The following is a 121,896-nucleotide window of genomic DNA, read 5'->3' on the forward strand; positions in this document are numbered from 1 at the left end:
TATAACTAATAACATTTTACAAAAAGTTTCAGGTCCAAGAGATTTGAGTTCTATCATAGCCCTGCCTGACAGATGTTAACATGTTTTTAGTGGGGAATGAAGCGAAACCTAATATAGCCCACTCTTTTTTCTATGCAAGTAAGATAATAAAGTGCAATAAATTGATAGACAAAATTTCATATATCACTTTATAGAAGGCAGCCGCCCTGCTAAAATTCAACCATCCTCCACTGTCCTTTCATTGATTATGACCTATATAAGAAAAAAATGTTCTTATTTGTTTTTTAATGTGAGTCTCCAATTAAAGAAAGGGCTCTATGGCAGGTTAAAATAAATTTATTTATTCAACAAGTATCTGTTTAACAAGATTCCATCTATGGTTGAGTATCTTGGGTACTAGAACATTTTGAAAGCTTCCCACAAGGAGCTATATTTCATGTAGTCTCTAAGGCTCAAAGACTCATAGACTAATAGCAGAAATGGACTTTTGAAGTCATCTATTCCAAACTCATCATATTGTTAATGAAACCCTAAAGCCAATGAGGTCATGACTTGCCAAAGGTCACACAGGTAGTAAATTACAGAGTTAGAATTTGAATCTAGGTTCTCTGACCCAAATCCAGCATTTTTTCATCTACATTATGTTTCTAGGATTTTGCTAGAAGGCCTGGGGGAGAAAAATTTCAGATGGAGGAAATAGCAGCCGTAAAGCTTCACAGATGCAGGACAGATAATGCATATTTTTAGAGAAAAAAGGAGGGAGCTAACCTCTAATGTTCCTTTTATTTCTAAGTCCTATAATTCTGAATAGTCTAATTTGGCTAGGACACATATAGGGAACATGTTAAATAATTCAATTTAATTCCACAAACATTTACTATGTTTAAAGTACTGTGCTTTGCAAGGCCTTATGGGAGATAAGTTAAAAGGATACAGTGTGATCTAATGAAAAGAATAATTGCTCTGGAGCCAGAGAATCTGAGTTCAGATCCTACTCCTGACACTTATGCCTTATATAACATTGGTTGTCATTTAATCTCCCTGGGCCTCAATTTTCTCCCTATAAAATGAAGTAGCATACAAAAGGTGCAGGAAGTTTGGTGTTTGTTGTTTTTTTTTTTAATAGATTTTTATTGATGTCTTTTCTTCTTACATTGCTTACACTTCCCTCTATATCCATAATCCCCCTATATTAAAAAAAATCTAATCTGATATTATATTCAGTGTTCCAAACCTGTTAACCTCTACTTCAACAAAGAAGAGAGGTGAATCCTTTCATATCTCTAAGAACAAGCTTGAGAGTTATCATTTCATAATATTCAGTTTCAATTGTTTTGTGGTGATTACTCTTCCCATTTATATTGTTGAAGTTATCATGGGTATTATTTTCTTGGCTCTACTTCACTTTGTGTCAATTTATATGACTTCCCATGATTCTCTGTATTCATCATGTTTGTTGTTCCTTACAGAATTATAATATTCCATTTCATTATTGCACCACAATTCATTTAGCTCCAATTGATGGATATCTTTTACCAGTTCTTTGCTATGACAGAAAGTGTTGTTATAAATATTTTGGTATATATGGACCCAATTTTTTTTGCCAAGGACTTTCTTGGAGGCTTATTTTCATAATCCTAAATTGTTTTCCAGAACAGTTATAAATAATAATTCGCAGCATTATTGTGCCTGTTTTTTCACAACCCCTCCAACATTGACATTCCACCTTTTGTCATCTCTGCTAATTTACTACAGGAGGTCTAAACTCAGGGTTGTTATTTCCATTTCTCTTATCAGTTATGAGTGCAGTGAATTCTATCTCTCCTCATGTAAAGGTAATAAGAGGGAGAAAAACTCTGCCCATTTTTTGCTTGTTTGTTTTTGAAGTCCTGGATTAATATATCTTTACCCTGATCTACTCCCCCAATGCCTCAGAGGAGAGACAGGCTGAACCATTAAAAGCAAATGGAAATTGTGCATATGTATACTTGTTGAATTGTACAGAGGCCTGCGGTTCAATTCAGTGGTACTTTGGTATGAGTTTTACAGAAGTATTATTAGTGAACTAGTTTGGCCAGTTTAAAAAAAAAAAGATTCCAATACCTAAAATAACCTAAGTAACTTTCAGTTGAATATGAATAATGAGGACATAATCTGATCTAATAGAAATCTAGTAGCTAAAATTTGAAGTGACCTAAGAGATCACCTGGTCATTAGAGACATTAGCCTCATTTATGTGTCATGGCCTTCCTTAACATTCTGAGCAAACCAAGAGACCTCCTCCTCAGAATCATGTTTGTTTGTTTGTTTGTTTGTTTGTTTGTTTGTTTGAATTCATAATTGAAGAAAACACTAAATTTAAATTTTAAATAGTGCTTAGTGGGGGGAAAAAGATGTAATTTTTCCCATCAAAATTCATGGACCTGGGGAGGGGGAGGGAAGGGAGGGAGAAAAATTTGAAACCAGAAATCTTATAAAAAAAAATGTTGAAAACTATTTCTAAATATAATTGGAAAATAATAGAATATTTATATGGGGAAAAAAATTAATGGACCTTCTGAAATCAATCCACAAAACCCCTTGGAAGGACCATGGAACCCAGGTTAGCATACCTTGATCTAATCTAATGTTTATTACCCAAAACATGAATTGCAACAACCCCAACAAACATTTATCAAGCATTGGGTTTCTACTCTGAAATTCATGAAAAGTAGATTAAAAATGAATTTGAGTTATACCAAGTCTACCCAGAGGCATTTCTATATGCCTAAAATTAACTAAAAGTGATATTTTAAAGTTTATAGTCCTCCATATGCTTAATACTAGATTCAGAGAGAATCTGGTAGTTTGTCAGCATGAGTAATTCCTAATGTGGTAATTCCCTCTACCAAAGCAAAGAGCAATCCCTCTATGGCTTTTTAGATAAATCAAAGAGAATTTCTTGATGCAAACAGAGGTTAAGTGAGTTGCCCAAGATCTGATACCTCCCTTTATCTCAGCTTGCTTCTCCAACTATTATTATTCAAATATATCAGCATATAGAAAGTACTTTGCAAACCTATCTAAACACTAGCTATTACTATTGTTCTTATTATCTGTTCCCAAATACAACATTGTACCTCCCACCATTTTTCTGCTCAGGTGCCATCACCTCTTCATGGTTTTTCCTTATCCCCTTTCATCCCAGTATCTAGTGCTCTCTTCTTCTTCCTCTTGAAGTGACTTTGCATTGTATTGCATATGAGAGCTTGGAGTGATATATATATATATATATATATATATAATATTTATTATTATATCTATCTATCTATCTATCTATCTATCTAGTAATAAGGGGTTTATTTCCAAGCTATATAAGTAACTGATTCAGATTTATAAAATAAGAATCCCTCTTTAAGAGATAAATTGTCAAATGATATAACAGGCAGTTTTCAAAAGAAGACATCCAAGCTATTAACTATATGAAAATATGCCCCAAATCACTAATAACTAGAAAAATGCAAATTGCAGCAACTCTGAACTTCTTCCTCATACCCATCAGATTGGCAAAGTTGACAAAAAAGGAAAATAACACAGTGTTTCACACATACTGAGGCCTTAATAAATTTTTAAATGGATAAAAAGCCCACCTTGGAATCAGGAAGACCTGAGTTCAAGGCCCACTTAAACTAACATGCACTGGATGTATATCTGTAGGCAAATTATTTAACCTCTCAATACCCCTGATCATTATCTAAGAACATAGTAGAAAAACAGTTGGAGATCTCTTCTGGTCTGTTTAATTTTTGCCTTTTGTATTATCAAGATCCAGCACAAAATAGGAAGGACTTTATACATGTTAATTGCATTTTGATGTATTATGTTATGTTGTATTATTTTGCACTTTGGAATATGAAATTTTCATTAAGATAAAGAAGGCAAAAGGCCAAAATGTGAATATTCCCTCCGTTCTCCAGATATGTTGAATAAATGGGTTTGTTTGTCATTTTTAAGAAATCCTTTAATGAGATTAGCATTTGAGATGTCTGAATGGATAATTCATGCACTTTAGGAAGTGAAAAAAATATGTTTCCATTGCTTCCTAAAGACAATGACTGGGAAACAACTTGTCAATGGCCACATAGCAGGTGTCAGAGGTTTGACTTAAACACAAATCTCCTTTAAAAAATCAGACACTATCTACTACATTATTCAGCCTCTAATGTATCCAACATTTGAATAGGTAATCTTCCTCAATAAAATGTCACAGGGGGATAGTGAGAAATCAAGTCCAAAACTGTTAAAGATCTAAACAAAAACAAACAGACAACAACAACAACAAAACCTGGTTGTCTGAACCCTTCAGGTAAAAGAAAAAAGATTTAGAATCTGCTAATTAAAGACAAATAAATCGCTATTTCAATCTCTTCAGGAACTACTTAAAATTAAATTTTGAAAGAAAGAATTGAGGTTTAAAGAAAACAAGGTCAGAATCAAGAAATTCCTCATTTTTAGTACATTGACTTATTGAATGTGATTTATTTTAAAAATTTATTCAATCTTTTTTTTTTCCAATTACATATAAAGATATTGAGTTCCAAATTTTTCTCCCACTCTCCCTTCCCTCCCCCTTCCTGAGGCCAGCAAACAATCTGATATAGATTATACATTAAACTCATGTTAAACATATTTCCACATGAATCATTCTGTAAAAGAAGGGTCAGAACAAAAAGAAAAAAAAAACACCAGAAAGTTTAAACAAGAACAACAACAAAAAAAGCAACAACAGAAGTGAAAATAGTATGCTTCATGCTGCATATTGAATATGATTTAATTTAAAAAAAAACACACGTAACACATTACAGAGAGTCAAGGATTCATTTCCTCATTCCATTCAGATAATGCAGCTGAATCAGATGATTCAGCTTAACCTACCAGCTTAAGCTCTTTATATAACTGAGCCAACCAAAAACTAATTCCATTTTTGTACTTTTAGTGGACTGTTTCCCAATGGCTTCCCATTGTGAGTTCTTGCAGTCTGTTAATGATTTCATTCAAAACACAGTTAGAGACATAAAGACCCTTACATAAAAATAGTCACTCTCACAAATCTAAGTAAAGGCAGGCAGTGTTCATAGAACCCTTATTCTCAGGTTTAATTTAATTTAATTTTAATTTTAACCTTATTTAAAGACCATTTTGGCCTTTAAAAAAAGATGAACACCCCCATTTGCTGATTGTTCAAACATTTTCAAAAACCCACCAATTCAAATCTCATATTCACTAAAATTTAAAAGCTACAAGAAGCTGAAGGTATCAACTTGGCTAGAGGAAACACTGCAGTCTTATATACACAATCTAGGAGGCCTGGCATCCAGTCTCAGCTCTGCTGCTTCATGCCTATGTGACCTTCGGCCAGTTATATAATCTTTCTGAGCCTCTGTTTTCTTATCTATGAAATGGGATTGAGAATAGTCTAAAAGAGACCTTCCAGATTGCATAATGCCATCTAGGATTTAAATTGTGACTCTCTTCAGGATCAGTATTTGGCAAAATTGTAAAGCAATGTCTGTCTTTAGCACCATCTGCTGTCAGCCCCTTTGTCATCACCCAATTTTTCTCTCCTAAAACCTAAACATATATCCCGTGTCTCATTCTTGCTCCCAGCTGGATGCTAATTTGTCATTAAAGCCTTGTTAATAATAACTAAGCTATAATCTCCAGCTGTTAGTTTATAATAGCTAAAATGGAATCTCTTCCAGAATTATTTTCATTTTAGAAAGAGATGCAAAAGGTGGAGAAATCTTCAAGACTCCCTGCCTAGCCAAAATGAAGCAATCACAGTGAAAAGAAAGGTGGTAGAGACCATTTTCTAATGATGGCCCAGGCTGGTACCCCTCATTTCATGTTACCATATGCAAGAAATATACTCCTTCTAATTCATGAGGCCAGCCTTCAAACCCATTTTAAATGAATGTAGGGATTAGATGCTATAACCATTGTTTAGCTGACCTGAATAAAAGGAAATTATGAGGATTACATTATTCAAACTAGGAGGAATTTGTAAAATTCTCAAAGTCCAGCTAGTTCAACCCAGACCCAAACTCTATTATTCAAAAAATAATGACAATAATATTGAGGATGTCTAGGAGTATCTTTTCGCAATATTTATCCTCATGTTTTCTGTTTCCTTTAGGGTAATACTTACAGGGGGCAGCTAGGTGGCACAGTGGATAAAATACCAGCCCTGGATACAGGAGGACCTGAGTTCAAATTTGAACTCAGACACTTGACACTTACTAGCTGTGTGAACCTGGGCAAGTCACTTAACCCTCATTGCCCCACGAAAAAGGCGGGGAGGGGTAACACTTAGAAAATGAAGATCCCATGTCTATCTATTTAGAATAAAATAAATTGAACAGAGCAGTGAGGTGCACAGGCCTGGAGTCAGGAAGACTTATCTTCCTCAGTTCAAATCTGACCTCAGAAACTTACTAGCAGTGTGACCCTGGCCAAGTCATTCCACCCTGTTTGGCCAGTTTCCTCATCTGTAAGATCAGCCAGAGAAGGAAATGGCAAACCACTACAGTATCTTTGCCAAGAAAACCCCCAAATGGGTCATGAAGCATTAGACTTCACTGAACAACAAAACAAAATTTAATGAAGTTAAGTCAGACTTTTTTTCATGTTACTGTCAATAAAAATATAGCCCTTTGTGTTGCTTACATACATGTGACACAAGAGTTTCAGGAATGTCAAGTATGTTTTATAGTGCCAACTAGTAGTAAAACCCTTCAATCTGCTTAGAAAGCCACAAAGTTCCTTCTATCTGGCCAAATTTAGTCATAGGGAAGTGAATACATTTTGAAATGAAATGGGTATTCAATGTGAATCAGCCCAATAAATAGAATTGAGTCAATCCTCCTGCTTGGTTGAGGAAGTGACTTGGCCCCATCTCTTACAGCTATTATTGTGATATATATACATGGCCAAATATATCATTCTCCATTAGTGAGCTAATGCCTAAAGCAATCTATACCCTTTAAGAATCTTAACCATTTGGTATCTTGTGCATCTGCTGCTCATTTCAGATTTCTCTAATGCAGTATTTTCAGAACTTGCATAAGATAAACATCTAATATTCTGATTTGGTAGGGATCTCAAAGTCCAGCTAGTTCAACTCAGACCCAAACTGAAATTCCTTTGAAAATATCCACAGTATAGGGAAGACATTGATAAACTGAAGAAAACACACAGGAGGACCACCAGATTGGTAACGAATCTCTATTTCATAACATATGAAGTGAGGAAACTGAGGAAATTTACCCTAAAGAAGAGAAAATTCATGAAGGACTTAAAAACTATCTTTGAGCATTGGATTCATTGTCATTTATCAGAAGATTTAGATTTCTTCTGTTTGATCCTAGATGATAGAACTTAGAACAACTGATGGAAGTTTTAAAGAGTAAAATTAGGTCTGAAGCCAGTAAAAAACAAACAAACAAAAAACATTCCTTAACAAGTTGAGCTATCCAAAGATGAAGTGTATTGCTTTGGAAAGTAGGGGCCAGCTCCTCATTGTAGGTCTTCAAACAAAGGTCACTTGTTGGGCACACTTTAATGGGTACTCTCCTATTTCTATTCCCATAAGTGTACACACATATCAAATCAATTATATTAAAAACAGAAATTATGTTATCAGATGGGGGAAAGCCTTCCTCAAAACATTGCATTTATTTCTATTTACAAATGGTTAACCAAAGTATCTATGTAAAGCCAAGATAAACTATTACTTATAACAGAAATAATGGAAATTTTCCCATACAATCAGTGATAAAGCAAGATAAATACTATCCCCACTATCATTTAATAAAATGCTAGAAATACTAACTATAACAATAAGGCAATAAGAAATTGAGGAGATAAACATAAACCAAGAGAAATCAAAATAATCTACCTTTGCTGAAAACATGATAATTTATTTAACTCCAGAGTAACAGAAAAGATTTAAGATGATTAGCATTTTCTATAAAGTAACCAGGTATAAAATATGTCCACAAAATAATCCGTTTTCTGAATTTTAATAACAAAAACCAAGGGAAAGCTATGAAAACAAAACACTGAAGATTATAACAAAAAGCATTCAACAAAGCCATTGAAATAGTTCAAGTGAAACACAATGAGGACCTGAACTCTATAAATAGTGAAAAGACAACTTCTTTTTTTCTCCTGTCTAGCTGATTTCTTTATTTTTTAATTTGATTTGATTTTTAAAATTTTTTTACAATTACATGTAAAGACATTTTTTGAGTTCCAAAATTTTCTCCCACCCTCTCTTCCCTCTCCACTCCTGAAACCAGCAAGCAATCTATGTTATACATTACAATCATGTTAAACATATTTCTACATTACTCATGTTGCAAGAGAAGAATCAGAAAGTATAAACAAAAATAACAAAAAAGCAACAACAAAAGTGGAAACAGCATGCTTCAATCTGTATTCAGAAAAATTAAGTTTTCCTCTATATCCTCAAAGACCCATTAATTTGAGCCAGATCAATTAGTCTCTTTTTCAACTTTTAAAAAAATAAAATTTAGGGACCTCTTTCTGATGGACAAAATTCCCATTTTCCTCCTCTTTTTTTCTTTGAAGGGAAGAGGGTTCAGATTCAGATTTTAGATTAGTTGATTCAAAAATGCCATGGTGGGGCAGGGGGAGGGGGAGGGAAGTTCCACTAAAAACCTAAGTTTGGGGCTGACAGAATCAAGAATAAACTCCAAAGGAGATCCCACTGTGGCCATCAGTGTTGTGAGTCAGACTTAAATTCTGCTTTCCAAGTACTTGCAATCATGTAGTACATGATTTGAAAACAGAGCCTAGCAGCAGTCTTTTGGGGACCTGTTAGAGTGGCCATGTATAGTCCATAAAAAAAAAAACTGCAGCCATCCCCTTTTTGTGGGGATCTGTCAGAATGGACCCAAGTTACCAAGTCATCCATGGACATAACCAGATCCCCGATCAAAGAGGAACTCAAGCAAAAAAGGATATGAGTTCTGAATTTGAGATACCCTTACAGAATTTGAGTCCAGACTGGAACACAAAACATTCTAGATGTTGCCAAGCATCCGGAGGTCAAAAAGGTTGGCTTTCTGGACACAGAGTCTTCATATCCCAGACGAGCCCTCATATGTGAACCTGAAAATTAATGAAACAATCAATATAGGAGAAATAAGGTCTTTAATCAGAGCAGAGGAGCTATAACTTGGACTCAAGGTGCAGAAAGAGACATACACTTTTGGACATGGTAACTGTGTGAATTTGTTTTCCTTGTCTGTGCTTATTTATAAGTTACAAGCTTTGTTTTCTCTGTTTTTAATTGGGGCAGTGTGTGGGAAAATGGGGTCAGCAATATTGCTGCTAAAAACAAAAACAAAGAAAAAGATTTATTGAAATATTTTTAAATGCACAGAAGGAAGTTCAAAAGCAAGAACAGACAAACAAGAAAGTTTTGAAAGCAACATTTATATATACATACATATTTAAAGCAAAGGGTAAGAAATGAAGATTCACAATTTTGTATATAATCATCTTGTTTTGTTCTACTGTGTATGTGGATATATTATTTAGATCGAAAAAATCAATTGTGACATGAAGTTCTTGGATGAGAAGGAAAATGGAGAGTGGTTTAGGGGGCTTGAGGAGAAAATAAAAGAACTGATTTCTGTGAAATCAAAACAGTACACAAGATTTTCACATTGATATGAGACAGTTTGCTGGAGTAGAGCCTTCAAGACTGTATTTTATTCTATAAAATGTTTTTTTTTCAACAGCAAACAATAAAAACACAAGGAATTTTTAATCTACTCCCTATCAGCCAATTTGTAACTGTGAAAATATGATGCAGTGTGGAAAATCATCTGAGAAGGCTTGCCTGCTTCCTTTTCATGTTTTCATCAAGGACACCCATGATACTTGAATAGACCTTTCTCATAAAGACTTTATAAAGATCAGAAAGCAAACACATGACTCAGTGGCTATTAATATATTGGCAACATTTTTTTAAGGTAGGGGAGTAATAATATCCTCTGAGATTCTTTTAATTCTTTAGTAATCTTTCCATTTTTAAATAGGTTCTTAAACTTGATTCGAGTTCCCTTAAAATAATGTGGCCATTGGCACAGATTTGTGCTGCATATATTTGATCAGGTCCAATAGCATTTCTCAGCATCATCTTCTTAAGTTCTCTTTCTATCTCTGTGTATAATATATCAGGTCACTGATGAATTAGTCTACTGCAAATGTGGTAGTTCCATTGTTATTGAAAATGAATATAGGTTGCTGTAGAAACACAAGAAAAATTGCTCCAGTACTTGTTTATCTCCTTGCAGTTTAACCTGTAAATCTCTCCATATAATATAATTAGTTGGAACTCATGCCAAGCTTTCTACAGGCTCATTCTAACTGCTAGGAATCTCCTGTCATCCTCCTACATGTTATTTTGCAAATGACTTTCTACTCTAAGTTGTATTGATGTTGGCTGTCACATGTCTTCATTTGGCAAGAAGATCAAGCATTTTCTGACTGAAGTGTCTTCTAAACTTTTTTTGAATTTCTCATCCTGGAAATTGTTTTGCCTTCATCAAACGTCTCTAAGGGGTGGAGTACATAAAAGTCAAAATCTTTCCTTTTATTCATTTGTTTTCATCTTTCGGGGTCCACAGCTTATTTAAATAACTCTGGTTGGAACTTTTGTGATTTCATGCCTTGTCTTCTCATCAATTTCTTAAAATGTGGTATTAACTTTCACTTTTACTCTAATCATTCTGTTATCTGACTATATGCATAGATAACTGATTCTGAAATAACTTTCAAATCCACAAGCATTTTTAAAAATTATGCCTTGAGTTAGAAATTTTCTTTTTGTGATATCACTTGGTACTTCCCACATCTAGGACCTTCCTAGTCTCTTCTTTTTGAAGAAAGTATTCATGATATATAGACAGATTCCTGAGTAACCTATAAGGTGTTTGGTTTTTGTTTAGTTTTTTTGAGAGGCACTTTAATTTCTTTAACCTTAATTAGATTTTCCTCTAAGCTTTCCCTTCTGCTCACCTTCATATTAAAGTCACTGATGTTCAAGTTATAACTCAACTTCATCCAGAGCTCCAGAGGACCTTCCAAGACAAAGGGGAAAGGGTTGAGGTGTAGGATCCAGATGAGATACTATATCTACACAAATAAGTAGGATACATGGGAAATTGAGCCAGGAAATAGTACACTTAACTGAATGAGTGTAGGAAGGTTTCACAAAAATCATTATAATTTTGAACCATCGAAGTGTATAATGATTCTGAGGGGTAGAGAAGGGGAGGGAATGCAATGGGGAACGAATTGAATGCATGCACTGAGACAGCTCTATAGAAATACTAATTCAATGGGAAGCCATTGAAATTTGGGGGTGAATGGATTGGTTGTATCAGTCTGCCAATTGTGTGGAGGGTAAATTGGAGAGGAGAGGGAGTATACTGAATCAGGGAGCCCAACTGGGAGCCTAAGCAAGAAGTGATGTGGACCCAAACTAGGATTGTGGCAATGTGATTGGAAATAAAGGGATGGATATGAAAGAGGTTACTAAGTTAGACTAAATCAGATATGTTAAGATATACTAAAGCTCTGTACCTGACTTCCAGAATTTTCAGTACTCTTCTGCATATCTGGGTTTAGGGACACTGTGACATTATCATTCCCATGCTATCACCCTCCCTCCCATCTGACTACCTAACTAAATTTACTAGCATTTTTTAAACTTTCTCCCTTCTGAGCCCTTGCCTAATGACATCACTATTCTAAAGAGGAACATATAGCATCCTTGGAAATGTAGTCTAGGAATCTCTCTCCCAATGATGAATGTTCACTAGCCCCCTCCCCCCATGGGAAATGAAGTCCAGAGGATATTGTTCCTTGTTGCTTCTCAGCCATGTTTACTGTAGTGATGTTTGCGCATAAGCTACAATTATCTTTATAGCATTCTTTTTGTTTATACTCACCATAAATAGTGCAAGGAAATATGAACAAGTAATCTTTGAAGTGATGTTTCTTGTTTCCCATGGCTGTGTGATGAAATTAACCCTTTCAACACTCTCATCTACCTTGCTAGGGAGAATCGGGATGCCATCCTTTCCTTTGCATGTAACTTCTCTGTCCTCCTGTTTTAATTTTTGTTACCAGTGAGACCAAGTCTGTGATTTCTCTAGTGTAGGAGAGAAACTGTTTCTAGCTGAGGAAATTTCCTCTACCAATGCAGTTTGGTACCTTCTATGCAATTTACAATCTTGGAGAATTGCTTTGTAACACTAAGATACTATGATATACCCAAGGTTACAAAGCCAGTGTGTATTAGAAGTGGAATTTTAATGTTGATTCTCCTGATTGTTAGGCCAGTTGTCTATTCACTATGCTGACTCCTTCAATATATGGTGAGGTTCTTGATAGGGATGGTTTATCTCTTCCAGAAATATATCTGTTCTTTGTCTACTTCTCAATGATCTTATAGTCACTGAACCATCAGCTAAAACTCATGTTTTCAAGTGTCTAAAACCTGTGATTCTTTGCAGCCTCTGCTTTTTTTTTTTATCATTCTGTCACCATCACTATGGAAGCAGAAATGGGCCACAGAAGACTGAGGACAACTTTCTCATTTTATTTTTCTGCTTCATAAGTCACTGTGGCCAAAACAATATATCACCTAGTAGTCAAACTTCAATCTTTTTACACAAAATCTATCACTAAAACTGCTTGAAGTAGTTTCAATTTGTACTGCACAAGAAATGCCTTTGAGAACATGGGATCACCTCCTTGTTATGATGAGGAATTAAAGTGGAACTTTGGAAGAGATATTTTTCTCTGCTTCCCACACATCAAAACAACCCAATGATATAGCCAGGCTACAAAGCAATGAAGAAAGAGCAGTTTTACTTCCCTCAATATGAGAGTAGCCTTTTCCCTCTGTAGTGTTGCCAGGGGGGAAAATACTTTCACAGCTGTAATCTCAGTTAAGGCCTCTTTCCAAGCTGTGTCACTCATGTCAGACTGGTTAACAAACATCCTGGGCCTTGGGTATGAATGAAGAAAGTACAGCTATATTCAATACACTACCATAAGTGGGTCCAGAGGAAGAACAAAGCTGATAACATCAATGAGGGATACCAGATATTTAAATGTGTCCTCCAGATATCCTTAAGTGGCCCAGACCACTGTGAGTATTTAAAAATATAATAAATAAGCAACTCATCTCTTCCTCCTCTCTTCTCTATTGATATAAAAAGAATCCCAGCTTCCAGTGAATTGCTCTGAAGATAGAACTATATTACTTCCCATTAGACTTGAACCTGACAGATAGACTCCCTCTTCATTTTCTCTTTGAGGTTTTTATGACCTTGCTTAGAATTAACTTCCACATGAAGTTGCAGCAGACTATATAGCAACCCTTAAAATTCAGATTCATCATGAAGCCTGATTGGCATCAGAATAAACCCAGATGAAATCTCTGCTGGTTGAGGGAAAGCATTATTATAAGTTAGGTATTAAGTGCCCTGGTTCTGGCTCATGGGAACCGGTTGTATGATTGTTACAGGGAGCTATGAGAAAAACATTAGGGAAAAGAAATGTTTTCATGATGACACACGCTTTTGTATGAGTTTTTACAATTCTCAGTGTGCTCACTTGTGGTGTGAGGTACTGCCCTTTGCCTAGCAACTGTGTATCTTGTGTGGTCCGTTTCATGTTCATAGGCAGCTGGTCAAATATTTCCATAACTACCAGTAAAAAGCGCACACTTGATACAGTGTAAAGATACCCTGGGATAAACAAATCCTGTAAACAAATCTCAAACAAATCTTCTGCTGATATATGTGTACACATGTGTATGCACAGGTGAATGACTTTCTTAAGCTTTTTGTATTGTAATCTTTAAAACCTATTATAATATAATATGTATTGGACACAGATACAATTATATGATGACATAATACTTCATTTTATCATAAAAAGCTTAATTCAGAATGTACTATTTTTTGATACAAAAAGTAAGGTACTCCAAATGGTCTAATAATATATTATTTGTATAACTATTCAAAGAGAGAAATTAGGAAACAAAACCGATACACTCATGGAGAATCTAGTAACTCTAAAGTTCTAAAAATTCTCAGACAATTTGGAACTATGCCCAAAGGGCTATAGAATTGCCCATACCCTTTGATCTAGCAATACCACTGCTAGGTTTATATCCCAAAGACATCACAAAGAAAGAGAAAAAGACCTATTTGTACAAAAATATTTATAGCAGCTCTTTTGTGGTGGCTAATAATTGGAAATCAAGGGAATGCCCATCAATTGGGGAATGGCTAAATAAGCTGCAGTATAAGATTGTGATGGAATATTATTGTGCTATAAGAAATGACAAGCAGAATGATTTCAGAAAGGCCTGGAAAGACTTGTATAAACTGAAGTGAGCAGAAGCAGGAGAACATTGTACATAGTGACAGCAATATTGTTTGATGAAGAATTGTGAATGACAACTATTCTCAGCAATACAATGATCCAAGACAATCCCAAAGGACTAATGATGAAGCATACTATCCACCTTTAAAGAAAGAACTGATATTGATGGAACACAGACTGAAGCATACTATTTTTCACTTTCTTTCATTTTTTCTTTTATTCAAGTTTTCTTATACAAAATGACTAATATGGTAATGTTCTACACAATTGCACATGTATAATCTACATGTGATTGCTTATTGCCTCAGGGAGGGGGAGGGGAGGGAGGGAAGAACAAATAAAATTTGGAACTCAAAACTTGAAATAAAAATGTTTATTATTTTTAAAAAATGCTCAGAATGAATTGACATAATTCAATAAATTTTGATGCTCTATGGTGCTGGAGATAATGGCATTCATCGAACTTATCAGAAAAAAACTTTCAGCCTTTGTACTGCTGGCCATGGGAGAGCCAGTGTAGTATAGGGGAAATAGAATTGAGAGCACATCTCAGGGATGTTTCTTATTGCTTCTGTGACTTTGAGCGAAAATAACAGCTAGCTACTTTGGGCTTCAGCTTCTTCATCTGCAAATAGCAATGATGATGATTTTACTACCTTTAGTTCTTTCTTTAGGTTACTTTTTAGGTTACTGACATCAGTGTGTAGTGATGGAAATAGGGAAGAAAATGCTTACATCGAAATTCATGATTCACTTACCCACCTGATTTGAGTACTGTTTTAATGGTGAATGAATGTGACTCCAGGGATTTGGCTCACTATTAATTATATGGGTGAATATTATTCCACTATTATCTAGTGGTAGATATTCTGAAGGAAAATGGCTATTTTCTACCATACCTTGCTGCCCTTGAACTGTGCTATTAAAAATTCCAAACAATTTATTGCTGATTTTCTGTACTCAATTATATATATATGCCTGCATGGAATATTTATTAGAAGAGCAATTATGTCAGTATCACTCAAGCTTGTTTCATCTTGCTACCAGTATTTGATCATGTTGGAAAACAACAATAAAAGCCAATATGATCTTGAGCTGCATCAGAATTTCCAGGTGTAGAGACGCAGTAGCCTGACTGTACTCTGCCTTATTAGATCTCATCTCAAATATTATATCCAGTTCTAGGCTTCAGGAATTAGGGAAAATAGTGATAAGCCAGAGAATATCCAAAGGATAGCAATCCAAAGAGTTACCTGCCCTAAATCTATTATATGAGAGGACTGAGTAAAGGAAGCAAGTATGTTTACTGTGGAGAAGAGTTAAAAAAGGGTATGGTACCAGGGCAGCTAGGTGGCGCAGTGGATAGAGCACCGGCCCTGGAGTCAGGAGTACCTGAGTTCAAATCCGGCCTCAGACACTTAACACTTACTAGCTGTGTGACCCTGGGCAAGTCACTTAACCCCAATTGCCTCACCAAAAAAAAAAAAAAAAAAAAGGGTATGGTACTTTTTTTGCAAGTATTTGAGAGGATATCATATGAAGGAGATATTAGACTTGTCCTTTTTGGCCATAGCGGTCAGAACTAGAAATGATTAGGTGAAAGTTTCAAAGAAGACAATTTGGAGATGATGTCAGGAAAAAATATAAAACAAGTATGTTGAGCTAAATGATTTCTCTGGTCCTCTGGAGTTCTAAAAGTTTATAATTTTGTGACACTGGTTATCCTTCTCATATTGTCATGAAAGTAAGTCCTTTGAAGGAAGTGGAGTAATGTAGTATTGAAAGAGGCAGAAAAATAATTAAATCAATGGATAAAAGCTGTACAACATTGCCTTTTTCATCCATGAACAGCTTAATGACTTAAAGGAATAGGGAGAATATCTTTGACTTTATTATTAAAAAAAACTGTTAAAATATTGGGATTCAAGCAGTTTGAGCCAGAAAATGAATTATGGAATAAATATAAAGATTTAAATTATCTTATAAAGGATGTAAGGTAATGTTGCATTTGTTTGTGAATAGTTCACTAGGTTTAAAGACATCTTGGTAGCAGCTGGATGGCAAGGTGACTAGACATTGGATCTAGAGCTGGGAATACCTGAGCAGAAATTTGTCCTCAAAAAGTTAACATCTCTGTGAACCATAAGCAAGTCATTTGCCTTCTATTTGACTCTGTTTCCTCATTTGTAAAACTGAAGTAATAATACCCCCTACCTCCCATGCTTGTTTTAAGGACAAAATAAAATAATATTTGTAAGTTTTAGCAATTATTATTTAAAGGGACTGAGAGATAATTTCCAATTATTAAAAGCTGATGATATGTGTCTGTGAAGAAAAACAATTTGAAGGACACCAAGTGAGACTGAAGACTATTGTTAGAACTTAGAGCATCAGGGCATTGTGGTCTCTTAGCTCATTTGTATATAACTGTTCTAAAACTAATGACATGAAAAATCCTATAAATCTTTAGAGACTGAAGGATGATTAAATAAGGACTGCTGATTTCATTTGAGTTAAAGTGGTAAGGAGAGTAATATTCCCCCTCAAAAACATTAGCTCTAGGACCCTGTGATATTTTGAGAATAAGCATACAGTGGTAGCCCTTCTTTGGTAACTTAGATCTGCCTGTTTGAGAGCAGATTGAAATAAGTCAGCCAACTGCCTACTCTGCAAAAATCTATTGCTTTTCTTCCTATACCCTATATTTCCCCATAACACCTGTTGGTTTTTTGGTGTTGTGTTTTTTGTTTGTTTTTTGGTAAGGCAATTGGGGTTAAGTGACTTGCCCAGAGTCACACAGCTAGTAAGTGTTAAGTGAAAAAGACTTGTATGAACTGATTTACAATGAAGTGAGCAGAACCAGGAGAATGTTGTGCACAGTGACAACAATATTGTTTGATGAAAAACTGTGAATGACTTAACTATTCTTCGCAATACAATGATTCAAAACAATCCCAGTGGACTAATGGTGAAGCATCCTATCCACCTCCAAAGAAAGAACTGATATTGAGGGAACACAGACTGAAGCATACTATTTTTCACTTTCTTTCTTTTCTTTTTTTGTGAAGCAATTGGGGTTAAGTGACTTGCCCAGGGTCACACAGCTAGTAAATGTTAAGTGGCTGAGGTCGGATTTGAACTCAAGTCCCCCTGACTCCAGGGCACTGCACCACCTAGCTGCCCCTGGGCATTCACAGTTTGTCATTTCTTAAAGCATAATAATATTCCATTACAATCATACCACAGCTTGTTTAGCCATTAGCCAATTAAAGTACATTCTTTTGATTTCCAATTCTTAGCCACCACAAAAAGTTGTTACAAATATTTTTGCTCCACAAAATGACCAATTATCAATACTGATATTTCTAGAGCCACATTAATCAGAAGTGATATTTTATATGGTGTTTTAAAGTTTACAACATTTTTACATACATTATGTCATTTAATCCTCATGACAACTTTGTAAAATTTCTCTATTCATTTGACAAAGTATCATGCTCCTAAGATGAGGGAAACTAATAGTCGAAGGAAGATACTTGCCCATGGTCACATACCTAATAAGAGTAAGAGGCAGAATTTGAACTCCGGCAGGTCTTCAAAGTTCCAAAAGGAAAAAATACTTTAAAAAAACCTTTCTTTAAAAAAGCAATTGAATAACCCATAAATGAGCCCCATTAAGGGGGAAAAACCCTCAGGACCAGATGAATTTACAAGCTAATTCTACCAAACCTTTAAAGAACAATTAATTCTGATACTATATAAAGTGCTTAAAAAATTGGTAAAGGAGGAATTCTACCAAATTTCTTCTATGACGCAAATATGTTTTGAGACCTAAATGAGATAAAACAAAAAGAGAAAAAGAAAGCTATAGGCTGATTTCCCTAATGAATATTGATACAAAACTTTTAAATGAACTACCAACAAGGAAATTATATAGCAATATATCACAAAAATGATACACTATGACCAAGTGGGATTTATACCAAAAATGCAGGACTGGTTCAATATTAGGAAAATTATCACCATAATTGGCCAAATCAATAACAAAAGCAAATAAAATCTTTTGATTATCTCAATAGATACAGAAAAAGGTTTTGACGAAATAGAACACATTCCTGTTTTTAAAAAAAACACTACAATGCATAGGATTAAATGGAGTTTTCCTTGAAATTATAAAAAGTATCTATCTAAAACAAAGAGAAAGAATTATTTGTAATGGGGATAAACTAGAAGCCTTTGCAAAAAGAACAGGAATGAAGCAAGGTTGGCCATTATCACCACTACAATTCACTCATATTACAAATGCAATTTAAAGCAACAAGACAAAAAAAATTGAAAGAATAAGAATAGGCAATGAAGAAATGAAACTATTACTCTTTGCAGATGATATGATGACATATTTAGAGAATCCTAGAGAATCAATTAAAAACTAATTTAAATAATTTTAGAAATGCTGCAGGATATTAAATAAATCCACATAAATAATTAGCATTCACATACATTGCCCACAAAGTCCAGGAAAAAGAGGCAGAGAAATCCATTTAAAATAATTGTAGACAATATAAAATACTTAGAAGTGTACCTGCCAAGACAAACTCCGCAAGTATATGAACACAATTACAAAATGCTTTTCACAAATATAAAGATTGATCTAAACAACTGAAGAAATATTAATTATTCATGGTTAAGTCAAGCTAATATAATAAAAATAATAATTCCACTAAGTTAATTTATTTATTCAGTGCCATATCAATCAAACTACCAAAGAATGATTTTATAGGGCTAACAAATAATAATAACAAAAGTCACCTGGAAGAACAAAAGGTCAAGAATATCAAAGGAATCAATGGAAAAATGTGAAGGAAGGTGGCCTAGCAGTAACAGATTTCAAACTATATTACAAGCAGTAATCATAAAAACAATCTGTTACTAAGTAAGAAGTGAAGTGTTAGATCCATGGAATAAATTAGGTACACAATTCACAGTAGTAAATGAACATAGTAATCAAATTTTTGAAGACTCAAATACCCAAGCTTTGAAGAAAAGGACTCACTGTTTGAAAAAAAAAAATTCTGGGAAAACTTGAAAGCAGTTTGGGAAAAACTAGGAAAGACCAACATCTCATATGGTATATGAAGATAACATTAAAATGTATACATGGGGGCAGCTAGGTGGCACAGTGGATAGAGCACTCGCCCTGAATCCAGGAGGACTTGAGTTCAAGCCTGGCCTCAGACACTTGACACTTACTAGCTGTGTGACCCTGGGCAAGTCACTTAACCCCAATTGCCTCACAAAAAAACCAAAAACAAAGGAAATGTATACATCATTTAGACATAAAGGGTGATATCATAAGCAAGTTAGGGGAGCATGGAAAATGTTACCTGTCATATTTATGGACAAGGGAATGATTTATAAACAAAGAAAAGATAGAGAGGGTCACAGTAAGTAAAATAGATAATTTGATTACATTAAAGTAAAAAAGTTTTGTACAAGCAAAATTAATATTGCCAAAGTTTAAAAAAAAAACAGGAAACTGGAGTGGGAGAAGACTTTACAGTATATTTTTCTGATAAAGAGCCCCATTTTTCAAATAAATAGGAAACTGAGACAAATTTATAAAACTATGAACCCATTCCCTAATTAATAAATGACCAAAGGATATAAATAGACAGTTTTCAGATGAAGAAATTAAAGCTATGTATAGTCATAGGAAAAAATGCTTTGAATCATTATTAATTATAGAAATGCAAATCAAAACAATTCTGAGGTACCACCTCACACCTATCAGATTGGTTATCATGATAGAAAAGAAAAATGACTAATGCTAGAAGAGATTTGAAAATGCTAATGCCTTTTGCAACTAATGCATTGTTGATGGAGTAGTGAACTGGTCTAACCATTATGTAAAACAAATTGTTACCATGTCCAAAGAGCTATAAAAATGAGCATACCCTTTGATCCAGCAATACCACTACTAGGTCCCTATCCCAAAGAGATCAAAGAAAATAAAACTATATGTACAAAAATATTTATAGCAACTCTTTTTGTGGTGACAAAGAATTATAATTTTAGGGGATGCCCATCAATTAAGGAAAGGTTTAAGAAGTTGTGGTACATGATTTTGGTGGAATACTCTTGTGCTTTAAGAAGTGATGAGCAGGATGGTTTCAAAAAAACCTGGGAAGATATTTATAAACTGATACAAAGTGATTAGAGCAGAACCAGGAGAACATTGCATCCAGTAACAGCAATATTGTAACAATGATCAACTGTGAAAGACTGAGTTACTCTAATCCATGCAATGATCCAAGACAATTCCAAAAGACCCACGATAAAAAATGCTGTCCACCTCCAGAGAAAAAACTGATGAACTCTGAGTACAGATTGAAGTATAATTTTTTATTTAATTTTTCTTGCTTTTTTCACAACATGACTAACATGGAAATACGTTTTGTATGATTACACATATGTAATTGGTATATTGCTTGGTTTCTCAATGGATGGGTAAAGGATTCAAGGGAGTAAGAGAACTTGAAACTTTTTAAAAAAATGAATGTTAAAAAATTATTTTATTTTAAAAGGAAAAAGAAAACATTTCAAAAAGAAGAAAATGCTTCAAGCAACTATAAAAAAAATAATTCAAGTACTTTCTAGACACAGTCAAACTCACATGAGATTTGGCAGCCACCACTATAAAGAAAAGGAAGGTTTGGGATATGGTCTTCAAGAAGGCAAAGGAGCTAGGATTAAAACTAAGAATAATTTACCTCACAGAACTGAGTTTAATATTATACCAGGGGGAGGAATAGGGAAGTGGACATTTAATGAAATAGAGGACTTTAATGCATTTGTGATGAAAAGACCAAATCTGAATAGAATATTTGATATTTAGACATAGGACTCAAGAGAAGAATAAAAAGGTAGACATGAGTAAAAAATTTTAATGTACTAAACAAAGCTAAACTGTTTATATTCTTATATGAGAGATGATGCATACAACTCCTCAAAACTTTATCCCCACCAGGAGTCTTAAAGGGAGTCTAATTAGACAGAGAGCCTAGATGTGATTATCCTATATTTGGATAGTCTCAAAAAGAAGGGGCGATGCACTGGGAAAGGGAGAAAGGGAGAGGAAGAATGAGGAAAGTTATTTCACATATATGGGGTGTTCAAGGAAGAGTTTGTACAATGGACAGGGAACTGGGAGTGGGGGGTGGGCAGCACTTGAAACTTGCTGTCATTTGAATTGGTCTGAAGAGGGAATGATAAACATACACATAGTTGAGCACAGAAAGTCATCTTATCCAGCAAGGAAATAGGAGGGAAAGGGGTTAAGAGAAAGGGGGAGGGAATAAGAAAGAAGGAGAGTAGATAAAGGGAGGCAATGGTCGAAAACAAAATCGACTCAAATTGGGGACAGGGTGAAAAATGAAAAAAGTTAAATTCAAGAGAATAAGATGGAGAAAAATATACAATTAGCAATCATAACTTTGCATGTGAATAGAATGAACTCACCTATAAAACAGAAAAATAAAACAGATTCAAGGTCAAGACATTTCTTAGTAGTACTGAAAGCATAGAAAGGCAGTGGGATATAGCAACTTAAGAGCCAGCTTCTTGTCAGGAAGACCTGAGTTCAAATCCTGACTCTGATGTACATTGAGTGTATTGCTCTAGGCAAGTCATTCAACTTCTCCTATGGTCATCAATCACCTCTTTAAGACTATAAATTGCAAAGAAGTTGCCATTATTCATTAGTTGTTTCCTCTATATCGATGAAAGCACAAGTCAGGCTGACAAAACCATGGAGGAATTCAGAGAACCAGGTACCTCAATATGTCTCTTCTAATCCAATGTCTCAGCAATCTTTACTGGGCATAGCTACCACCAAAGGAATCACTGTAGTACTGGGGAGCCAAATGTTAGCTGTCATTATCATCATCATCATGACCATCCCACTACTCCCACTCTAGTCAAGTCATATGTACAAGAATCCAATAAAAAATTATCTTCCCTCTTATCAACGTCCCTATTACTTGTTCCTTCTATACTGTTAAATTTGGAGAGAAAATCCCAGCTTCTTCATTATAACCTCCATACCTACTTTCCTAGATGCTGGCTTTATTTTTCCAGTGCTGCGTCTTTTTGAAAAAATAAGCCAGTTTTTTTTTAATTTAAAAATAAATAAATAAATTAAAAGTAAGCCAGTTTTACCTAGATAAGGGGCTAACCTGTAACATCGAAAAGTTCCCTTTTAATTTAGTCACATTCGCTATTGCTGCCCACTTTTCTGAAACATAATTGTTCAAGAAGAACAGAAGGAAGTGGGAAGGGACTGGGAATGAGTCTCACTTTTGCATCCTCAACCATTAGCACAGTGCTTGGCACATAGTAAGTCCTTAATAGACCCTTTTATATTTATTCATTCATTCATGATGGACTCTAATCCACTAGTAATAATAGTAGGAATCTGCTAATTCTCTAGAACATTAGAGCAAATGGTGTTTTGTACTTCCAGAATGTTTCTTGAATTGAATTAAAAATGCAAATGATCCAGTAAGGGTTGTCTCCAATAATTTTCCTCTCTCAGAGAAGCATGAGAACAGGCTGTGAGAAGCATTGAGGGTAGGACATAAGGCAATGAAAGGGGAGATGGCATATTGGAGGTGCGGAAGGTATATACTTCAAAATCCTGCAAAGGTTCAGGGCCCTATTGAAAGAGTGCTACTCTTACCCAGGAAGAAGATATTTAATGGCACATTGTGTTATTAAATAAGTAGAGCTATAAGAACTTATTTATAGACAAAAGGCAGCTTTTGTGAATAGAGGGAAAATTCTTATTTACTCCAGATCAAAAGAACCACCATAAAAAGGAAGGTATACTTATGATACATGATTGACACAGGATGAAAAAATATAATGACATATGAACCTTGCACTCATTTGATGAGTGTATTATTCTCTCCTGATGTTTAACTTATTCTTTTTTTTTTTTTGCAGGGCAATGAGGGATAAGTGACTTGCCCAGGGTCACACAGCTAGTAAGTGTCAAGTGTCTGAGGTCAGATTTGAACTCAGGTCCTCCTGAATCCAGGGCCAGTGCTCTATCCACTGTGCCACCTAGCTGACCCTAACTTATTCTTTTCTTTTTTTTTTTTTTTAGTGAGGCAATTGGGGTTAAGTGACTTGCCCAGGGTCACACAGCTAGTAAGTGTTAAGTGTCTGAGGCCAGATTTGAACTCAGGTACTCCTGACTCCAGGGCCAGTGCTCTATCCACTGCACCATCTAGCTGCCCCTGACCCTAACTTATTCTTAAAAGCCACTCTGCTGCCTTGCTTATGAAGTGACTATATTCTCTATCAGCAAGTATTTCATTAAGCACATACTAACTGTACAGCATTAGGACAGATGATGTGAGGAAGATAAAAGTATAAGATATGGACAGCTAGTATGATGTACAGGGAGGGCCAAAAGACACAAAGGGATCTGATGTTTTAATAACTTTTTTTTTTTAAGTGAGGCAATTGGGGTTAAGTGACTTGCCCAGGGTCACACAGCTAGTACGTGTTAAGTGTCTGAGGCTGGATTTGAACTCAGGTACTCCTGACTCCAGGGCCGGTGCTCTATCCACTGCGCCACCTAGCTGCCCCTTAATAACTTTTTGAAAATTAATTTTTTCTTTATTTTTCACCATTTATAAGATTTGATTTTTCACATGTAATATAAATTCATTTCCTATATATATATACTGTATATGATGCTATGGTATTGTAAGTTAAAAACAAAAAATAAAGGAGTTATTAAATATCTGTGACTTTTGGCCTATCTTGTAGTAGAAAGGGACCCAGGTTTTGAATTCAACCAATCTGGCTTCCAGACCTAACTCTGCCACTAAATCATTATACCACCTTCAGGACACATGTGTAATGAGAAGAGTGCTGAGTTTGGAGTCAGAAGACCTCAGTTCAAATTCCAGGTCTGCCACTTACCATATATGTCACCTTGGACAAGTCGCTTGTCTCCCTAAGTTTCTTTCCTCAGCTATACAGGCTTGCACTAAATGATTTCTAAGGTTTCTTCTAGTTCCAAAAACCTATCGGTGTATAAGTTTAAAGTGCATGATCTTGAAGATCTTACAGTCTAGTTTGGGAATTTTAGCATTCTAGCAAGAGGGGGGGAAAAAACCTAGAATTAAAACCAATAGAGAATAGTACAGGATAATCTATCATTCATCTATGAATTCAACAGGAAGTCAGAGAAGAAAGATTATTGGCATTCTAGGCAGACAATGAAGACATTTTGGAGAATGTACTATCTGAGTTTTTCTTGAAGAAAGAATAGGGTTTGTATAGAGAGCAGCTATTATTACAAAACATAATGATTTTCATAATACAAATAACTGAACGAACATTCCTAGGATTTTTATACAAAACTATTTAAGGCAATGAAAAAGTAAAAGATCTCTTCACAAAATTCCTCTAGAATATGGGTAAAGTATTACTATTGAAAATACATGAATGAGGATGGTTTTATTTTAAAAGATAAGTTATTTGCCTGTGAATTTTTTCCAGACAAAATAAATTGGATCTTTATGATTTCCTTCATTCATTAGTTATCATTTGTTCATATGTAAGAAGCTTCCACAAACATGGAATACTTTCCAGCTCCATAATCCCTGGTGGCTTGTGATAAATGGCTTGATATATTATCTCCAGCCCTAATCAGCCATAGGTTGCATTATAATCACTCAGCTGAGTAAACATGTATCCCAATAAAGCTTATTTCCATAGGTTGACTTTGAACAGCATCAGGTTTTAGGTAAACACATTTTTCCTGGGGAAACTGTAAAAATTATACATAAGCCATAGACTTTATAGTGAATTATGTAATATACTAAAATAAAATGGCTTGAAATAAGAACATTTGTGCATTCTGATTAGGCAAACCTAAAATTTAACCAGTAGAGCTATTCTCTAAATAAATGTTGGGAGTGTTTTAGCCTACTTAGCAACAGATCAACTTACTTCTATGTGATATATTAAGAAACTGAGTCAACTAATATCCAAATAAAATGAAAGAAGGGGGAAAATCTTTTACTTATAAATATATATAAATGTATGTATATAAATACCTAAGAATAAATGAGAGGCAGTATTATATAGGGGCTGGAGAGACATCCTCACAATCAAGGGACCTGAGGTTTAGGAATTCTGAATGTATGTGTGTATATCTATATACATGTATATACATACATATAAATATGTGTGTTTGTGTATACTGGCTGTGTGAATCTAGGCAAGTCACTTAACCTCTGAATACATTGGGCAAATTTCTGAGTCTAGAAGTTGACTAACATTGCTGATCTGTACTGGCAATATATACTATACTAATGAAATCACAGACCTAGACAAACATATGAATATAGAAATATAAAGAAATTTGGGTTTATCATTCTCTCAAGGGGCTACCAGTTTGAGGCTTCAAAGAGCTTAAGATCACAGGTATTCTATTGGTCTGTCCTTCAAAAACAACCATTTCAGTTGCTCCCAGAATTCTGGAATAGAAAAGAAAGGAAGAAAGGAAGGAAAAGAGGAAAGGGAAAGAAAGAAGGATAGAAAATGTTTTATATATATATACATATATATGTATGTATATATATGTATATGTATATATGTGCTATTTTAAGTTACTCAACCAAGGTTATACAGACAAATATGTTAAAGCAAGACTTACACTTATGTACTTCTGGTTCCAAGACCAGCTCACCATTCACTTTGTCATTATAAGTCTATATCTCTCTCACTATATATAGATGTGTGTGTGTGTGTGTGTGTGTGTGTGTGTGTGTGTTGTATGTGAATTTGATCTATAGTTTAAAGGAACATCAGAGATCCTCTGGACCTTTTTTTCATTTGATGCCTAAAAAGAGTGCCAAAGCAGAGAAAAGACTCTCTAAAGTTCACCCATCAGCAGAAGCAAGATTCAAATCAAGGTCTTTTGACTGTAAACCCATATCCATTCTACTCCTCTATGCTGATTCCATTATAGACATGGGCACAAACATAGGCAGGTATAGGTGTACTCTCTTCTTTGAGCTCACCTAAAATTATATGTAGGTTTTGGCTTCCCTCTCAAGTCATGCTGGAGCATCCACAGAGCAAGAAAAAAGAAAAACATGCCTAGTAACTTTCCATTTCCAGAGTGACCCCACGAAAATCATAAATATTTATTCAAAGAACTAAATTTAATTTAATCATGGGATTTCTGGCTAGGAAGGAAATTACAGGTCAACTAACCAAGCCCTCATATTTTAAAGAGCAGGAAACTGAGGCCTAGAGAGGGAAAATCAGGCGCCTAGCTCACATAGATATGAAGTCAGTTAAAATTTAAACCCAGTTCTTCTGATTACAAAGCTAGGTTTCATTAAATTACATGATTAACAATAAAAGAGTTTGGAAGCAGCTTGATGAAGTAGTGGATAGAGTGCTGGAACTGAAGTTTTAATAAAAGCTAAGCTTGAGTCTTACTTTGGACAATTACTAGCTGTGTGTTCTTGGGCAAGTCACTTAACCTGTCAGTCTGTGCCTTCATCTGTAAAAAGAGGATAATGACAGTACCTGCCTCAGAGGGTTGTTATGAGGGTCAAATGAAATATCTGTAATGTTCTTTCCAAACCTTAAAATGTTATATAGATGTTAGCCATTATAACTGTCACAAAGTTGTTCAATAAAAGAAAGATGGTATTGTAGTTAAAGGATTTATCAAGATCACAAAAAATAACTTTTTTTAAGATGGGGAGAGCTGGGCTTATTGTACAAAGGGGAAAATAATAGCAGATAAGGAGGCATTTTAAAGGAAGATTACCTTGAGAGGATAGTGCATAAGCTGCAATGAATAGGTCTCTCAGATTCACCTACTTTTATAAACAATCTGGTAAAGAATATTCTAACAGAATATAACTATGGATCTCTTAAATGCATCTATTTTGCTTCCAGAAAAGTGTTAAAAACATCTCTACCTGTTATCACATCTCTAGCATTAATATGATGGGAACAGAAAATTACTTAAGTCAATAATGAATGACCCATGTAAAATGACAACAATGAGCATTCAATAAAATAGATTTCATTACATTGTAAATGCCATCTGCTTACCATGTTGCCTATAATCTGTCCATCATCATTATGCCCTGGCCTCACCCTTAACTCGAGCACTTAACACAGTGCCTGGTACATAGTAATGACTTAATAAATGTTCTATCCATCCATCTATCTATATGCCAAGTCATAATGTAATTGGACCTCTCGGGTATATTTGAAAGACTGCTATGTTTGGTAAATGGAAGCTATTTCCAGGTGTCATAAAATCCAAGCATAACTTCTAGGTCATGAATTATTCTCATGATAGACCATATCCTGAAATAGTTCTTTGTACCATCATGAAATTCTTCTGTCATAATTCAGCAGCAAGCTAGTCCTTTCCATTTGCTACTGGCTTTGACTATTTAAGGTCCCTTCTATTCAGATATTATAATAGGCTACATGGTTGTGATTCCATGTACCCAAATTTTCTCTTCTTATAACTACAATAGGAAAATCTTATGACTCAATAATGTCAATGAGATGGCAAAATGGTGCTGAGGGAATAGCCTACAAAGATATTTTAGGAATCTTTTTTCTGACCCTGAGCAGAGATCTATTCTTACTCCAATTTCCTGAGCAAAGTCACTAAATCTCCCTAACACCAGTCAACTTTTCCACATATAGAGGCAGGAGTCAAACCCAATTCAATTGGCTTAATTCAAGAAACATTTGTTAAAATCTACTATGCTGTGCACAAGTCACTTTGATAAAGTCTAGGGAGCCAGGCTACCCAAAAAACAAAAGAACCAACTAAAACAAACAAACCAAAAAAACAAACAAACCCAGATCCTGCCAACTAGGAGCTAACATTCTACTGGGGTCTTTAGCACTTGCACAGAAAAGTATATGCACATATATGTAAATATGTTTTGTGCATATGCATACAAAAAAATTGAAGAGTACCAATACCTAAGGAGAATCCCTAAGGTTTTGTATAGGAAGAACAAGAACTGAGAGACTTAAAGGAAAACAGATTCTAAGAGTCAGAGAAGTGCATTCCAAGCATAGGGATCATCCTGGCAATAAAATGGAGAAGATAGAAACAAATCAGTAGGCATTTATTATATCCATGGGGATACAAAACCAAAATTAAATACATTACCTACCCTCAAGAAATATGAATTATATGGGGAGTGAGGAGGCAGGTAGTAACAATATTTACACAGAGATAAATATAATTTGAGGAGGAAGAGAGCAGGAGATAGTGGAATAGAGTGGGAGTAGAGGCCAGGAAAATTCCCCATAGGATGTGGCATCTGAGATAAACATTGAAATAAACTCATAAAACAATCAACTGACAAGCATTTATTAAATGCCTACTATGGAGCAGACACTGTAGGAAGTATTGGTGTTAGAGAGAAAGAATCATTTCTGCCCTCAAGGAGCTTATATTCAATTAAGGGAGACAACATGTACATGTGTAAGTATATGTAGACTAAGTGCCAAATTAATACAGGTTATTTTGTGAGAAAAGGCAGTAGCATTTGGAGGAACAGGAAAAGACTTCATGTAGAAGATGAGACTTGAGTAGAATTTTTAAAAAGAGATGGTATCTATCAGGCAGAGGTAAGAATGGGAGATTATTCCAGACATGAAGGATAACCAGTGCATATGCAGAGATAGGAGATGGATGGAACAGAAAACTAATTTGGCTGGGCCACAGAGTGCTGGAAGTAGAATAATGTATAATATGGCTGGGAAGATAGATTGGGGCCAAGTAGTGAAAGTCTTTACAAGCCAAACAGAGGAGTTTATAGTTTGTCCTTAAGGCTATACAGAGCCACTGGGATTTATTAGGGGATCATTGGAGTTGGAGAGTGAGATGGTCAAATCTAAACTAAGGAAAATCATTTTAGCAACTATGTAGAAGATGGATGAAAATGAGGAGAGACTTGAGATAGGGAGATGGCATAGGAAATTAATTCAGTAGGCTAGGCAAGAAGTCATGAGATATGTTACAGGGTGGAGAAGTCAAGACTTGGCAACTGATCTGATATGTGGGGTGAGCAAGGGTAAAGCATCCCAGATAATGCTGAGTTAATAAATATGGGGAGATTAGAAGAATGTTTGTACTCTCAACAGAAAAAAGGCAGGGAGGGGGATATGTATTTATAGAGCTTTACTATGTGTCAGTCACTGTGCTAGGTGCTTTTACAAATATCTCATTTGGAAGATTGGATGGTGGATGATGATGGATAACACAGGCAAGGGGGCTTTGCTCAGCTAAATCAAATCTATGTATCCTCATTGTCGATTTTCATTTAATATCCTTCTCCCAATGACTAAATAAATCCCTTTTTGTTAACTATTGAATGACTAATGAGTGTCCCGTTTTGTTCTAATATTGAACCTAAACTACTGGAAGACTGGTCTGAGTCAGGCCCAGCCCAGCCCAGCACTACTGATGGTGGTGAGTTTGAGAGAAATACAAGTTCTGTTTTAGAGGTGTCTACAGGATATCCAGTTTAAAATGGGCAATAGACAATGATATAAAAATGGGGCAACTTGTTTTTAATTTCTTTATATCTATTTATATTTATTCCTCTTTATATTTTTCCTGTATATGCTTATGTATGTATTTGTTATCTTATTTCTTGGAACATGAGCTGTCACCCACCATAAGCAAATTAGAAGAGAAAGGAATAGTCTGTTGGATCTATGAAGAAGGGAAGAATTCATGACCAAACAAGATATAGAGAGCAGTATGAAGTCTAAATTATACCATTTTGATTATATTAAATTAAAAAGCTTTTGCACAAATAAAACCTACACAACCAAGATTAGAAGCTAGAAAACAACCTTACAGCAAGTGTCTCTGATAAAAGCCTAATTTCTCAAATATATAGAGAACTGAATCAGATTTATAAAAATATAAGTCATTCCCCAATTGATAAATGGTCAAAGGTAGTTTTGAGATGACAAAATCAAAGATATCTTTGGTCCTATGAAGAAGTGCTCTAAATCACTTTTGATTAGAGAAATGCAAATTTATACAACTCTGAGGTACCACCTCACACCTATCAGATTGGATAATATGACAGAAAAGAAAATAATAAATGTTGGAGGGAATGTGGGAAAATTGGGACACTAATGCATTGTTGGTGGATTTGTGAACTGATCCAACCATTCTGGAGCACAATTTGGAACTACACCCAAAGGGCTAGAGAACTGTTCTTACTCCCCACCCATTTATTTATTTATTTTAAATAATAATGAACATTTTTATTTAAAATTTTGAGTTTCAAATTCTATCCCTTCTTCCCTTTCCCCTCCCTGAGGCAGTAAGCAATCAGAAATAGATTATACATCTGTAATTATGTAAAACATTACCATATTAGTCATTTTGTATAAGAAAACTTGAATAAAAGGGAAAAAATGAAAGAGTGAAAAATAGCATGCTTTAGTAAGTATTCAATCAATATCAGTTCTTTCTTTGGAGGTAGATAGTAAGCTTCATTAGTCCTTTGGGATTGTCTTGGATCATTGTATTGCTGAGAATAGTCAAGTCATTCACAGCTCTTCATCAAACAATGTTGCTATCGGTTTTCCTGGCTCTGCTCACTTCACTATACATCAGTTCATATAAGTTTTTCCAGGCCTTTCTTAAATGATCCTGCTTGTCATTTCTTATAGCACAATAATATTGCATTGCAGTCATATACCAAAGCTTGTTTAGCCATTCCAAATTTATGGGCATTCCTTTGATTTCCAATTCTTAGCCACCACAAAAAGAGCTGCTAGAATTATTTTTGTAGAAATAGGTATTCCAAATTGCTCTCCAGAATGGTTGTATCTTTTCACAACTCCACCAACAGTGGAGTAGTGTCAGTTTTCCCACATCCCCTCCAACATCCAATATTTTCCTTTTTTGTTATATTTGCCACTATGCTGGGTATGAGGTGATACCACAGAGTTGTTTTAATTTGTACATACCTTTGGGGTTTGGGGTTTTTTGGTGAGGCAATTGGGGTTAAGTGACTTGCCCAGGGTCACACAGCTAGTAAGTGCTAGGTGTCTGAAGCCGGATTTGAACTCAGGTCCTCCTGAATCTAGAGCCAGTGCTCTATCCACTGTGCCACCTAGCTGTCCCTTGTACATACCTTTTGAACCAGCAATACCACAGCTAGGTCTGTATACCAAAGAGATCATAAAAAGGGGGAAAGGAACTACGTGTGCAAAAATATTTATTGCAGCCCTTTTTGTGGTGCCAAAGTATTGGAAATTGAGGGGAAGTCCATCAATTGGAGAATGGCTGAATGAGTTGTGGTATATGAATGTAATGGAATACTATTGTGCAATAAGAAATAATGTGCAGGCAGATTTCAGAAAAACCTGGAAAGACTTATACTAACCGTAGTAAAGTGAAATGAGCAGAACTAGGAAAACATTGTACACAGTATCAGGAACATTGTGTAATGACCAACTATGATCGACTTAGCTCTTCTCAGTAATACAATGGTTCAAGACAGGTCTAAAAAACTCATGATGAAAAATACAATGCACATCCAGAGAAAGAACTGTGAAGTCTGAATGCATATCAAAGCATACTGTTTTCACTATTTTGTTGTTTTTGTTTTGTTTGTTTTTTCTTTCTCTGGTTTTTCTCTTTTATTCTGATTCTTCTTTCATAACATGACCAATGTAGAAATACATTAAACATGATTCTACATGTATAAACTATATCAGATTGCTTGCTATCTTGGTGAGGGGAGAGGAAAAAGAGGGAGGGAGAAAAAATTGGAGCTCAAAATCTTACAAAAATGAATGTTGAAAACTATCTTTACATGTAATTGGGGAAAATAAAATACCAGTAAATTTTTTTAAAAAATAAGAATGAATGTTAAAAATTATCTTGACATAAAATTTGGAAGAAATAAAATATTATTAGAAAAAGACATTGATATAAAAAAGAATATAAGCTGTAACCAAGAAAGAGAGTAAATAAACAAAAGTGCAGAGCCTTGGGAAATACCAAGTGCTAGGGGAAGGGTTACTGGTGATATTACAGCAAAGGACAATGGAAAGAAGTCATAAAGGTAAGAATAGAACTAGAAGAGTGTCACAAAAACCAGGAAAGAAGAAATTATTCAGGAGGAGAGAGGGCTCAACAGTATTTTTCTGGGCTGTGCCTGATTCAGTCTAGTACACCACTAATTTAAGTGCAATATTAGAATAAAATGAGATACTTATAAGTCATTCAACAGTTAATAAAAAGATTTATTTAACTATAGGGAGAAAGATATTCAACAACTATAGGCACTGTGGACACATAGGTTTGATCTAACTAAGCTAACACCCTCCCCACCCCCTTCATTATCCATTGTCATCCAATTTTCCAAATGCCCATGGCTTCTTTCTAATCAGATGATGAGGAAACACCAGCAGTCTGAAGTTTTAGTCCCCTGAACCAACCAAGGCTTAAAGAATTTCTCAATATCTTTTAAGGACAAACTAACCCAATTTTCAGGGAAAGCAGGAGTTCAGATAGTCTTCCTATCAGAAGTGCCAAATATAACAAAGAACTCAAGACAGATGCATATTTAGAATAGACAATAAGATTTGACATTGCTAATATTGGATATCATGAGATGCAAACAAAGACACAGAAACAGGAAATAGAATCTAAGTTTAGAACCATACCAGTTTGCCTGGAATATGGTATGTGTATAAATATGGTATATGATGGAGTATGTCAATTAAATCTAGAAAGGTAAATTGTTGTGAAAGTCTTTAAATACTAAGCTGAGGAGTTTATATTTTGTCTGTAATATGGGGAAGTAGAAAACATGCTTGATTTATAGTCAAAGAGCCTAGTTCTTTGTGCCATCTGTATAACATAGGGTAAGGCATTTAACCTCGCCTTGCCTCAGTATATTCATATAAAAGGGGGATGAGTGAACTAGATGGTTTCTTTTTTCCCCAGTTCTATGATGCTATGATCACTGAAGTTTCCACTACATTTTCTTTATATATGTGCTCATGTGGTCCATTGCTTTGTACCGTCTGTATCAAGAAAGAAAGAAAGAAATTGGGGGGGGCGGGGCCAAGATGGTGGAAGAGAGGCTGTGACTCCTGCAAGGTCCAGATAAACACATCCACTCACTCCTAAATAATGCCATACAAAAACGAACAACAACAACAAAAAAAAAAACAGAGCAGCCTAACATACATAAGAACAGAGTGAGACTATTTTCCAGCCAAAGATGACAATTGGGATCACCTTCTGAATAGGCTGAGAGGAGCACAACATGAGGTCTGCACCCAGCCATGAACAGACAGTGTTTCCAGTGCATCAGAGTCAGTCAGCAGCTTCTTCTGAGGCTCAGCTTGCCAACTGGTGAGGGGGTTTGGTGATTGGCCGGGGTGAAGTGGCTGCAGTCTCTGCTGGAGTTGGTGCAAAGTGCCATGGTTCTGAAACAGTGGGCTGAATCCAGTGGTGGTGGCCCCATGAGGGAGGGGAACAGGCATACCAAGCTTTTGACCATAGAGAATCAGATTTCAATTAGACATCTGCTTATGGGCTGAGATGAGTAGGCAAAGAAAACAGCAGACAATAGGCAGCTTCTTTGGGGAAGGGGTAGAGTAGAATATAATAACAAAGTCAAAGCTCCAACATCCAAAGCTTCCAAGAAAACTATGAATTGGTCTCAGGCCATTGAAATGCTCAAAAGGGACTCTGAAGAGAAAGTAGAAGAGACAGAAGGAAGATTTAGAAAGATGGAGGAAAGAATGGAAAGAGAAATGAGAGCAATGCAGGAGAGTCATGAGAAAAAAGTCAACAGCTTAAAAAATCAAATGGAAAAGGAGATACAAAAGCTCTCTGAAGAAAATAATTGCCTAAGAATTATGATTGAACAAATGGAAGCTAGTGACTTTATGAGAAACTAAGACACAGTAAAGCAAATCCAATTGAATAAAAAAATAGAGGGCAATATCAAATATCTCCTTGGAAAAACAGCTGACCTGGAAAATAGGTCCAGGAGAGAGAATTTGAAAATCATTGGACTACCTGAAAGCCATGATCAAAACAAAAAAAAGAGCCTAGACATCATCTTCCAAGAAATTATCAGGGAAATTGCCCTGATATTCTAGAAGCAGAAAGTAAAATAGAAACTGAAAGAATCCATCAATCACCTCCTGAAAGAGATCCCAAAAGAAAAACTTCCAGGAATGTTATAGCCAAATTCCAGAGATACCAGGTCAAGGAGAAAATATTGCAAGCAGATAGAAAATAGGAATTCAAATACTGTGGAGCTACAGTAAGGATAAAACAAGATTTTTTTTTTTTAGTGAGGCAATTGGGGTTAAGTGACTTGCCCAGGGTCACACAGCTAGTAAGTATTATGTGTCTGAGGCCAGATTTGAACTCAGGTACTCCTGACTCCAGGGCCGGTGCTCTATCCACTGCACCACCTAGCTGCCCCCAATAAAACAAGATCTAGTAGCATCTTCATTAAAGGACTGGAGGTCATGGAATATTATATTCCAGAGGGCAAACGAACTGGGACTACAGCCAAAAATTACCTACCCAGCAAAACAGAGTATAATCTTTCAGGGGGAAAATGGAACTTCAGTGAAAAAGAGGATTTTCAATCATTCATGATGAAAAGACCTGAACTGAATAGAAAATTTTACTTTCAAATACAAGACCATAGAGATGCATAAAAAGGTAAACAGAAAAAAGAAATCAGAAGGGATATTGACAGATTAAAATGTTTACATTCCTGCATGGGAAGATAATACTTCTAACTCATAAGATCTTTCTCAGTATCAGATCAGCTGAAAGGAACATACTTAGAGGGCACAGGTGTAAATTGAATATGAAGGTATTATATTTGTAAAGCATTTATTTTTTGTTTATTCTTCTTTTTGTGGGGCAGGAAGGGTGGGATGGCTTATGTCTGGGGCTGGATATGAGCTTGTGGCCTCCTGGGTCCAGGGCTGGTGCTTTGTCCACTGTGTCACCTAGCTGACCCATGAAGACATCTTCAAAATAAAATTAAGGGGTAAGAGGAATGCACTGGAAGAAAGGGAAAGTAAGAGGCAGATTGGGGAAAAGTAGTTTACATAAAAGAAACAAGAAAAAGCTGATGGAGTAGAGGGGAAGATGGGGAAGGAGCAGGGGAGTAAATGAACCTTACTCTCATCAGAATTGGCTCAAAGAGGGAATAACATACACACTCAAGAGGGTACAGTATAGGTATATCTTGTCCTGTGGGAAAGTGGGAGGAGAAGGGGATGGGGGCGGGGGGAGAGGCAATGGATGAAAGGGCAGCTTGGGGGAGGGTCAAGCAAAAAGCAAAACACTTTTGAGGAGGGATAGTGTGAAGGAAGATAAAAAATAGAGTAAATATCAAGGGGAGGAAATAAGATGGAGGGTAATACAATTAATGACAGTAACTGTGAAAGAAATGATGAGCAGGATGCTATCAGAAAGATATGAAAAATGCAAACCATCAAGAGAGATAGAACTGATGGTATCTAAATACAGGTTGAAGTATAATTTTATTTGTTAGCTCCTCTTTCCAAAGGTATTTTGTCTATTTTCTTTCAAAACATGACTAATGAGAAGATGTTTTGCATAACTGTACATGTAGGATTTATATTGAATTGCTGGATTTAATAGGAAGGTATGAGGAGGAAGGGAAGAAGAATATTTGGAACACAATGTTTTAAAAAATTAATGTGAAAAGAAATGATGAGCAGGAGGAGTTCAAAGAAACCTGGAAGGACTTACATGAACTTAGAGGAGCAGAACCAGGAGAACATTGTATACAGTTATAGCAACATTGTGTGATGAATAATGGTGATAGACTTGGCTCTTTTTAGCAATGCAATGGTCCAAAACAATTTGAAAGAACATAATACAAAATGTTCTCAACATGCAGGCAAAAGAACTGTGGTATATGAATTCAGATTGAACCATACTGTTTCTACTTTGGGGCTGGTTTTTTCCTTCTTTTTTGAGGTTTTTCTCTTGTACTCTGACTCTTCTTTCACAATATGATTAATGCAGAAATATGTTTAATGTGATTGCACATATATAACCTATATTGGATTGCTTTCTGCCTTGGGGAGGAGGGATGGAAGAGAGGGTGGGAGAAAAATTTGGAACTAAAAATCCTATGAAAACAAATGTTGAAAACTATCTTTATATGTAACTGAAAAATAATAAAATACTGAACAAGAAAGAAAGAAAGAGAGAGAAAAAAGAGAGAGAGAAAGAAAGAGAGAGAGAAAGAAAGAAAGAGAGAAAGAAAGAAAGAGAGAAAGAAAGAGAGAGAAAGAAAGAAAGAAAGAAAGAAAGAAAGAAAGAAAGAAAGAAAGAAAGAAAGAAAGAAAGAAAGAAAGAAAGAAAGAAAGAAAGAAAGAAAGAAACAAAGAAAAAGCAAATCTAGCAATTCTTCCAGGTTTGTAACTATGTCCCTTCCATCTCTAAATTTATGATCTTTCTCTGTTTTTCTTCCCTGGCTTGCAGAAATGAACCAAAGAAGCACCTAGTTCTGCTGTAGGGTGTTACAAATGGCAGAAATGTGATACTCTGTGCTTCCTCTGTCTGTCTCACACACACCAACACACATGGAAACCCAGCACAGAACTGTGAGCTTTGTGTGTGGCTGTAACCAAATCAAAAGCAAATAAGAGCCGAATTGCTATAACAACAGTAGTCTTGCCATAGTTTCTGGGAACTTGGACAGCCAGGTTATCTAATGACTTATAGTGTTTGTCCATGTCACTTCCTATCTCTCTAGCAGGTCCATAAGGCCTAACATGTGCCCCATTGAGCAGCCTGTGTGTATATGTCCTCTTAAGCACACAAAAGCAGTGACCTAGTAAACTTGAAAGGCTTAATTACTGGGAGATTTCACAAACCACACTTGAACACAGCTTTTGAGAACATTCTGAGTTTTTATTCTGCTCTACTGGAAAAGAGCAGTACAAAGGTAGAACTTGCAATATCATCTATAAATTTAAAATGTCCTGATTTATGGGTGGTCTCAAGACTTTAGGGCCAATATTCTATTTGATGCAAAGAACTTGCATTACAGATCCTGTGATTTGTTGCATTTAATAGTATGTGAAAGAAAAAAAGGGAAAAAAAGTTACATGATAACTATATTATATATTTAAAAGTTGTACATAATAGATTTTCCAGTTTCATGTTAAATCATCCTTTTATTTATTCTACTGTTAGAAATACTTGTTTTATTTCATAAATTAAAAATAAGATAAACATATATGTATATATATATATATATATATATATATATATATATATATATATATATATATCTTAAAATAGTACATGGCTTCCAGAAAGGAAGTTTGAGCATGCCAAAAAAAAAAAAAATCACAGAATTTCAGAGTTAGAAGAGAATATCAGGGTTGATGTAATCTAATCCAATCCATACATGAAAATTCTCTCTGTCTATCTCTCTCTCTCTCTCTCTCTCTCTGTCTCTCTCTCTCTCTCTCCACACACACACACACACACACACACACACAGAAAGAGAGAGAGAGAGACAGAGAGAGAGAGAGAGAGAGAGAGAGAGAGAGAGGCAATTTAACCAACTTGTGGCAATTGAACATTAACTTGAAGATGATTAGGGAGGAATTCAATAGTTTTTGAAATAGCTATTTGTACTTTTGGACAGCTCTAATTTTTAGAAAGTTTTCCTTTACAGCAAGCCTAAATCTGCTTCTCTACAACTTCCACCCATTTTCCTGGTTCTACCCTCTAGGGGTAGAGATATCATAGGAAGCAGAGGGCACAGTGGAAAGAGCTAGATTTGAGTTAGAGGACTTGAGTTCAAATCCTGTATCTGGTACTTATTACTTATGTGACTTTAGACAAGTTATCTCATATTTCTTGTTTTCCTCATCAGCAAAATGAAGGGGTTGGACTAGGATGCCTCTGAAGTTCCTTCTAATTCCAAATCTATGTCCCTATGCCATATTGCTTTCTTCCAATATTCTCTTTTCAAGGTAGTCCCATTTCCTTTGACTGAGCCTCAAATGTTATTGTCTTGGAGCCCTTCACCTTCCTATTTGTCCTTATAGGATCATAGGTCTGGAGATCAAGGAACTTCATTAGTTTAACTTTCTCATCTGATGTATGCTCAGTGCCTGTCAGACAGTATTAAGTCCTTAATGAGTATTGGGTGACTAACTGACTGACTACAGACAAGGAACTGAAAGGCTCAGAGAGATTAGTTGATTTGATAAATAAAGCTAACACAAGAAGGAAGTCTTAGAAGTGGAATTTGAACTCATCAGGTCTTTTGACTACAAATCCAACACAATGTCCTTACTCAAATGTGGAATGGAATTCATCAATGAAATGCAATGTAACAGGTATTATTCTCAGATCATAGAATCATATATTTGGAGCAAAAAAGAAACCTTAGAGATTACCAAATACAATTCCAATTTTATAAATGAGAAAACTCAGACCCGAGTAGGTTAGGGTGGCTTGTCGAAAGTCATACAAATGTGATTCTTATGGAAGAATTGGAAGATAGAATCGATGAAAGAGTTAGACATATTTAGTGAAAGCAAGCTTGGGAAATGAAAGTAGCTAGTATAAGTGACCCCAAGTTCAATAAGCATAATGAAAGTGAATGTGCTAGGTCATCCTGACTTCCTCCTAAGAATTTAGATTAGTTATTTGATCATCTTGTGTGCTAGTTTCCATGAATATTGAATTATTTTTACAATATGTTCAAATATGAAAAATAATAATAATTTTTTAAAAGCGAAGAAGCTTCAAATATATGGAGTTTTTTAACCTTTTCTGTGGCATGGGTCCTATTTTTCAGTCTGATAAAGTTACTCTTTTTTGGCAGCTAGGTGGTGCAATAGATAGAGTGCTTAATGTGGTGTAGTTCAAATCTGACCTCAGACACTTACTAGCTGTGACTCTGGACAAATCATTTAACCATTTGCCTCAGTTTTCTCATCTGTAAAGTTAGCTGGAGAGGGAAATGGCAAATCACTCCAGTATCTTTGCCAAGAAAACCCCAAATGGAGTCAGGAAAAGCTGGACACAATTGAAAAAATGACTGAGCAACAATAAAATGTCTATTCTGAATAATGTTCGTAATGCATAAAATAAAACACAAAAGATTACAAAGGAAGGCAACCATGTTAAAATACATTTATCAAGATTTATTTTTAAAAACAAATTGATGTACCCTAAGGTAAGCTCTCCTGATATAATACAATACTTATTCTTCACTTACCTCCCTTTTCCCAGCTTCCTAGTAGGCCGGATTTGAACTCAGGTCCTCCTGAATCCAGGGCCAGTGCTTTATCCACTGTGCCACCTACCTGCCCCCATAGCCTTTCTATATTGGTCTGGCTTCCTGATCACTCAGGGCATGAAAAGGCCCACCCACATAGAGTCTGCACTTCAGATGTGGTATATGTCCCAAGACAGCATGAGTCACCACACACTGTACTGCTGACTACATGAGTTTCCATATAGCTACATGTGTTCAAGCTAAATGTAGCTGTGTATCCTTATCAAATATTCTTTCTACAAAAAGACTAAGTAAACCTCCTTTTGTTTTATGTTCAATGACCACTGAGTGACTCATTTTGCCATAACATTGAACTTGAACTAATAGGATACCCATTTATATCAGGCCCACCCCTAAAAAGCTGGTTCACAAAGATCTTTAAACACATAAAAGGAGTTTTGTCATGGATCACAGTAAATAGTTACTAAAAAAAGAAGCTAAGTTTAATGTTCTTTTCTAACGTTTGAGCTGTTCTCCAGTAAAGGAAAATAAGGAACAAAATAAAGACAACAGAAAGGGAGGCAAGTAAAGAATAGCTAAAAGAAAGGAAGAATAAAGTAAATCAGAGAAAGAGAGAAAGAGAGAGAGAGAGAGAGAGAGAGAGAGTATTGTGAAGGGGGGTGTAATAAAAGAATAAATGGAAGAATGGGTGGTTCAGTGAATAATTCTGGGCCTAGATTCAAGAAGACCTGACTCATCCTTAGACACTTCTTAGCTATGTGATCATGGGCAGTTATTTAATCCTGTTTGCCTCAGTTTCCTAATCTGTAAAATTAGGTAAGAAGGTAATGGCAAACCACTCCAGTATCTTTGCCAAGAAAAAGGTCATGAAGAGTCAGCCATGACTGAAAACAACTGAATGAGAATAACAACAATAAAACTAAGTGATTTCAGATGAGTGGGTTAAATTCAAAACTTAAATATATTCAGGGCCCTAGGAGCTAGAAGTATCAAGGACTTTGGACATTATCTAGCCTAACCCTCTTATTTTACAAGTGAGGAAACAAGGTTCAGAGAGGTCAATTTGCACAGTCACGCATCATCATTTTGTCATCCAAATGGAAATAAAATTAGATCAATATCATTTTGAATTGGAATAGAAAAAATTTATTGGGAAACTAGCTAGGAATTTTGTGTTGAAGCTTCAGAAAAAAAAAGAGGGGGGCAGGGGAAGCTTGGCACTATGCACATGAGAACCAGAAAGCACAAAGTAAACTAAGACTTCACCTGTTTCCTCACTGTGTAGCTTCATATCTATGTAGCATATTTGTTTAAACAAGGTGCAATACATTTCTTCTTACTTGAATGTGGTTTGGCCCTTATGTATTATTATTTTTAAGTGTCCCTATATAATTATAAATGGTGTTACAATACAAAGCAAAGATATTCTGTTACACTGGGAAACTTGAGTTCTATAAAGCAGACTAGATTCCAGCAAAATCTTTTTTTTAATCCCTATTCATACACAATTCAGCATGATGTAATACCAGGTTAAATATCAACTAAAGCTTTATTTTAATGAATCTTTGACCTAAATGCCACAAGAATCTGTCTGGAATTGACAACATAGAAAAGAAAAGGAAACGCTCTGAGCCGTATTTATCTAACATAGGAGTATGATAGTCTACAGAGTCTAATAATTCAACTTAATATGACCATCCATCAACTTGAAAATGTATTTCAATATGCAATCAGATCATTAAATGGAATTTTAATGCCCTATCTGGAAACTCTTTTATGTAGATTTTAAAATATTTTCTTATATAGGATATTACCAAGTTCATATTATCCTTTGGTACTTTGATACCTTTTATGACTCCCTCACCCCCACCCCAAGTTGCTGGTGCCTTCCTCCCCAACTCAATCATCTTAGTACCAATTTTGTATATACCTAGGTCCACAAAGAAAGAGGCAATGTGGCATGGTGGAGAGAGAGCTGGTGTAGGAGCTAGGAAGACCTGGGTTCAAGTCCTGCTTCTGACACATACTGGGTATGTGACCTTGAGCTGGTAATTTAACTGTTAGTGCACAAGGCAATTGTCTAAGGATATAAGTTTCAGAGGAGGATGTCATTCATAGAAAGACTCTCCTCATTCAGGCATTTCATATATCAACAAAATCACATGTACAGTTGCTATGCCTAATATATACATGTCTCTGCTGAGAGAATATAACAGACTTGAGGGCAGGAACAGTTTCACTTTTGTCTATATCCCCAATGCCTTGCACAGTACGTGATACATTATAGACATTTAATAAATGCTTATTAGTTGATTTATTCATCCATCCATTTATTAATTCATTAAATAATAAGTACCAAAAAGCACCATGCTATGCAATGGATAATATTAAAAGTTTGGCTAAGATATGGTCTCCACCATCTTGGAACTTACAACCTAATAGCGGGATAAAGCACAAACATCTATAATATGAAAAATATAACATGAAAAGTACTTTACAAATTTTCTGAACAAATTGGGGGGTTTTTTTGGGGGGGTGGTTGGGGAGGCAATTGAGGTTGAATGGCATACCCAAAGTCACAAAGTTATAAGGGAACTGAAGTCTTCCTGACATCAGGGCTGGTGGTCAATCACCTAGCTGCTTCTGAACAAATTATTATGTGGGGTCCCAGGAAGAAAATTGTTACTGAAGGGATAGAGAAGGTATGGTAGGATGTTTAGAGGAGATCTTTATGGTTTAGTTGACATTTGTATTGGACTTTAAAGTTTGAGTAGAAGATAGATAGATAATAGATAGATGATAGATAGATGTTAGATAGATAGATACACAAATAAACACATATACACAAAACACATAAAATTAACACCTTCCCTCTGCTCCATATAACAAGAGTCTTTATGCTATTTATCAATCAATGCACGTTCATTAAGGATGTTGAGATAACTTAATTGCTAAGGAAAACTTAAAGTTTAGCTAAGGCAAGATTCCTCCATTCATTTTACTTATCATCTAGTAGATTAATCCAACATTGTCTCCTGGGATACCCTATCAGAACTTGGTCTCCCTGTATACTTGATCATCTTCTGGGCCTCTTCTCATTTGGGGCCCAGATTGAACTCATTACCCTTATACTTTATTTCTTAAGGATCTTCATCTTTTTTTGTTTGTTTTTTTTTTTGTTTTGTTTTTTTGTGGGGCAAGGAGGATTAAGTGACTTGCCCAGGATCACACAGCTAGTAAATGCCAAGTGTCTGAGAACAAATTTGAACTCAGGTCCTCCTGAATCCAGGGCTGGTGCCTTATCCACTGTGCCACCCAGCTGCCCCCAAGGATCTTTATCTTTGACAAGTGCCAATCAACAAGCCTGATAAACTAATCTATGCTAGGGTGTTATTGAAATGTATCAGTTAATGTGCATTTTAACAAGATTATTATATGAATACAAAGTCCAAACAGATGACTTCAAGGCTGGTCAGTTCATGCAAGGAAGGATGTTAGAGAAAATAGCTCTAGTGGGAATTTCATTGTCTTCATCCTAGCTAGTCTAAAATAGTCTAAGGAGGCAGCATAATCTAGAAAGAACAATGGCTTTGATTTCAAAAGGTTATAGATCTAGAACAGGAGGGCAATTCAGGAGTGCTAATAACAGCCCTTCATTTTACAAACTGATTCAAACCTAAATTCATACTCTTAACCACAGTGTCACTTGACCTTTTGAAACCTGTCTTTCCTCATCTATAAAATGAGGGAATTGAACCAAATGATATCTAAATCTTACTTTATTTTGGTCTGAATGCATGTAGAAAAGGACTTTTCATACGACTCATAATATTAGAAGACAATTTAGGAACCATGGTGCACTAAGATGTTAAATGACTTGGCCAGAACAGATATTTGTAAAAGGCAGGACTGGACTCAAGAACTTCCTGACTGGTGAGTCACTTTGTTATACAATACAATGACTACAATGTATGGTCTACACTGCAGTGACTACAGCATATTGTACAGACACTATAGTGACTACAATAATTTACCTATTGGGGGTAAGCTAGATGATCTGCAAAGGTTCCTTCATCTTTTTTTCTAATTTGAAGAGTAAAACTTCTTTTTTCTTCTTTAATTCTGTGGTCCTATTCAATGACTCTTCTCTGTCTATTACATTTTAACAGCAACATTTATCCAAGAGAGATCATGTTCACTATAGCTTTGACCAACACTCAATACTACATTGCCAAGAACCTTGAATAAGTGTTTGGAAAGGTGTGGAGCTTTGGGCTGCTAGTTGTTGAAAAAGGGTAATTTCAAAGATAATGTCCAGGAGTGGGCACATCAAATGATACCAGGGAGGTATTTAAATAGTAACAAGGTATGGCGTAGCTAAGGAATGGTGAGAAATTATTTTTACTTTAATGAGTTTAGGTGCACAAACTTAACATAGAGGAAGCTACTTATCCTCTCTTAGAAAAGGGTCTCCAATCAGGATATATTGACATCAGGGGCATAGTTCATTGCAAAAGACCTCATGGCCCAAAAGCCAGGTTTCCTGGAGTGACAGTTAACTGAAAGAGAGATTCATCTAGTCTCCTCTTCAACTAATATTATTTTTTTAGATTTAAATAAAAATAAATTTATTAAAATTATTTAGTTATTTAAATTTTTAAAATTCTATTAAACAGGTAAGCTTAAATCAATCAATCAGTTAATAATCATTTAATAACATACTACTTTATGGGTTCTACGCTAGGGGCTAAGTATACAAAGAATGAACAATACCACTTTCAAAAAGCTTGCATTAAAGAGTGAAGGAGAGATTCCAAATGACCAACTTTTCCAAAGCACTTCAAAGGCCTGGACATAATCTGGTAACGTGCTGGATAATAATTGATAAATTAAATATTTATCTAACCCTATGTTCTCCCATATTTTAGAAGAATCCTTCTTTCTACTCACCCTGAACCTTTGTCTTCTGTTCCAAAGTTCTCTTTAAAGATATACTCATGGATCTGAAGTTTAGTTAGTTTGATGTCAAAAATCCTTTGAAATTTTCCCTACTAAGAGATATCTAACTAACTATATTGCTGCTAATCAAAGAACAAATGTTAGTTTGCCTAGCTAGAATGAGTCCTGCTTCCCCCCTCCCCACCTTGCATCTCCAAGGCACAAGGAAGGAACTTTGAAGGGAGACAAGAAATCTCTCCTTTCTGTTCTCTAGTACCTGGAATTCCCTATCTTCTCAAACACGCAACTGCCCCCCCAAAGGGATTCATTATAGGAACAATGAGATGGATCTGGCCTTGGAGAAACTTGTGATTAATTTTTCCCTAATACAAAATCACCTGAAGACATGTCCTTTTATTTATTTGTTTTCTTTTTTAAGGAATCTGAACTCTTCTACCCTCCCTTCAGGGAACCATATAGAGCAATTCCCTTATCAAGAAGCTATTTAGGAGCAGCTAGGTGGCACAGTGGATAGAGCACTGGCCCTGGAGTCAGGAGTACCTGGGTTCAAATCTAGCCTCAGACACTTAACACTTACTAGCTGTGTGACCCTGGGCAAGTCACTTAACCCCAATTGCCTCACTAAAAAAAAAAAGAAAAAAAAGCAAAGAAGAAGCTATTTACTCACTTGTTTCAGATACAAACTGCTGTGTGTTAAAGGGACCTTATCCTTTCTATATCACATGACATTAAGTATATGTGATAACATATGATTTATATGTAATCACATAATATATGTGATTCCCAGCACATAACATTAAATATAGATAAAATTATATATAAACATACATGTAAATGTGTAGACATAATGACTAACATGTGTATAGCACTTTAAGGTTTGCAAAATTGTACATATGTATGCATGTAGGTATGTGTGTACAACTTCATTTGATTTGATCCTCAACTTTTTAAAGTAGGTCCTATCATTTTTATTTTCCAGATAAGGAAACTGAGGTTGAGAGAAGCTAGATGATTTGCCTAAGGTCATAAGGCCAGTAAGAGTCCAAGGTGATATAAGAACCTAGGTCTTCCTGACTCCATGTCCAGCTCCTATTCACAATACCACCACCTACCTTCCTATGCAGTAATATACAGAACTTAACAAGCTTTTGAATAGAGAGAGAAAGTGATAGTTTGACCACAAGATCATTGTCGGACAAGGGTCAGAAACCCAAGAGAGAAAAGCAAGTAAGGGTGCCAGGACAAGATTTCCAAATGAGAGAATTGGGTGTGTTGATACAAAAGGGAGATAGGGACTTTAATGCAACCATTTGCTTCCTGTAAGGATAGAATGACACAGGCTTTTCTCCACACAGAGGATTTATGCTGCTCCTGAAATTAACCATAGAAGGCTGAGATACAGCAGCGTCCCTGCTCAAAGGGCTGGAGACTCATCTTTGCAATCCTCTTCATTGCTCACATTTGTATACAACTTTATGTCATTCATGTTTTTGTTCTGCCTTCATTCCTTTTAAGGCTTATGTGACCTTAAGATCCCAAGACTTGCCATAGTTGGTCAGAAACAAAATACATTCAGTCCAGTGATCCCAAGTTCTCAAGTGGTGCCAAGACATATCTTAAGGGAAAGAGGATTGTCCTGAAAGTAACCTCAAAGGATAAGACATATATGAGGGTAGTTGAGTGACCATTTATTGATCTAATATCCATGAATTCATGTAAACCTTTTTTAAAACTATTATATATATTTTCAAACTCCAACACTTTTTTCATGTTTTTTTTTCTTAGCTCTTGGAATGTGGTGGAATGGAGAGAGTGTTGGACTTGGAGTCAAAGAGACCTGGGTTCTAATCCCACCTCACATGCATTCTAACTGGGTAACCCTGTATAAACCACATTACCTGTTAGAGCTTCAGATTCTTCATCAATCAAAACTGAAGACTAGTACTACCTATATCAAAGGGTTGCTGTATCTAATGAGATATAGCTCTTTTGCAAACTTTAAAGTGCTATATGGGAGATAGATGGTACAGTGGATAGAGTACCAGCCCTGGAGTCAGGAAGACTCATCTTCCTGATTTCAAATCCTGCCTCTTACTAGTTGTGTGACCCAAGTCATTTAACCCTATTTGCCTCAATTTCCTCATCTGTAAAATGAGCTGGAGAAGAAGATAGTAAAACACTCCAGTATCTTTGCCAAGAAAATCCCAGATTAGAGTCACAAAGAGTTGGACATGACAAGTGACGACAAAAAAATGCCATATAAATATCATTTACTTTTAGGGTAACAGATGTTATAAAGTAACTACTACTTTACTCTCTGAAGTTGTAACTTTACCTTGACTTTCTTGCCTGTGTTACATAGTGAAGATAATCTGGGCAAGTCACTCAAATTCTCAGGAGCCTGGGTAACTAACTCTCTAAGAGAATAAATCACAGAATTGGAGATTTCTTTTGGTAGAAGGAGTTTCCTTACCAGGAATTCCATACACTAATCAAATCACAAGACTAGGTACCTCTCTTCCCAAAAAATACTGAAGTTAAGGTCTTGAACAACATTTTCTATTGCAACAATTACAGTTTCTGTCATGAAAAAGCAAATTATGAAGAATTCAGGGAAGGAGGGGAACACTTATATGAACTGATATAAAGTAAGCAAAATCAGAAAAGCAATACACACACTGAATATAGCAATGTACATGGAAACAGCAACAGCAAAGAAAGGAAAATGAATCTTACGTAAATATAATGACCCAACTGGACCCCAAAGAAGAGATGAAGAAATAGATCTACCTCCCTTCTTTGCAAAAGTAAAGAAACAGCTAAAACCTGGGAAATTGCACATATTGTAAGACTCATCAGGTGCTAGGAGGCTGTGCTAAACTGTTTTCCCCTCAATTTGCAATTCTTTGTTCAAAAAGATTATATACAAGGGAATGTGAAAGAAAATAGTCAAATATATCCACACACACAAAAAAAGAAAAGCCCACAATTTTGAAGGCCAACATATCTCCCTGACAAATTAACTTGATTATCAAGCATTTGTTCTATCTTTTTAGATTTAGTTTCCAAATGTCTGTGACATGGTCTAGCCATGTCATTGTCTTGCTCAAGAATCTCTATTGGCTTCCTCTTAACTCTAGGATTAAATATAAACTCCTATGTTTGACTTTCAAAGACTTCACAATGTTTCTGGCTTCCCTCCCCCACCACCTTCCCCATGTCCCAGCTTTCTTATATGTTACTTTCCTGGCCCAAGCTGAAATATTTGTAAGGTCCCATATGTAGTAGGACCATGATTTCCCAGGGTTCCCCATCCTTACCTTCATAGATTAAGCTAGTGTTTTGCTTTCTGGTTTTTTGGATTTCCCTTGAAAGACCACAAAGCTGTCCCCTGGACTTGATTGGCCCAGAGAGCTAAGGCTAAATTTGCATTTCCCTTTGGTCTAGCTTCTTGGTGGCCTCTAGCCATATTGATGTGGCTTCTTATTCACCAAAGGGCATTAAAAGACCCACCCACTTGGAGTCAGGTCCCTTTTGACTTGATTGCTGCCCCAAGACTGTGCAAGTCTCCACACCCTCCCGCACTGAGTGTCCATATAGAGAGGAGAGGTACCATATCTACTCAGGCAAATTGCCACAGCAATGGATAAATAAATCTCCCTTTGTTAAATGTTGAACGACCCATGAATGTTTCATTTTGACTCATGTTGGAGATTATATTAAAAAAGAACTAGCTTCAATCAGACCCACCTACCACAATGAAAATGCTATTCTATTTCCAGCCTCCATTCCTTATAAGTACTGACCTGATTGAAAGACTTTTGTTTTAAACCACATGGCTGTTGCTGACTCGCCAAATGAACATAATGAGAAACCAGTAGGCACCTGTCCTTGATGACATAATTGTGATAATTAACCTTTATGCAAAAACTTAATGGGACCTAAAGTGATTCACAAGACAAACCCTATCATATTCCAGCCACAAACAGATGAAATGGAGTACTTCATTAGAGAGACAGCACCCCAGCATTCTGCCACTGGAAAGTTAAAATCAGGAACTACAAAGGGTGGTTTCCTGGATGGCTATGGGAACCTAGGTGGTACAGTGGATAAAGCACTGGCCCTGGAGTCAAGAAAACCTGAGTTCAAATCTCACCTGAGACACTTACTAGCTGTGTGACCCTGGGCAAGTCACAACTCCATTTGCCTTACACATCCGAGGCCATCTCCAGTCATCCTGATATATATCTTGCCACTGGACCAAGATGACTCTGAAGGAGAGTGAATTTGGTGACCTTGAACAGTCTTTCTTCACTTAAATCCAATTCACTGCAAGTCATGACATTACTCTGGTGTCATGGACCTCTTTGAGAATGAAGAACAAACATAGCCTACGTGGCCAGGACCCCTTTAGCCATGCTAGGAAAAGAACTTCCTAAATAAACTTGGACTCCCTAACAGTGGAAATGAAATATTTGCTGGAAATACAGTGTTATTGTCGTGAATGGACTGGACTTATGCAAACTTCTGGGTCTGAATCCCAGTGTAAACACTGAGCTTTGTGACCATGAACAAGACATTAACTTATATGAACCTCATTTTTCTCAGCTATAATAAAATGGAGAGAAGTTGGAGTCAAGCTGCATTAATTGGAAAAGTGCTAGGATTGAAGTCAGGAGATCTGTGTGACCTTAAAATCAAGATATGGGACCAGGCTGTAAAATAAAAGGAAAATGTAACTCTTATTTTTGCAAAAAGAATTACATATTCAAATGATTCAATTCAGTTTAAGTTTAGTAAACTCCTATGTGCCAGATTATTGGTGACAATGATTATGCAGGTTATAGTCCTTGCTATCAGAGAATTTAGTTTAGTAGTGGTATAGAATATAGATACAGATAATGATAATTTAAAACTACTTAAGGGCATTAGTACAAACAAAAGTAAATTATAAGGAAAAAAACAGCCTAATTGACCTGACCAGTTTATGGCTAGGGCTTCCTTACCTTTCATAATATCTGACTTTGAGGGACTTTCTAATAGCACTTCAAGAAGAGATTGGCCAGGAACATTTTTGTTATTGAATATATTTTTAAGTGGATGGTGTACTTGAAAGAATGAAAACAAGCTCCTTGCTGCATTTAGATCTATCGCACAGGCCCATCAGTCACATTTCTCCATCAGACCTAGAATCATTCTTGTTGCTTTCCCTGAAGGGCTCATATCAGCTAATGAGGGAACCTGGCCTTTTTTCATGTTTGCCAGGCTTAGCTTCTAAACTGCTATGCCCCAGGTTTGTTACTGGGACTACTGGAAGGGATTCTGAGGTTGAGCAGTCAAGGGGAGCAAGTAATGAGACGTTATGAAAGAAGAATGAAATCAGAGTGAGATTTGATAGGGATTGGCCAGGGGGGCAGGGAGGTGGATAAAGAAGACTTAGAAGTCTGTGACCTATTTTTAGTACCAGCAGCTAAGTCTCCTAGGAAAGATGTGAATGCTGATTACAAATATTAATGAGATTTCAATCTTAATATAAAATGTTCTGTGCTCAGGACAGGGAAGCAACAACATATAAACACATGTATCTACCCTCAAGATACTATTTTATTGGTATTGTAACTCTTTGTCTAAAGAGACCAGATAAACAACGAAAAGAGAGCCTAAATAGTCATATTACTCTATGATGGAATCAGAGAAGACTTAGTGATTTAAACCGACATAGTAAGTTTACTAAGATGCAATGTATCCAAGGGGACAGAGAAAGCTCAGGGTATAAGGCCTGCCTTGGATCGCTACTAGCTGTGTAATCTTGGGCAAATAAATTAATCTCACAGTCTACCAGACAACTTTTTTTTTTAATAATATTTTATTTTTTCCAACTTCACGTAAAGATAGTTTGAAATTCAAAATCTTATAAAAAGAATGTTGAAAACATTTTTCTCCCTCCATTTTATCCCCCCTCCCTAAGATGATATATAATTGATATAGGTTATATATGTACAATAACATAAAACATATTTCGATATAAGTCATGTTGTGACAGAAGAAACAGAACAAAAGGGAAAAACACACAAAAAATAAAGAAAATGAAAATATCATGCTTCAATACAAACAACTCTTCTGAGATTGAATTTCCAGAGGAACTGGAGCTATGAATCATTGTGGGAATTCCCACCTTGGTAGGATATAAAATCACATATCCACCCAAAATCTTACTGCAGTTCTTTGACATGATTGAAATATTTTATGTATTTCAACAGTAGGCAAAGACAATGGAAAACAGATAGATACAAAAACTGTTTTGTTATCCTTTTAAAGCTAATTTAAAAAAAAATATTTAGTTAAGAAGGCAGCAAGATACAATGTAAAGCATATTGGTTTTAGTCAAAAAACCTGAAATCAAGCTCTGACCTTGCCATTTACTACCTTTGGGACCTGGACAAGTCACTAACCTCCCCAGGCCTTATTTCTTCCTGTCGAAAAAAAGCAGGTTGTACTAAAGGGCCTCTGAGTTTCCTTCAGGCTCTAGATCTATGATTCTGTGAACTCAACATGAAACCAATAAGGACCTTTTAAGGACCTAGTTGCCATTGAGCCTCTTTCCTTTCCATTTCGACTTTTAATTTATTGATCTCATTTTTTTCCCTGTAAGGAATTCAGCGACTGGTTGCCTGGGTTAGGTTCTCTCTTCTGCTCACTTGAGCTCTGGGCCCACAATAGTTGGGAATGCGTCAAAGTTTCAATCAGTGCCAAAAGAGAAGGGGGAATGCCTTTCTTCTTTTAAAACACAGACCCAGCAGAGAATTAAGGAGTGGCTGTTATCCACACCACATAAAGTCTTGCTAAGACCACTTTTACCCTAAGAACTAGGCCTTGTGACGTGGAGTATTCTAAGTGTGGAATGTTTGAAGCATGCATTACATCAGCTTGTTTGTCTGCCTGAAACAACCCTAAAAAAACCCAACAAAACAAAACAAAAAAACCTTCCCTCTGAGTTTAGCAATATCTCTCCATAATTACTACCAGGGTTTTCTATTGAACAAAAACAACAAAACAAAAAGCAACTTTCTTTCTTATTATTAATATAATTGTTCTTTTTCATAATAATAAGCAGTCACATTCATATTGTTCTTTGTGAGTTCAATTTATATAAAACATTGCATTCAATTTCTATTATAAGTATGTGAGACAAGAAGTACAAATACTGTTATTCCCATCTTACAAATGAAGAAATTGGCAACTAGGTGGCGCAGTGGATAAAGCACTGGCCTTGGATTCAGGAGGACCTGAGTTCAAATCCAGCCTCAGACACTTGACACTAGCTGTGTGACCCTAGACAAGTCACTTAACCCTCATTGCCCCTAAAAAAAAAAAGGCATAACAAATGAAGAAATTGAGGCCATAGGATCATAGATCTAGAACTTCAAGGCACACCAGAGGTCAATCTAGTCCAAACCCTCATTTTATAGATAGGAAATTAAGGACCATCTGGGTTAAGTATCAGAGGCAGGTGCCTCTATTGTGATTCATTTAACATCACACTGATAGTAAGAGGTAATAATCAATCTTGAACCTAAAAGCTCCTCTGTTGGTCACCTACTATCCTTACTACAAGCACTTATTTCTTCCTGTTGTATGTCCCAACCTGTTAGATGGGGTGTGGGGAGAAGAGAGAGAAAGGGCAAGGACTATAGTGTTATTATAAGAAGTCAACTAATCCATAGTACACTAAACATTGACTTTTGGTGGTGGTGGTGGTGAGGCAATTGGGGTTAAGTGACTTGCCCAGGGTCACACAGCTAGTGTCAAGGGTCTGAGACCGGATTTGAACTCAGGTCCTCCTGAATCCAGGGCTGGTGCTCTATCCACTACACCACCTATATGCCCCAAACATTGACATTATTATGGCATTAGGTATTTCCTCAATTACCAGATACTGCTGGTACAAATAGAATCTTGGGAGAGGTTCATTTTTTTTATTTTATTATTTTTTTGTGGGGAGCAATGAGGACTAAGTGACTTGCCCAGGGTCATACAGCTAGTAAGTGTCAAATGTCTGAGGCCATATTTGAACTCAGGTCCTCCTGAATCCAGGGCCGGTGCTTTATCCAGTGCTCCACCCAGCTGCCCCCCAATTTTTTCTTATGAAAAATGTGTTCCTAAATGCCAAAATCCTGGAGCAGGTCCCATTACTAAAAGGATTTATTGTCACATAGCGGTCCAGTAATCCTTTAAAATATAATAGATAATTATGTTTTATAGTATTATATATCATGTACATATTATATATTAGTCACAGATAATATTAAGTACCAAAAATTATATTTTGCTAACTGTCTCAGAAGAAATTATTCAATACAAAACAGAGATCAACATTCCACGCTACCCCCCCCAAAAAAAAAAACAACTAATCTCAGATATGGAAATCAGTCAAATGACATAGGTTTTGGGTTTTTGTTTTTGTTTTTTGATTGAGGAATCCTTCCTCAAGCTTCTCAAATCTTACATAACTCAAAAGGAGTGTTATGAATTTAATTGACTTATATGGTTATACATAGTATATATTATTCCCACTGAAATTTCTGGGGTCCCAACAATTTCTTTTTAAAGAAAACTAAAACACAGAATAACATTTAAAAGAGCCCTATTTAAATAAATAATATTATCCTACATTAAGTTGTACTACATGCTAAACATTTATTTTTCAAACCAGTTAAATTTTATAAACATCCCCTAAAAAGAGAAAAAGATCTATTTGTACAAAAATATTTCTAGCAACTCTTTTAGTGGTAGCTAAGAATTGTAATTCAAGTGAATGTCCATCAATCAGGGAATGACTAAATAAGCTTTGGCATATGACTACAATGGAATATTATTGTGGTATAAGAAATGACAAGTAGTATCATTTCAGAAAGGCCTGGAAAGACTTATATGAATTGATGCATAGTGAAGTGAGCACAACCAGGAGAACATTGTACACAGTGACAACAACATTGTTCGATGAAAAACTGTGAATGGCTTAACTATTCTCAGCAATACAATGATCTAAGACAATCCCAAAGGACTAATGATAAAGCATACTATCTACTTCCAAAGAAAGAACTGATATTGATTGAACACAGACTAAAGCATGCTATTTTTTCACTTTCATTTTTTTCTTTGATTTGCTTTCTTACACAAAATTACTAATATGGTAATGTTTCACATAATTGCATATGTATAACCTATATATGATTACCACCTCAGGGAGGAGGGAGGGGAGGGAAGAAGGGATAGAATTTAGAACTCAAATCTTTAAATAAAAATGTTTATTGTTATAAAAAACCTTAGTTTGTAATATAATTCAGTTCAATGCAATTCAAATTCAACAAGCATTTAGTCATATTTGTATTGCTGCAGTCACTGTGTAGGTTGTTTTCCTGCTTCAGGTGACTTCAACTTGCATCAGTTTGTATGTCTTCCTATGCTTCTCTTTATTCCTCAAATTGATCATTTCTTAAGGCACAGTAACCTTTTAATACACAGTGACAGTGCCAACCCTCAAGTAAGTTACATTTGAAGGGGGGAAGAAAGACGGGGCAAATGAACAAGAAGTAGTATAGTAGTAGACTGACTCTGAACAAGATAAGAAGAAAACTCACCTACTAGAATCCATGGTCCTAGGAGTAGATGAAGATGGCCATAGTACAGATGGCATTATTTGAAAATGGCCAGGAAATACTGTGGTGGCCTGGCTTTTAGGCAAGATGAGGTATAAAACTTGCCAAAGAGAGCTCGGGGGTGTTAGGGAAAAAGTCTAAATAAACTATTAAACTACTGTCTACTGGCATATTAATATGAGTTTGAGGAAACTGCTTGGTAAGCACTAAAAGCACTCTAGAAACATTGTTACCATTATTATTTTGTATGGGCATTTATAAGAAAAGGTGCTCTATCATAGACCTAGAATAGCCTTCCACCTCAGTCCATTGTAGCCTCTTTGGAAAAAAAAAGAGTCAGATAGATCAGGAATGCTAAAATAATGGAATTTTTTATCAGTACATTTTACATTCACCAAGAAAAGGCACAAGGCCCAACTTGAGACATCCAAGGGCACATAAAATCAGTCCAGGGTAGAGGGGATCAAGACAAAGGACCTCAGCCACATCTCAGTCATCAAAAGCAAGATTCTGGGCCTCAGGTACAAAAGACTTTATGTAATAAGAGAAGGAAGGGTGTCAGTGATGGTCTTGTAAGAGGTTATCCTCTAGACTTGCCACACCCAGCTTATATCAAGCTTTTTGAATTTTTTTCTAGCTGCCAAGTAGGGACCCTGAGTACTTTATCACCTCCATATTAGGACAGTTCAATGACACAAGTGAGTGCCTTTGATTTATTGGGAGGGAGATGGTTGCCAGCCACTTGTGTCTTACTGGTTTCCCATGTTTGATGTCCTACTCAGGGAAACACTATGAATTAGCCAGCAGTCCCTACTCTAGAAGCATTGTAGCAAGGAAGATTTTAGAATAGAAGATGCCAGAGAAAAGAAAGGTTGGGTCAGACAAGACAGAGATGGGAGGAAGCGTTGGGGAGAATGTACAGTTTACAGAAGAGGCAGTCAGTTGCAAGAAAACTAGACCCTACAAATTATAAAAAGGTTTGGGCACTAGCATAAAACTGTAGTACAATTCTTCACCAAAAAGGACAAGGTTTTCCAAATATGAGACAAGGCATACAGTTCTTCAGTAAGTTAAGATTTAGTTTTGATCTTCTCTGATTCTATAAAGAGTGTCACTAACTTTAAATGAAACATTTGATTCACAGTTACCTGCTAAATACACCAAGTTATCACCATCATCATCGTTGTCATCATTATCATTTGTTTGTTTGTTTGGAATGAGGACTAGCACAAAGATTTCTGGTTGTTGACTTTAGTGACAACTACATCAATATAATAAATGCAATTAAGTAATGTCTGTTTCCCAGCCTTAGAAGGTTTCCTGAATGAAGATGTGCTGAACACAAATTGTAGACTGCATGTATACAAATGAAAAACTTAAGTTACATCAATGGGAATAAATCCCAGGTGAGATCAGGAACTCAAAAATTAATTGATCTCCATTAAGTTGAGTAACCCATTCAATAAAAAATCCCAATGAAAATAAAATCATTTGACAGTCTTTTGGGTGAAAATATTCCAATTCTTTAAATGCCATATTATTTCCAAATGCTGATTGCTGAGCCAATTCAATGTTCGATGTAGCTCCGAGCAAACCTATTTTGTGAAACTCTCTCAGGTTAATAGATGTGACATTGCCCGTGTAGTGTCAGAGCTAAAAAAAACACCAACAATTTTCAGTCTAACTAGAAAAGGAAATCGAACAACTTTTCAATGGTTTTCTTTTTCTTTAAATGGATGCTTTTCTTATTAAAAAATACTAATGACACCTGAGGGTTTATATAATCTACTCCACAATATAAACGTTTTCTGACTGCAGTAAAAAACATTTAGTTTGAAGTTTTCAACACTATATGGTAAAATTCTCTCTCTCTCCTCTTTTTTTTAAAATATAAAGTGATTTGGAAGTATCTCAAATGTTGGACTTCTTTTCTTCGTTTCTGGACAGTGGTGTATCTTAACGTCAGTTGGCTTTTTTCCTTTAATCTGGGATACTTTTTAAAACTGTAAGGTAAAAAACTACCAAGTTCAGAGAGCACACCAAAACCTCGTATTAGAGCTTCCTTCAAATATGACGCCTATGCTCCCTTACGACCAGTAGGGTTAGAATAATTGAGGTTTGCTCTTCTTGTCTGTGATCTACGGTACAAGGGTTGGCCCCTGCTTTGGTCCACCTGCCAGTGGGTTTAAAGTTTCAGAGGATCGGAGAAACACAATGACTTGGATCTAACTGTCCAAAGGAGAAGGAGTCCAGTCGCGTTAAACTTCCAGGAAGCAATTGAACTCCAGCTATGCTGAATATCTCTCTTTAATGCATATGTACACACCACCGGCTTTTCAGTGACCAGAGATTTCTGACAATACAGGATAAATCAGAAAACTTGGAGACATATGGTTGGAAAATGAAACAATCCAGGGTGTTACTACATCATATTCATTGTTGCGGTGTTGTTGCAGATGGGCAAGTCAATGAACACTATACAATGGTGTAGATGGTTAGTTATTGGGACTATTTCCCCCCATAAAGATAACTAGCTTTTATTTATTTTTATTTATTTTTTTATTTTTCCCGTAGTCGCAATTGACTACTTTGCAGTGTGTGGCCCAAAAGAAAAAGTGTACGCCAATAATAATTATGAACTATTTTCAGATGAGCCACTACCCCTAGTTAGCTGTGGTCCTTACTCCAGCTTGCTGCCTGTATGAATCTCAAGAGGCTAATAATACAAGACCATGAAAAGGACGATGAACTCTGCACGCCGCGGTTAGATTCAGAGAGGATATAAGAGGAAATCTGCTGCTCCCGCTGCCGCAGCTTGCAAAGGCTGCAGCTCCCTTTAATCCGAAGAGCCTGGAGTGTGTTTTATTTATTATTTTTTTTTTAGAAAGAAGAGAAGCCATGGAAGACGGGCCCACTGCCAGACCTGAGAGACATCGAACTGAAGCTGGGCGCAAAGTTACCGGAGAGCCCTAGTTACGGTCGCTCCGTGGGGAGGATGCCGGTCAGGGACAGAGACAAGGACTAAGGACCAGGGCAGGGGGTGCTGCAGCAGTCATGCAGCTGCAGCTTGTCTCCCTCTTCTTTTTCCCTCTTCCTCGTCCTCCCCAGCGTCTGGCTCTCCTAGACCGCAGCAACTCCAGTGCTCTGGAGAGACTGGAAACCAAACTACATCTTCTCAAGCAGGAGATGGTGAGTAGCATGCTGCGCTCCGCCGCAGGCCAGGGCCAGGCTGGGCCAGAAAAGCAGGGGTGCACGGCGACTGGGGGGACGGGGGGAGTGTGTGACAAGTGTCAAGAATCTAAGCTGGAGGACCACTAGTGCTTTGCTGAAGCAAACCCGGCGCAAAACGGGAGGGGGTTGTGGGAAGGAAGGAGTGGAGGGAGCGTGTGCGTGAAGGGAGGGAGGGAGGGAGGGAGGAAAAGGGAAGGAGGGAAGAAGGAACAGAGGGAATATACTGCCTAAAGCGCTTGTTTACCCTGAACTTTGCTCGGTCAGAGTTCTCTACACCGCAGCCGGATCCTGTCTTCCCTGTGTAGGTTGGGATAGAGCTGTCAAGGTGCGCCTAGCTTTTTTTCCTCCTCCACCCTCTTCTCCCTTTTTCTCCCCCACCCCCTCGGTTGATTGTTTATTCTACATAATAATTAAGAAGAGGCACGAAGAAAACTAGAAAAACTATCGAAGTTGCAAGACATTGGAAAAGAGCAGCAACCCCAGGACTTACGAACAAAGCACTGGATCAGAAAAGGACCCTTCCAAGCCTTAAATCCAAGCGCCCATTTTACGGAGGATAAAAACTGAGGGCCTTGGGAATTAATAGAATCATAAATTTTAAGTTGTCAGGGCCTTAGGAATGCAGTCACATCCGCTCCTCACTCCTTTCATTTTACTAAAGAGGAAACTGAGGCTCATAAAAGTCGTAGGACCTTAGGTTTTCAGCTGAGAGGTACCTCTGAGGACATGGAGCCCAACTCAATTTATAGATAAGGATACGGAGACTCCAGAAACATATGGGCACATTCTTAAGTTCCACAGGCAAGTAATTAAGCCAGCATTCGAAGCCCATTCTCCTCTAGACTATGATGGACCCTATTACCTGGATGTCTGGGTTTGCCATTTGCTAGTTGTGGGCATGTTAGTTGTTCTCTCTGGGCCTCAGTTTCCTCGTTTATAAAATGAGGAATGGGCTCAGTGACTTCTAGCTCTAAATCTCAGATCCCATGAGAGGGCTGGGATGATGCATCAGGTCCTTCTAGCTCTTGTGGTTTGAATCTTGGTGACCTTAGCAAGTCGCTTTCCCTCTCTGGGCCTCAGCCTCCCTCAAATGTAGAGAAGGGAGAGGAGCTGGGTCGGATGAAATGCAAAGGTTCTCCTCAGTTTGACATTGGGTGATTTTTTGGGGGACCGCCCCAGGTAGTGTCCAGTTGCATTTCCAGGAGTTGCATTCCTTCTGCTGATCAGATCGAATGGCCCACAGTCTTAAGTTGTGGGGGGAGGTGGTGGCCAGGTGCCTCGGCTTAGTGCAGCAGCAGCTGCAGTTTCTCCAGTGGTTCTAGTTTCCCGAGTTCCTCCACCAGCTGGATCCTAAAACAATGGTCCCATGGGGTCACAATAGACACTTTGAAATAGCTTTTCTAACCGCCTCCTCCCCAGCTGTGTACAAGAGTAGTCACGTGACTTTGGCATCTTTGATCCTGGGAGCAGGTGATCTCCAGACTTAGTGAGCTTTCTGGAGTCGTTAGCTCCTCCCTCCTTGTCATCTGCAGTATACATTTGTGGTCACTGATTTGGCAAATGTTAACCCGTGAACTCAATACCAGGGAAGCTTAGCACGGGTGCATGGAAAATAAAATAAATGAAAAGCAACTGCTCTATGAGCAAGCTTTCCTTCTTTGCCCAGATCTTGCTTCCAGCGCGGGGGAGGTGCTCAGAGCAGCAAGAGAGTGTGCGTCATGGGGGAAGGGTGGGGCTTCTTGTAGGGAGCTGGGCAGCGGGAGGGATTCACTTGACTGATTTGGAGACTCTGGGGACTGGGCAGTAAAACGAACCAGCCAGTTGTGTTTACTTAGTTCCTGTCTTAATACACTTTCAAGAACCTTGGAACCTTGGTAGACAGCTAAACATCTTGAAGTTACCATAGCAAACAAGAGAGAAGGGCCAGTCCTTTAGGGTCAGTGGCTGACTTTACTTTCAGTCTACTGTCTACACAAATGCTTCATGTTGTCCCACTCAAGTCTCTACAAAACAAAACCCAGATCCTTGAGATATTCTAAATAAGAAAAGCCATATGAAGCTTTACTTAGGAATATGGACAATTAAAAAAATAAAAACTTGCAAGATCTATGATAAATTTTTATGCAAGATATTGCTAATGCCATCCAAACAAGATTGGTTACTATAATATAATATATAAGCAATACTTTTCATAAAAACAACCCTGTAAAGTAGTATAATTATTGATGTTCCCCATTTTTTTTTTCCAAATGGAGGATACAGAAGTTCAGCTAGCTTACAACAGGGACCCATCTATCTGACTGGGAGTATATTGCTCTTCCCACATGGCTGGGCTGGCCCTCTGCCCTCTCCCATAGTAATGACATACATCATATCCTGTGTATAATGTTTCTGTATGTATCCATCCATATATCATTGATTCTTGTCTTTAGTTCAATTTAAGAAACACTTAATAACCACCTAATACAGGCAAAGTATTACAGGCAATCAACGCCTTCCAGGAATTGAAGTTCATTATCCGGGGTGATGACATGGAGTGGATTTTATTTCTACCATTTAAGTGTTAGGACAAAAATAAGAAGGTTAAACTGAAAATCTAGGGAAAGTTCAGTGAAAGAATTGAAGGTCCCTGATATATTCTGCCATTTTCCTTTTATATGTACTGTTGCAAAATATATGCCCTCTCAAACTAATTCTTGTCACATAGTATGACCACATTAAAAGCAGTTACATTAACCACTTATGACATTTTCTGTGAAGAGTATATGAATAAATGGACTAAGAAGAAATAGAATATTTTTGTTGGAACTTATGGTTCTATATTAATCTATGAAGAGGATTTCCTTTGGAACAGGTTTCAATTCAATCCACCAAAAAATTAATAAACGTCTACTATATGTTAATTCTAAGGATTACAAAGACAAAATGAAAAACAGTTCCTGCCTTCAGGGAGACCACATTCTTCTTGGGATGGGGTGTATAGAGATACAATAGTTACACCAGACAAATAAGTAGAAAACCTAAGGGGAAAAGACTTTTTGTAGGAGGCAGTACGTGGAGTTGATCCCTTGAAAGTTAGCATGAAGGTGAAATTCGTAATGCTGATACAAGAAAAACCAAGCAGAGCAGTTACATTGGAACAGAATAACTAACTATACTGTGAAATGCTTAAAGTCCCAAGCCGGGGAGTTGGGTAGAGGCAATAGGGAGCTAATTAGAAATCTTAAACAGGGGAATAACTTGGTCAGACTTGAGTTTTAGGAAGATTATTTGGCAGCTGATTTGAACAGCACATAGCAGGCACTTAATAAATGTTTATGTATTGACATTGATTTATTGTTTGACTTGCGTTTAATTCCAAATAGGAATGAGAGCTAAGAATAACTTTAGACAGTTTGTGTGCTTCCATTGTCAAATGAAATCAGGAAAGGCCCCCAACATGTTTGGTTGGCACCCTGTGGAAAACATGGAGGATTAGACAAGAGTCATATAGGTTAGATGAGTGTCTACATTGTTGTTGTCCGTTACTCACATAGGTGAGATCACATAGCCATTGAAGTATTTAATTACACTTGCATAAAGTACTCAGTATTGAGTATTTATATAAGGGCAATCATTCCTTTAGTCATGATGAAAATAAAGCTGTAAAATACACAATTAGATACTTTGAGGAAAGTACCAGGAAACCACCATTAAAAATTGCAATGCACCGGGGCAGCTAGGTGGGCAGTGGATAGAGCACCAGCCCTGGATTCAGGAGGACCTGAGTTCAAATCCCGGCTCAGATACGTTAAACACTTACTAGCTGTATGACCCTAGGCAAGTCACTTAAGCCCAATTGCCTCACCAGAAAAAAAATTGCAATGCAAAGTATCAAAAAAAACAAACAAACCAAAAACCAAACCCAAAACAACAACAACAACAAAAAACTAGCATGCAATTGCAATGGATAATTAGTAGTGTCAATTTAATTGTTAATAAAATATGACATCTCTAGGCAGGTTGTACATATTGAAACTTGGCAAGTGGTTTTCAGTTAGGTGTTTGTCAGTTTGAATATATTTAATCTATTATTTTTTTCAACTAAAGGTCCAAATATTTGAATATGTATCTGTCATGACAACTTTTAGATTTCAAAAGTGAACTATTAATTGCCTGTGAATCACTTATTGATGACAAGTAAAACCTAATTCAAATGATTTATTGTCTTTGTCATTGCTGTCACTCTAATTCATATACAGATAGGAAAAGAGGTAGAGAAAGAAGATAAATACTTAGTTTCTTAGGTACAATTCAAGTGTGTATACAGACTATTGAGGTTATCATGTATTATTGATAGCCTTCTTAAAAATGGAACCTAATTAGAGTGATTGGCAGCTATATGAAAGAATTGAGTAAATTGTAAATATGAATTATGATATACACATTGTGTTTTAAGTCTATATCTGTGATTTTATTACTGATCAATATAGTTCTATTTACCAACTTTTAATCTTAAGAGAACTGGTTAAAGCACTGAGACTAAAATTACTTTTCCTATGCTCATACAGCCAGTATATAGCAGAGATAGGACTAGAATCCAAGTCCCACTTGACTTCAAAGCCATCATCCATCATTCTGTCCAATAACCCATACTGTCCCTCTGCTTTGACATGACAAATTCTGAGTTAGAAGGGAATATTACAAGTAATCTAGTTCAACTTATACATGACTGGAAATCCCTTCATTTTACATTTCCCTTCGTCTTCTCCCTCAACAAGCTGTCATCCAACCTTCTCTTAAAAACTTCAAGTGAGAGGGAATCTCCCAAGACAACCATTTAATTTTGGGGTCACTGTAATTATTAAGATCTTTTGTTTTCTTGCATCTGACTAAAATCTAATTGACTTTCACCCACTGGTCTTATCATAATTCTGTCCTCAGGAGACAACCAGAATCAATATAATTCCTCTTTCTTATGCAGCCCTTCAGAGAACTCTAGTATATCTCCCCTAAATCTTAGTTTCTCTAGTCTAAACATCTTTATTCAAATGATCTTCATATCTCATATCATATCTCAAAAACCTTAAACCATCCTAGTTGTCTCAATGGATATTTCTAGCTTATCAATATCCACAAAATGTGATACTTGTAACTGAATACAACACTGCTGATATGATATAACCAGGGTATATCACCTCTATCATCTGGACCCTATGCATCTTTAATGTAGCCTAAGATCACATTTGCTATTTTTGTTCACTATGCAACACTAAGAGGCAACTTGTTATACTGTGTTGAATGCTGGCCTTGAAGTCAAGAAGCCCTCTGTTCAAGTCTTGACACTATATATACTAGGTAAGTGACTGGGAAATTTTTTTCACCTCTTAATGACCTAGATAGATGTCTAAGACTTAAAAGTTACTGGATGGGGAAGCAGGAGGAAACAGTGTATAAAGCATTGACCTGGATTAGGAGGACCTGAGATCAAATCCAGCCTCAGACACTTGACACCTCTACTGCTGTGTGACTCTGGGCAAGTCCCTTAACCCTCATTGCCCACCAAAACAAACAAACCAACAAAAAAACAGTTACTGGTAGCTCTCTGGATGCCTCAGAATCATAAATGATGGCAAGAAACTCCAGAATGGTCCAAAAGAATGATAAAACTTTTACAATAATATATTAGTGTGGCAATCATATAAGAAATCAGAGTTCTGAAAGCAGAAATAATAGAGACAAATAATGAAGTAGACAATTCAGAACACAGGAAAAATTTCTCCAAAGTTATAATCACTGACAAAGAAAAAAAGAATGTCAAATTCAGAAGACCTTCTCAGTTTATCCATAAAATAGTATTTTAGATTTTGTTAACTATTAATTTACAAAATCTAAATAAAACACAACAGTCACCATATCTACCATCTAATAACCTTGCCAAAAAAAAAAAGAGGAAATTAGGTTGGTCTGAATGAGTTATTCTTGGTGAAGGCCAGGGGCTTTGTGATCATTGCTTTATTCTCTAGATATCTGCATAACTTCTATTTAATAAAACATTTTCACTCAAATAGATAGAACATTTATTAAGTGCCATGTTCTAGGCACTCGTGTTAAGCATTATGGCGATACATATACAAGCAAACAAAATAGCCCCTGCCCTCAAGGAGGTCACATTCTCAAAGAGGGGTACTAGAAAGAGGGAGAGGGTATAGTGAGACATGGTTTTTAAGTGTATGAGGCTCAGACCAGGAAAGATACTGAAAAAAGCCCACATCAGAGCTAGGGAACCTAGCAGTAGAATACAAGGTTTTAGTGAGAGGGGGCCAGAATGATTGCTGGGAAACAGAATATAAGGTGAAGAAACAGCTCAGAATCCAAATTGAGAACAGCTCCAATGGGCTATAGTTTATAGACTATATTCTATAGACAGTTGTCTCTTTTCTTGGAAATTGGAACATTTGCCTTCTCCAGTCATGTAACACCTCTGTTATTCTCCATGATCTTTCAAACATCAGTGACAGTGACTCAGCAATTGTATCTACCAATTCTTTTAAGTACCTTAGAATGAGGTTGCTTTAGGTCTGATGTGAATGGGTATACGTTATTAATTTAATAATCTACACGGAGTATCCAAGTTTTGTTTTCAAGTCTTAAAATTGGCAATTCTAGGCGCATATTAGGTAATATTATTCTATATCCAATTGGTTTTAAGGACTTTCATAATCATAATTAATGTTACTGATCATTTGTTTATTTTGCATATGCAATTTTCCTTACAGCACAACTCAGAATGGTGTGGTTTAGCAATACTGCTTTGAAATTATAGTGCTCTGATGTATAGCAGTTAGAGATGAAATGGCCCCATTGAGCAAAAATACTGCATGGATTTGATGAGGCAAAAAGACAGAACCCCCCTAGTCTCTGCAAACAGAAAGTACAGCTGTTAACCAAAGACAGACACCACCATATGCACTCAGTATGGGAACAAAACTGTTAGCCACAATTATGTGTCTGCCAGTCACTCATAACTAAGGGTAGAAGTACCATAAGGTAAAGGCTCAAATGAAAAACAGAATGAAATAAACATAGGTTCACTTCTTACTTGTGAGTGAATACACACACACACAAATTAGATTTTTAAGCTGGGAAGTTTTTAGCAATGGATTCAACTAGGACTTTCTTCTACTAAATCATTAGATTTCTATGTCTCAAGAACTTTAGCTACACACAACTTAAATTTAACTGCAAAATTTATGATAATATAAAGACCATCAATGGCACACAAAGAAAGGATGCAGATTCACATGCCAATCAGCTCCACTGACCACCTCCATTTGTCAACTGCCTGCTCTGTTCCCTGAAAAACAATGCAACATATTTGTGGTATGGCCCCAGGAAAAGCCAAGCACTGGCATGGCTCTATCATTCATTCTAGTTGTTTCGGTATAGTTTTACCTTTCTCTCAATGGGGAACCAATCATGCTTTGGCAGAACTTCTTCACCTACTACATTTCTTTCTGTTTTTTTTTTTCCCTTTTCCCTTTATGCTGTGTCCTTGAGGGAAGGGATGTAAATACATGTATCATGTTACTTTCTTATGTTCTTCTTGTCTCCCAAAATGATGGTCAAGGTATTGGGTTTCCCTGTTCATCTCTTGTTATCTAATTCATCCTCCACCTTCCTGCCAAATTACTCTCCTGAAAGCATATGTTGAGTCTTTTCACTTCCCTGCTAAAGAAACTTCAACAGCTCTATTTTGGCTTTACTAGGATAAAATACAAATACGAATATATGTGTGTATATATGTTTATATGTATGTGTGTATATGTATGTTTTCTCCTCTGATAGAACATATATCCCTAGATGGCAAGGATGCCTTCATTTTTTTCCCCTTTTATTCCCAAGGCTGAGCATAGTGTCTGACACATAGTAGTTACTAAATAAATTCTTGTTGATTGATGTTTCCCCAAATATAATGTAAACATTTTGAATACAAAGACTTTTGTCATTATGTGCCCTGTGCCAGGTATAGTAGGGACTTAATAAATATTTGTTGATTGATGTCTTCCTCCTGAAAGGCAGGGACGGTTTAAATTTTGTCTTTGGATCCCCTAAGCCCAGAATAATACTTAGCACATAGCATGTACTTCATGAATGTTTGTTGGGTGAGTAAAAAATTTAACATTGCAATTTAAGAAAATCTACTCTGGAAATCTAGGGAAATGTCTGAGATCCACCACTAATTGCTTTAGGCATGCTGACTAGTGTCAACCATGAGCACACTCACAATTAATCCGTAGCACTGGCTCATATGTTCATCAACAAGTTGATTGTTTCATATTTTCATGACCTGGGCTCATGGGAACCTTACTTTTCTTTTAGGGAAAGTTGAGTAAAAAGTAATAGTATTAAAACAGAAGCTAATAAAGGGTGTGGAAGGCAAGTCAGGCCAGGCCCAGAGCCTAGAAAGGGAGAGAAAGGAAGTGAGTAAGACAATGAAACCTAAAGGTCTCAAATAATGAATTGGTAATCAGGTTCTTTACATGATGAGTTGGTGTCTCTTCATCTAACTTGCCTTCCATGATTTTCCTTAGCAACATGACACGTTTTGTTTTGATTTAAAAAAAAAAGATAGTCTACTTAAGGTCTTTATTTGTGATGTTCTTTGGGTTTTATAAAACAATTTTACAAAGCAATAGATTTTAACTCGGCAACTAAAAATAAACAAATGAGGAATTGATCTACAATAGAACCATAACATCCTGAACTTTATTTCTTTAGCTTGAGTGGATTCAGAGTTTGTTTACTCAGCATGTCTGGACTTAGGATTTAGAGCTGAATGTTCCCTTCTCTACATGTTGACATATTCCACCATGTTGTTTTGACTAGTTAAAATCTTTAAGATGTATTAGAAAATGTAGTACTATATTAGACTTATGAGGTTTACAGTAGAATCATTCATTAAATATTATCTACTGATGTAAAGAATGCACAATCTACCCCTGAGCCATGGGTCTCAGTCTTTTTGATTGGCATCAACACAGTCTTTTCAGTTGGCACCAACTTTTCCCAAGGTAGAACTCTAGTGGTTCCCACTCTTAAGCCAAAGAGTCTTTCAACTTTCACATTTTAATTAAACTTCCCCAGGCCAGCCAGGTGGTAGCAGTGGATAATGCATCAGCCCTGGATTCATGAGAACCTGAGTTCAAATCCTGCCTCAGACACTTGAACTTACTAGCTGTGTGACCAAGTCACTTACCCCTCATTGCCCGCCCCACCCAAATACCTATGAAATCCTTAATTAAACTTCCCTGATCATTGAATCTCAAGTTATACTCTTGATCTTCCTGATCACTGAGCCCAAGCTCCTTGGATTCAGAGATTTCCCAACACCAAAACCACCTAGTAATTATTGTCCCTACCCTGTTGTTGCTATAGTTTCTGGATGCCCCATCCTTAGCATTCACTTCTTTCTTTCCTATCACCTGAACCTACACACTGTCCATCACAAAGGCACATTTTCTAGTTATTGTTTACAAGTGAAAGAGGAATGTACCTTTCTGAAATAAAATATCAAAGTAAGATAATTAGAAACATGTACAAAAGAAACCTAACCAACTGTTTGATAGATGTGTTCCACCATCCCCCCCCACAAAACCCCTCTAACATGTAAGTGGTAGTAGTAATTCATTCTAACTAATATACTTAATGTTTAAATTGATTCTGACTATGTAAAAAGTATCCCCCAAGTAGCACCTAAGAGAGAAAAAAACCAAATCTAGTTATGCAGGGACAGACCTTCCACTAAAAAAAAACTTAATTTTGTCAGAAACCTGAGGTCTTTATCAATGGGCTGTGTTACTTAGTACATTTGGAAATAAGCAAGTCAATTTATCTTTTTGCATCTCGGTTTTTCTATATGTGAAATGAGGAAGTAGATGAGTTCTAAGGTTCCTAGATCTCATATTAAAATTCAAGCTTATTGTTGTTGTTTGTCCTTCATATTTAAAGAGGACCAATGACATCACAATGTTGGGGTCAAGGTACGGAGTGCTTAACTCTGGCTGATCAGTCCAATATGAGTTTGGAAGGCTCTACTAGAGGTCAGGCACAAATACTTCATTTGAATATTTGGAATGGAGATGTCTCTAGATTTGCACGTCTCCCATTTGCTTTGTGTTACTGGGATTCTGCTTTACTCCAGGAGTACAATACCTTCTTTTGTTTGTTTGTTTGTTTTAGTGAGGCAATTGGGGTTAAGTGACTTGCCCAGGGTCACACAGTTAGTAAGTGTTATATGTCTAAGGCTGGATTTGAACTCAGGTACTCCTGACTCCAGGGCCAGTGCTCTATCCGCTGCACCACCTAGCTGCCCCTCAGTACCTTCTTTGATGCAAGCATGCCATGCCGGACAGTCCTGTGCCATTGTCTCCCGTGTCTCACAAATGATTACTAAAGTTCTTCAGTAAGACCTTGAGAATGACCTTGTACCACTTCCTCCGACCTCATTGCCTTAACGTTCAAAGCCTTCCACATCCCCATCCATTTTTTCTCACCAAGTTGTATAACCTCATCTACCAGCCTCTCTCCTCCCCATAGCAGAGTAAATACCAACAAAACTGGTCCCTTACCCTACCTGCTCAAATCCCTCACAACACAAATTCTGGATGAAGTACTGAAAAAGCCAAGGGTGGCATCCCAGTGAATGTATTTATACTAAGGAGCTCCAGAATCATCCCCTTTGCCTTTCATCATTTTTAAAATGCAAAGATAGAATTGTAGAACTGTAACATAATAAACAAAGCTCCACAAACTATGACTTCATTCTATCTTCTCATCTGATTAGTGGCCTTGGTCACACTATAAAAAATTCATGGCTTTATTAGTAGACTAAACACAGAGTTCTGCCCAATCTGACACTTTCTCCATTAAAACATTGTTTTAAAATGTTTGGGAATAACTAGAGCTGCAAAGATCTCCTCATGGTAAAAACTTGATGCCTTTCTAAAAACATGTCTTAAGACAACTATGCATTTTCTGGACATGTCATAATTTTAGCTTCTCCACGCTAACTTGGTAGTGAAAGTGAATGATATCCCCAGTTCTCCCTTTGTATTTAGAAAAGACCTGGTAACACTCCCTACCTGAAGGGTGGGGCAGAACACCTTCCCTCTAGACCCCTCCTAAGTCTTGTTCTTTGGCTTCTGGAGGAAAAAGTAAATCAATCCTTTCTTCAGCATTTTCAGCTTTGACACTTACAAAAGAACTTGTCTGCCTACTTCAAAAATTGGAATAATTAATTTTCTACTGGATGAAAAGGAGAGATATCTGGTGCATCCTAGAAAATATAGAGATGGGCAGCTAGGCGGTGCAGTGGATAAGCACCAGCCCTGCATTCAGGCGAACCTGAGTTCAGATCCAGCCTCAGACACTTGACACTTCCTAGCTGTGTGAATCTGGGCAAGTCTCTTTACCTTCATTGCCCCACCAAAAATAATATCTTGGAAAGTATAGAGAGATTTGGGTCACTTTTCTTTTCTCTCTCTCTAGCCATATCCCATCTGCCTCCCTCATGAATAGTGGCTATACTCAAGGATTCTGCTGCCCTGAGGTACCATTGTACCTAAGCATAGGGTTAGAAGTGTTCATCTTTTCACCTCTGTGACCTATTCTAGTTTACTTTGGGTTTATGCCAGTCCATCTTTACACTCCAGGTAGGAAAGAAGAAAATGGAGCATCAATTGGGTAGACAAACATGTTATTGCTTCTAGATTTTAAAAATTTATTTAATTCTACAAATTCATTTAGCATTTCACCAGTATAAATTCTCAAGATACCAATCCTCTCAATACCTTTGGCTTAGCACATTCCTTGCTAGAGATATGGGATTTTATCTTTACAAGTAATACTAAGCATTCTTAGCATGTACATGTCCTATTTTACCCAAGGATTTATAGAAATAATAACAAATAATCACTAATATCACAGCATGCCTCCTCTTTTTGTCCAGACTTGTGACTTTATCAATGTAGGGAATTCCTGCTGATGAAATCCCCTCTACTAATGCAGTTCAGCAATTATTCTGATTCATAATTATTTTGATTTATAAACTTAAAATATTACCTACCAGTGGCTTGACTACAAGAATTTTTTTTTGGCAGGGCAATGAAGGTTAAGTGACTTGCCCAGGGTCACACAACTAGTAAGTGTCAAGTGGCTGAGGCTGTTAACTACAAGATTATTAAACTCGATCAGAGAAAAGTTAGTAAATAATCTAGTGGAGATTATAAAAACTGTCAGTACTAAGCCTGGGTGGGTGATCAAGCATATTAGAACATGGTTACCTAAGGCCGAGAGGTTGGACAAATCCTAAAACTTGGGCTGGTGATTTGGGGAGGTCCTGGTATTGGATGAAATTAGGAAATCTTGTCAGATGGTGGAACATCTCCTTGATCTCAGGGTCTGTTGTCCTGTCGCTCTTGTTATTGTTTTGTCATTTTTATCTCTAGTGCCTAGGACAGTACCTCAAACATAATAGACATGCAGTAAATTCTTGTTAGATCAGATTGGAGTGGAATATTTGGATATCCAAGCATATAGGGTAGTGATTCCTTTCCTCAAAAATCTCTGTTGCTTCTTGAGAAAGGTTGAGACTCCTTTGCCTGACATTCAAGACCTTCTACACTCTGGTGCTACCCTAATGATTCAAGATCTATTTCATTATACTTACCCATCCATTAAAGTCCAACTTAAATGATACCTCCTTGAACTCAAATGATACCTTCTGTGATCCTTCTGATTGGCAACAATAGCCTCTTTTAAATTGGACTACCCATAGCATTGGCTTTTGTAACATTCTGATGCATTTTTCATTTAATATTATATACTTCTGTTATTTGAGTTTTTATCAGATCCTCCCGCTAGGTTATAAGCTCCATGAAGGCAGGAAGTGTGTCTTATTTCAACTTTGTGTTTCCCTTACCACCTAATGTAATGCTCTGTAAATAGTATGTAATTTGGATTAATTCAATAAATGCTTATTAAATGTCCACCACGTGCAAGGTACAGTGCTAAGCTCTAGAGAAACAAAGAGAGCAACTAAAAGGCACATGATAAATATTAATTAGTTGAATGACTGGAAAGTAGGTCCAACCAGAGGAAGCAGGTGGGTTTCTCTGCAGGTGAGCAGAGCACAGCATCCAGGTAATCTGGTTGCAGACAGCAGGCAATGGTCCAGGTTGGCAGTCAGCCTCAGGGAAGTCTGGCAGCCTTTTTAGCAGAGCCCTAGTCACAATGACTGTGGTTTATGGGTAGAGCTTCAGTCCAGAGGAACTAGAGCATGTTGCATGGTGCCAAAGCTAGGGATTAGGCAAAAAGAAACAAGGCAGGAGATTGAGGTTGCTGAACAATTTGGGGCTTGGTCACAATGGACAAGGCATAAATATGATTGTACAAACCAAGACACAAAACAAAATCAGCCAGCAGCAAGGGTGACCTCATGCATAGCTGCCTAAGTTTATCATCAAGAAATGGGATGGACTTTAAAGCTACAGATGGAGTGCTTATCAATCATAGAGATGACACCTAGCAGGAAGGTGTAACCAATGTGTTAAATGACTGAGTTAATGGTCCCCAAAATTTCAGCAGTATAGAACTTTGAGCCATATCCCATCCAATCTTCATTTTACATAAAAAGGAATTGAGGGGGCAGCTAGGTGGCGCAGTGGATAAAGCACCGGCCCTGGATTCAGGAGTACCTGAGTTCAAATCCGGCCTCAGACACTTTGACCCTTACTAGCTGTGTGACCCTGGGCAAGTCACTTAACCCCCATTGCCCCGCAAAAAAAAAAAAAAAAAAAAAAAAAAGCTAAAATCCTGGGAAAAAAAAAAGGAATTGAGGCCCGAGAATGAAGTAAATTGAATGAGTTCACAGAAATGGTCTCAGTAGGTCACCATGATAGTAGCAGCAGTGATAGTAACAACAATATGGTGGGATTTCTAGAACACTTTAAAGTGTATAAGACATTTTTCATACCTTTATCTTACCTGAGGCTCACAACAACCCTATTACATAGGTATTACAGGTATTATTAGCCTCATGTTGCTTATAAAAAGAGAAAATTGAGACTCACAGAATTTGCTTGTGATTACAAAGCAAAAATTAAATGCGGGATCCAAATCCAGGCCTCCCGATCCCCAAATCCTAAATACAACATTGTCCTCATGTTCCCCCTTTATGAGACAAAATGGTTGCAAAGATTGGCTCTGGGTTAAACCTCTCTAGTTTCATTGTCTCTAAACATGGATACTGGCAGGATTGGGGGCAGAGGAGTTAGTTATAGAAGTAGTAGCAGTATTAGTGAATGCAGAATTCCATACTTATATTATAAAGTTATAAAATCAGAAGCAGTTTCAAAAAATCAGTCTCTCCCTCTATCTTTAAGTAAAACTATAAATCCTGCCCTACCTCCTCCAACTCCAAGACTACTTTGTATTCTGCTATGGCCACTAAACCAAGAACTCTTCAATTCTTAATCTCCTGAGTTTTATGCTTTGGCTGCCATATGACCAAGGAGAGATAATCAATTGTTGTTTCCTTGGCGTTCAACTATTCATGAGAGGCTAGATGAGCAGATTAGGTGACCACATTTGTAGGCTAATATCAGGTAGTAAACAGGCTAGATATCACCCAGATCTACCCTTCTCATTGGTTGCAGTTTTCAGTGGAGTATAAACACTGGTAAAATGTATGTGGCCTTGAGAGGGGGAAAACTCTATGCTCTTAATGATTTTTTTACACCTTAATATGAAGGAAAGATCTGAGAACAGGATTTTTTCAGGGAATGAAATAGTGGAAATTTGAACATTTTGTATGATAATGTAAGGGAAGAAAATGACACAAAATAAGGAGACTGCAGTACAATAAAGACTTATTTTCCTTACTATACTTTGCCTTGGGCCAGCCCTGCTCCTATGTCTGTCTACTCTTAGAGAAGGCTACCTTTTCTGCCCAGGAAAACTATATTTAGATAAGAAATAACAGTACAAAATGGCTAATAAGGAATTTAAAACCAAGGTAGGATAAGCAAAAGCAAAGGAATACTTGGCTTCCTTCCTTCAATGACTAAGTCAATAAGCCTCAGAGAATTCAGCAATGAATCAGAGATATAAAGAAGTGAATTTAAGCCTGACTTAAGGGGGAAAACCTTTTAGCAATTAGAGTTTTCTAAAAGTGGCATGGACTACTTCAGAATCACCTTCATTGGAATTTTTGGGGCTGAGGATGAAGGCCACTTATCAAGCATTTGTAGACAGGATTCATTTTTCCATATTACTGAGAATGTTCTGGGTTGATTGTTGGGCCACCTTCAATGATCATGGAAAACAGGATCATGGAGAATGGGAGAGGTACCGCAGGAGGGAAAAAGTGATACGAACTTTAAAAAAAAAAAAGATGAAATCTATGGCAGAATGTTAATATGAAGAGATATCTGTAGTGGAGTTCCCCTAAAAGTCTGTGTTTGGCATTATAATATTTAACATTTTAGTGACTTGCATAAAGATACAGATGGAATCCTAAGCAATCATAGAGATGACACCTAGCAGGAAGGTGTAGCTAATGTATTGTATAACCAAGTTAATGTTCCCCCAAATTTCAACAGTATAGAACTTTGAGCCATATCTAGTAAGGTGAAACTTAACTGAGATAAATGTAAAGTTGATTCTTAGATTAAAAAGTCAACTTCACAAATATAAGTTGTGAGGAAGCATGTCTAAACAGGTTGTCTGGAAAGGGCCTGGAGATTTTAGGTGATCTACAGTGTTATTATATTAGGGCTTAAAAAGCTAATGAAATCTTAAGGTGATCAAGATGTACAAGTAATGTACAAATGTACAAAACAAGGTTGGTGATAGGCCCACTGTGTTGTGCTCAATTCTAGGCATCAAGTTTTAGGAAGAACATTGATAAGTTGGAGGGCATCTGAAGGTTGGGGAGGGTAGACAGTATAGCGCAGAACCTATAAAAATGAATTGAAGTTACTCAGTATGTTTAATATGAAGAAGTGAAGCATTTAGAGGTGATAGGCTATCTGTCTTCAAATGTTCAAAGGGCTGAAATGTGAAAGGAGAATTAAGCTTCCTCTTTTTGTCTCCAGAGGACTGAAAGATGAAGTTGCAGAGAGACAGATTTAGGGAACTAATATGATATATGGAGATAACTTGACATAAGGGAAAACTTTCTAATGTTGAGAGTTGGCTTAAGACACCTCTCCAGTTCTCTGTTGGAATGGGCTGCATTAGGAAGTAAGAGGGAACCCTCGGGTCCCTCAAGAAAGGGTTTTAGAGAGGGATTTGTTGACCAAGTATATATAGCCTCTAAAGGTCCTTTATGCAATGCTTACTTTCCTCCTTTTTTTAAATTAATTAACTTGTTGGTTTATTTATTTTTGCAGGCCAATGAGGGTTAAGTGACTTGTCCAGGGTCACACAGCTAGTAAGTGTCAAGTGTCTGAGGTCAAATTTGAACTCAGGTCCTACTGAATCCAGAGTTGGTGCTTTTCCACTGCGCCACCTAGCTTCCCCTTTCCTCTTTTTTATAAAATTAATTTCCCCAGTCCAGCAATTTTTCTTGAGTGCCTGCTCTCCAAGATACCATCGCATACAGTGATGTCGAAAGTATAATTTTATGAGAGCAATGTTATTTTATTTTATTTTGGTTAGTTCTCTTTCTACTACCTTTATGTGGAATTCTAACCTGAGCTTAAAACATTTGTATAATCTCTGATAAAAACTCAATAAAATAAAAACCACCCAAAAACCTTCTGAGATAGCCATTTCTAAAAGCACTTGCAAACCCTGTTTCTTTTTAAGTGTAATTAATAGTTTAATAGCAAAAACAAAAACAAATTCCCTATCAACTCTAGGCAATTCAACTACCTATATATAGGTATGTAATTTACATATGCAAATGCTATGTCAAACATGATTCTGCAAGAGAGTTCCACAAGTGCCTCAGAAGGACTAAAACTCTATGCTTCAGGTTACCGACATCAGAACTAAATGTTATAGCACCTACCTTTGGAGCTCCAGACTTGAGGGCCCAACTAAGAAATAGCAAAAAAAAAGAAAAAAAAAAAGGCTTTTCAGCCTAATATTCCTCAGGTTTAGTTTAATTATGAGCCACTGTTATCACAATGTAGGGGTTTCTCTAGTATTAGAATATGTCTTTGAGCTTATTTCAGAATGACTCTACAAAGTCTATATGCTCCCAATACTATCCTGACCTATATAAGTCCTTTGGAGACTGTGCTGGTGTATAATCAATCAACAAGCATTTGTGTGTGTGTGTGTGTGTGTGTGTGTGTGTGTGTGTGTGTGAGGCAATTGGGGTTAAGTGACTTGCCCAGGGTCACAGAGCTAAACAAGCATTTTTAAAAATGCCTACTATGAACCAGTTATTGTGATACATGCTGAAAATATAAAGGCAAAAATGCAACAGTCCTTGTCTTCAAGAAAATGTGATCAGTTTCAAAATAGAAATCCCGAGGTTCTAGAAATCACCCTTCTCCTTTCTTAAATTGAGTTCTAATTGGTCAACAGCAAAGTCCAGGTTATGATACCAAAGGGCAGTTATGTCAAAATGCTGGAGTCCAGAGTATGGTGGAAAGAACACTGGAATCAAATGGCCCTGGTTCAGATCCCAGCTTATTATTGGTGGGACTTAAATTCTCTAGGCTTTGATTTCCTAATGTGTAAAATGAGAAGTGGGCCTAGATAATCTCCAAGCTTCCCACTCTATATCTATAAGGGTATGAGTTTTTAAACCATGCTGTCTGTAGTCTATAAAAAACCTTCTACCAGCTATGATATTTGGGTCACTGTTGAAAGAAATAAAAAAGATGTTTGAGTGTGGAAAGAGTTAATTAAAATGTTCCTATTGCCATTTGTTCAATTTTGAATTATGTATAGTATGCTAAAAGTCTTAGTTAAGACTAAGACGTTTTATATATATACACACACATACATATATATACATACATATGCATATATGTGTGTATATGTATGTATATATGATCCAAGTCTTAGTTAAGACTGACTCCGTATATATAGATATACACATTTATACCTATATATCTATAATCTATAGATCAGATGCATAATTTCATTAGTCTAGTTAGTGCCTTTGCAATTTACAGTCTTAGAGAATTGTTGGGTGTACTGGGTGGTTAAGTGATTTGTCCAGAATCATATAACCTCTGTGTCTCATAGATAGGACTTGAACCCAAATCTTCCTGGACCTGAAGCCAATTTTCTATCTATTATGACATTCCCTTTCTTGGAATTTATTGTCTTTAAAATTTGGTGAAAATTTCAGGTTCAAGAAGTAGTTTATGTGATAGAAGTGGAGGGGTGATATTAATAGACAAGATACCTTATAACTACTTAGAAAGAAAAAAAAACCCACAAGCCCACACCATTCTTTGATATGACCAGTATGTACAAAAAGTTACATAACATCTGGGGCTCTCAAATGCTTTTCTATCAGGGTTTCACTTTTTAAAGTTATACAATCCAAGCAACCTCTTATTTTCATACTCACTCTTATGGTAAATTGATCCCCCTCCCCAAACTCCCACAGCAGGTACTAAGCATAGTCACAACATAAGAAATGCTCATTAAAGGTTTACTTTGGCCAAGCTTCTTTCAACTGTTAAACCAATTCTGCCCCAAGATAATAGGTTGGTGGCCACTCTTACATTCACCAATGAAATAGTCATTGCTTCATCTTCTTAAATATCCCAACTAGGTTCCCCTCAACACATTCCCTTTATCTATTTTAATGAGTATCAATGGGCTAGAGAGCCATGTCACTAATAATCCTTGATAAAATGAAAATGATGACTCCTTACAAAGTTAATGGGTCAGATGCATGACCAGGTAACATTCTTCTCTAGCCCCCGTCTCACTTAATGCTACTTTTTGTACACATAGAAGGAAACTTAGAGATCACATAGTCCAACTCCTTTATTTTTACACTTGGGGAAACTGAAGATCAGAGAGGTTAAATGACTTACTTAAGGGTAGTTTAATGGCAGAGTCAGAATTTGAACACAGGTCTGGTTACTAAAAATCTAATGCTTTGTCCATTGAATCTTACTGCCTCCCAAAATGGTAATATGTTGTGACCCTCTTGTGCCCATTGTGAGTTTTTCTATTGCTCTTTGAATTTTATGTAATTTAAATTGTTGAGAAATCACTTAAGAGATTATTCTGTAATTCATAGCCAATTAAAATTATCAGTAGAAGATTAATCTTAAGGACATTCTACTGGGGGGAAAAATACACCAGAATGTTGGCAGTTTTTAATGATAAATAATTTTTGGCATTCATGTGCTACTGATATCCATGTTTTTTTCTAGTTTAGCAATTTTTTTTGCTTTAAAAAACATGATATGGGGGCAGCTAGATGGCTCAGTGGATAAAGCACTAGCCCTGGATTCAGGAGGACCTGAGTTCAAATCCCACGTTAGACACTTGACATTTACTAGCTGTGTGATCTTGGGCAAGTCACTTAACCCTCATTGCCCCACCAAAACAACAACAACAAAAAAACATGGTATATACATGGAGAGGTGACGTAGCCTAGAATCTAAAACTGGGAGATTAAGGGACTCATCCAAGATAAATAGCTAATAGGTATCAGAGCCAGAATTTGAATGCAAAATTTTCGAGTCCAAATGTTCTTTTCACTGTTCTACCACTGCCTCCATTACACCCCACCCCCACCTTACCCCTACTGATGTGCTGAGCTTTCAAGTAAGAAAGCAAACAGATCCCCAAATGCTCAATATTCCTTTTTTGTTCCATATTCTCTCTATGAATTATTAGTGACACCATCACCACATCATCTCAAGACTTTAGAAAAGATAAAAAAATAACATAAAACCAATCTATTTTCTTCAAGTACTTAGATAACTGTATTGTCAGCATTTTGCTTTCATTAGGTAAGTTACATCATCCTATTAATTCTTCCACAGAACCATGAACTCACACTGTGTGTCCATCAAAGTGATATTTAGATGCACACTGTACATCCTGCCATTTGTTTTCTGTCATTGTTGACTTACTAAATGACAGGGTAGTGTTGATTTCTTTCCTGTGCATCTGTGCAAAACCAGTATTTGGTGGAAAGGTAATAAGTGACTACCACATTTCCAAGAGCTGAATAAAATAGCCTAATTTCACAGCAGGTGGAGTGCTTTTATTCAGTGAAACAGGCCTCTGTTTCCACTGCTCTGAAGTTGATATCTTTCATGGAATTGGAAGTGATAAGATCAGGAAATTTCAGAGGATCTTAATGACCATGAGGTGTCTGATTGCCTCATTCAGTGACAATGAACTGGTCTCTTCAATGAATCACATGTTTTGCTTTGGCACTGAGCTGGAAAAAACCAAATTGCTTCAAAGGATGCTGCTAACTTGGGATGGAAATGTATTAGCTTTGAATTAATGAACTCAATTTAAAATGCCTGTAGCAAAGCCAGAGTTACTTTCTGATATCCAGTTTTATGTTATCCTATCTTAGTCTTTTTACTCCACTGTGATCAACTCGTTATGGCTTATCCACATTAGAGCTGTTTTGAACATCTAGTCTCAAGTCACTTAAACCACCCATCCATTTCAACAGAGTACCTAGCTCCATCATTCATTGAAAAAAATCGAGGCCATCTATAAGCACCTCCTTCTCCATGGTTCCATGCTTCAAACCATCTTACCATTATCCTCTCCTATTTTGTTCCAGCTTCAAAGCAAGAGAGAAACTCTCCTGGCCAATGTCAACCCTTCTGTTTATACCCTTGATCCTATCCCACCCTGTCTCCTTTGGGAATTTGCCCTTTAGATTATCCCATCATACTCCCTAATTTCAAGCCCTCCCAATTCATTGATTATCTCTCTGATGCCTTCAAAGATTTCCAGATCTCTCCCATCCTAAAAACAACCAGAAAACCCAACCCTTCACTTGACCTTACCATCCAGTTAAGCCAAACTTGGAGAATGTGTTGCCTGTACGTGTGCCTACATTTCTTCTCTTTTCATTCACTTCTTATCCCCTTGTTATCTGCCCATTGACCATACCCCTGGAGGGAAGCTGCTCTCTGTAAGGTCACTAACATCCAGGCACTTTACCAAGAATTTTACAAATATCTCATTTGATCTTCACAACAATCCTGTGAAGTAGGTGCTGTTATTATCCTCATTTTACAGTTGAGGAAACTGAGTCAGAGGTTTGTTTGTTTTTAAGTGTCTTGCCCAGAGTCATACAGCTACCAAGTGTCTGGGGCCAGGTTTGAACCCAATTCTTCCTGACTTCAGGCCAGCACTTCCTGTCTACTTTATCACCTAGCTCATGTGATTCCTATAATACTCCACCACAACTACCCCTTTACCTTTATTAAGTTACCTTTTATAACCCTAGTTAATTTTAAGTGTTCTTTAAAAGGGCTTTTCTGTTTCCTTCCATTGTTATGATCCCACTCCCATTCTCAATCCAACCTCCTTGCCCTTGTCAATCACCATGGATATTTTTGTACATGCCTATATACATATACCTATATACATACATGTATATATATATATATATATATATATATATATATATATATATACATACACACGTATGGGATTTAGCTTATCCTCTGGTCAGATAACAAGCCTCCTCTCAGACTTCACATAGTACTTTGTGTCTTGCTATTATTGTAACTCATATATTATTTTGAATTGTTGTGTTTGGATCGACCCTCATTTACTCATTAGCTCCATGAAGATGAGGACTGGGGTTTTTTTAAGCTTTAAATATCTCGTATTGCTTAGCCCAATGGTTTGCTTACAATCTTCTTTCATCTTACTTCCCACCACACCTCTTCATGAATTCTAATTCAATGACACGAGCCTCCTTGTTCTTAGTCCCACGAGATTCTCCATTTCCAGACTCTAAATATTTTTACTAGCTATTTTCCAGGCCTGGAATACTCTCTCTACTCATCTCTCCCTCCTTACTGACTTCAAGTTCCAGCTAAAATCGCACCTTTTAGAGGAAGCCTTTCCCAAACCCTCTTGGTTCTAGCACCTTCTCTCTGTTGACTATTTCCTTTTCATCCTGTATATATAAACTGCCTGTACATAATTCTTTGCATGCTTTCACCTCTCCTTCCAGAGACTGGTATCCTCTTGAAGACTGGGACTGTCTTTTGCCTTTCTTTGTTTTCCCTGCTCTTAGCACAATGCCTGCCACCAACCAGACCCTTAATAAATGCTTACTCACTGATAGTAAGTGCTTAATATCATCATTGGTTATTATCATCCTATATTGTATTGTATTATAATAGGTTATAGAGGGTAAAATTAGATTTTCACACTGACTTCCCCATCTTTGGTTGTTCAATGACCCAATTTCTAAAATAAAGAAAATGTATTTTTACTAACTTTACCTTTCAAATTGAAGCATGATTACTATGGATTACCCAGTGAAAACAAATCAGTGAGTATGGGGCCATTTCTTCTTATATTCAGGGGTTTTTTTTCTTTTTGGGGGGGGGGGGGCAACAAGGGTTAAGTGACTTGCCCAGGGTCACACAGCTTGTAAGTGTCAAGTGTCTGAGGCTGGATTTGAACTCAGGTCCTTCTGAATCCAGGGCCAGTGCTCTATACACTGCACCACCTAGCTGCCCCCCTCCTTATATTCAGTTTTGAGGAGAAATAATTGATAATTGAATTTCCCTTGGTTTTGAGGGTAGGAAGATGTACTGGCTTGCTACATATACATTTTTTGAAATCGTCAAGATCAAATTGCTTCAATTAGGTTAAGTAACTTGAAAAACTAGTCTTATACATGAAGATTCTCAAATGCTTTTATGTAAACAGAATTAGGAACTACACTATTAGACTAAATCCACTCAAAGCAAACAAAATTAGTTGTTAAGCTTCCATTTAGAAGAGAATGTCGGATTGATTAATACATCTGGAAATGAGTATAAATACACTGTCCAAGTCGGTGAATTCACACATGCAGTTGAATGAGCCATGACCAAAACAAAAACCCCAAACCCAGGGTCATTCTAATTCACCATGGCTCATTCAAGGCAGATTTGCAGAACAGGAACTAGGTATTTCTGGGCCCCAGTTTCTTGACTGTGGAAATAGGGTGACTCTTGTAACTGCAAGCATTCACATTGGCAGCCATTTCACTTTAAGTTTTGATTTCAAGAAAAGATTATATCTCATCTTAAGTGAATTCAACATGAATTTATGAAGTCCTCATTGTGTGTTCAACACTGTGCTAGACACACTGGTGGGTGGAGTGGTTTGGGGTGTGGGAGAGGAGAAAGGAAAGCATGAGGGAGAAGGTGTGATCCAAAAGAATGGAAAATCATAGTTCTCAAGGTAAGCCAGGGAGAGGGTAGCAATGTAGAGAAGGCAAATCTCTTTGCCCTTAAATGCACAACTAGGTGAGTGTGGAGTCAGGAAGACCTAGCTTCAAATCCAGCCTCAGGTATTTATTAGCTGTGTGACTCTCCCTCAGTCAGTTAACCTCTGTCTGCCTCAGTTTGTTCAACTCTAAAATGGGGATGAAAATAACACCTACTTTCCTGGGTTGCTGTGAAAATAAAATGAGATACTATTTACAAAGTACTTAGCACAATGCCTGGCATGTAATAGGCACCTAATAAATATTTGTTCACTCCCTCACTATTTCTGACAATGCCATTGGCCTAGTGCCCGCAGCATTCCTATGTTCAAAATCTTGAAGCCGTCTTTGACCTTTCCCTCTCTAACCTGGCACATGCAGTAGATTTTACTTCTATAGGGCCCATCATACCTTCTTCCTTCTCTGATTTCCCTGTTAGACTCTAATACCACAGGTTCTAATTATCAGCTCTAAATCTAGGATAATGTGTGTGTGCATTTAAAGACACTATATATCACTTATAGTTTTACACACATATATGTATGTATACACAAATATATCTCTATAATGTATATGTGTATACATACATACATACATATATATATATACACGCACACACACATGTATGGATTTGGTGGGATGGGAAACATATGGGTTGGTCATTCATCTGCCTACTGATTCATAATTACATTCCTTTTCCATACCTTGAATTCTAAGGCAATCTAGGTGTTATTGGGATATTTCCCATTTTCTAGTTTTCCTAAAATTGCAAACTCGTTCTCTCAAGTTTAATAAATATTTTGTTTGGTAGTTTCAGTCATGTCTGACTCTTTGTGACACCATTTGGGGTTTTCTTGGCAAAGATACTGGAGTGGTTTGCCATTTCCTTCTCCAGCTCATGTTACAGATGAGGAAACTGTGACAAATAAGGTTAAGTAATTTGCCCAGAGTTATCCAGATAGTAAGTGTCTGAGGCCAGATTTGAACTCATGAAGATGAGTCTTCCTGACTCCAGGTCTGGCACTTTATCCACTATGCCACCTATCTGCCCATAATAAATATTATCATGTAATAAACTGGAGAAAGTTTTTTTTCCATTAAGCAAATGTTCCTGTCTCTATATAAAATCCCTAATCTTTTATGCTTGAATTAAACATCAGAATTACTGGCTAGACAATTTATTAACAGTTTTAACAAATAATAAAACAAAAATGCACATACTTATTTACATTATTTCATTGGTGAGAAAAATGACAGCCAGACACTCCTCTAACCATCCCTTTAACTGTAGACTTCTCAATTCTAGAACAGATTAACACCATTCAGCTCTTCTGAGAGAAACCAATATCCCTCAAGAATTCTCTTCTTATTCACAATATAAGTTTTAAATTCAATTCAATCAGGGAATCTCTCTCTCTCTCTCTCTCTCTCTCTCTCTCTCTCTCTCTCTCTCTCTCTCTCTCTCTCTCTCTCCCCTCTCATATTCTCTCCAGCCATGACAGTAAACACTTAACTGCTAGCCTCTTAAGAGGTTTTGATCAAGGGACACTGGACTTCTTGATGTTCCTTCAATTCAACATTCTCATGTCCTGATCCCTAGACTCCATGATGCCCACCCCCACATGCCTAGAATGTCCTGCCCCTTTCTTCCTTAACTTCCTTCAAGAGTCAGCTCAAATGCCTCTTCCTACAGCAGGCCCTTCCAAGTCCCACTCAATACTAATTCTTTCCCCTCCTATATATATACTGTATATGACTTGAAGATACAATATTTTCATGTTGTTTCCTCTATTAGAATATGACCTCCTTGAGGGCAGAGACTGTTTTTCCCTTTTTTTCTATTTCCAGCACTTAGCAGAGTGCTTGTCATAGATGTCTGGGGGCAGCTAGGTGGTGCAATGGATAAAGCACTGGCCCTGGATTCAGGAGGACCCTGAATTCAAATCTGACCTCAGACACTTAACACTTACTAGCTGGGGGGCAGCTAGGTGGCACAGTGGATAAAGCACCGGCCCTGGAGTCAGGAGTACCTGAGTTCAAATCCGGCCTCAGACACTTAACACTTACTAGCTGTGTGACCCTGGGCAAGTCACTTAACCCCAATTGCCTCAACAACAAAAAAGAAGAAGAAGAAGAAAAGAAAAAAATCATAGATGGCTGGAGCTTCACTAATCCTCTGGTGTTCAAAGCCCTTCATAATCTGACCCCCATACACACATATCTTTCCAGTTTTTTTACACCTTACTCCCAATACTCTATATATAACCCTGTGACATTTACCTCCTTTCTGTCCCTCACACTTCATACTCCATCTATTGCCAGAGAGCATTTTCATTGGCTGTCCCCCACGCATGGGACTCTCTGTCTCTTGGCCTCTCTGGCTTCCTTCACATCTCCAGTAAAGCTCCCCCTTACTTCTGCCCTGCCTCTAAGATTATTTCCAATTCATCCTGTATATTCCCATGGCAAGGCCTTTTCTCCCACTGGAGAATTTCTCTTGAAGCTTCTGTTCCTATTTTTCTGTGAAGTTCAAAACCAAGTCTTGGAGTTTTTAGGGTTTTCCTCCTCATTTTCTTTCTTCTTTCAGCTCCCTTTGGTGAGAAGCCTCAAAGGCAGAAATTGTCTTTTTCCCTTGTATTCTCACTCTTTAGCGTATAGAAAATGCTTAATAAACGTTTGTTTCCTTCCTCCCTATATATTTTATTCTTTACAGTTGTTTGAATTTTATCTCCCCTATAGGCTGTCTGGGCAAGTCACTTACCCTTGTTTGCGTCAGCTCCTCATCGGTAAAAGGAGCTGGAGAAGGAAATGGCAAACTGCTCCACTATCTTTGCCAAGAAGACCCCAAATGGGGTCACAAAGAATTGGACACAACTGAACAACTACCAGTAGACTGTCAAGTCCTCATCGGCTTTTGCCCTTCTTTTTTATCTCTCCCACTTAGCTTTGTTTGCCCCCTACCTGAAAAAAAAAAAAAAAAGGAAACAGTTAAAGGATCTGGAAAAAAAAAATGCTTGTTAACTTGATTACATGTGTTCATGAACATCCAAATATCAACTGCTGGATTTTGTAGTACAAGTTCATAAGTAATATAGAAAGGCAGAAAAGGGAACAAAACCATCAAGGCATGAAGTGAGTTAACAGGAGGTTTCATGGAGAATGTGTGTCTCAAGTTGCATCTGAAAGTAAAGGGTTTTATTTAGTGTACAGAAGAGGAGAGGGTGTTCTAGGTCAAAGCTTCTTAAACTGTGGGTCGTGGCCCCATTTAGGATAATGTAACTGAATGTGAGGGTCGCTAATAATCTGGCAAAAGTAAACATATCCCTGGTATAGCGTAAAAATTTCTTGGGCAAAAAGGGGTTGCAAGTGGAAAAAGCTTAAGAAGCCCTGTTCTAAGTCAACCAAAGGAAAATGCTGCATTTTACATACAGTAGAAGCATCACAAATCTTTGATGGTCTTCTTATGGCTATATCCAGCAAAACTACTTCATTATTTGGTATTCTTACAAAAGTGTAAGGCTCTTGTGGACTGCAATGGCATATTAAAAGTCAGTATGTCCACAGCAGAACTTACTATATTTTCTCCACAAACTACCCAAACTTATTTCTCTTGGTGGCACCATTGATACCCAGCTTCCCAACCTTGGAGACATTCTTGGCTCCACTTCTACCATATCTAATCAGATTTCAGCCATTAGATCTTATTGATCCCATCTCCTCAACATCTATTGCCTCCAGCCCTTTCTCTCTACTCTCACAGGCGATGCTTTAGTTCAAACCCTTCTCACCTCTCACTTGGCCTGTTGCCTAGACTAATTGGCCTCCTAAAATCCAGCCTCTCTTTTCCCCAATTTAGTGTCTTTATAGCTTCCCAATAATATCCTTAAAGACAAATGACCATATCCCCAACAATCCCCAACACTCAAAATATTTAATGGCTCTCTAAGATAAAATACGAAATCTTCATACTGCCAAATTTGAAAGTCCTACATAATGGGGTTCCTAATTACCTTTCCAGCCTTATTTCATTTTATTCCCTTCACACATACTCCATGACAATCAAACCTGCTTGCTAGCTGTGATGTTTTCCCTCCTGCCTCCATGCCTTCAGACAAGTGGTCTTTCTTGTCTAAGATGCATGTTTTTCCTATCTTTGCCTTCTTAACTTCCTTCAAAGCACAACTAAAGTACATCCTTTATCTAGATGTCTTTCCCAGATACCCAGTGATTAGCACTTTCTCCCTCTTGAAACTGTTTTGTATATACTTTATATTGATTTGCATACAAGTTGTTTACCTTGTCAGAATATAAGCTCCTTGAAGGGAGGGAGAGATTTGTTTTCATCTCTTTATCCTCAATGCTTAGATCAGTGCCTTGCCCAAAGCAGGCTCATAATAAATGTTTATTGAATTAATTTAAACCTATTAGGAAGTCACTGTGATGATCTAGCAAAAGGTTAATGAAAGCTAATTAAGTCATGAATGGGGTGGTAGGAGGAGTAGAAAGGGGTATGGTGAATGAGGGTATATGGGAAACTGATAAAAATGTGAATGAAATGGAAGATATTATTGAAGAAAACAAAAGATTAGGTCACATAGAGTTAAACTTTGGCCAGTTAATGGAGAAAAGAATAATTATAGGTGCTTACATGAGGAAGTATTATGATGAAAGTTCTGTTGATTTTCACATTTAGTTGTTTAGACCTTTATTCTTAAAACTACTGCTTGGGAGTTAAATGATTTCACAATGTTTATATTGTGGGACATGCTAAGTATATTTGAAGTTTTGAAATAGACATAAACAAGAAAGAATGTTGATTACTTTGAAAAGGAAGGAAGATGTATTTCATTTGTATTTTCATTACATGTTTTTGGACCACTGTCCAAGGCAAAGAAAAAAAAAGTATTCTTATGGTACCAGTAATGCATTTATTAAAACAAAGATCTTAGCACCTTTCATTTAGGCAACATCTTTCCCCAAATTATGTCTGATGCCTGAGCTCTGCTCTGAGTCCCCTCCCTGCAATGTGTTATGAGTAAGAGTATGTTGACGATTTTGCCTAACATTCAGATGTGTTTTTAATTGCTCAAACTGTATTAGCTTATCACATTGCCCATTTATAAAATATTTATTTTTAAAAGTTTCTACTGGATTAGAGAAAGACTCTGGAATTTCATCAGTTCTGTAGAACTTCATTCACCAGTAGCAGAGTCCTATGGAGATACCCAAAGCACACAGAGAGAGGTTACATGATTTGCCTAAGGTTACACAGCCATTGTGTGTTGGAGAATTTACTTATTTATCCTTACTTTGAAGCCAGTTCTTTATTAAATACACCACTGTATAAAGTTCCTTAAGACATTTTTAGTTGCCCCAATGGGCAGAATGATAAGGACAGGTGAATTATATTTGCTTTGATTGAGAAATTTGTGATTAGTGAAAATCAAGGCACCTTTCAAGGTAACATTCATACCCAAAGGAATATACTTGATTTTGCATCATCTATGTTAGGCATATCAGAAATCTTTTATAATCTTCTCACTGCTATATGCAGAATAATCATTATGTTATATATTATATGTGTGGAAATATAATAGATAATCCTGGACCTGACATATAGAAGCTGGTGACTTCTGCAAGCCTCCTCAGTTTCTTCTTCTGTGGAATACAACTAATACCTAACTTCCCTACTTCACAGGGTTGTTGTAAGGATTGAATGAGAGCATATTTGTGAAAGGCCTTTGGAAACTATAACCCTATAGTAATGTCAGCTTCTGTAACTGGCTGAAAGGAAGGTATCATTATTGCTTCTCCACTGAAGTCTTCCTCCTTTGGCTAATGGAGGGGGACCTGGGGTTCCCAAGGCTGTGCCAGTAGAGCAAGGATTCTGATAAGTGCCGGAGAGACTTTGGCAATGGTTTGTTTCATGGGAAGTATATGTGTCCTGCCAAGACTGGCCTAGCTAAATTGGGACAGGTTTGCCATCAGATGGGTGGCCATGAGGTGCTAAATTGTTTACACAGCAGTTCATAAAAATAACATTCCAAGGTGTGGAGGAATCATAATCATGAGCAGAGAGAGAACCACACTAATGAAGTCATGGATCTGTGAAGTTGAATTGTAAATATTATTCAGGGGAAACATAGTATTTCTGATTTGGAATTGATCTTAGATGTCCTCTTGTCCTACCCATAGGCCTTTTTTTGGTGTAGAGGGTAGTTCATATCCCACCCTTGATGTTCATCACCTAAATGATTAAGTCTCAGTTTTTTCACCTGTAAAATGAGAAGTTTGGACTCATGATCTCTAAACTTCCTCTAGTTCTAGGTTTATGATCTCGTGACCTTTTCTCCTTTCAAAAAAAATTATCTATTTCTCTAAAGAAGGCTTGAAAGTACATTTAAAAATAATAAAATTCAAATACATTGCTTCCTATACAGTAAAATAATTGAACAGCTATTTGAGATGATAGTTGAGTATCACCTTGTCTAACTGTGTCCTGTGCAGTGTGTTCTTGGCGCTGAGTTAGCACTCTATAATAAGCATCATTCTTAATGCTAATTTACAATGAAAGACATGCATAATATAGAGGTTTAAATGTCCTATAGCTGAAATCCTAGGTGTTCTTCAGGGATAGGATGCCATCTGATCAGGAGGAGTAAAGCTTTGTTTTTCAGTGGAGCCAGATGTCTGGACACGTTTTAATGAATCCACTGTGTACCATCTGTTCTAACACTTTCTGCCACCAGCAGTCATGTCTTGCCAGTGGGTATTGACCTAAATGGCTGTGCTTGTATTAGCATGTCTACAGTTGTATGGGGGTTTCCATTGCAGGTTTTCATAGCTGGTTCTCCCCATTGATAGGACATGAAACAAGCTACCAGCAATGGGATCTTATTGCCTAGGACCTTCCACAAAATAATATCAGGAGACTCTAAAACATGGAGGAAAATCTGAGCTCTGCCAGTTTTTTTTTTATCAGCTTTGATTATTTCTTCTCCATCTCTATCACCCTTTAGTATGTCCCAAGCACATGCAAAAAAGAGAGAGAGAGAGAGTTTATTTCCAATAGCTCCCTTTAAGTGCAATGACCCATCTGCTGCCATATGCCAGACATCTGCTTTCATCACATTCATTTATGGTCTTTAAGAGCTGGAAGTGATGAATTAACATTGAATTTATGTTAATTTTTATGTGTATGAGGATTGCTTTTTATACATCACTTAATCTGGCTGAATTAATTTTTCAGCACTGAGACATGAAAACATGGGGATGGAAATAAGGAATACTGGATTTTATTCTGAGCCACCTCTGTAAACTGGGAACTGACCTTCAATAAGTTACTTGCATATTTTGCCCTAGTTTTGGTTTTTTTGTTTTTGTTTTTACATAAAGTGTAGCTAGAATAAGCTTAGTTTGTAAAATATTTAGTGATCTCTTCAGCTAGCATGCTAGCATTTTCCATGAATGTTGACACGTTTTTTAATCCAAAATCATAATGACCTCTTGCTTGAAAGAGTTATTCATGGGGAGAGAGAGCAGCATGATTTAGTGGAAAGAATCAAGTTGGAAGCCCTGTATTTGGATCCTAGCATTGTTATTTAATAATTGACTTTAGACAAGTCTCTTTAACCTTGCTAGCCTTTTGTTCCCTTCTGCTAAATTATGGGGTTGTACAAGGTGATCTATCAGATTTTTTTTACAATTTTATATTTCTGTAACTTAGATAATTTCTCTCTCTCTCTCTCTCTCTCTCTCTCTTTTGAGATAATCAGGGGTAAGTGACTTGCCCAGGGTCACATAGCTAATAAATATTAGAGGTGGATTTGAACTCAAGTCCTCGATAATTTCTACAAAGCCATAACTAAAATGTGGCCATAGAATTTGAAAGTCTAACACTGCATTGACCAAACTATAAGAGAAAGAAGTATAGGTGTACTCTATGAGGTTGTGACCTTTTGAAACTTATTTTCATTTCTTGAATGTGAATAATTTCACATGCATTTGTCCATTAGATTTTCCTGCTTAATCATGTGACTGTGTTAGGACTCTATAGTGTTGTTAAAATTTTAAAGACTCAATTCAGTCCAACAAACAGTTCTTAACAAAATTATATAAATCGATATATGTATTTGTTTATGTATATGTATATGCATATGTATATGTATCTATATATATACACACAGAGAGATGGAAGGAGAATATAGTTACTATTATTGAAAAGATGTAAACATTTCATATTGAACAGTTCTATAAAAACAAATAAAACCAGTATCATTGCCCAGTTTAGAAGCCCACATACTTGAGCACACTCAACTTGATAGATATTATAGGATACATTTCATAAAATCACAAAAGTCAAGTAATAAGAAGGGATCTCAGAATCCTTTTATTTCAACCAATATTAGACCAAGAATCCCTTCTAGGTCACCCACCTTCTGCTTACAGACTTCTAAAAAGGGTGCAAGAAAATCCATTTTTCTTGGGATTACTCTGATTTTTAGGAAACACATCAGACTCTCATGTCAGGCCCAAATCTGCCTTTCTGTAATTATTAATTACCCATTCCTTCTAGATCTGCCTTCTAGGGCCAAGCAACACAAATCGAATTCTTCTTCCACATAGTACCTCTTAAAATACTAAGAAGCAGCTGCCACTTTTCCTTCTAAGTTGGGAGGACTTAAGGTCCATGGACCCCCAAAGGCTATTTGTGGATAGATTTAGGAGTTCATAAACTTGGATGGAAAAAAATTCTCATGACCTGTTTTTTTTTTAATAATAAACATTTTTATTTAAAATTTTGAGTTCCAAATTCTATCCCTTCTTCCCTCTCTTCCCTCCCCCTTCCCTGGAGCAATAAGCAATCAAATATAATTTATACATGTGTAGAACATTACCATATTAGGCATTTTGTACAAGAAAACTCAAATAAAAGAAAAAAATAAAGTGAAAAATAGTATGCTTCAATCTGTATTCTCATGACCACTTTTTGAAGACATACTAGGTCTCAGTTTTCTTCTCTATAAGATACAAGAAATGAACTAGATAAGCCCTAAAGTTCCTTGAAATTAAAAATGTCTAGGATCCTATTATATGAATTAAACAGTAAATTTTCATAGGTTTTGCCTTTAGTTAAAAACAGAAAAATAGGGGGAAGATAGGTAGTGCAGTGGATACAGCACCAGCCCTGGATTCAGGAGGACCTAAGTTCAAATCCAGCCTCAGACACTTGACACTTACTGGCTGTGTGACCCTGGGCAAGTCACTTAACCCTCACTGCCCAGCAAAAAAAAGGGGAAAAAAACAAGGGAAAAAAATCCAGAAAAATATTTTAATATAAGTGGAAATTATAATATTAGTAATTTCAATTGTCAATGGAATCATCTTCAATATGATTAGTTTCCTTTGTAATTCATGTAATGCATTTAAAATGTTATTTAATAAGTTTGTTTCTCACTATACCACCAAAGGGATCCATAAAATAAAACAGCAAAAGATTAAGAATCTATGATCTAAGATCTCTCTTCTTCAAGCTAAATATCCTCATATTCTTTAGCAAGCCCTTTTGTTCCTGTTCTCTAGTCTCCTCCCCCTTCCTCCCTATCCATCACTTATTCTGGAAGTGCCCTAGCATGTGGGCAGAAAAAATTCTGTTCTAGCCAGAAACTTTGACGGTCTTTTCCCTGACTGATTCTTTTGTGAAGGCAAAGTGGGCCATATTTTACTTCAGTTCTTACCTAGCCTCTTATTGCTGAATGGGTGTTGCCTCAGACAAACTGATACCTGGGTAAAACCTTAGCCTAAAAAGGCCCAAATCTCCCATTGCATTGTCAGCCATGGCCAGTCACCTGGACCTATATCTTGCTACTGGACTCCAATGACTCTGGAAGATAGAGTGGGGCTGAAAATTTTGCAGAGCTCTGCCTCACTTAAATCCAATTCACTTGCAAGTCAAGACATCACCCTCCTGATGTCATTGGTCATCTTCAAGAACAAAGAACGAACAACAATGTAGCCTATTTCTTTTCCTAAACTCTAGGGCATACTAGACTGTGACCTGACCAAACAGTGTCTCTACCAGAAGATTACCTCCCACATTCCGTGCATTATGTCTATCTTGAGGAAGCCAAGGTAGCACTAGCCTTTTTGGCTGTTATATCAAACTGTTGATTTATAGTGAACTCGGAACCACCAAAACTCCCAGCTCCATTTCCAGGAGCTATTGTTGAACTTTGCTTCTTCTATCTCACATTCATGAAATTGATTTATAGAACTTTATATCAATACCTGTCAAATGTCACCATATTTGATTTGCCCACTGTTTAAGCCTATTGAGATCTTTTGGGCTACAAACTATATGGAACAATGTGTTTGCTATTCCTTCAAGCCTTGTGTAATTTTACAAACATGCCTTCAGTGATTTCATCCAAGTAATTGATCACAATTCTAAATAACACAGGGTCCAGGACAGATTGCTGCTGAAGACATCTCCCCAAGTTGATTCCAACCCTTTAATTCTTAAGAATTTCTATTCTTTGCATTTGATGATCCCTCTAGGTCCAAGTGCAGCAAAGTGTGCTATCATGTTATCCCTTCATCTTATGTACAATCATAGCATGAGTAATGTTAAATTTTTTTGCTGAAATCTAAGTGTCCAAATATCTACAAAATTTCAGGTCATGCCCTTATACTGCCAAAGTTTAAGGCTCCAACAAGGGAAGTATCTGAATAGATCTTGAGACAAACCTCATTTTTTTTTCTCTTGATATTTGAACACATTCATTCAGAATCATTAATATTTTTTATCAAGACTCTTTTCTAGTCCTAAATTTCTTCATCTGTGGGGAATAGACATACATTTTATGATCTATATTTTATTATTTTAAGTACTATACATAACAGGATTCTGAGAAAACATCTTTCATGGGCATTTAAATGCATTATTCTGGATTTTAACACACTGAAAAGAAAATTGTGGCAAGATGATCTTGGTCCCAAAAGACCAAGTGTTCAAATGGGAAGAAAAAAAAAATGTCTTTAAATGACTACTTACTTTAATATGGCCTAACCATAAAATTAATTGTCACAGTAGGGTGTGAAAGCAACCAAAAATATTTGATGCTCTTGGATAATGATAATGATCCAAATTCTCATCCTGAGCAAGGGATGGATTTTCCCAGTGGGTTACATAAGCTAAGAATGTGGTCTGCTAATTACAATAGTACTACTGTAAACATTCATAGCACCTTTCATCCCAGGATCGCTAACTGCTTTATAAGCAGTAATTAATTAAGCCCCACAGCATTCCTCCAAAGTTACAACAGTGGTATTATTTCAAAGGTGGTTAAGCATAATCACATGGGGTTAAGAGGCTTGCCCCTAGTCAGCCATTGAATTAGATGCCTACTGGAAGCAAGTCCCAGGAGTCCTAATTATCTGATCCCCACACCCTACTCCTATCCCCCCAGTCAGAAAATGAATTTTCCTTTCTTTGATGTTGCACAGCACTTTGTGCCTCCTTTATTCTCTCATCATATTCTGTTCTATATTAGAGTTAGAAGGGAGGGACTTGGAGTCAGAAAGACCTAGGTTCAAAATATGCATCTTACATGTTCTTTCTCTGTTACCATAGCAACTCACAACCTCTCTGATCCTCAGTTTTCTTGTTTGTGAAATGGGGCTTTCAATGCCTATAGCACTTTCCTCACAGGAAACCTCAGGAAGGGACCTCAGAGGCCATTCCACTCCTATCTCTTTATTTTACTGATGAGGTAGCCTGTGCTCAGAGAGGTTACATGATTTTCCCTAGGTCATATATTGGTAGTAAATGACAAAGGTGAGGTTTGCACACTGTTCAGGGAATACAAAGCCAATGTTTTCCCACAGTGCCTAGTTTGAATACTCAAAAGCGACACCCTATATAAAAATATTGGCACATTTGAAAGTGCTGTTACCAGTGTAAATCATTAATGGATGGCATTGAATATATAAGGTGTTGCAAAAGTTTTGGTGTAGTTTTAAGCTGTCAAAGCTTAAAATCACACTGAGACTTTTAGAGATATTCTATATATGCATATTTCCTATAGTTGATGTAATATCCCCCTAGCTAGATTATAAACTCCATGACAGCAGACACCATATCTTAACTATTGCTCTATCTTCCTACCTAGGGGCAGCCAGATGGTACAATGGATGTCCTGGAGCCAGGAAGACTCATCTCCCTGAGTTCAAATCTTAGACACTTACTAGCTGTGCGACCCTGGGCAAGTCACTTAACCCTGTTTGGCTGAGTTTCCTCATTTGTAAAATGAGCTAAAAAAGGAAGTGGCAAACCACTCCAGTATCTTTGTCAAGAAAACCCTAAAAAGGGTTACAAAAAGTCGGACACAACTGAAATCACTGAACAACAACCACAACAACAGATCTCCCTCCACATACCCCTAGCCTTGCATGCTATTGTAAACAGTCAATGTTTCAAAGAGCCACAGAGCTAGAAGGGTCCTCAGATCTCCTTATTTTATAGGTGAGGAAACAGACCTAGAAAGATTAAGTGATTTGCCTATGGTGACACAAATAATAATAAAATAATCAAAATTTAAACCCAGATCTTTTGACACCAGTGTTTGTTCTATGAATGAATGAAATGAATACTTTTTCCTGCTCCCCTTGCTCTCCCCAAAAGGAACTAAGGTTTGTCATGGCCTGTTCTGAGGCAGCAATGTAGGCCTTCACGTTTCCTGAACTGTGAGATGGAAGGAATGGACTAGATAAATCAGAGTCCATTGAAAGTAGAAATTTCTAAGGATCTGTTGTATTTATGAATTAAATAGTAAATTCTCCTGGTTATTACATCGGTTAAAAAAATGGAAAATAGTCCCGTTTTTCCTCCTTTATTGTCTGACTCAATCAGCTGGATTTTCCCTAGGAGTGCATTTGGCACTTTAGGAGGGACATTAACACAGGCCACCAGGGTGCTGTTTAACAAAATGAAGCATGGTAGAGTGTTTACTTCCCAAAATGCATAATCTACTTCCAGAAAGTAATTTACATGCTAAGGTCAGGTCTAGACTAGTGAAATCACACTGGCCTTGATCTAACTCAAATTTACTCCACATCTGACTCCTCCCCAGCACAGTCTGGGATGGTTTAAACACCCTTTGTGGTTGTTACTCAGGCATTTCTTACACACTAATGAACAGCTCACAGATGCTTGGGAAAACTCCCTTAAGCTCTTTTGACAGCAGAGCCAAGCAGAGAACAGCAGGGGCCCAGCCCCTGTGGTCCAGGATAGATTCAACCAAAGAGAATTGGACTGAGCTTCAATTTTCCTCCTGTGCTATGACTAATGCAGGGGGGTGGACTCTTATAAAATTGTTCAGTGTTGTCTCTGCTCCAGATGCAGTGGGTTGCTTCCTTGGAGTCCTCCCCCACCCGGGATCAAGCTGTGTTGGAATTCAGTGTGTGCTACAAAGTCCATACCTCAGTAAAAGGGGGCGTGGTGCCTGTGGGAAGGGGTGAAGAGGAAGTGATGAAGCGGGGAGTGTTCTCCTGCTTAGTCTAGATACACTTGGAGTCTGGGGTGGATAGCCCTGACCTAGTTTATTTGACCTTCTGCTGATCCCTCAGTGTTCTGAACTCAGCTGTTGCCACATAAAAATGAAAGGATTCTATCCTAAAATTTGACTGGCACAAAGGGAGAATCACCATGTGGTGAGGTACTACTTTAAATGCTGCCAAGTAAAGTGTTAGTCTTGGGGGTTAGACAAAAGGCACCTATGGATAATACAAAAAAGAATCACTTCCCTATTTGTAAATCAGTCTGGCTCAGCTATCATCTCTCAAGAAAAGAAAGCCATAGTTCACTCTCTGTCTCTGTCTCTGTCTCTGTCTCTGTCTCTGTCTCTGTCTCCCCCTTCTTCCCCTTCTCTTTCTTTCTGTCTATCTCTCTGTCTGTCTCTGTCTCTCTGTCTCCCTCCCCCCAAAAAATAAAATATTGGACACATCAAATATTCCCATCCTCAGATCAAACTTTGTCTTCATTATTTTTAGTGATCTTACTCTAATTTGGGAAGACAAAATTTTAAAGTTGGAAGGGTTCTTCCAAATGGGGCATTTTGTAGAAAAGGAAATTGAGTCATGGAGACAGAGATATCCAAGGCCGTAGAACAAGTTAGTGAAGAGGCACAAATGGAACCCAGGATTCCTTTGCCCTGAGTAATTTCCATTCCACCAATATGTAATTGGGATACATTACTACCAAAAAAAACCTTTGCTGACCATAGATCATGCAGCTGAGCGAACGGGCTATTGTAAATAATATCACACATCTGTAAATCACTTGAAAAAACTTGCACAAGTGAGGAAGATAATCTACAAGGAAACCGCCATGAATAATATCAACTTTAAGGAGAAACTGACTTTTTTTTTTAGAAATTTAGTTGAAAAATTCTGAATTAAGCAACGTGACAATTTTGTGGCTGTGCCATGGAATATGCCAGTCTCCTAAGAATTCACAAAATCATAGCATTTCAGGGTTGAGAATACCTTGGTGACCATCTAGTCAAACCCATACCTGGAAATGAATTCTCTATAGAACATATCTAGCAGGTGATCATATAATGATGACTTATAATTTAGGGGAAACTAATACTTTCCAAGCTGCCCCATTCCTATTTTGGATAGCTCTGATTGTTAAGAAGTTGTTTTCCCCCCTGATTTCAAGCTTAAATGTATGTCTTTGCAAGGTTTGCCCTTTGTTCCTCAATACTATACCCTGGGACAGCTTGAGTCCCTCTCTTCCACATGAATTGAAGTTGAGGAACACCCAAATATCAACAGGGAGAGACTTGGTGGCATGAGTAAACAAGGAAATATTTAGGAAAAGCAATGTAAAGGATGCCATGTAAGAAATGTATATAATAATATGTGAAAGAGTGATAATGCATTGATAAGCCACATTTTCCCTTAGTGTCTATACTGTGTCACGGAAACATAAGGAAGATTTCCAGAACATAGGGTGAAACCTTTGTGCTGAACTTAAGAGAGGACTTGGTCAAGAATCATACAGAATGGGGGAAACTAGGTGGTACAGTGGATAAAGCACCAGCCCTGGATTCAGGAGGACCTGAGTACAAAGCCAACCACAGACACTTGACACTTACCAGCTGTGTGACCCTGGGCAAGTCACTTAACCCTCATTGCCCAGCAAGGAAAAAAAAAGAATCATAGAGAATGGATGGTCATGAATGGACTGTGATCAGTGTCATTGGGGGGAAAATGTATATTCAAGTGATCGAATATTCAATGGTGACCTGGAATTTAAGAGTATTTATGGTAAGAATCATTCCCAGGTCCAAACAAAGAACTGAAGGAACTTGCAGAGGATAGTGCAACTTCTTTGTCCATGATCTCTGAAATATTGTGAAAAAATAGAAAAGATGCTTCAGAAAAATGGTTTCAGGCAAAAAAAAAAGTTATTTTTTTTAAAAAAGGCAAAGAATGTAGATCCCTCAAAGTATGGATCCATGAGCTTTATTTCAATTCCTGGCTTAATTCTAGGATGTTGTACATTTAAGGGATGGTTTGTGAAATTAGAAAGGGAAGTGGTCATTACTAACAGCCAATTTGAGTTTGCTAAAAACAGGTCATGCTGGACTAACTTCATTTCCTTTTTTGATGGGGTTACTGAACTGGTTATTCAGGGCAATGACACAGGCATAGTATACTTTGATCTTAGAAAGGCATTTGTAAGTGACTTTTAAAATAGTCTTGTGGATAAGATGGAAAGATGTAGATTCAATTAAAGTTAAATTAAGTGAGTTTAGAACTAGCTGAACAATTGAACCCAAAGAACAGTGATTACTGAATGCCTATCAATATAAAGTCTCTAGTGGAATGATAGGGTCCTTGCCCCTGCTCTGGTAAATATTTGTGTTTGTTTGTTTGGGTTTTTATCAATGGTTTAGATGAAGGTAAAGATTTAATAGTTATTTGTGAATGACATGAAGCTCAGGGGTGATAGAGCATGCTATCATTTGGCCAAAAGTATACAGTTTAGGGGGCAGCTAGGTGGTGAAATGGATAAAGCAACAGCCCTGGATTCAGGAGGACCTGAGTTCAAATCTGGCCTCAGACCCTTGACACTTACTAGCTGTGTGACCCTGGGCAAGTTACTTAACCATCATTGCCCTGCCCCTGCCCCCCAAAATTGTCTCAAACAAGGGTGGTTATTGCCCCACTCTAGTCTACCTTCATCATACCAAATCGAGTATTATATTTAGCTCTGGGCACCACATTTTAGGAGGAACACTGAAAAAGTAGAGCTTGTCCAGAGGAGGGTAACCATACTGGTGAAAGGATTAAAAACCAAGGCAACCTTAAAGACAACCTCATACTGTTACATAGCAGTCCTGTGTTAGAGTCTTGACACTGGCTCTTTTGTTATGTCATAAAAGCTAGATTTGGAAAGTACCTTAGAGGTCAGCTAGTCCATTCCCCTCATTTTACAAATTTGGAAACCAAGAGGAAATTATTTGTCCAGGGACCGACAGACCGAGCAGAAAGCCAAGATTCAAATTCAGATCTGCTGAACCAGACCCATCTATCTTTACATTGCACAGTGCTATGGAATACTATGGCCCTACTCAGGCCCCTTAATTTCTCTGAGTCTCAGTTTCCCCATCTATAAAATAGGCATAATAATATAGACACTATCAAGAAAGTTGGCCAGCAGGTTTGGGGTTCAAATTCTGCCCCTTACCCAAAGTGACTGTGTGAGCCTAGGCAAGTCATGAAGCTTCTCAATGCCTCACCTGGGAATTCCTTCTACCAGTTAAATCACAGATCCAGCCCCATCTCTGCTACTTATCTCAATTCTTTTGTAAAGTCATATATAAATGTGATGCATTATTTTTTAAAGGTTATTTTTGTTCAATATACTCTGCTTCTCAAGGAAAATCACATAATTTTTTGAAGTTTTCCACCAAAATGATTAAAATTGTTTCATGCTTTAAAAATAAAAGATTAGTGCAATTATTTTTACTCACCAAGAATTCCTCATTTCCCTTTGTCATTCCATAAATGAAGCATTGCACAACTTGGAATTACCAAATGAAAAGCACCAGGTCAATTCACCACAGTTATAACACATCTATCTCACATTTTAGTTTGACAATGAAAAAAAAATTCCCAATATTCCTATGCTTTTAATCAAAATATTAAAATCACAGAAGGGAAGGAATTAAACTTTTCTAGAATGCATTAAGCCTTGTACCATCCTATAGGATGAATTTATCAAGTTACGTTTTTATTCTGAGCCCATGTTTTATTTCAATCAATCAAACATTTATTCAGTGACTACTGTCTATGCACTAGCTATCTTAGCAAGTGCTAGAAAATAGAAATAAAACAGCCTGTGTTCTCAGGGAGCTTCCATTCATTGGGGGGAAAAGTATAGTCATTTAGCTTTAAGTTAGTTTTATATAATTTTATGGTCTTGGTAGTGATGTGTGTGGATGTGTTTATTTTAATGGGCTCTATTTGAATAGTAATATTTAGTTTAATGTAGGGTAAACAAAGCCTCAATTTGTACAATGTTGTTTTTATATACCTGCCCTCAAATTGTCCTTCTGTCAGTCTGGCTTCCTAAGAATTCACAGAATTTTCTCGTCTTAGTAAAAGTTGGTTCATATTTTTAAAAAAGTATAGTCATTTAAATAAATGTAGCACATGCACACATGCATATATATGTATACACACACACACACATATATACACACACACATACATATAAATGAAGTTGAGTAAGATAATTTCTCGCCAGGAAGAGGGATTGCTGGGAGGAGAGAGAAAGGTCAAAAAAAGTCTTCTGGTATGAAGAGGTACTTGAGTTGAACTTTGAGAAGAGAGAGGAGACAGCTAGGTCACACAGTTGATAAAGCACTGGCCCTGGATTCAGGAGGACCTGAGTTCAAACGTGACCTCAGACACTTCACACTTACTAGTTGTGTGACCCTGGGCAAGTCACTTATCCCCCATTGCCCAGAAAAAAAAAAAAGAAAGGAAAAAATGTAAGGAGAGAAAGATTCCTAGAGTCAGAGGAGGAAAACTTATTTTCTACACATTTGTTACAACTTATTTGCATAAGTCTAAGAATGAGAAATGAAATGTTATACATGAGGAATAGCAAATAGGTCAGTTCAACTGTAATGCAGGGTGAATGAAAGAGTGTCATGTGTAATAAGCCTAGAAAAGTAGACCAAGATCTAAGTTTTTAGAGGCCCAGCAGAGGCATTTGTATTTTGTCCTAAAGCCAATCCTAGAGAAAACCACAAGTGCTTTTTTGAGCTGAGGACTAATGGGATTGGAACTGTGCTTTTGGAATATCACTTTGACAGAGCTGCCTGAAGGATGGATTCTCTCTCAAACCACCTCCGCTGCTACCAGAGAAGAATCTCATAATCCTCATAGCTCTGCCTTCAACTTGGGGATATTCTGCTATGGTTCTACATGTAAAAACTCACTTAAAGAACATGTTGCATCTGAGTGAAAATCATTCAGTATTTATTTCCAAGTGACACTGAGGTTGCAGAGGAACCATAGTGACTAGAGTTGTCATTTACGATGGGATTATATGTTTTGTTAAATCATCCTAATTAAATCTGCCTGGGCTCAAATAATTTTGGCTAATGTAATCAAGTGTAAATTAGAGGCTGGATATGCATAATGCAATCATACAGGGAAGCAATTTTTCTTGCATTAATGAACATTCATTCATTTGATAACATTTATTAAGCATTGACTGTTCAGAAGCACCCGACTAGACACTGGGCAAGATATGAAGTTTAGGTAAGATGCAGTTCCTTCCCTCATAGAGATTTCTTTCTAGTATGGTGATAATACATAAACTCTTAGGGCAATTGCCCTAGAGAGCAGCAAATCAAAGTACTCCATGAGGTCAGAGGAGGAAGATTGTTGTAAATGCTATTGAATAAGTCTATTCTGTTCAAAAGAAGCAAATTTTATTGGATAGTGTTGGCCTTCAAGTCAGGAAGACCTGATTTCCAGCCCTGCCTCTAAACTAACTGTTTTACCATCGAAAAGTCACTTCATCTATCAGTGACCTAGGCAGTTTTCTGAAACAGAATATTACAAAGGAATCATTAATCTATACTTCCACATTAGATGGTGTCCACACCATCAAAAATCTCCAGGAATTTGAATTTATAGAAAAAAATAGCACTTCAGTTGGGCTTTAAGTTGAGAGTATAAATTCAACTGGTTTAAAAAGAGATAGGGAGGATATTTTAGCACAGAGACCAGCATGAGTCAAGGCAGGGGAGCAAGGCAGCTTAGAATATGCTTTGGGAGCTGAAAATAATCTAATTGTCTAGAGCACAAAATGTGTGGAGGGGGAAAAAATGTAAGATAAGGCTGGAAAAAATAAAGAGGATAAGAAATGATAGAAGGGTTTGAAATGTATTTGCAAGGCAATTGAGAGCTACTGAAGATTTTTGAGTAGGGGAGTGATATGAGAAATATCATGTATTTTATTATATATGGACTAGATATTACAGGGATGGTCTGTTTCATCTGTTATTTGATGAAAAGCAGCTGAAAATGGCATCATCGTGATCTTCTTTGGGATTCACTTGGAAGTTTTTGGAGAACATATCCAGAAATATTCCATTGCAGATGGAGGGGACAGATCTGAAGTCAGAATAGGGCTGAGAATTTTGGCTAAAATGGACAGGCCTGGGGCAGGTCTGGTACACCGAATTCACAGGCAAGATTCAAGGATGTCCTCCGGTTTGTTGCTTTTGAAGCCAGCCAGATGCAGCTTTCCTTTCCAATTTCCCCAAACAACATCAATCAGGCAACTGTGCTGATGACAGTGTTTTCTATGTGCATAATTTAACTGGCCTTTTGGGAAATTACTCTTCACAAAGGTTTTGTTTTTGTTTTGTTTTTGTTTTTGCTCTCAATTCACCAAACAAGAGCACCAGTGGAGAAGAACAAAGCTGGCTGGTGTCACTGTGGATGCCTGGGTTCTCCAGACAGAAGTAATAGATTTATTTATTGAATTTTCCACCCTACATTGAAAAGAGAGTGAAGCAGAAAAGGGATAGGGGATGGGAGAACGAGAGATGCTCTGGAATGAGGACATAGAAGTTGGGACACCCAAAGTATTCCTGACATCACCATGAGCAGAAAAAAGCATAGCTTTACTTTGCAGACTCCAAGGATGGAATAAAATCTTGATGGTCCTGCTGAGAAGATAATTTGGAAGGTGGTTTATAAATATGACTGTTAATACAGCTGTCTGAAATGGAAATTCACAGTACGGGTAACAGAGAAGCAGCTTCTGAAATAATCCCTTCAGTAAACCCAGAGGGAGGGGAAAGAAGAGAACAGCGTGGGGAGAACTGGTGGAAAAGCAATTTTTCAAGCAATGGGAATCAAGGCTGTGCAATTTGGAGCATTCTGATGCTTTTTGAAATGTAAAAAAAAAAGGATGTATGGAAAGAAATGTGGCCAAGAAAGGGGCCTTGCCAACCCAAGATAAAGAACTCACTTCCTCCAACTACTGATTACTTTCCAAGCAAATCTGAATGAACAATGCTGATTCTATATTCTTGTATAGAAATTAGGGATGTAATATCTATCACACTGAAAGGCAGCTGTAATTTGTTTTCCTTTCTTCTCAGGATAGAATGCCTTTTTTCTTTTTCTTTTTTTTCAAAATGAGCATGCAAAGTACAATACCATCCCTGGAATTCAGACTTCAGCTGCCCTAGGCATTTGTGATTTCCCTCTTGGGGCCTGGATTTTAACATGGAAATGCACAAACAGAAAAGATAGCCCACATTAATCTGTCAAAAATGCCCAAGAAATGGAGCCCAAAAAATTGCAAGGTAGGGAAGATGATAAAGGAAAATATGGTACTTTTTAGGCATTTAGTTGCTCTGAGTTGCACTCAAAGTTTTCCAAATTTGATAAACCTATTCATATGTCCATTCTACATGAAATAATAATTGATCATTTGATATATTGAAAATCAATATACCCATACCAGCACTGAACCCTACAATTGAACCCTAAAATGTCTAGAGCAGAAACTCCTATGATAGCCCTAACTGCTTCTTTTTGTTTAGCTTTTTAAATTTTTATTTTATTCTTAACTTAAAAAATAAAACAAGGGAAAAAAGATGAATACACATGAACCTGCAAAACCATTATATGCAACTCGTTATTCATGTAACTTTCGTTTTTTCCCCTTTTTTTTCTTCCCCTACCTGCCCTCAAGATGGCTATTATGAGACAGAAATGTGTGTGTATATGTTCATGTGTGTATGTAAATGTATATATGTATGTGTGTCTATGTCTGTATATGTGCATATATATGTATATGTCTATATATAAAAAATATAAAACCATTCTATACATGTTTCCATTTAACAGTTCTTTCTCTGGATGCAGATGGAGTCTTCCTTCATCTGTTCTTTCCACTTAATTTGTGTATTTATAATAGGCAAAATTACTTAGTCTCTCAACGTTGTTTTAAAAACAATATTGCTGTTTACTATATACAACATTCTCTTGCTTCTGCTCATTTCATTCTTCATTGTTTCATGTAAATCTACCTATACTTTTCTAAGATCATTGAGCTCATCATTTGTTATAGCACAGTAGTATTCCATCACAATTATATACCGCAGTTTGTTCAGCTATTACTCAATTGATGGGTGTCTCCACATTTTCTAGTTCTTTGCCATCACAAAGAGAGGTCCTATAAATATTTTAGAACATATAGATTCTTTTCCTTTTTTCCTTAATTATCTTGGGAAATAGACTTGGTAGGAGTATTGCTAGGTCAAAGGGTAGTGGCAGTTTAATAACTCTTTTGGCATAATTCCAGATTGCTCTCAAAAACGGTTGGATTAGTTCATGGTTCCACCATCAGTGAATGTGTCCCAATTTTTCCATATCCCCTCCACCATTTGCTGCTGTCCCCCTCAATCATTTTAGTCCTATCTGAAAAAGATCAAGGCAGTTTTAACATTTGTCTAATCAGTAATGACTTAGAGCATTTTTTTCATACGAATATAAATTATTTTGATTTCTTCACTGGAAAACTGCTTGCTCAGATCCTTTGTCCATTTATCAATTGGGGAATGACTTGTATTCTTATGGATTTGACATAGTTCCTTATATATTTGAAATATTAGACCTTTCCCTGAGAAACTGCCTATAAAATTGTTTTCCCATTTTTTTTTGCTTTCTTTCTGATCTTGGTTACATTTGTTTATTTGTCCAAAATCTTTTCAATTTACTGTAATCAAAATTATCCATTTTATACCTCACAGTGCTCTCATTTATTCATATATTTAAGTTTGATAGGTAATATATTCCATGTTCTTCCAATTTTCTTGTAATGTCTCTTTATATCTAGGACATGTATCCATTTTGACCTTATCTTGGTAATTAGTAATATTGGTAATTGGTAAAATTATCTTGGTAATTGGTAGTATTGGTCTATGCCCAATTTCTGCCAGACTGCTTTCCAGTTTCATGACTTTTAGAAAATGACAGGGTTTGTTTCTTTGTAGGTTGGGGTGTGTGTGTGTGTTTTGTCTTGTTTTGTTTAGTTTAATTAGTACATAATAAGTAACACTGGTTATACCACCATCCTGTAAATGGAATTTGAGTTAACTCAAAAGAACTCCCCAGCATTTAATGCTACCAAATGCCAAACTGTGAGGAAATGGCAAAATGAGAAGAGAATCATAATCACTACACTTTTTTAATCTCCTAATGAATCCATCAGACAAGACCACACTTCTTTAATTGTTCCCTGAAAACAATCAATTAAACAACTACTTATTGAGCACTGGTCACATGCTACCCCTGAGTTATCACTATCCAAACAAAGAGATGTTTAGACTGTGACTCATATCATGAGCTCACTTGCTTTTAAAGATATTGTCTTATTACCTGGGAGATAAAACTAGAAATAGCCATGAACCAGTTATTCTCTGATTGACTTCAGAACTGGAATTCCTAGACCTACCTTGATGACCTTGGCTGCCATTATAATATCTCATGCTTAAAATGCTGTTTCCAAAAGCTACCACCCTTTTTTCACTTAGATTTTGCTCTTCACTAATATAATGTGCGGTAGCTAGGAAGTGCAGTGGTTAGAGCAATGACTCTAAAGTTGGAAATTTGAGTTCAACTGAGTTCAAATTTCATCTCAGATACTTACTAGCTATATGACCCTGAACACGTCACTTAACCCTAATTGCCTCAAACATCCAGGGCCATTTCCACTGGACCCAGACGGCTCTGGAGGACAGAGTAAGGTTGGTGACCTTGCATAGCCCTCCCTCACTTAAACCTGCTATGACATCACCCCAGTGTCATGGTCCTCTTCAGGAATGAAGGACAAACAACAATATAATGTCATTTGAAATTAAGAAGGTTTTCCTTGGATTGACCATTCTGAGAGAAAGGTGGTGATAACAAAATAACTCTTTCCACTGCTCGCCTCTTATCCCCCATTAGTAGTTCAATATTAGGAGAATGCAAATATTAATGTCACATTTCTGTCATATATTAAGGTTTAATGACACACTTTCTTTACAACCACCATATTTGAACTTCTGGTTGTTTAGTCATTTCAATCGTGCCTGACTCTTTGTGACCCTATTTGGGGTTTCCTGGCAAAGATACTGCACTGGTTTGCCATTTCCTTTTCCAGCTTATTTTACAGATGAGAAGTGAGGCCAAGAGGGTCACATAGCTAGTAAGTGAGGCCAGATTTGAACTCTTCCTGACTCTAGTCCTGGCATTCTATCTATTGTGATACTTAGCTGCCCATATATGCAGTAGGTAGTATTATAGAATAGGAGCTCCTTGAGGCCAGGGATTGTTTGTCCTTTTTTGTCTTTGTTTACCCTGCTCCTGGTACAGAGCCTTACATGTGGCAGTCACTTAATAAAATGTTTGTAGAATTGAATTAGTATAATTTCATACATTTTATAGATGAGAATACTGACTCTGAGAGATTAAGTAACATACTCCAGGTTAAATAGGTAGTGACTATCAGAGCTGGGATAACTTAATTGGCCTGCAAAATGTCCTCAGGGATTGAGGTACCAGCTTCTCTTCTCTCCTCCAAAAACTAACCACAAGCTTCAGAATTCTGTACAAATGATTGCCAGACTTTATACATGAATGTGGCAAGAAAGGGTGGGGCAACTGCTGAAGACAGAGGCAACATTGTCATTTAGTAATTTAGTGGATTGCTCACATGTTCCAGGTTGAATAGTAATTGCAACCTCTCCAAAGTTAGAGAGATATTGCTACAACGATATCCCAGGAAACTAACGAGATGTTCCTGCCCTCCTTGTGTGTAATATAAAGAGAGTTTTACCTACTATGTGCAACTCCACCCCCCCACCATGTTAATGCTGGGGATAATAAATATGACAGGTAGGGAGTCCATCCCCAGTATGGCCAAAAGTATATGCAAAGTTATGGAAATGAGAGCAGTTAGGATGAGAACCAAGGAGCAAATGGATGCTTCTGGGCTGTTTTAGGCTTATCCATGTAAGTGGCCTCAAATATTAATTAACTAAGATACCTTGGGCAAGTCACTTTACCTCTGTTGTCTTAGTTTCCTCATCTGTAAAATGGGAATAATAATGATAATACTTGCCTCTCAGGGATGTCATGATGATTAAGATAAAATTTGTAAAGCACTTAGCACAATGACTAGCATATAGCGGGTGCTATAGAAATACTATCCTCATCACCACCACTACCACTATCATTAGTATTTATTAGAGAGTAACCATGTATTCACATCATTTTCACTGTATCACTGAGAGGACACAGTGTCAATGTTAAATCCACAATAATTGATCAGCCAGATTAACAAATTCCACTTGACTTGTCTTTTTATTTTTTTTCAACAGTGGTTCTATGGCCTGCAGATATTTTGCTTTCAGAGAGTGATTTTTTTTCTAAAGTGGGTTATTTCATGATCAAAGGAAGCTTTGTTTGCTTCCTACTTCAACTCCTTTCTTCATTGCACAATATATTTGGTTAAATTTGATTCATGGAAACCACTGGTATGAGTGATTAAATGCTTAAGAAATCAATGGAGATAGAGAAGACTACTTTCATCATCAGATATTGAATGTGGTTAGTCCCTGACTTAAAAATGACTCATGCTTATATAAGCATGGGTGCTGATGTATGCTCCCTGCCACTGGGGCCCTCTTCCACCATTGGTGCTCCTTCCCCTTCTTCTGAATGCTCCTCTGTTCCCATCCATCCTGGGGAATGCTCCTTATTGCTAGAATGACATGCCTATATTGCTATGGAAGCAGCCCTATCTCCAGAATGTCCTCTTGTGTGCCCCAACTCCCTTTCTCTTGTAACAAAAATATAGAATTAAAACAAACTGAGACATTGAACATATCTGCCAGTTTATGCCTCATTGCACACCTGTAATCTCCCACCTCTCTACCAAGACCATTTTTACATCTTGGCTCACTTTAGCCTCCATGTCTCCTACCCCCACTACCCTTTCTTATGCTTCTCCCTATTACCACCTTGGTGTTTTTTGCCCCTCCCTTTCCTTGAGATTCAGTTCAAATGTTACCATCTCCAGGAAGTCTTCCCTGACTCCAAGTGAAAATGATCACTTCCTAGTCACATTTCTAGAACTTTGCCTAGACTTTCCCCTTTGTACTTTTCTCATTCTCTCAAGTCACAGTTATTTGTGTATTTAGTCTGCCCCCCTTAGGACGTAAGCTCCTTTGGATCAGGGCCTCTATCATATTTCCCTTTGTGCCCTCAGTACCTGATACACATAACATAATAGGCACTTAATCAATATATGTTTGTATGTTCATGGTGTGTGTGTGTGTGTGTGTGTGTGTGTGTGTGTGTGTGTGTGTTCATGGTCAGGAAAGCCTCACAAATAAAGCTACCTGTATTTAAGTTGATATGCTTTTATATATGTATGATTTCACATAGATAAATCTTTTCCTCTGTTATGTTCTATGCCATGTTTATTTTATATGGTTTTCCAGAAGATCAGGAAGTCTTCCAAGTTACTTAAATTTCCTAGCCAACCAAAGACTTGCCTCCTATGTCTTTTTTTTTTTAACCTTTTGTTATTTATACAGTTACTTGAAACCTGTAACCTAAGCGTCATTGTACTTCAAGTAATCTATGGAAACGTCACCCTCTCTGAATGTTACTTTGCCAATTTCACCCTGTTTCCAAGGTTCTGTCAGATTTATGTATTAACCCATAACCAGGAAACTAATTTTTAGAGGAACTATAATTATAGGATGTACCTGCATGCATTTGGAGCCAAGAGGCCTTCTTCTCCCCTATGAGGCATGAGGGTGTGCCCTACAGGATTCTATACCCTCACAATTTAGACACCCCAGGATCTTTAGGAGACAAAATGAGAATCACTGGTGTCAAACTGTACTATCAAGATCAAATTCCTCATTTTCAAACCGCGTGCGTGCGCGCATGTGTGTGTGTGTGTGTGTGTATGTCTGTGTCTGTGTCTGTGTCTGTGTCTGTGTGTCTGTGTGTCTGTGACTAGAACCTCTAGTGATAAGACAGTGGTCCCTGTATTCCCGGGGTAAGACAGTGGCTGAAGGGGCCCTTGTCCCTTCTTTTGCTCAGAACCATGGGGATTAAGAGCCCTTCTACAGTGAGCCTCCCTCTCCCCACCATGCAAAGGGGAGGCAAGATCAACAACATTGACAATAGCTAATATTTGTATAGTGCTTATTATTTTCCAAGCACTACATGAAGCACTTCACAATTCTTATCTCATTTAACCCTTGCAAGAACCTTTGGAGGTAGGTGCTATTTTATCTCCCTTTTGCAGGTGAGAAAACTTAGGGAAACAATAGTAAAGTGACTTACTGAGAGTCATCCAGACAGTAAGTGTCTGAGGTCAGATTTGAACTCAGGTCTTCCTGATTACAGGCCTGGCACTTTCACTTTTATGCCACCTAGCTGCCCCTGACAGACCCTACCATACAACCTGGGGGAATTCAAGTTAGCTTTCCGGTAATGCTCCATAATCTCTTCCCTCTTCCATTCCCCAGATCACTAGAAAGTGCCAGTAATGCAGTCATGCCAACTTGGAGTCTTATACCTCTAGGGGCCTCAGACATTTGAAAAACCTAGGTAAGAATCAGTAATAGTAGAGAGCCTGGCAATTTTTGAGAAGTTAGGTGCTTTCCCTCTCCTGGAAAAAAATTAATAGAGAAATAAATATCACTATTTCTCTGAAAGTATGGAGTAGTAGAAAACACACCAGTTTTATAGTAAGAGGGTCTGAACTTAAGTCTTGGCTCCTCTATGTGACTTTGGTTGAGTCACTTAACCTTTCTAGTCCTCAGTTTCCTCATATCTAAAATGATGATTTCTAAGGCCCTCTTAGCTCTGAATCAATGGTTCTATGAGATCTCTTCATTCTTATCCTCACTTAACACCCATATATTCTTCCTTTCTTCCCCTGACTTTCAGCTTACATGATCATGTAAGTTACTCTGCAATATTACAGCATACATAGACATTTATTATTCTGCAATACTTTATTTTACTGAAATTTAGTAAATATACAGTTATTAATAACTTTAATAATAATAAGGGACAGCTGAGTGGTGTAGTAGATAGAGTGCCAGGTTGGAGTCAGGAAGACTCTTCTTCCTGAATTAAAATCTAGCCTCAGACTAGCTGTGTGATCCTGGCAAGTCACTTAACCCTGTTTACCTCAGTTTCCTCATCTGTAAAATGAGCTGGAGGAGGAAATGGCAAACTTCTCTAGTGTCTTTGTGAAGAAAAAAAAACCTAATTCATTGTTGGTGGAGTTGTGAACTAATCCAACCATTCTGGAAAGCAATTTGGAACTGTGCCCAAAGGGCTATAAAATGCGCATACCCTTTGATCTAACAATACCACTATTAGGTCTGTATCCCAAATATATTAAAAAGGGAAAAGGACCCACATGTACAAAAATATTTATAGCAGCTCTTTTTGTGGTGGCAAATAATTGGAAATTGAGGGAATGCCTATCACTTGGGAAATGGCTGAATAAGTTGTTGTATATGAATGTAATGGAATACTATGGTGCTATAAGAAATGATAAGCAGACAGATTTCAGAGGAACCTGGAAAGACTTACATGAACTGGTGGTGAGTGAAGTAAGAAGAATCAGGAGAATATTTTACACAATAACAGCAACATTGCATGATGATCAACTGTGATAGCCTTATCTCATCACAGCAATACAATGATCCAAGACAATTCCGAAAGATTCATGATGGGAAATTCTATGAACATCCAGAGAAAGAACTATGGAGTCTGAATGCAGATCAAAGCATACAATTTTCACTTTATTTAGTTTTTTGTTTTTTCTTTCTCTTGATTTTACCCTTTTGTTCTGATTCTTCTTTCACAATATGACTAATGGGGAAATATGTTTACCATGAATAACCTTTAAAAAAAAAGGAAAAAAAAAAGAGAATCCTAAAAGGGACCACAAAAAGTCAGACACAACAAATATTAATAATAACTCTCAACTAAAAAGATAGCAATGTATGCTCATTCCAGTCCATTAGATCACGACCAGCCTTCTTTGAATAATGTATTTCAAGTCCATAGCAAGGTTCTTGACCACATGTTTTGTAGACTCATGAGACTCTCTGACCAAGAGATTTTGGACTTTTGTATAAGAACTAAAATAGCTCTTCAATAATTCAAAGATCTTTAAGTTAATTAGTGAGCTTTCCCCACTCATATAGATTGCAGCTCCATGGTATTTAACAGAAGTTTTTTGAAGGTTGCTAGGGCTAAAATTTCATCACCCTTTAAGTCAACCTGGTGATGTTCTCTCCCTCACTGACCCCCCCCCAACCTAGCAATGCAGCAATGAAAATATGTTTCATTTCTCTATTTATACCTTTTAAGTTTCAGGTGAGTTTATACAATATTCTGTCTCATTCTTTATAGTTTCACATTATGTATTTAATGTAAACTTGTACATACACAAACCAAAATGGCTTGTCTTTAGACAACATGGAAATATACAGTCCATCACTGACTCATACTGGGATCCTTGGAAGCTTTGTGGAACCAGCCAGAGCTTCCAGTCCACCATAAGAATGGGAATCTGTAATCAGTGGTCAGCTTTCAAGCAACCTAGGCTCACTTCCATGCAATGAATAGGAAGCCGAGTAGTTATTGAGTGACCAGGGATACTAGTGATAATTTAGATTTTTCTAGACCTTTATGGCTTTGAGGTATATGTACTAAAAATGTATATACTAATATGCTAATAATATATATATGTATATGTATACTACTAGTATATACTATTTAATTTAATCCCCAGAACAACAGTATGAAGTAGATAGTGAATATGTAATGACGACCATTTTACAATTTTAAAAAATTTCAGCCATAAAGAGATTAATTGACTTACCTGAAGTCACAGGATTGAGTCAGAACATGGACCCAGTTCTTCTCCCTCTATTCCCATGTCCTTCCCATTGTTCCATGCTTCCTCTATGAGATCAGATCTAAGACACTGGATTCTAAGAACACTTAATTTATAATTTTTTTGGAGTAACCTAAATATGGTGGAGTATAGTATAGGAGGATCTATATCATATGAACTTATATTGATATATTTCAAGCTATGCATATTTGGGAAATTTTAAAGCAAATTATGTTTGTTTCCTCCTTTCTTCCTATAGGTTAACCTCAGAGCCACTGATGTTCGGCTCATGCGGCAGCTGCTTATCATCAATGAGAGTATTGAGTCTATCAAGTGGATGATGGAAGAGAAGGGTACAATCACCAGCAGAGGCAGCAGCCTCAGCGGGAGTCTTTGCAGTTTACTGGAAAGCCAAAACACCTCCTTACAAGGAAGCTATAATAGCTTACAGGATGGCAGTGATGGATTGGACGGAATATCAGTGGGCAGTTATCTGGACACTTTGGCAGATGATGTCCCAGGTCACCAGACTCCCTCCGATTTGGACCAGTTCAGTGACACCTCCATAATAGAAGACTCACAGTCTTTACACAAGCATCCCAAATTTGATTCTGAGTACTACCGTTTTGGCTAATAACAAGGGCTTTCTCAAGGGACTGGTGTGCAATTAACATATTTATCTTCTTTCTCTGCTGCTATTTTATTTTTGTGATAAAAATGCAAACTTTTCCAAGGAAAGCTTATTTTGAAACTGCTTTACAACTCTTCACTTGCTCCTAACATTTCTTTTCAGGATTGATTTCTCCTCCTGCCCTTCTTAATCTCCATTCTTAATTTATTGCAGAGACTTTTCCCTCATAGTACAATGCCACAATTAAAGTGGGAAAAAAGAGCAAGCAATAAACTTATTTTTTTCTCTTTTAAAAACACGTGTTCAGGGATTACCAATAAAACTTTTTGCTAAATTTAAAAATAAACCATGTTCTGATACCAGCAATTTTGTAGCTCATATTCTTAAATAATTATAAGTATTATCTTCTAGCTATCTGTGAGGTCAGATGTGAATGATTTCTATTTCTTTGTTTCTTCTAAATTGGCCAAACTTCCACTGGGAATCATTAAATCTGGGCCTACTTTTCTCACTGTGTTCCTCCCTCATATATATTGAATACTTTTTCTGCTGTTAAATATGCATAGATGAAGTCATTTGAATATGGAAACCCTTCTCCTCTCCCCATCATCATATGAGATCTTAAGAAATGAGCCTCAGATTTGTGGTATATTAACTTTTTTAAGAGTTAGAAGCAGCACACATAAGAAGCTTCAGCTGAAAATCATATGGAAAGGTTTTGGGTCCTTAGGATGATGTAGTAAAGTAGATGGCAATCCATCTTCTATTACACCCTGAAGTGAGACAGCTAGGTGGCATAGCATTGGCCTAGACATCAGAAAGACCTGAATTCAGTTCTTCCCTCAGCAACTTACTAGCAGGGTACCCCTGGGAAAATCACTTAACTTTTGTGAGCCTCAGTTCCTCATCCTTAAAAAAGTGACAATAGGGGTAGCTAGGTGGCACAGTGGATAGAGTACCGGCCCTGGATTCAGGAGGACCTGAGTTCAAATCCAGCCTCAGACACTTTACACACTTACTAGCTGTGTGACCCTGGGCAAGTCATTTAACCCCAATTGCCTCACAAAAAAAATTTTTTTTTAAAGTGACAATAAAAGCATCTACCTTATAGGGTTATTGTGAGGATTAAATGAGACATATATGTAATACTTTGCAAACTTTAAAGCGCCATAGAAATATTAATTATCCATGCCATTTCTATTGATGAAATCATATCCATTTCTAGTGTTGGCCCAATTGGTAGCATCAATTGATGTATGTGACAATGCAGCATAGATACAAGGAGAGAACCTTTTAAATGAGAAGAAATCAACGTGAATCAAAGCTAGGAGGCTGTTATACTAAAGGGATAGTAAGAAGACCCTGACTAAATAGGCTTGTGACCAGAATGGGCTCATAAAAGGAAAGTAGGGGTTGGAGAAGGAGTTACTACATGATATAACTTTAGAGTTGTCTATTCAAAGTTTCTTCCATATCAGGCATGCCAAAGAAATGGAAATCATTGCTAGTGTATTGACCTAGTGGGTACTTTCTGGAAACCCGGATGGTGTAAAACATACATTTTCAATAGGTTAAGAATTATATTGCCCATACCCTAACTAATATAAGTACAGATTAATTTTTCTGATTAAACCTATTAATATCTATTATCAGCTGGGGATACTGCAGGGTCCAGTATTGTTAGATAGTTAGGTTACAATGGGAGAAAGTGGTAGAATGCCTAGAGGAGCAATTCCAAAGAATATGTTAGGATTCTAAATCCATTGATTTAGAAATGCTGCTCTGGGAAATACAGGAATCAAGTAGATTTTAGAACAAAATAGAGGAAATTAAACTTATAGACATTATTTTTTAAAATGTGTCACATAATCACTATATATGTATATATATATGTGTGTGTGTGTATGTGTGTATATATATATAGATATATAAAATTGTAAACATTTCAAGTGGAAGGGGGAAAAGGTATCACTAATATTAAGTTTTCCAAGCTGAAGTACCACCAGAGGAGGGCAAATAGGATGATGAAGAAACTAGAGATTATGACATTGGAAGATAGGTTAAAAGAATTGGGGATGATTCACCTAGGGCAAAAAATACTTAACAGGAACATGATATCTGGGCAGTTAGATGGTGCAGTGGATAGTGTCAGGCTTGGAGTCAGGAAGACTCTTCTTCCTGAGTTCAAATCTGGCCTGGGTCACTTGGCAGTTGTGGGACCCTGGGCAGGTTACTTAAACCCATTTCCTTCAGTTTCCTCATCTATAAAATGATCTGGAGAAGGAAATGGCAAACCACTCCAGTATCTTTACCAAGAAAGCCCGGAATAGGGTCACAAAGAGTAGGACATGACTGAGAATGAATGAACAACAATAACACCACACACGATATCTGTCTCCAAGGATTCAAAGAGTGGAAGTTGAAGAGAGGCAGATTTCAGCTAAATTTAAAAAACAAACCTAACAATTAGAGCTGAGCAGGAGTGCATTCTTTATTAATGAAGGGCTTCATGCTGAACCTGGATTGTCAGTTGTGAGGAATGTTGAAGAAGGCAGGCATTAGACTAGATGATTGAGATCCCTGCCTGCTATAAAACTCTGAGAGTTGATTAAGTTGAGTTCCCTAAGATTTTGACCTCAATCTAGTAAATAACATAAAATTTCAGAGAGGGAGGGGGTCTTAGAGGACATCTAGTCTACCTTATACCAAGAATCCCATCTATAATATATACATTTGGCTCATTCAGTCATTCCTTGAACACGTTCAATGAGGGGGGATCCACCACCTCCTAAGGCAGCCCATGAAACTTTTAGATAGCTTGCATTGTTTAGTTCTTCCTAACATCAATCTTAAATTCGATAATAATAATAATTATTATTTTTTGCAACTTGCACTCCTTTTTCCTCGGGGCCAATTTCCTCTTCTGTGGAAGGGCAATTCAAATACTTGAGGACAACTATTATGACCCATTTCGATAGGATTTTATTTATGGTTTCATAGGTACAGAGAACTCCTGGGTGAAAAAACTAACTGTGCCAATGCAGATCACCACCTTCTCTGTAAGATATATATAGTCTTAGAGAGTTGCCTAGAGTACTGAGAGGTTTCTTGACTTGCCTAGAATCACACAGCCATTATGTGTCAGAGATGAGACGGGGAACTCAAACCTGTGGCTGTGTTAGGAGGTGTCTACCCAAAGCATGTGAAGACTTCCCCCTGTAGAATGGGCAATGTGTTGCAATTACTCATGGACCTGATAGAGCTTATCTATGTGGCAGCCTAAACATTTTTAACCTTTCAGCAAGCCCCTCAGAATGTCTGGTCCCCTCCCACACACTCTCAAGAGCTCACTATAAGAGTATTGGTCTTAGTGCAGACACTCATATCTTAATGAATTTAACCAACTGCAGTTCAGATCTCCCAAATCTAGGTGATCCACTCACCTTATCCTCTCAGGTACCAGGGATTACAGGAATGCACCACCTTGACTAGCAGGTCAACCTATTCTTGACAAAGTCACATTGGTTTTTTGTGAATATTGTTTCCTTATCTAGATGTTCATTTACCATTGGTCTAAGCCAAGTTGAGGATAAGTGATGGTGTGTGTTAGGGGGTGTCTACCCAAAACATGTGAAGACGTCCCCCAGCAGAATGGGCAAATGAGAACAATTTGTTGCAATGGTCATGAAGGAGGCACTCTGGAGTTTGTGAAGATTGGTCATATATCAAAGATGCCAAGATCATCCACTGCATTCTGGGCCACCAACAGTCATCCTGACTTTTGTCTTGCCACTGGACTTCAATGACTTTAGAGGAGAGAGTAAGGCTAACAACTTTGTACAACTCTCCCTCACTCAAATCCAATTTATACACAAGTATAAATTATACACAAGCAACACCTTATGTTGTCATAGTTCTATTTCAAAAAAAAAAAAGAGAGAGAGATTTGAACAGAAAGTATCATCCCTTCAATATGTTTGAGGTTTTTTCCATGAATTAAAATTAAACTCACCATCTATATTGTGCAGGCTCCATTCTCTCGTCTTTTGTAAAAATTAGGACAATATTTGTCTGTGAGAAGATAAGACAGGCAGGAAATGATAGCTGCCACCAAGTCCAGTATTTGAAAAACTGTCAGTTTATAGAGAAATAGCACTTAATCTGGTTGGTTACAGATGGTAAAACTCAGAACGATGGGGTAAGAGTTGCAATGAAAAACAATTTAGGCTTGATGTAAGGAAGATCATCCTGATAGAGCTACTCAAAAATGAAATGAAGCTTAGCTATTTCTGGAGATCTTAAAGTTAAAACTAGCTGACCATTTAAAAGGGATTCATATTCAAATTTAGATTGGAATAGAGCATTTGTTAAATTCTATAAATTCTGAGATTCTGTGTCTTTAGCATTCTCTTTTTGAGAGTTTCTCATCACAGCTAGGTAGATTTTACCTTACAGAATTTTCTTCCATAGGATGCCATTCATTCTTTCTCAGAATCCTTGGAAATTTCTTGAGGCATCATGTCACAGTACAATAATGATTGACTCTGAAGTCATAGGACCTGGATTTGAGTCTCACCTCTTCTGGCACTTAGACTTCTGTTAGGAAAGACTCAATCTCCTTTGGACTTTCCTTATCTGGAAAGTGAAGGAGTTAGACTGGAAAACCTCTGATATCACTTACAGCTGTAAATCAGTGATCTTATGCTCTTTCCAAATCTAAACTGTAACTGTGTCAAACTATAACTGGCTTGCCTCTCCTCTTTAACAAAGTCTAAAGTGAAATGATTGCTTCCAACAAGCTATCTATCTTTTTTTTTTTTTTGCCAATAACTAATTTTCCTTGTTGAGGATCTGATCCAGAGGCCAGTGAACACTGGTTCTTCCTTCATTTGCAAAATGAAGGAAAGTTTTACCTCACTATACAATAAAATAAATAATTATTAAGGTCTTATTATATGCCAGTCACTGTACTAAGCTTGGGGATATAATTTTAAAATAATAAAAAATGAAGACGGTGCCTGCCCTCAAGGTGTCTACAACTTAATGGAGGGAAGATGACAAAAAGACGCTGAAGAGGTGGGAGGGCATTTTGACAGTGGAGTGAAAACCAAGCAGTGCAGCTGATGGAAAGTTAAAGAGCTGACTGGGCTTCTGGGCTCTTTAAAGGTAGGATTTAGGAGTTGTTTTTTTGTTTGTTGCTCTTGTCCTCCAGGCCTCAATTCAGAAGGAGAGAGTCAACTAAGAGTTCTGATGAGGTATCAGTTCCAAAGCTGAAGCAATCTCTGGTGATGAACAGGTAGGATCAAAACCCAGCAGTGTAGCAGCAGTAACACACAGCTACCAAACTGACATTCCTGGGCATGCATAAGAACTTTAAGTAACTCCCAGTTGTCTCAGGGATAAACTGCATAATCTTCTTTTTTTCCTGACATTTATTGCTCTTCATAATTTGGCCACCACCTACCTTCCAAGGTTACTGATGATTAAACTCCTTCTCTCACTCTTCACTCCAACCAAACTGACATGCTTGATTTTCTATATACAACATTCCAATCCTGGTCCCCGTGCCTTTGCACAGAATGCATTCCCTTCTCCTTCCTCCTTATAGCATCCCTAGTTTCTTTCAAGATTCATCTCAAGTGCCATCTGCTATTTGAAACCAATTCTCATCTTCCTAATTGGATTGCTAGGACCTTCCTTTCCCCCAAGGAATCACATTGTATTTAATTTATGTACATTTTTTCATTTACTTTCTGCCTACATGTTATTTTCACTCAAATAGAATATGAGTTCCTTGAAGGCAGGGAGTGATTTGTTTCTGTCTTCATATCCGCAATGCTTAGAATGCTTGACACATAGCGGGTTCTTAATGAATGCTACATACATTGTTAAGCTGTTCTATTTTTAACCAAGAGAGAGCTCCAGCAAAGGTCCAGATTAATGAAGTCCCCCATGGCTCCCATAGACTGTCTGTATCCATTCCAGGCTTGTGATCTGTTTCCTGAACTTCTCACCCATTTCTCCTCCTCCTCCTCCTCCTTCTTTCTTCTTTTTTTTTTTTTAGTGAGGCAATTGGGGTTAAGCGACTTGCCTAGGGTCACACAGCTAGCGTTAACTGTCTTAGGCCGGATTTGAACTCAGGTACTCCTGACTCCAGGGCTGGTGCTCTATCCACTGCGCCACCTAGCTGCCCCTCACCCATTTCTTCTTTCTGTCCAGCTGGCATAAAGTAGACTTTGATGACAATCTCACTTATTTTTTTGCCCCTTTTGCTTCATCTAAATTTTCTTCTCCGTGCTTCCTACCCACACCCTTTTTTTCTGATGCCTTAATTTTCTCATTAAGTATGTCTTTTAAATATTCCATTCTACCACCTTCCTCCCTAACCATGTCCTTTTCAACCTTCTTGAACCCTTTTTTTTCACATATAAGGTATTTTATTTTTTCTGTTACATGTAAAGATAGTTCTCAACTTTTGTTTATACAAGCTTTACAATTTCAGATTTTTCTCCCTCCCTCCCCTCCCTCCCCCCTCCCCTAGACAGCAGGTAATCTGATATAGGTTATATCTATATATCTATATACATATACATATAGATATATATATCTATACACACACATATATATACACATAATAACATTAATCCTATTTCTGCATTAATCTTGTTATAAGAGAAAAAATCAGAGCAGTAATGCAAAACCTCAAAATAGAAAAAAAAAACAATAGCACCCAAACAAAAGAAATAGTATGGTTCAATCAGCATCTATACTCCACATTGAACCCTTTTTTTAATGAATTTTTTCCACAGCAACATGGTTCAGGGAAACAAGTGCTACCTCTGGAGCCACATGATCTGGATTCCAATAGTATTTCCAAGACTTACTGACTACATGATTAACCACTTTAAGCCTCAGTTCCCCCATTTGTAAAATAAAGGCATTTAACAAGATTTCTTCTAAGGTCCCTTCTAACTTGGATTCTGAATCTTATGTTACACATTCTAGTTGCATTTCAGTGGTACCTATTAAATAAAATTTATTTTCCTAAACTAAAGTCTGTAGTTTACCTTATTTACTACTCATATTATGTAAAGGTATAAGTTTCCTTTATATATGTGTGTGTGTGTGTGTTTATAAAATTTCAAACCCTTTCTAGTTACTCATTAGTAAATAGCAATATAAGTAAGATACATGAAGCCATAAGTAATGTAAACTTCTAATGTTTTAATAGCTGATTTTACTGAGGAAATGGGAACGAGCAGTTAAACAACATTAATTAATTCAATGTTATTCATTGGTCACAAGAGAATGAATGTGCATAAGCTCCCAGCTTTCAGTCCTAAAGAATCCCCATAACTAATCTCTGACCTGGGGCCCTTGATATTTGATCTCTGTCATCACTTCAAGGAAAATGGGTAAAAGTTAAAGGAAAAATTTCCTTAGAGCTGATCTGTTCAGACTGCATTATGCTGTCCTGGGGAAACTGGAATTTTCCTTTACTACTCTTATCCTAGCTATTTTCTAAGAATGTGTTTATTTAATGGTTTTGTTTTCCACAGAGAAAGAAGGAATTAGGAGGAGAGGGTAAAGGGAAAAAAGTGAAATGTGGTCCCTCTGAGGGGGGTGCGGGAGAACCCAGGTGACCATTTAGGACATCTGCAAAATGTTGGGGGAGGATCCAGGCTCTGGTCTCACATTCCTCAACTTTCAAGGGTATAAGAACATTGAATGTTATTTTAAAAAGCAGCCTCAAACCTCACCCAGGCAGGGAAGTTGATCTTCCATCATTAAGATCTTCTCCCCAATTCTATTATTCAAAACCCCTTGATAATATTTCCTGTTCTCTCCTCCTTTACTCTTTTTTTTTTTTTTTTTTTGGTGAGGCAATTGCAGTTAAGTGACTTGCCCAGGGTTACAAAGCTAGTGTTAAGTGTCTGGGGCCAGATTTGAACTCAGGTCCTCCTGACTCCAGAACCGGTGCTTTATCCACTGCACCACCTAGCTGCCCCTCCTCCTTTACTCTTGTTTCTTGGCCAAGATCAACTCCTTTACTTGGGCCCTTGATCTCATGTCTTTCTATCTCTTCAAGCAACTGGCCCCCTCAATCATTCCTTCTGTCTTTGTGATCTTTAATCTTTTCATATCTAATGGATTTTTCTCTGATGCTTCCTAATATACCCTTATTTCCTATTCTTAAAAGAATCTTTACTTGACTCTAGTTTCTTCTCAAGTTTCACCCTAAATATCTCCTCCTTTTCATAGCCAAACTGGCAGAAAAAGCCATCCTACTTGTCAACGCCATTTCCTCTTCTCCCAGGCATCTTTCAACCCCATACAGTTCCTATGTCTTGTTACCATTCAACTAAAGCTCCTCTCTGAATTATTATCAGTGATGTTCCAGAGAATTTAAGTTCTTTGAAGGCAAAGCCTTTTTTCTGGCCTTTTTCTGCATAGTACCTGTCTCATAGTGGGTACTTAATAATTGATTGCTTATTCTTGTTGTTAGGCTTTAAGGATCAAGGGGATTCCCTAAGATTGGGGTATGAAGCCAGTATTCTTTGCACCCTTAAAGGGCCAGAGACATTCAGAGTCTCACAAAGCAATCAGGAATCTCTTCTGTACCAGTATCTATTACATGCCTGGGATATAGGGAGATAAATACAAAATGTTCATTCTATATCCCATCTTCTACATGCCATCCCACAAGTACCCTATGGATTCTAAATAAGATTTTTTTCATAGTGCATCTTGCCTTCCTTAACATTATTTAACCACCTAAGGAGCTTGGAAATGAAATCACTTAAAACCATTTTGAGTCAAATGACCTAGACTGAAAACCTGGCTCTATTATTTATTTCTTATATGCCCTTGGTCAAATCGCTTAACTTCTTGAGGACTCAATTTTCTCATCTATAAAATGAGGGGGTTGGACCAGATGACTTCCAGGATCTCTTCTAACTCTAACTCAGTGTAGAGACTCTCTTTCTGTGCTCATTGTGATCCTATGAGTGTATACCTTAAAAGTCCTCAAGTCTGGAAACTGGGCTGATTCCATCATTGCATTATTCATTTTGTACTGCCCTGGTGGGACTCCTAAGAAAGCAGAAATGGGAGAATTCTGCTACTTAGCTTTCTTCTAACACTCACTTCTTTAGAATTTTGAGCTTGAAGGAGAACAAATTATAGTGTTCAAAAACTCCTGAAAGAAAACTTGGTTATTTTCCTTCCTGCCAAATAATCCCTTTTGACCATTTCCTTCATTGCTTTTGTGCTCCCGGTGGCACAGTCAGATGGATGATTCATTTTAATGTGATCGTCTTTTGATTATTATGACTTGGAAAATCATCAAAACCCCCCTACAGTCAATATGATCATTATGAAGTGGATGTTATTAACAATCATTCTTTGAAACAGGAAGCTTTTCACAAATAGTGATCCTTTTTACTTTTTTTTTATCCATCTTCAAAAACTTCTAGGTCATAAGCATATAATTAGCAAACAAGGGATGAAGAATGGAAGAAATCTGAGGCAATCATCAGATTTTCCAAGGCATTTTCTTTAAATATATTGCATTGCTTAGATGAGAGGTATCAACCAAATAGGTCACAGAATTCCTGAGTTCTGCCTGAACCAATTGGGGGGCAGCTAGATGGCACAGTGGATCGGCACCAGCCCTGGATTCAGGAGTACCTGAGTTCAAATCCGGCCTCAGACACTTACTAGCTGTGTGACCCTGGGCAAGTCACTTAACCCCAATTGCCTCACCAAAATAAATAAATAAATAAAAAAAATAAAAACTGTAATTGGGACATATTTAACAAAATAAAAATAGATAATAAAACATAGCTAACATTACATGTTTAAATTAAGCCAATCTATAGCCTACAGGCATCCTTATGTTCAGATTAGTGGCCCTTGTTGCTGTTTGAATTTGACACCACTGAATTAGATCATAAAAATGAGCTTCTCTTGAACTGTTTCAGAATCATACCTTTAGTTTATCTTATACAAAATATAATAGGAATTTTATGTGACTAAATTTATAAAATCAATTCTCAAATTTAATAAAGTACAATTCAAGTTTAGAAAAAAAATTGTCAGATCTTAACATTAAATTTCATGTTGTGTCCATGCCCATTGCTAAAAGAAAAATTTGGGTAATGTTTTACATAATTGCACATGAATAAACCATATCTGATTGCCTACCACCTCAGGGAGGGGGTAGGAGATGGAGGGAATAAGGAATAAAATTTGGAACTCAAAACTATAAATAGAAATGTTTATTATTTTTTTAAAATAATAATTTGGAACATAGGAAAGGTAAATGGTAGATTTTTAAAAATTAATATTTGTCACTGGATTCTTCTTCTCAAAATTTTATTTGTTCTAATTTCCAAAGTATTCAAAGGTTGATTCTTAAATTGTTAAAATTTGGAACCTTTAGCAGAACTGTGAAATATATACTTCAGCCCTGTATTCCTTCCATAATTTTATTAAGGTCCATGTCTTCTGAAAAGCCATACCAGGGCTTGGACTGATCT

General features: G+C 37.0%; 1 protein-coding gene across 1 annotated transcript; it reads left to right on the forward strand.

The window, feature by feature from the left end:
• Positions 1-8,950: 8,950 nt before the first annotated feature.
• Positions 8,951-111,717, forward strand: LURAP1L (leucine rich adaptor protein 1 like). Its single transcript, XM_044000497.1, is given in 6 exon segments — positions 8,951-9,119; positions 57,080-57,204; positions 57,390-57,527; positions 57,529-57,630; positions 57,632-57,694; positions 110,984-111,717. Coding segments are annotated over 6 exon segments (972 nt in total). The 3' UTR covers positions 111,359-111,717.
• The last annotated feature ends 10,179 nt before the right edge of the window (positions 111,718-121,896 follow it).

Source organism: Dromiciops gliroides, chromosome 1 (genome assembly GCF_019393635.1).
Source record: "Dromiciops gliroides isolate mDroGli1 chromosome 1, mDroGli1.pri, whole genome shotgun sequence".
Taxonomy (NCBI): domain Eukaryota; kingdom Metazoa; phylum Chordata; class Mammalia; order Microbiotheria; family Microbiotheriidae; genus Dromiciops; species Dromiciops gliroides.